Source organism: Myxine glutinosa, chromosome 1, assembly GCF_964187855.1.
Source record: "Myxine glutinosa chromosome 1, kmMyxGlut1.1, whole genome shotgun sequence".
Lineage (NCBI taxonomy): Eukaryota > Metazoa > Chordata > Myxini > Myxiniformes > Myxinidae > Myxine > Myxine glutinosa.
Window position 1 is genome coordinate 43,889,768 of NC_136261.1, and position 144,179 is coordinate 44,033,946.

General features: G+C 45.3%; 1 protein-coding gene across 1 annotated transcript; it reads left to right on the forward strand.

Annotated features, from left to right (window-relative positions):
• The first annotated feature begins 5,573 nt into the window (after positions 1 to 5,573).
• On the forward strand, positions 5,574 to 83,590 carry TTLL12 (tubulin tyrosine ligase like 12). The gene is made up of 14 exons (XM_078771146.1): positions 5,574 to 5,797; positions 5,931 to 6,274; positions 10,628 to 10,826; positions 21,232 to 21,391; positions 28,647 to 28,780; positions 29,063 to 29,139; positions 29,627 to 29,743; positions 72,294 to 72,494; positions 75,187 to 75,298; positions 79,323 to 79,474; positions 79,562 to 79,643; positions 79,835 to 79,903; positions 80,009 to 80,147; positions 82,914 to 83,590. Exons 1-14 carry the CDS (start codon positions 5,594 to 5,596, stop codon positions 83,063 to 83,065), a joined length of 2,142 nt encoding a protein of 713 aa, XP_078627272.1. The 5' UTR covers positions 5,574 to 5,593; the 3' UTR covers positions 83,066 to 83,590.
• Positions 83,591 to 144,179: the final 60,589 nt, after the last annotated feature.

Consider the following 144,179-nt stretch of genomic DNA (forward strand, 5'->3'; position numbering starts at 1 on the left):
ACCTGTCGGGGGTGGTAGCGTCGTTGAGGCGGCGGTAGTCGCCACACGGGCGCCATCCGCCCCCTGGCTTTGGCACGATGTGCAGTGGTGAGGCCCACGCGCTATCGGAGCGCCGCACGATGCCGAGGCGCTCCAACGCGTCGAACTCGGCCTTTGCTACGGCGAGCTTGGCCGGGTCGAGGCGGCGGGCCCTGGCGTAAACCGGCGGGCCCGTAGTGGGTATGTGGTGCTCGATCCCATGCCGCACTGCGACGGCCGAAAACGTCGGCCGCGTGAGGGCCGGGAATTCCGCGAGCAGGCGAATGAACTCGTTCGCCGTCGGGAGGGCGCATGCCAGTTCGGTCGGCGCGGAGCTGCTCATCGTACACGCCAGGGAGCTGAAGGTCTCGGCGTTGACAAGGCGATGTCGTTTGACGTCGGCCAGCAGCCCGTGCGCGCAGAGGAAGTCGGCGCCCAGCAAAGCCATGGGGACGCTGGCGGTCACAAAGGTCCACTGAAAGCGCTGGCTGCCGAAGCAGAGGGTGACGTCGCGCGGGCCGAAAGTGCGTATGGCCGAGCCATTAGCAGCGACCAAAGAGGGGCCGCAAACGGCGTTCCGCCTGTCCTGCTCGGAGGCGGGTATGACGCTCGTTGGGCGCCGGTGTCACAAAGGAAACGCCGCCCGGACGCTTTGTCCCGAATAAAAAGCAAGTTGCCCGAGTGGCCGGCGCTCATGGCTGGTAATGAACGCCGGCCCGGCCGTTTCCCGACTTGCCGAAAGTGCACGGGGGTCGGCATGTCCGAGCCTTGTGTCCGAACCTGGCGTGGTAATAACACCACGTCTGGTCAGGTGGAGGCCCCGGCCGTCGTGTCGGAAGCGGTCGGCATGGCGTGGCGGCCGCCAGTTGCACCGGCAGTGCGGCCTCCAACTGCGCAGGGCGCTCGGGCGTCGCCTCGGACGGCGGCGGTCTCCAGGTATCCGCGCCGATGTGCTGGCCCGCCGAGGAGATCTTGTCGGCTTCCCTGGCGAGGGCGCGGGGATCTGTGATCGACGTGCCAGCCAGGGCGAGGCGTACCGGGTGAGGCAGCTGGCGAAGGAACAGCTCGCGGAACAGAAAATCCGGAGAGTGCTCACCGAGCAACGAGAGCATGTAGTCCATGCTCTCGGACGGGCGCGTGTCGCCGAGCTCAGGCAGGTCGAGCAGGCGCCGTGCGCTTGCCGCCGGTGAGAGGGCGAAAGCGTCGAGGAGGAGCGTCTTAATCCCGTCATACTTGTCAGCAGCTGGCGGGCACTCGAGGAGGCTCAGGGCGCGGGCCGCGGTGGCGGAGCCGAGCGCTGCCACGACATGGTGGAAGCGGGTGTCGTCCGCGGTGATGCCTCGCAGGGCGAACTGGGAGTCCGCCTGGGCGAACCAAACAGCCGCGTGAGCCTCCCAGAAGGTAGGCAGCTTAAGAGCCACTGCCGTATCCATGTTCGGGGTCACCAATGAAGGAGCTGTGCTCCAACGTGAGTCGAAAGAATTGACGCGACCAAAGACGGAAATTCGTCCGAGTTGCTCTAATGCACGTATCAAACTCGGGTACTCTGAAAAGCCCGTTTATCGGGCAGCAATATATATACACATTTATGCCGGAGCGTTTGCCCGGGAAAAGCGAGACCGGGCATGCCCGGGTGTCAAGGGCGAGTCCTGGAAAGGCGAGTCTGGACCTGCCCGGGCGTGCTGGACGAGGCCTGGCAAGTCGAGAGCGGGCATGCCCGGGCGTCCTGGACGAGCCCTGGAAAGGCGAGAGCGGGCATGCCCGGGCGTTCTGGGCGAGCCCTGGAAAGGCGAGAGCGGGCATGCCCGGGCGTTCTGGGCGAGCCCTGGAAAGGCGAGAGCGGGCATGCCCGGGCGTTCTGGGCGAGCCCTGGAAAGGCGAGAGCGGGCATGCCCAGGAAAGACGAGACCGGGCGTGCCCGGGAGGTTCGGGCGAGCCCGGGAACAGCGAGTTCGGGCATGCCCGGGAGGTTCGGGCGAGCCCGGGAACAGCGAGTTCGGGCATGCCCGGGAGAGGCGCGTCTGGGCCCGTCCGGACGAGCCCGGCATGGCGATTGCGCCCTGGCCGTGTCCTGGCAGGTGCAAGGCGATTGTGTTCACCCAGCGGTAACCGCTACAGTATAATATATAACAGGAATGTGCCTCTGGACATTTTCATTGGGCGTTTTGAACCAGACTATAGCGGCCATTTTTTGCTAACATAACGAAATACCCCCTTACTCGCTTGTTCCACTTGCCAAACGGCTTGCAAAGCGGTTGATACGGAACGATTGTTTTGTCAAGCGATAGCAAGCTGCTCGTTAACGGAACACACCCCAGAAAGGAAGCGGTAGAGGGCAGAAAGAGGCCACAACACAAAATGTGATGCATTTGTGTTGTTCCTCACATAATGTGTACGTTTTAAGTAAATGAGGGGATTTATTTATTCATCAGGTTACTCCGAGACAACAAACCGCTCGATCGGGTCCGCCAACAGTCCGTGGTTGTGCACACAACGAGGCTTTGTAATTGGATAACCAACAACCAATCCCAAACAACGATATAAAGAGCAATAAAACTCGTATTGAAAGGTTTTTTTCAGTGTCGATCGCGTTGTTTCAAACGGAGACTGAGGGAACGCTCGGGACTCGCAACACCAAACGAGCGGTGTGTTCCATTACCAATCGGCGTCAAGCGGCTTAAGCACTCAAACAAGCACTCCATCGAAATGGTTCATAGGGAACGGCTGGCTTGGCGAGCGATAGCAAGCGCTGATTGGTGATGACCTACCCCGGATAAACACGGCTTTGGTTTAACTAGGGCATGCCCGTACTATATCTATATCTAAAATTATATCCCCCCCCTCTATTTACATGAAATGGTTTGGTCCAAAGCGAACGGCTTGCGAGTACGGTGACAATCCCCCCCCTCTATTTACATGCAATGGTTTGGTCCAAAGCGAACGGCTTCCGGAGTTTGGTAAAGAAATCGCCATCGCGTGCACAAACGCGCAGGAAAGCGAATGAATCGCAAATTCGGTTTTATTAGTTTTAAAACATAGTTTAACGCCAACATAGTTTGCAAACGTGAAATAAATGAATACGCTCTCAAATGTGCCATCCGAGGCAGAGTGTGTCCTCCACGTTCGGCACACGCGATCGTTCGCTGCTCTCTGATTGGTTGAATCGTTTTTTGGACATAGCTCGGTAAGTAATTGTCCGATTAATATGAAACCTTGAAAAGGCACATCCTCGGGTCCCCAGCAATATACCTGGCAAGTTAAAAGTATATCGGACCGGTAGTTGTCGAGAAACAGCGGTCACAGACAAACAAACAAACGTACAGACGTACAGAGATTACTGGAATTATAGATAGACTAGGGCATGCCCGTACTATATCTATATCTAAAATTATATCCCCCCCCCCTCTATTTACATGAAATGGTTTGGTCCAAAGCGAACGGCTTGCGAGTGGTGACAATCCCCCCCCTCTATTTACATGCAATGGTTTGGTCCAAAGCGAACGGCTTCCGGAGTTTGGTAAAGAAATCGCCATCGCGTGCACAAACGCGCAGGAAAGCGAATGAATCGCAAATTCGTTTTTATTAGTTGTAAAACATAGTTTAACGCCAACATAGTTTGCAAACGTGAAATAAATGAATACGCTCTCAAATGTGCCATCCGAGGCAGAGTGTGCCCGCCACGTTCGGCACACGCGATCGTTCGCTGCTCTCTGATTGGTTGAATCGTTTTTTGGACATAGCTCGGTAAGTAATTGTCCGATTAATATGAAACCTTGAAAAGGCACATCCTCGGGTCCCCAGCAATATACCTGGCAAGTTAAAAGTATATCGGACCCGTGGTTGTCGAGAAACAGCGGTCACAGACAAACAAACGTACAGACAGAGATTACTGGAATTATAGATAGATGTATTACTCCGCAGAGTGAAACAGATCCGATTCGTTTTGGTTTAGTGTATTACTCCGCAGTTGCAATGAATTTCTTCGTTTTCCTCTTCTTCTTCTACCCCCCAGTTTCTTCTTCTTCTTCTTCCTCCTACTGTGAAACCCATGACCACGGGTAGCATCATTTACTTAGAGTCCCTGTATATAGAGAGTTGTGTCAACTCAAATTTGGACGCCATTTTGTGTCTAAGTGTGTCGGATTAGATATCCATGTACATTCGCGATATGGGGTGATATATTCTAAACCTGCTAAAAAAAAATTTACTACACATATTTAGTCTTATTATTACATACAGGTGATATTTGTTTTGTCAAAAACTCAGCTATTGCCGTTAAAAAGAGCTGTGTGGTGATATTAAAAGTGGTATGGCAATGCATATTACAAGCCAACACTGCATATAAGAGCTAACATTATAAGTAAGACAAACCAATGCTGTCGTTCTCTGAATTTTAATAACTTTTCGAAAGGAGTGTGGGCATATCCAATATTTTTTAAAGGGTGCCGAGAGCAATTCCGGTGTAGGACTTCCAGCCGACATATAGTCTAACAGACTTAAAACAAATTCTGTACGTGGTATTGCCATATTTCTATAGTGTACAACTTTAGTTTTATCGACATTTATATTCAATTTCCATTGTAATGATTTAACAAGCTGCAAGTCAGCTTCTGTCTCTGACATAAGGAAAACGTCATCGGCATCTAGTAAGATTGAAACGTTCATTTATTACTACACGCTTGCCCAGAACTCTGATGGATATTGCCTGATCGATTAATATGTTTCATAGCTGGCGACTTAATTAACACTTAATTTTCGACTGCGCCAAGCCGTAATTAAACAGAGAAAAAACTTTTAAAAATACCTGCAGTGTGCACGGTTCGTCTAGTCGAACAGATATGGAAAAGCACAGATACGACGTCGTATTCACCATAACTTGTTTAATTTCCCAAAAATGTCCCAAATTTGTCTTCTGACTTTATCACTTGGAAATCTAAACATCTTATATTTCCCAGATTGGTTTGAACAACCAAAAGCAGAACAACCAGTCATTTTGTTTGGCAATAAACAACATTCCCGTACCAAGCTGACGTTCACGCACGGTGAAGTTAGACACAAAATGGCGCCACGAAATCACGTGACCAGAAATCTCGGGTCAGCGCATGGCGCAACTCTCTTTATACAGGGACTCTACATTTACTGCAGCGCAGTTGTGCCTCTGATGCAGTGCCCCAAGTGGCGGTTAGAGCAGGAACTTGTAATTTATTCATCATTTAATGGCGTGGAAATGGCTCGCCGACTCTCACGAAGGACACCGTTGGAGCTTTAATATGCACCAACAAAACACCAGCAGTCGGGAAGTCCAGTTTAACTTCCATCGAAGAACCGAGAACGCCACACACATGCTCTCTGTGTGTGAATCTAGGTATGCCACAGGCGTGTTACATGAAACCGAAAGGCCTCTTCCCACGTCTCGACTTCGTGTATGAAATACCGCATATTAATATAAATTTAATCTTTACACATGCAAATTGTTCATAAAAGTCAGTACAGGGAGCTGTGTTCTCCTTTTCCTTAGCGAAGAAAAAGGCGCTAAATCAAATAAATGAACGGAAACGGAAATACGTCATCCAGAATGGTAGATTTCCAAGATGGCGGCTCCGGTGAACATGATGCTTGTTATTCTCAGTCCGAGGCCCACTCTCATGCCTGCAAAAAGGATGATTGGCACGACGATGAGGCTTTCTCTCACTTCGTCGCTCTCCACGGCCCATCGCTGCGGCTCTCCGGTCTACCCGAGCTGTACTGGCCGCGGCTGCACTACAAGTTGCGTAACGAGGTGTGTGACGTTGTGTGGGCATGATGACGATGCCGATGCGCACTTGTGTGCCTTGGCTCCTCACACCGCTCGTTCCTTGTATTGATGAACCAATGTAATATGTATTATTGATCGATTCATTCGCTTTTGCCAGGTGTTTGACGCTGGAGAGGTTTTTGGAATAATGATTGTCCAACAACCAGACGACGACGCGGGAGGAGGAGGAAAAGAAGATGAGAGAGGTGCAATACCAATAGTGGAGTGTGAAGAAGAAACTGAAGGGGTGGAAGAGGAGGAGAAGAAGAGCATGCCTGTCGAGGAAAAAGAAGAAATGAAACACGGAGAGAGCATGGAGACTGAGGAAAAAGAGGTGAAGGTTTTGATCGAAGAAGAAGAAGACGAACGATCAGCGAAGACTAAGAGGATGTCTGAATCGGAATCCGAGTACAAAGTGTTGGTTACTCGAGAAAGTGGCTTCAGTACGTCTGATCCAGACAGGTAAATGCAGGAACAGGTGATTGGACTTTTGATTTTTTTTTTTCAGCTCTGTACACCAGTATTCTAATTTTATTATCTTCCTGTACTCTTTCTCATCATATACTGTGCTCTGTCATATACTGTGCTCTCTCATCATGTACTGTACTCTTTCGCATCATATACTGTACTTTCACATATACTGTACTCTTTCTCATCATATACTGTACTCTTTCGCATCATATACTGTACTCTCTCCCGTCATATACTGTGCTCTCCCCTCATGTACTGTACTCTTTCGCATCATATACCGTACTCTTTCGCATCATATACTGTACACTCTCTCATCATATACTGTACTCTCTCTCATCATATACTGTACTCTCTCTCTCATCATATACTGTACTCTCTCTCTCATCATATACTGTACTCTCTCTCTCATCACATACTGTGCTCTCTCATCATATACTGTGCTCTCTCATCATATACTGTACTCTCTCATCATATACTGTGCTCTCTCTCATCATATACTGTGCTCTCTCTCATCATATACTGTGCTCTCATCATATACTGTGCTCTCTCATCATATACTGTGCTCTCTCTCATCACATACTGTGCTCTCTCATCATATACTGTACTCTCTCATCATATACTGCACTCTCTCAGCATATACTGCGCTCTCTCAGCATATACTGCGCTCTCTCAGCATATACTGTGCTCTCTCTCATCATATACTGTGCTCTTTCTCATCATATACTGTGCTCTTTCTCATCATATACTGTGCTCTCTCTCATCATATACTGTGCTCTCTCATATCATATACTGTACTCTCTCATATCATATACTGTGCTCTCTCCCATTATACTTGTACTCTCTCCTCTCTCTCTCGCATCATATACTGTGCACTCTCTCTCTCTCTCATCATATACTGTGCACTCTCTTTCTCTCATCATATACTGTGCGCTCTCTCTCTCTCTCATCATATACTGTGCTCTCTCTCATCATATACTGTGCTCTCTCTTTCTCATCATATACTGTGCGCTCTCTCTCTCATCATATACTGTGTGCTCTCTCTCTCGCATCATATACTGTGTGCTCTCTCTCTCGCATCATATACTGTGCTCTCATATACTGTGCTCTCTCTCATATACTGTACTCTCTCTCTCATATACTGTGCTCTCATCATATACTGTGCTCTCTCATCATATACTGTGCTCTCATCATATACTGTGCTCTCTCATCATATACTGTGCTCTCATCATATGCTGTGCTCTCTCATCATATGCTGTGATCTCTCTCATCATATACTGTGCTCTCTCTCATCATATACTGTGCTCTCTCATCATATACTGTGCTCTCTCTTTCTCATCATATACTGTGCTCTCTCTTTCTCATCATATACTGTGCTCTCTCTTTCTCATCATATACTGTGCTCTCTCTCTCGCATCATATACTGTGCACTCTCTCTCATCATATACTGTGCTCTCTCTCATATACTGTGCTCTCTCTCATATACTGTGCTCTCTCTCATATACTGTGCTCTCTCTCATATACTGTGCTCTCTCTCATATACTGTACTCTCTCATCATATACTGTGCTCTCATCATATACTGTGCTCTCTCATCATATACTGTGCTCTCTCATCATATACTGTACTCTCTCATCATATACTGTGCTCTCTCCCATCATATACTGTACTCTCATCATATAATGTGCGCTCTCTCTCTCTCGCATCATATACTGTGTGCTCGCTCTCTCTCATCATATACTGTGTGCTCTCTCTCTCATTATATACTGTGCTCTCATCATATACTGTGCTCTCTCTTTCTCATCATATACTGTGCTCGCTCTCTCTCATCATATACTGTGTGCTCTCTCTCTCATCATATACTGTGTGCTCTCTCTCTCGCATCATATACTGTGCTTTGTCTTTCTCTCTTTCATCAAAAACTGTACTCCCTCTCATCATATACTGTACTCTGTCTCATCATATACTGTACTCGCTCGCATCATATACTGTACTCTCATCATATACTGTGCTCTTTCTCATCATATACTGTACTCTCACATCATATACTGTACTCTCATCATATACTGTACTCTCTCTCATCTACTGTACTCTCTCATCATATACTGTGCTCTCTCTCATCATATACTGTGCTCTCTCTCATCATATACTGTGCTCTCTCTCATCATATACTGTGCTCTCTCTCATCATATACTGTGCTCTCTCTTTCTCATCATATACTGTGTGCTCTCTCTCATCATATACTGTGCGCGCTCTCTCTCTCATCATATACTGTGCGCTCGCTCTCTCTCATCATATACTGTGCGCTCGCTCTCTCTCATCATATACTGTGCGCTCTCTCTCTCTCATCATATACTGTGCGCTCTCTCTCTTTCTCATCATATACTGTGCTCTCTCTCATCATATACTGTGCGCTCTCTCTCTCTCATCAAAAACTGTACTGTCTCATCATATACTGTGCTCGCTCATCATATATTGTACTCGCTCGCATCATATACTGTACTCTCTCATCATATACTGTACTCATCATATACTGTGCTCTTTCTCATCATAAACTGTACTCTCATATACTGTACTCTCTCTCATCATATACTGTGCGCTCTCTCTCTCATCATATACTGTGCACTCTCTCTCTCTCTTTCTCTCTCATCATATACTGTGTGCACTCTCTCTTTCTCTCTCTTTCTCTCTCATCATATACTGTGCGCATTCTCTCTTTCTCTCCCTTTCTCTCTCATCATGTACTGTGCGCTCTCTCTCTCTCATCGTATACTGTACGCGCTCTCTCATCATATACTGTGCATGCTCTCTCATCATATACTGTGCTCTCTCTCATCATATACTGTACTCTCTCATCATATACTGTACTCTCTCATCATATACTGTGCTCTCTCATCATATACTGTGCTCTCTCATCATATACTGTGCTCTCTCTCATCATATACTGTGCTCTCTCTCATCATATACTGTGCTCTCTCTCATCATATACTGTGCTCTCTCCCATCATATACTGTGCTCTCTCCCATCATATACTGTACTCTCTCACATCATATACTGTACTCATCATCTACTGTACTCTCTCATCATCTACTGTACTCTCTCTCATCATCTACTGTACTCTCTCTCATCATCTACTGTACTCTCTCATATACTGTGCTCTCTCTCATCATATACTGTGCGCTCTCTCTCTCTCTCATCATATACTGTGTGCTCTCTCTCTCTCTCATCATATACTGTGCGCTCTCTCTCTCTCATCATATACTGTGTGCTCTCTCTCTCTCATCATATACTGTGCGCTCTCTCTCTCTCATCATATACTGTGCGCTCTCTCTCTCTCATCATATACTGTGCGCTCTCTCTCTCTCTCATCATATACTGTGCGCTCTCTCTCTCTCTCATCATATACTGTGCGCTCTCTCTCTCTCTCATCATATACTGTGCGCTCTCTCTCTCATCATATACTGTGCGCTCTCTCTCTCATCATATACTGTGCGCTCTCTCTCTCATCATATACTGTGCGCTCTCTCTCTCATCATATACTGTGCTCTCTCATCATATACTGTACTCTCTAATCATATACTGTGCGCTCTCATCATGTACTGTGCTCTCTCTCTCTCTCTCATCATGTACTGTGTTTTCTCACTAGATGCTGTACCCTCTCGCATCATATACTGTACGCGCTCTCAGCATATACTGTACTCCCTCGCATCATATAACTATACTCTCTCATCATATACTGTACTCTCTCTCATATACTGTGCTCTCTCTCATATACTGTGCTCTCTCTCATATACTGTACTCTCTCTCATATACTGTACTCTCTCTCATCATGTACTGTGCCCTCTTGCGCATCATATACTGTGCTCTTTCTCAGCATATACTGTATGCTCAGCGTATACTGTACTCTCTCTCAGCATATACTGTACTCAGCATATACTGTACTCTCTGTCAGCATATACTGTACACTCTCTCATCATATACTGTACTCTCTCACATCATATACTGTGCGCGCTCTCTCTCTCATCATATACTGTGCACTCTCTCTCTCATCATATACTGTGCGCTCTCCCTCTCTCTCTCTCTCATCGTATACTGTGCGCTCTCTCTCATCATATACTGTGCACGCGCTCTCTCATCATATACTGTGCGCGCTCTCTCTCATATACTGTGCGCGCTCTCTCTAATCATATACTGTGCGCTCTCTCTCTCTCATCATATACTGTGCTCATCTACGATGCTTCGAGGTTTACTTGGTCACCAGTTCTAAAGAGAATCCTTTTTGATTATGATGGAGATGCTGCTTGTCGTGGGTCAGCAATGACTCATTGAGGTCCTCCTCTACTCCATAGCATCTTCCTCATTGACCACGCATGGACATTCAGGCAATCAAATGTGCGCCGCGACCTCATGGATGTACCTGGTCTGGCACATCGGATGGCCGAGATGATGGGCATCGGTTTCCACGGGGAGATTCCAGATGATTACGTCATTGGCGAGATAATGTCTGAATCCTGGCGCTACAGTCAGACGTACAGTCCAAGCTTCGCGGTGAGTGAATGCTGCAGGTGATGGATTTTTAGCTTTGCCTGGTCTTGGGAGGAGACTCATTAGGATTAGGGTAGTGTGTGGGATGTATGATGAAACAAGGCGTCGGAGGGGAGAGTTTGCTGGATAACGTATACCCATAATTACCCATGTATAATGTGCAGGGCACTTTTCAGATAACTTGTCTGGAAGATACCAGTTTATCTGGATAACCCGCACCCCAAAAACCTGTTTCTCACGATGATCCTCGCCTGCAGTCTTCCATGGACTGTGTCGACTGCAATCCCTGATCGGCACTCTGTTATCCACTCTATTAGGACCTCGAGCCCAGGGAAATGAGATGTGGAGAAACGATCGTTCTTCCTTGTATTTGGCATCATCTCAATAACTCCTTTCTGTGTAACGCCACGCGATAACATTACTCCATCAAAACATACGTGTGACTATCTGCTCTGTTACCATATAATTCGGCACATCTATGACTTCAAACTTTTATGAAACACAATTTGATGAATGACTGTGCTCTCTTATGTTGAATATAGCGAACAACCCTTTGGTGGAGAGGTGGGCTGCGTGATGATCCGTGGTGAAGATCCAGATACGATAATTTTTTAAGTGATTCTTCACAATTGAGTGATGTGGCCAAAGACTATTATATAGCACGATATCTCTAAAAGTTGTGGACGGATTACGATTATGACAAAACCTGGTGGACGAGTTGGTTGCAGATCTGGCCTATCGGTGGGATACAAAACATAAACTTTCAGCCTGGCAGAGGAATGCCCTCGACAGAGTGCCGTTCTAGTTTTATGTTTGGATAAACGAGTTTAATAGCAAACTAATATATTATAACGGGACAATTCTATTTCTTCTATTCGAAATAATTGTTATTCTGAACGAAAAAATATAATCCATTGTTGAATAAGATATCCCTCAATACAACAACATGCATTTTAAGGCCATTTTCCCTGCTAGAGCGGGGGTTAGCCTTGCGGTCCCCATGACAATCTTCTCCATTTTGCCCTATTTTCTGCATCTCCCCTTGTTAACCCCCTTGCCCGCATTTCTTCTTTCTTCATCTTCAGCAAAGCCTTTCTCAGTCTTCGTCCTCTACTTCCTTCTACATTCATTTCCATCACTCTTCTCAACCAGTCACTTTCATCCTTCCTCAACACATGACCAAACCATCTCAACCTGTTTCTCTTCACAGCATCAATCACAGGCTCTATTCCCATCATCTTTCGCAATTCATCATTTGTCTTCCTCTCTCTCAACGATACTCTGCACATCCATCGAACCATTCGCATTTCCACCCTTTCCAACCTTCGTTGCTGCTCTACGTTAATTACCAATGTCTCACTCCCATAAATCATAACACTTCTCACACATGCAGCATACACCTTTCCCTTCAGCTTCAACGACACTCCCCTCCTCATCAACACGCCACTCAGTTCCCGAAACTTCTTCCATGCACATCTCACTCGAGCAACCGTTGCCGAGTCTGATCCACCTTCTCCATTCAGCACGTCTCAGGGGTAGCAAAATGTTTTCACACCTTCCAGCTTCACGTCGTCTCCAAGCTCCAACTCAACATTTCCTCCATCTGCAGTTCCCTCTGTGCACACCTTACATTTGAATGTAGCTGCCGTAAAACATGCAATGAAGGGAGCAGGAGACAAGAGAGGGGAAGCAAACGAGCACAAAAACAAGAGAACATGGACGTCAGTAGATCTGTGGAAGGGGGAGGAGGCAGAGGAACATGGTATAAAGCAAACGAACACTTCGAGGAATTTCAGGAAAGAAGATGGGGATTGAAAGAGGCTGATTTGGGGTGTTTTAACGGGGGAAGAAAAGATCAAGGTTTTGGATGGATACAAGATGGTGGTGAACAGCTGTTTTAAAGACCTGGAGGAGGAGAGGGATTGAAGAGTGTGGGAGTTTGTGCCAGAGGTGGGAGAAAAGAGGAATGAAGGAGTGAAGGTGAGCAGAGAGTCTAGATTTTGGCAGTTTAACCATAACAGGGTTGCAGGTGGATCTTGTGCGACCTGTAGGAATATTTAGGGGACAGAGCCCGAGAGAGCTGAGGGAGGAAGGCCGGAGAGGAGTCGGTAGAGGACAGAAAGACCACCAACCTGCCTGTGGTGAGTGAGTGAAAGGCCCTCGGAGTTAGCTTCATCGCAGGAGATTCCAATGATTCTGAAAGCTTTGGTTTCAACAGCGTGAAGCCGAGCTAGGTGTGGGGCAGGAGCACCGGCCCAGAGGGGGAACAGTATTCTATTGAGCTCCGGATGAAAGCCTTGTATATCGTGAGGGGCTCAGAACTGCCCAGAAAGGACTTCGCACGACGGAGGATGCCCATTCGGCGACTGGCTTTGGAGGCCAGCTGTGAAATGTGGTTTTCCCAGGAAAGATCATGGCAGATAGTGAGACCCAAATGCTTGAGTGACAGAACTTCTTCATGAGGATTGTTCAGAAAGTAGATGGGAGGGTTGTCCAGACAGTCTTTTTGGGGAGACATAGTGAGAGTGTGACATTTGTCAGGATTGAAGGACATGTTCCACTTGTTTGACCAGTCTCATTTTGTCCCAGTCTCCAAAGACTGAGGAGGCTGCAGACTGCCGATCTAAGGGATGAGGTATGCAGCAGCAGAGAGTGGAATCATCAGCAAAGAGATAGAGAGGATTTTCCAGAGTCGGGAGATCATTAATGAAGACAAGAAAAAGCACAGGTCCCAGAACACTGTCTTGAGGAACTCCAGCCTGAACAGGAAGGGTAGATGAGAGAATTCCATTCAGGGCCACACGTTGACTACGACCAGAAAGGAAGTCTGCAAGCCATACGAGGAGAGTTTGGATTAGCAGGGCGTGGTGCCAGACTGTATTGAAGGCACGAGATATGTCAAGAGAGACAGCTCTGATTTCCTGTTTGGCATTGAAGACCTGCATCCATGTGAGACAGCAGAAGCAGCATGTCCAGAGTAGAATGACCTGGTCTGAATACAAATTGATGATCAGAGATGAAGCCATTGGAGAAGAGGAAGGATTTGATGTCAGAAGCGATGATCGAGTCCATGACCTTGCTGATTATTGGGAGCAGGCTGATTGGTCTGTCGTAGCAATGATCTGGTTTTGTTTCACCATATTTATGTAAAGGGGTAATGTTGTCTGATTTCCAAGCAGATGGTCGATGACCTTGAGCAAAAGAGAGGGTGAAGAGAACAGAGAGAGGGTGAGCTAGAACCGCAGAGCAGGATTTTGGGACCCGTGCGCTGATGCCCTCTGGTCCAGTTGCAGAATCAAAGTTGAGGTTTGACAAACTTCTCCAACTTGTCAGGAGAGAAGGACACAGTTTCCAGGAGCAGCTGAGTTCGACTGGGTAAGGTGGGTACAGAGAGCGATGGTTTGGGACACAATATTTTGAGGCAAACACAGAGTAGAGGCATTCAGCTTTTTCACTGGCAGTGTCAGCTGTGTAGCTGTTTGAGGTAGGAGATGGGATGGAGGGGGAACAAACACCAGAAATAGATTTGAACAGATGTCACCAGGATTTGGAGGAGAGAGACAGGTTTGAGAGTTCAGTCTCGAGAGTGGAGAGGTAGTGCTTCCTGGCTCTCCTGAGGGTGGACACACACTTGTTCCGAGCTTTGTGAAAGGGACTGAGATTGCCTTCAGTTGGATTAGGCAAAGGCGAGTTGTTTCAGGGCAACTGCCTCACCACAGGAATCAGTGTACAATGGATGGGAGGAAGGGTGTGACAAATGAAGATGAGATGGGATAAATCTGTGCATGAGAGAGAGCAGTTTACTTTGGAAGAATTCCTAGGAAGAGTTGATGTCAGAGGCAGTAGAGATGGCAGACGAGTCCAGATGATTGATGGCTGCTTGAAGACCATGCCAGTCGGCCTGAATAAAATGCCAGACTCGTCGACTCTGAGAATGGCCAGAGAGATGTTCACTTTTAAAAGGAAATGATCAGAAGATCCGATTGGAGCAGAAGAGCAGCAGACATTTACAGGGAAGTTTGTCATAACCAAGTCCAGAAGAGAAGATGCTCCGTTGACTGAGATCCAGGTTGGGAAATTGACAGATTGTGTCCATCCCAATGAGTCACAATAGTCCTTTGCTGAGATGCCATGGCTGGTGAGAGAGGGACCCACACCCAGCCAGCTGGCATGATGACAGTTGAAGTCACCACATATGAGGAAGAGAGAGTTCGGATGAGTTGATAGAAGTTGGTCCATGTTGTCAGACAGCGAGATGTAAATGGAGTCATCACTGTTTGTAGGACGGCACAGAACACGTGAACAAAAGGTGCGAGCGGAGAGGAAGCCGTAGCCAGAGGTACTCCTGGGGGTGGGGTGGAGAGAGGGCAGTGCAAGGAGAGTGAGGAAGAGTTTTTGATAAAGATGACAACCCCACCACCAGGACGAGGCTCAGGTCGATCATACCGGAGGAGGGGTAACCACAACCACAACAACAACAACAACAACAACATGCATTTTAAGGCCATTTTCCCTGCTAGAGCAGGGGTTAGCCTTGTGGTCCCCATGACAATCCTCTCCATCTTGCCCTATTTTCTGCATCTCTCCTTGTTAACCCCCTTGCCCGCATTTCTTCTTCCACCATCTTTAGCCAAGTCTTTCTCGGTCTTCCCCATCCTCTACTTCCTTCTACATTCATTTCCATCACTCTTCTCAACCAGTCACTTTCATCCTTCCTCAACACATGACCAAACCATCTCAACCTGTTCCTCTTCACAGCATCAATCACAGGCTCTATTCCCATCATTTTTCGCAATTCATCATTTGTCTTCCTCTCTCTCAACGATACTCCGCACATCCATCGAACCATTCGCATTTCCACCCTTTCCAACCTTCGTTGCTGCTCTACGTTCATTACCCATGTCTCGCTCCCATAAATCATAACACTTCTCACACATGCAGCATACACCTTTCCCTTCAGCTTCCACGACACTCCCCTCCTCATCACCACGCCACTCAGTTCCCGAAACTTCTTCCATGCACATGTCACTCTAGCAACCGTTGCCGAGTCTGATCCACTTTCTCCATTCAGCATGTCTCCGAGGTAGCAAAATGTTTTCACACCTTCCAGCTTCACGCCGTCTCCAAGATCCAACTCAACATTTCCTCCATCTGCAGCTCCCTCTGTGCACACCTTACATTTGAATGTAGCTGCCACACTGGTTAATGACCCCCCTCAGACCACTACATTTTTGATGAACCCACTCAGCGTACATTGTACATTGAATGGAGTTCACTCCAACACCCTTCCTGCACACAGCACATGGGCACTTCCCAGTTCTTTCCACCTCACCACATGCTTTACCACTTGCCATCACCTTCGTCTTTCTATATTCACCTTCAGACCTTTTGTCTCCATACATTCCTTCCACTTGTTCATCTTTTCCTTCAGTCCATCCATACTTTCCGCAATCAACACCAGATCATCTGCATACAACAACTCCCATGGTAAACCCTCCTTTACGTTCTGAGCCAGCACCTCCATCACAGCTACAAATAGTAGTGGACTTAGTACCGACCCCTGATGCACTCCCACCTTCACCTCAAACTCACCACTGTTCCCGTCCTTCGTCCTTACAGCTGTGCGCGCTCTTTTGTACATTGCCATCACGACTCTGATCAACCATTCCTCCACTCCTAACTTCCTCATTGCCCATGTCAATACTTTGCGTGGAACCCTATCGAATGCTTTCTCCAGATCAACAAACCCAAGAAACAACTTCTTCCTCTTCTCCGTGCACTTCTCCTGCAAATGCCTCACAATAAAAAGCGTGTCTGTCGTTCCTCTTCCTGGCATAAATCCAAACTGTATTTCGTTGATCTTCACTTTTTTCCTTATCCTCCTCTCCAACACCCTTTCCAATAGCTTCATTCCATGCTCCAATAACTTTATCGCTCGGTACGAGCCACACTCTTGAGGGTCACCTTTCCCCTTGTATAGAGGGACGAGGGTACTCAGTTCCTAAGCCACTGGAATGCGGCCTTCTTTCACCGCCAGATTACAGATCTCTGTCATTCTCTTCACACCCCAACTTCCTGCTGCCTTCAACATATCTCCCACAACTCCCGTCGGCCCTCCCGCCTTTCTACTCTTCATTGCTTTTATCGCTTCCTCAACTTCTCAGTTATCTTCTCTGCCGGTCCTAAAACTGGGTTACTCTCTATTTTGCCATCCCATTCATTCTCTGTATTCAACAGCATTTCCATATGTCTTTTCCATCTTCCTTTTATTCCATCTGGGTCCACAACGATTTTTCCCACTTCATCCTTCAAGCAACTCACCCCCATCACATCACACCTCTCTTTCGCTATCTGCTTTGCAATCCTGAATACCGCTCTCTGACCCTCTTCCGAATCCAAGCGTTCTGCGAACATTTTCCTACATGCCTCCTGCGCCTTTGCTACCTCTTTCTTTGCAGCCTTCTTGGCTGCCTTATAACTTTCATGCTCTGCTGTTTCTGCTCCTGTACCCTTCGCTTTCTGCTACTCCTTGAACTTCTTCCTCTTCTCGTCAATCCTCTTTCCAACTTCATCATCCCACCGCCATGTTTCCGAGTGCCTCGGTGGTCCTTTTGTCCATCCACATACCTCACCAACGGTTCCCAACAGACTAGCTTTCATTGACATCCAACCACTTTCAAGCTCAACCACATCATCCTCTACCCTACTCAGCCTCTCTTTGAATGCCTCCCTTACTGTCACCTCTTTCAACCTCCACACCTTCATTCTCGGTTGGTACTTCACCCGCCGAGCTCTCCTCGCACCTTTCACCCTTATGTCGCAGACAACCAAGTGGTGCTGTGAAACGGCCTCCTCCCCCGGGATCACCTTTGTGTCCCCGAGGTGCCCCCTATCTCGTCTACGCACCAACAGGTAGTCGACGGTTGTCGTCGACCCACCTGACGTGTATGTAACAAGCTTATTATCCTCTTTCTGGAACTGAGTATTACAAATCAACAAATCAGCTCCATCAGCAAACTCCAAAATCCTTTCTCCTTCTCCATTTCTCACACCATATCCGTAACCCCCATGAACTCCCTCAAAACCATCCATACTCCATCCCACATGTCCATTTAGGTCTCCTCCTACCACAACAACTTCCTCATCTTTCACGTTTTCCATCAGCTTCTCTATCGCACACCAGAACTTGTCCTTCTCTTCATCGCTCCGACCAACCTGCGGAGCATATCCCGAGATGACGTTCACCAAGAGCTTTCCAATCATCATTTTCACCATCATCAACCTATCACTCACTCTAGTCACACTCACCACACTGTCTACAAACTCCTCAGAAAACAGGACACCAACACCATTCACGCCCTCCAGGCACCCTTGCCACACAAACTTGTATTTCTGTCCCTGCCTACCTTTCACCATTCTCACACCACTTCCCTTCCATCTCGTCTCTTGCACACAACATATGTCCACTCTTCTTCTGACCAATACTTCCACCACTTCTCCTGATCTCCCTGTCATTGTCCCTACATTCCATGTCCCAAACCTCAGAAACCGATCTCCACTTCGGGCTGTACCCTGCCCATATGTAGTTGTAATTGTCATGGTTCTCTTTTTAACCAGGAAGAGATATTAAGGAATCAGAGACATCTTGAAGGAGGAATGTTTCTGTTCAGCAGATTACGTCTGGTTTGTCAGAAGCAACCTGTATGGAGAGATCAATCAGGTTTGAGCGAAGGCACCCGGAGCGAAGGTCACTTGATGATAATGAAGGCATTTAATCATGTCCATTTATCAATGTTTCTCAGCTTTGCTCTGTCATCCTTTGCTATCTCTGCACCTACCTCCCTGGATATATGTATATCCAATCTTCCCTCCAGTTCATCATAGTGCGACTTGGCACCATCTTGATATCCCTCATACTTGCCCGTGATCTTCTCCACTCTCGATAATGCCATTGACACACGTGTGTGCCTTGACTACCTGTTTCCCCATCTATGTTCTCCTGCGACTGGTTTTTTTGCTAAATTCCTCCATGCTCTTTGATACATGTCGGAAGAAGCCTGTTTATTCGTACCAAGAATGTTGACGGGAATTATTACTTGCAAAATCGAAGATTTTTCAAGTATATTGGTCGGTTGCGTTTGTTAATCTGTCTGTTTTTGTTTGTCACCGGCTTACAGGTCACAATTCTAAACCGATCGTCACAAAACTTCACCAAGTTGTAGAGGTCATCACAATTGAGAAGCCTATTGATTTTGAGGTCAAAGTTCATCTGGAGGTCAAAATTCTATAATCGCCATTTTTAATCCGATTGACTTTAATTGAACAGCATTTGTATATTGTCAATAAATTTTAAAACCTACTCTTTTTGAGGTCAAAAGGTCAAAGATCAACTCATGGTCAAACTTCCAAAATCATCAATTTTCATCCGATTGAATTCAAAATTGAACAGCATTTGCATAGCGCCTCACTAAATTGGGAAACGTACTATTTTTGAGGTGAAAAGAAAAGATGAAAGGCCATCTCAAGGTAATACTTCTAAAATCATCAATTTTCATTTGAAAAATCGTCTTTTCATCCTATTAACCCGAGCTTTGATCGAGAGCGTCAATTTTAATCTGGATGAAATGGACAATTTGATGGATCTATTGCATCCTTTTTGGGGGGGGGGAAGGGGGGAAGGGGGTGGATTTTGCAAGTATCGTGCTCTGCATGACGTCGTCTTGTTTACTTCTTGGTAATTATTGCATACTGTCTCCTCCACTTGCCCAATGTTGTTTAAATGCTATTTTTGTCATGCCATGCCATCCTCTTTTTGCCTCCACCACCAAAGGTGAATGGAGGTTATGTTTTCACCCCTGTCTGTCTGTTTGTCTGTCCGTTTTTGAACAAAATATCTCAAAGTTGTGGATGGATTTGGACGAAATTTGGCAGAGATGTAGCGTATTTGACAACGACTAAATGATTAGATTTTGGTGAATATCCGGATTCGGATCCTGCTACTAGAATTTTTTACGTGATTCTTCACCATTGGGAGATGGGGCCAAAATTATGCATAGCAGGATACCTCAAAATTCCGAACGTATTTGGACGAAACTTGGTGGACCAGTTGGGTGTCTGATAAGGACAATTCGATTCGATTTTGGTGAAGATCTGAATATGGATTTGGATATGAGAATTATTTCATTTTTTAAAAGTGATTCTTCACCATTGAGAGATAGGGCCAAAAGCGATACATAACAGGATACCTCAAAAAGTTGTGGACGGATTTGGACGAAACTTGGTGGACCGGTTGGATTGATAAAAAAATTATGTTGCTGCAGCATTTTGTGAACAAGTGATGGGATTTTGAACAAACTTTGTATTTGTATATACTAGCAACGGTACCCGCCCTAAGGGTGGGGCTTCAATTGGGAGGCCCAAATGAAAAGGTAAAATATCAGAAATTGAAGGCTTTTTTTTTTTTTAAACGATTCATATAAACATCCATTAAATCATATCACACGCAAATCATCAAAATCTAAATAGTATCTTACTATAATTCACCAAATGTCCCACAGTGATCGATACACTATGATCGTGATCGTGATCGATAATCGTGTTCACAATCGCTATGTCGTATGTACTCCCGATACGTGTTTCCTTCAGTCGAAATGGGTTAGAATTCTCTCAAGCAGGGATTCAACCCGTGTCCTTATCCAAGGTCTTTGTCCGAGGTCACCGAGTCCGATCGGTGCAGCTGCTGTGCAGCGATCGGTGCAGCTGTTGGTGCGGCACCCGGGAACACAACATCGTCACAATGAGAACAATGAATGTTATGCGAACGCGAATGTTATGCGGGAGTCCAAACCTGAGAATGCTGGAGACCAAAGCTGAAATTGGGAAAACTAAATAGCCTATTTTACTCCTGGAGATCCCAGGATTATCCACCCAAAATATCTTTGCGATTGGTTCAGCAGTTTTTACGGTACTTTCGAACGAACGGACAGACAGACGGACATTTGGTGAATTATAGTAAGATGATGCCAAGATGAACTGATTAGGTTATGACATCAACAGATCGAAGGTCAGAGGTCATGTCAGGTAATAATGTGATAACTTGATAGCAGCTGAATGGATTTAAATCAAACTTGGTACAAGTATTATAATGATGTAATAATGCATGCGGAAGCATATCGGTCGACGTCGTGACATGAAATTGTCGTCCTAGTTTTTTTTTTTTTTTTTTCCCCCTTTGCCCTCTCCATTCTTTCTTCTCTCCCCTCCCTTTCCTTAAATTCTTTTTTTGAATTGCCCTCTTTCCATCCTGACTTTTGTAGCTAACATGTGGATTACCCCTTCTTAGAAATAACCTCAGATCGAGGCGTTTTGTGTTGAGGCCTAAGGTGTTTTCACTGTGTATATGTTTCAGTCTGCAGACCAAAGGGTTCCTGTTTGGTACATCATGGATGAGTTTGGTTCAAGGATCCAGCATGCAGACAAACCAACCTGTCGTACTGCACCCCTCTACTATATCCCTGGTCAAGAAGCCTTCACCTTACTTTGGCCGTTGGAGGATCTGGCCCATGGAGGTGAACCTGTTTTTGTGCTCTACTGGTATAAAACGTGTCCACGTATTTATTTACAGGTTTCCCTCGATTTACGAAAGGGATGTGTTCCTGGGGAAAAGAACGTCAATTGAAAACGCTTTTCCCATTATTTTAAAGGTAAAGAATTGGAGATGGGTTGCTGACCCAAAAATTTCAGCTTCCCTAATGAAATATTCTCTTTCTCTCCAATGTAAGAAAAATACTGTTTCAAATAACACTAAAAAAAAAACCTGAAATGAAAACACATTTGCATTAATAAATCTAGTTGATGCTGAAGAAACACAAAATCCTGAACCTTTTCCAAGTGTATGTACTCACCAAGAAGTAGCGGAAGCTTTGCATGTTAAGGTGACAGGAGGGAGGGAGAGGGGAGAGACCTAACGAACGGGTGATGACGGTGAGTTTCTCACCATTCTCATTACCTCTGCAACCGAAGGTGGTTCGAGGAGGTTTTCACCCCTGTATGTCTGTGTCGGTCTGTGAGGATGATATCTCGAGTTGTAGACGGATTCGGACAATTGATGAGATTTTAGTAAAAAAGAAAATCTTTTCCATTCTCTCAGTGATTCATCATCATTGCGAGATGGGGCAAAAAAGGTTATATAGCAGGATATCTCAAAAAGTTGTGGACGCATTTGGAAAAAAATAACTTGGCGAATAAGTTTGTTCGTTGAGAACAACCCGATTACATTTTAGTTAAGATCCGGATGCAGATCCGACTTATCGGGGGATACATAACATAAACTGTTCAATCTGGCAGGCATTGTATCGAGACCCGTTCTAGTTATGTTTTATTATATCCATCTTCATGTCCACTCCGAGCATTTCTCTGCATTATGGGCCTTTCTTCGCCTATACTGGCTTCAAATGCAACGTCAGGCAGCGTGCCGGGCACCCCTCCTCACCGGGGTTAGTTTGAGATATTAGAGTAAGGCTATTTGGTTTCAGGAAGGCAAATTTGGAGGATATGAGGCAAGAGTTAGGCAAGCTAGATTCAGACAAACTAACAGCATGGCAATAGTATTGGAGAAATAGGCAACAAAGGGGAAAATGTGTAAGGAGTGAGGATAATGCATCAGAGTATTAATAGACTGCCAGGTGTTCCAATTTTTCATTTCATTTCGTGACCTGAAAATCGGGTGGGCATCAAATTGGCATGATAATATAGAAAAAATTAAGAAATAATGTTCATAACTTTTCCCAAGTCAGATTCTGGTACGTTAGTCTGTAATATAATGTTGAAATGTATAATTTTATTTCCAAAATCTCCGTTTAGCCTCGAACGCATTTCGATGTATTGACCAATGAGGATCGCGCTTATTCGCGCTACGAACGATGTCTGGGCTTCCGGCTGCGAGTAAACAAAATGGCGGCCTCCAGTAGCAGCGACGGTGACGAGGGTGGGAGCGAGAAACGCTGTTATATGTGCATTTCTCCGGCCAAAAGATCAGGTTTAATACCTTTTAGTGATATAACATGGCCGCGATATTTGCAATTTGTTCTTACGTGGCAGAATTTAAAAGGTGATCAAGCTGAAATTGCGAGAAATTTCGTGAAGAACCACGCTGACGAATTCGGCGAACGTGGCAACAGTATGGTAACAATACCTGCTATAGCTATACCGCATGATGCAGCGTTTCATCAAGTGTGTTATTCACGATTTACCTATAAACAACGAGTGAGCAGGGTGCAAAGCAGCATGAAAAAGAGAAGAAAATGCAGCCAATACTGGTAGGTTGAATAACTTGAATAATAAATCATGACAATGCTTAAAAACTTAGTTTGATTTTTTTTTTTGTGAGGTATATGTAAAATGATTTTGTGTGTAGTCGAACGATTTTGAATTGAAGGAACTGTCCAATATTTATGCAAGGAGGTAGGGCCGAGGTGAAACAAATACATTTTTAAAAGGAAGTCTGAGGAAGGGGGGGGGGGGGGGGGGGGAGGGAATCTAGTCGGGCTAACCATGACTTGAGGTCTAGACATTTTTAACTCACATAATTTTAATTGTTTTCTTTTATGTGTATTTATTGCAGCTTCAACATGCAATGACATCAACGTCAACATTGACAAGGTGCATAAAGGCCCACAACCAGTCAAGAAACGTGCTCTACGCTCCAGCTTAGGCAAGCCCAAATGTTCAGCCAGATCCCAATATGTGTTGCCTAATATATGCATCCTTTGTCAGAAAGAGAGAACAATCAATACAGGCAAAAGGGGCCGAAGAAAAGAGCCTCTAACAAGGTGCTCAACAATTGAGGCACCAAGACTGCAGCAAGCCGCTAAAGACAACAACAATACAAACCTGCTGCTTCAAATTCAAGACAGCGATTGTGTTGCGATAGAGGTAAAATACCATGGTCGCTGCTACAAGGAGTATACCCGGTATTTAGGCAAGCTAGCAACAACACCTAATGCAGAGCAACAAGGAGACTCCAACTACTCAGAAGCATACACATTATTTTGTGCAACAGTCAAGGATCTTATAATAGACAACAAGGAAATCTACAGACTGAAACGACTTAATGACATGTTCATGAAACAAATCAAAGCAACACACGGAATAGAATCAAACTACAAAAGTGGCTTTCTCAAGACAAGACTGATGAAAACATTTCCACAACTATGCTTTCTAACCCCGTATATGCGCTGCCAAGGACACCTTGTGTATGTTAATGACATCATCTCCACTGAAGTGCTGGTTGAAGAAAAGAAAGTGTTGCAAGAAACCATGCATGGTTCAGGTGATGACACAACAGAGACAGAACAAACATCCGACTCTGAACCAACCCCACCAAAGCAACCTGGGTATACTGAGAATAACCTTAGAGAACACTACTTCACTGCGCTACAATTGAGAAATGCAATAGATGAGATCAAGCCAAATATGCCATGGCCCCCAACCTCTGAGCACCTGACAACAAATGCCGCAGAAGCAATTGTACCTGCCTGTCTCTATAACTTTATTGCATGGATGGTGGGAGTGTCAGACGAACCTGATTCTGATGAGTTTGTAAAGATAGAATCTACAATACATAGAAGAATTCTCACAATTGCACAGGACATCATATACCTCCAATCAAAGGGAAGGAAACAGATGCCCAAACATTTGTCACTTGCAATGACAGTACGTCATCTCTCAGGTTCAGCCCAATTAATCAGCCTACTGAACGGGTTTGGTTACTGCGTCTCAAACTCTGTCGTCTTAAATCATGACACTGCACTGGCTAACCAAGAACTACATCGTGGAGAGGATGCTCTTCCATCAATCATTCAGGTGGGCAAGCATGTTCCACTCGTATGGGACAATAATGACTTCGGGGAGGAGACATTGTCTGGGCGCGGAACAACGCACAATACCAATGGGATTATAATACAGCGACCAAGTCAATCCCATGAAGTAGTACAACCAGCACCAGTCACTACAGTTAAGAGGACGCGGGAGAGATCGATGCAGCCACCTGCAGTGAACCTTGCCACATATTATGGAGGGAAAAACGAAGGACCCGCTCCATTCGCAACCAGCGTTCCATTGGATCGAGCAACGTACTTCCCATTACTCCAGCACCCTAAGACGATAGACCTAGCATACCACATCACCAAGTACAACATTGACGGGACTCTGCCATCTTGGACAGGATTCAACCAACTACTGTCTTGTGTTGAAGTTCCACCAAAGAGCGTGATAGGGTATCTCCCTGTCATTGATGCCACTCCGACTGAAATGAATACGGTACTAACAATACTGCAGAGAAGTGTTCAGATCGCCGACAAGTTACAGTTGGAAGCAGTCGTCATTGTCGTTGACCAAGCCATCTATTGCAAGGCACAGCTCATTAGATGGAAGAATGCACAGTTCATGAAGAGACTGGTAATTCGACTTGGGGCATTCCACACTGCAATGTCCTTTCTTGGCTGTATTGGAAAGAGATTTCGAGATGGTAGTCTCCAAGACATCCTGGTTGAGTCAGAGATTGTTGCAGTGGGGTCTGTGAATGGAGTGTTCAGCGGCAAGCATTACAACAGGGCAGTTTGAGCCCATAAGCTGATGTCAGACGCGATGCAGCAGATGCTCCTGGATGCATATTTTGAATCTATTCCAGAACATGAAGCGGGTAGAGTGAAGGAACTTTTGTCAAACTTAGCTGAAGCTTTCCCACATCCAAACTACCATGTCATTCTCAACAGTGACAAGTTCAAAGACTTCAAAACCTCCTTTGACAAATTCTTAGAAGCAAGTGACACCAAACCAACATTTCGCTTCTGGAGTTCATACATTGAGACGGTGGAGCTTCTCTAGCCCATCTCGAGTTTATCATGACGTCAATGCGCACTGGTTCGCTTGTACGCCGCGTAATTGTCTTTGATGGGTTAAAATATCACCCCTTACACACTTATTGGACCTATTAACAGTTTCAAAATAGCATTGGTAAACCACCATGGATCGTAGTAGCAACACAAATCACAAATATTGCACAAAAATTTAAAATTATGCAGGTTTTAAGGTCCAAAAACATGACTTTCTGATAAATGCATCAACAGCATGTTATTTTACCAAGTCGTTAAAACAACATTTTTACTACTTTTGGGGGTCTGAATTAATAAATATTGCCGCCAAGACCAATGTGAACATGACATCATATAGTTTGTGTTGTTTTTTTACTGTGTAAATGGGTATTTCAAATGTAACATACAATTGGTGTATACTGGTGTTTTGGGGCAGCGGTTCTCGGTAACGTACCACGATATCGCTTGTGAAAAAAAACAAGATGTTTTGGAGGTCATAAGGCTTCATCCCACACCCTTCTTGCCAAATCCCTAGGCTCAGGTCATGAAATCAAAAAAAAAAAAGATATCCACCCTATGGCCCTGTCTATAAGGGAGGTGGCGTAGCATATGCACGTGATGTTAACAGGGAGCATGTGGTGTTGTTGAGAACAGATAAATGAGATTTATACCGATATATTTAACATCTCATCAGGGTTACATTCTAGCTCAGGAGCATTAGGTTAGGACCTAGAATAAATTAGTAGAAAGCTGATTTTTTTGCACAGAGCTTCAGAATACCATGTGGATGCCCACAATATAAAGTCCCACGAGTCCCACCTTGTGGCATTTTCAAAATTCAAGATGCCCGCCGGTTGGATGGAAAATACATAAATATGGATAACTTCAACCTAGAACCTCATAAAAGTGTACTTTTCGTGGCTAAATATGTTTTAGCACACTAGGATTTTAATAGAATATATTTCAGTGACCTCAGATAATGATATGTAGATATAATCCAAGATGGCTGACAAAATTGCCGCTGCTGTAATGCAAAAAAACATCAAAATCATGATGAGTTTAATTTGCTATTATTTTATTTAATGCAAAATGTTTCACATTGTGACCACAAGGCCTGCAAGAGGTAAACAACACATGGGGATTTGACATTTAATTACAATACGACACAAAAGCAGACCAACTCTTTGATCCCAGTCATCCCAACCCGATTCTAGTGTTTTGGACAGTACCGTGTTAACTGAATGTCACTTTTCTTATTCCTGACTTAAACACTGTTATCACCCTCTAAATCAATGTCCCGAGAGTTTTTGCAATTATGGCCATTACAAACAGTACACAAGAGGGTACACTCCAGACCAGATTTGTAGCAAGTGCATCGTTTTCCACACCCCGCCTTGCATCCACAAGATATCATTTTCAGCACTTTCTCAGGGGCGACAGGCCTGTCAGTCTCGATTGGAACAAGTAGTCCCTCTCTGTACTGCCACCCCCACTCAGTTGGCAGCAGTTCATTCCCCTGCCACTGCTGAACAGCATGGTATGCTCTGTAGCTGTGGAATTTGGTAGCTGCCGAAGTAGGTGGGAGTGATTCCAGCTTGAAACCAGATGACGTCAAAGATGTTCTATGGATTGATCGGAAGTACATGAGATATCGGTGTTTTTCCGTCTAACCGGCGGACATCTTGCATTTTGAAAATGCCACAAGGTGGGACTCGTGGGACTTTGTACCGTGGGTATCCACATGACATTCTGGAGCTCTGTGCAAAAAATCAGCTTTCTACTAATTTCTTCTAGGCTTCCCCTTCATTTTTGGCTAATGCTCCTGGGCTATTCATTGAATTAAGTTATTGTGCACTGCTCCTTTCCTATTCCATCTCCAGGCGCTGCATGACGTCATTGCCGGGCACCAAAGGGGGCCCGGCGATGATGCGTGTTGAAAGGGAGTACTCAGTTTTCACTCTGTTTTCTTGTTTGTCCGGGTGTTATCTCAGCCATCCTTTGAGCTAGGAAGCTGAAATTTTGGCATAACGGTGAGTAAGTGCTTTGGTAAAAACATTATTTTTTGTTGTTTGATTAATCAATGAATTGATGAGTTACTTAATTATTATCGATTAAGTTTTTCTTTATTTCATTTCTCATCTGGGCATTATCTCGGGCACCTTTTGAGCTGGTAAGCTGATATTTTCACATGACAATGACCAAGTGATTTGGCTGTAAAGGCTATTTTAGATTGATTGATTAATCAATTAATTAATCGATTCATTATTTAATTATTTGATTAATGACTGAATGAATTTAAAAAAAATTAAATACAGATTCGGATGAAACGCTGGTGGTTTAGGTGTTATCGTAGCCAATTGATTAATAATTTAATTATTTTACGATTATTATTTATTTATTTTTCATTATTAATCACTTATTTTCTTTCTCATCTGGGCAATATCTCAGGCACCTTTTCAGCTAGGAAGATAATATTTGGACATGACAGTAACCAAGTGATGTGGCTATGAAGTATATTTTTGATCAATTAATCGATTTGTACTTATTAATTAATCAATTAATTATTTATTTTAATTTTGATTAATGACTTGTTTATTTTATTAGCCAATTGATTGAGAAATTATTTTACGATTATTTTTTGTTGATTTTAATTGAGCAATTAATCAATCAATTATTGTACACCTCTCCCTCTCAATACCGTCTCTTTGTGCTGCATGGCGGTATTGCCGGGCACCTAAGACTGGAGGATATTTATTTATTTGGCGTGGGGGCGGTGTACTTGGAATGTATCTGTACTTGTTTTACATTTTTATTGAGTCACTCTGGCTCTTTGTACCGTTATTCTTCATCTGTAGTTAAAAAACAGGAGTCTGTTGCAAACATGACTCGTTGGCCACAATTTGCAATGTTGCATGTGACCACGGTTGAACTGATCATACCTGTATGTCAGATGAGGTGACAAGAGACTTTACATATGGGGAGCTCGACCCACTAGTTCGGACGTGCCGGCTCCTTCCATGGCAACCGGCAGACATCAGTCACATTTCTGCAGATGTTTCTGAGCCATCGATTGACTACTTTGAGGTAACTCGGCTGACCGCTCTGTGATATCTGCGTTGGTTTTTTTTATGTTCTCCAACACGGGAATGTAATTTATGATAAATTGTGGAAAAGCTGAAATTGAAGAGCATTTGGGTGAAAATGTCGTCGTTCATCGTTGTCATTTTTACAATGCATAAAATTGAAGCATTGGATAAGGAACCTTGTTTCTTTTTTTTCACCTCACTATTTACTTCAGTTTTCCTAAATTGTAAACTTTGTTTTCGATTGCATTGTCATCTTTGTGTCTGATTGACACTCGCGCAGGCAATTTTTGCTGAAAATAAACAGATCCTCCCCGTCCCCATCGAGCCCGCCATCTTCTCGAAGGATAAAGTTTTTAGGTATGATTTTTGGGCGCTTCTTTTCCAAATATTCTGCCGTTGCATTGTAATAACTTTGACAGAGCAGTTTTCTTTGGCATTGTTTGTATCCACAAATTGCTTCCTCGTGAAAAATGACAATCCCAAAAATATGGTGCATGGGCTTTGTAGGTTTGGCTGAAAGCTGCCATAGTGGGACGGTTTAGCGCATGAATGTCAAAATGTTTGATCCGAGAGGTGCATCTACATATCAGTACACATGGGGGTGGGGGAGGGGTGGTGGGAGGGTTGTTATATGACTGTTTTTGAGCCGTGAACTTCTTGCTTTCAATCTCGTCACTCTAAAAAGGGGAGTGGCTGAGGTTCCACCCATGATGTCCTATGTAAATGGCCCCTTGTACGCATAAGATGCCACTGCCGGTGCGGTGTTATGAACCTGTGACGAGTCATGTGAAGGCCTTACGCGCAAATTTGTAAGGGTGAGTGATTGATTGACTTTCATCTGCAGGGTATTTACTGACAATCCGCAAGTTGCCGACAACCTGCATCATCCACGTTTTGTATTGGTCGATGCAGAAGAAGATGCTGACATCCTCTTCTTGAATTCTGAAAAGAAGGATTACAGGTATTTGATGGTTACAAGCTCCAATACAATTACTCAGTGAGGAAGGGTCTGAGGGGGAAGAACCATGGACAGACATAACACAGGGAAAATTGGAGGGAGTATGTCAGGATTCATACGGGGCCTGGAAATAGTTGAATAGAATGGGGTTTTGTTATCTCAAATTCAAAGCCTGGTTTATTGCTGTTGCAAAGCATGGATTTTTTTTTTTTTTAAAGCATGGATTTTTGTTGCTCTTGAAATGACATGGAAAATTAAAAGGGGAAATTGTCATGATTTATTCATGGGTTAAATTGTAGAAGAAATGAATTTGAGCGATCATACAAAAAAGATGGAAATCACAGAATCCCCGACTTGAAATAGAACTCATTCTGGCAGGGACTAATAGTGAAACGCACCACCCAAGTGTGCTGCAAGAGGGGCTGAGACACTGAGCTAGTCAAGGCATCAGCTGGTGCACGGTTGTGCCGCTGATGTACTGCCCCTATTATACCAGTACCATTGCCGTATTGCAATGCAGTTTTCAGTGACGTGGTTCTGCTCTCTGAGCACTTTTAACCTGCCATTGCTAGCACAAAATTTATAATTCAAATAGCCTTCTTAACATAATTTTCAGCACTTAGACAAAGGAGTCACAATTTCAATAATACTCCTGTTTTTGAATGTAAATCGAACTCATAAATATTGGATAGATAAGCTGGAAGCCCGTGGTTAAAAAAAAATACCAAGATAGAAAATTAAACGGAAGCCTTTTATTCTTGCGCTGGTTGAAACAGCTGAAATGAGGCAGTTATAATTCTTTCATTGGTTTGGATTCATTTGAAGCAACTTTTACATAATTTATTGTCTCCAAGGAACATTTCTGTGTTTCAGTGGACAGACAGACAGCATGAGCCTCTTAAATATACTGCATATATAGAGTATTGTGAAATTCCAAAATCATCATATTTCTTAACAGCAAATGATGGAATGTCCATTCTTTTCTATACTTTGCCACATACCCTTATATGAAGGGGCCTTTTCTATGCCCCTGGCATTTTACCAAATATATATATATATATATATATATATATATATATATATACACAAAGAATTAAGTTAAGCACCCCTACACAACGAATTAAGGTAAGCACCCCCTAATATATATTCTTTGTGTATATGTATACATTGGCATATATTCTAAGGTATGTGAGATCAAATAATGATTGGTATGACATTAGCAATTATCCATTGACTAGGGCATTGCCCGTACTATATCTATATCTAAAATTATATCCCCCCCCTCTATTTACATGAAATGGTTTGGTCCAAAGCGAACGGCTTGCGAGTACGGTGACAATCCCCCCCCTCTATTTACATGCAATGGTTTGGTCCAAAGCGAACGGCTTCCGGAGTTTGGTAAAGAAATCGCCATCGCGTGCACAAACGCGCAGGAAAGCGAATGAATCGCAAATTCGGTTTTATTAGTTTTAAAACATAGTTTAACGCCAACATAGTTTGCAAACGTGAAATAAATGAATACGCTCTCAAATGTGCCATCCGAGGCAGAGTGTGTCCTCCACGTTCGGCACACGCGATCGTTCGCTGCTCTCTGATTGGTTGAATCGTTTTTTGGACATAGCTCGGTAAGTAATTGTCCGATTAATATGAAACCTTGAAAAGGCACATCCTCGGGTCCCCAGCAATATACCTGGCAAGTTAAAAGTATATCGGACCCGTGGTTGTCGAGAAACAGCGGTCACAGACAAACAGACGTACAGACGTACAGAGATTACTGGAATTATAGATAGATGAAATGCAGATGAGTGCACTCATCTGTGACGCCCATCGCTCGTGCAGCACGTGTTATCATCCACGTGGTCGTGATTTTCTGTAAATGCACTATCATCACGGGTTATTGCAAGTCACGCCTGAGCTCGTGTGGGGGTTACATGGTCATTTTCTCGTAATGGTGGTTCATAGACGGTTGTCGGACGGAGAACGATGGCGGATAATAGGCATGATCGAGTCCGGAATGTCCAGAAAAGCTGTAGCTCGAACGTTTGGTTACCACCATTCGGTGATCAGTCGGTTGGTGCAGAAACACCAGGAAACGGATGCGGTGAAGGACCGCCCAAGGTCTGGAAGACCTCGCGTGACAACAGTCCGCCAAGATAGAGCGCTTTTGAGACTGGTGCGACGATATCCCTTCGCCTCGAGCCATTTCCTGAAGGACAACTGGCTGCCCAACAGAAGGCTATGTCACCGTACCGTGAGGAACCGCCTGAAATCGGCCGGTTTAAGGTCAAGACGAGTGATCAAGCGTCCAAGGCTACTCGAACGACATCAGAGGGAGCGTTTGGCATGGTGCCTAGCGCGACGTGGATGGAACATCCGGTCTTGGAGGCGAGTTCATTGGTCGGATGAAAGCCGGTTCTTGCTGTACGTGACAGATGGGCGTGTTCGGGTGTGGCGCCACAAAAACACCGCGTATGCACCTAAAAACATTCAACCAACGGTACCCTTTGGTGGTGGCTCGATTATGGTCTGGGGATGCTTCTCCCATGACTGTAAGTTGGACCTGATAACTGTGCGAGGTAACCTCAACGGAGAGCGATATGCCGAGGAAATCCTGAATACCACCGTAATCCCGCACTTCGATGACCACACCCTCGCCAGCAGACCCATCTTCATGGATGACAACGCCAGGCCTCACCGTGCGAGACGCGTCCGAGCCTTGCTGGAGCAAGGTGCTGTGACAACCATCCCCTGGCCTGCGTACAGTCCTGACCTGAACGCCCTCGAGCACGTTTGGGACATGTTGGGACGACAAATTGCGAAGATGGTCCCTCCAATAGGCAATCTGGATGAATTGGAACGTGCATTACATCGGGAATGGAACAACCTGCCACAGCAACGCATACGACGGCTTACAGGGTCTACGAGACGTAGGGTTGAGTCAGTGATCCGATCACGTGGGTCCTACACACGTTATTGACGCAAAGATCGCTAGAGGTCTTCTCAGAACAATGACTGTACGTTAGAAAACATAAACGTCATCCACACTGTCCGTGATGGACCTATAGCTCCATACTTAAATTGAGGTGCAAATATGCCTAAAATTCCCAAAAAATTCACCTTAAATTATTCAGAATAAAATATTGAAAACGGCATGATTGTTATGTTTTTATGTGACCATAATATCACTTCTCCAGAAAATATAGCAATATCATGGGTATATTACACTGTTTTGACGACAACAAACTTGTAATGTGTGAGGTTGTAAAAAAACGGGGGGGTGCTTAACTTAATTCTTTGTGTATATATATATATATATATATAAAAACACAGTGTGTGTGTGTGTAATGTTACCGATAGACTCCTAAACGGAGAGGCTCACGTACTTGATATTTGGCACAGACATGGCCATTGAGCCTGGTAAGAACATGGCCGACCTAAAAATTGATTTCATAATATTTTTTAACCATATTTTTACCTCAGCGCATTTCAGCGAGGAATATTATGCACGGAATCTGACCGGTCGCAGAGCAGTGCGCTGATTCGCTCAGAGCGATCACGTGATGTTCCTTGCCGCCATTAACTCAGTTACGCGTTCGCACGTATTTCAGAGCGAAAAGCAATTGCCTTTTTTCACATTTGAGCGAGGAACATTGCCATTCACACCACATAGGTTTTTTTTTTCTTTCATCTTTAGATCCATATTTTTTGCCATAACGTAGCGCATTATGGCTCTCTCGAGCTCGAGTTAGCCAATCACCTGGGAGCATGAGGCCACGCCCACGACACGACGCAGAGTTGCAATCGATCGCTCAGAGCGATCACGTGATGTTCCTTGCCACGCGATTACGTTTTTTCACATTTCAGCGAAGAACATTGCCATTCACACCACATAGGTTTTTTTTTCTTTCATCTTTAGATCCATATTTTTTTTCAGCGAGGAATATTATACAAGGAATCTGAATTGGTGGCAGAGCAGCGCGCTGATTCGACGATTCGCGCGCCCTCCCCCCTCCCCCTCCGCTCCCCCCTCCCCCTCCCCCTCCCCCTCCGCTCCCCCCTCCCCCTCCCCCTCCCCCTTCCCCTCCCCTCCCCCCTCCCTCCTCCCCCTCCCCCCTCCCCCTCTCCATCCCTCCCCTCCCCTCTCCTCCACTTCCCCCCTCCCCCCTCCCCCTCCTCCTCCCCCCCCCTCTCCTCCCCTCCCCCCTCCCCCTCCCCCCTCACGTTTATACACGGAATGCCGGGTACTTCCCCCCCCTTCTCCCCTCCCCCCTCTCCTCCCCTCCCCCATCACCCTCCCCCTCCCCCTTCCCCCTCCCCTCCCCCCTCCCCCCTCCCCTCCCCCCTCCCCTACCCTCCTCCCCCCTCCCCCTCCCACCCCTCTCCCATCCCTCTCCTCCCCTCCCCACTCCCCCTCCCCCCTCCCCCCTCCTCCTCCCCCCCTCTCCTCCCCTCCCCCCTCCCCCCTCCTCCTCCCCCCCCTCTCCTCCTCCCCCCCCTCCCCTCCCTCTCCCCTCCCCCTCCCCCCCTCCCCCCTCTCCTCCCCTCCCCCCTCTCCCTCCCCCCTCACGTTTATACACGGAATGCCGGGTACTTCCCTCCCCCCTATTCTCCCCTCCCCCCTCTCCTCCCCTCCCCCATCACCCTCCCCCTCCCCCCTCTCCTCCCCTCCCCCCTTCTCCTCCCCTCTCCCCCTCCCCCCTCTTCTCCCCTCCCCCCTCTTCTCCCCTCCCCCCCTCTTCTCCCCCTCCCCCCCTCTTCTCCCCTCCCCCCCTCTTCTCCCCTCCCCCCCTCTTCTCCCCTCCCCCCCTCTTCTCCCCTCCCCCCCTCTCCTCCCCTCCCCCCCTCTTCTCTCCTCCCCCTCCTCTCCTCCTCCCCTCCCCCCTGTCCCCTCCCCTCCCCTCCCCTCCCCCTCCCCTTCCCCTTCCCCCTCCCCTCCCCCGCCCGGCAATGCCGGGTACTTCTGCTAACAGTATGTATATATATATATGTATGTATGTATGTATGTATGTATACACAAAGAATTAAGTTAAGCACCCCCCCCGTTTTTGTACAACCTCGCACATTACAAGTTTGTTGTCGTCAAAACAGTGTAATATACCCATGATATTGCTATATTTTCTGGAGAAGTGATATTATGGTCACATAAAAACATAACAATCATGCCGTTTTCAATATTTTATTCTGAATAATTTAAGGTGAAAATTTTTGGGAATTTTAGGCATATTTTCACCTCAATTTAAGTATGGAGCTATAGGTCCATCACGGACAGTGTGGATGACGTTTATGTTTTCTAACGTACAGTCATTGTTCTGAGAAGACCTCTAGCGATCTTTGCGTCAATAACGTGTGTAGGACCCACGTGATCGGATCACTGACTCAACCCTACGTCTCATAGACCCTGTAAGCCGTCGTATGCGTTGCTGTGGCAGGTTGTTCCATTCCCGATGTAATGCACGTTCCAATTCATCCAGATTGGCTATTGGAGGGACCATCTTCGCAATTTGTCGTCCCAACATGTCCCAAACGTGCTCGAGGGGGTTCAACCTGCCACAGCAACGCATACGACGGCTTACAGGGTCTATGAGACGTAGGGTTGAGTCAGTGATCCGATCACGTGGGTCCTACACACGTTATTGACGCAAAGATCGCTAGAGGTCTTCTCAGAACAATGACTGTACGTTAGAAAACATAAACGTCATCCACACTGTCCGTGATGGACCTATAGCTCCATACTTAAATTGAGGTGAAAATATGCCTAAAATTCCCAAAAATTTTCACCTTAAATTATTCAGAATAAAATATTGAAAACGGCATGATTGTTATGTTTTTATGTGACCATAATATCACTTCTCCAGAAAATATAGCAATATCATGGGTATATTACACTGTTTTGACGACAACAAACTTGTAATGTGCGAGGTTGTAAAAAAACGGGGGGGGTGCTTAACTTATTTCTTTGTGTATATGTATGTATGTATTAGTGGTAGGCGCCACACGTCTTTGAACGGGAGAACAGCCGTATTTATCCAAGCACGGCAACTCGTCTTTAGAGCCCAGCATAAAGAGGCAACAAGCTGTATTATTCGCGCGGTGTGGAGACGATCCATCTCGGAGCCACCTACGCCGACGACCCTCCTACCTGGGCTCCCTGCATACGTGCCGTGAACACCCGAGGGCCACGCCGGGCGAGCTGTCCGAGAGCGACCAACGGCAAGGTGCGTTTGGCGTGCGAACTTCCTTCCTTTTTCCCCGCGTTGGTTTTTCTGACCTAACATTACTGTGGTCGAAGAGATGGGCCGAAAGAAGAAAGATGATCAGCATGGTTGTGCCACAGCAAGAACTTGAGGTAGACCACGTGGGATCGTGGCTGTTCCACAGCAGCCCGATGGCAGTGGTGATTCAGATAAGCTGAACCCCAGCGGTTACACTCAGTGTGACGGTCGAGAATGGCTGCTCTGAACGGAGCGAGGTTCAGAGCCTTTGTGGAACGTGGAGAGATCGTGGAGGGAGGTGTTGCTGACCTGGGTGCTTTTCAGGGGAACTGTGGCCGCGATGTGCTGTCGTCTGGCTGGAGGCTGAGATGAGGGCGTTTAGCCGCCGCTTCGCGGCTCTGTGTGCTCGTGTGGCGATTCGGCGCCATCTTGTTCGCGTCGACGCGCGGTCCTTTTGCTGACCGACTGGACCCATTCAACCACCACCAACGGCTACAAGCGTCTTCATTGAACTCAAAGCTGAGTGCGGGCCGACTACAAAACCATTTTTCTTTCTTTTATCTTTTCCTTGTCTTTTTTTTTATTTTAATTTTTTCCGTGTCTACCCTGGTTAGAATAGGTACACCGTATCCCTGCTTGTCGTAAGAGGTGACTAAGAAGGTTGGCGTCAGGAAGGGCATCCGGCCATAAAAACATTGCCTCAAAAAGAGAACCATGACAATTACCACTACATATGAGCAGGGTACAGCCCGAAGTCGAGATCGGTTTCTGAGGTTTGGGACATGGAATGTAGGGACAATGACAGGGAGATCAGGTGAAGTGGTGGAAGTATTGGTCAGAAGAAGAGTGGACATATGTTGTGTGCAAGAGACGAGATGGAAGGGAAGTGGTGTGAGAATGGTGAAGTGTAGGCAGGGACAGAAATACAAGTTTGTGTGGCAAGGGTGCCCGGAGGGCGTGAATGGTCTTGGTGTCCTGTTTTCTGAGGAGTGTGTAGACAGTGTGGTGAGTGTGACCAGAGTGAGTGATAGGTTGATGATGGTGAAAATGATGTTTGGAAAGCTCTTGGTGAACGTCATCTCGGGATATGCTCCGCAGGTTGGTCGGAGCAATGAAGAGAAGTACAAGTTCTGGTGTGCGATAGAGAAGCTCATGGAAAACGTGAAAGATGTGGAAGTTGTTGTGGTAGGAGGAGACCTAAATGGACATGTGGGAAGGAGTATGGACGGTTTTGAGGGAGTTCATGGGGGTTACGGATATGGTGTGAGAAATGGAGAAGGTGAAAGGATTTTGGAGTTTGCTGATGGCGCTGATTTGTTGATTTGTAATACTCAGTTCCAGAAAGGGGATAATAAGCTTGTTACATACACGTCAGGTGGGTCGACGACAACCGTTGACTACCTGATGGTGCGTAGGCGAGATAGGGGCCACCTCCGGGACACAAAGGTGATCCCGGGGGAGGAGACTGTTTCACAGCACCACTTGGTTGTCTGCGACATAAGGGTGAAAGGTGCGAGGAGAGCTCGGCGGGTGAAGTACCAACCGAGAATGAAGGTGTGGAGGTTGAAAGAGGTGACAGTAAGGGAGGCATTAAAAGAGAGGCTGAGTAGGGTAGAGGATGATGTGGTTGAGCCTGAACGTGGTTGGATGTCAATGAAAGATAGTCTGTTGGGAGCCGTTGGTGAGGTATGTGGATGGACAAAAGGACCACCGAGGCACTCGGAAACATGGTGGTGGGATGATGAAGTTGGAAAGAGGATTGACGAGAAGAGGAAGAAGTTCAAGGAGTGGCAGAAGGCAAAGGGTACGGGAGCAGAAAAAGCAGAGCATGAAAGTTATAAGGCAGCCAAGAAGGCTGCAAGGAAAGAGGGAGCAAAGGCGCAGGAGGCACGTTCGGAAAACGCTTGGATTCGGAAGAGGGTCAGAGAGCGGTATTCTGGATTGCAAAGCAGATAGCGAAAGAGAGGTGTGATGTGATGGGGGTGAGTTGCTTGAAGTATGAAGTGGGACAAATCGTTGTGGACCCAGATGGAATAAAATGAAGATGGAAAAGATATATGGAAATGCTGTTGAATACAGAGAATGAATGGGATGGCAACATTGAGAGTAACCCAGTTTTAGGACCGGCAGAGAAGATAACTGAGAAGGAAGTTGAGGAAGCGATAAAAGCAATTAAAAAAAAAAAAAAAAAAACACCTTTAGAGGCCATTTTTCCCCGCAAGCGGGGGTTGGCCTTTTTCGGGAACTGTGGTTGTTGTTGTTTTTCGGTCCCCTTTTTGAAGCAATGTTTTACGGCCGGATGCCCTTCCTGATGCCAACCCTTTTTGCCGCCTTTAATGACAAGCAGGGAATTACCAGTGAACTGGTACTCAATTTGCCGACCTCGGAAGGATGACAGGCTGAGTCAACCCCCCTGGCGTTAATTCAGCGATTGACCGGGATTCGAACCCAGGATCCTAAGCCGGCACCCTAGCCGCTAGCCCAACACCAGGGATCTTGAATGCAATGAAGAGGGCCGATAAAAGCGATGAAGAGTAGAAAAGCGGGAGGGCTGACGGGAGTTGTGGGAGATATGTTGAAGGCAGCAGGAAGTTGGGGTGTGAAGAGAATGACAGAGATCTGTAATCTGGTAGTGAAAGAAGGCCGCATTCCAGTGGAGTGGGAACTGAGTACCCTCATCCCTCTATACAAGGGGAAAGGTGACCCTCTGGAGTGTGGCTCGTACCGAGCGATAAAGTTATTGGAGCATGGAATGAAGGTATTGGGAAGGGTGTTGGAGAGGAGGATAAGGAGGATAAGGAAGAAGGTGAAGATCGACAAAATGCAGTTTGGATTTATGCCAGGAAGAGGAACGACAGACACGCTCTTTATTGTGAGGCAGTTGCAGGAGATGTATATGGAGAAGAGGAAGAAGTTGTTTCTTGGGTTTGTTGATCTGGAGAAAGCATTCGATGGGTTCCACGTAAAGTATTGACATGGGCATTGAGGAAGTTAGAAGTGGAGGAATGGTTGATCAGAGTCGTGATGGCAATGTACAACAGAGCGCGCACAGCTGTAAGGACGAAGCACGGGAACAGTGGTGAGTTTGAGGTGAAGGTGGGAGTGCATCAGGGGTCGGTACTAAGTCCACTACTATTTGTAGCTGTGATGGAGGTGCTGGCTCAGAACGTAAAGGAGGGTTAACTGTGGGAGTTGTTGTACGCAGATGTTCTGGTGTTGATTGCGGAAAGTATGGATGGACTGAAGGAAAAGATGAACAAGTGGAAGGAATGTATGGAGACAAAAGGTCTGTAGGTGAATATAGGAAAGACAAAGGTGATGGCAAGTGGTAAAGCATGTGGTGAGGTGGAAAAAACTGGGAAGTGGCCATGTGCTGTGTGCAGGAAGGGTGTCGGAGTGAACTCCATTCAATGTACAATGTGCGCTGAGTGGGTTCATCAAAAATGTAGTGGTCTGAGAGGGTCATTAACCAGTGTGGCAGCTACATTCAAATGTAAGGTGTGCACAGAGGGAGCTGCAGATGGAGGAAATGTTGAGTTGGATCTTGGAGACGGCGTGAAGCTGGAAGGTGTGAAAACATTTTGCTACCTCGGAGATATGCTGAATGGAGAAAGTGGATCAGACTCGGCAACGGTTGCTAGAGTGAGATGTGCACGGAAGAAGTTTTGGGAACTGAGTGGCGTGCTGATGAGGAGGGGAGTGTCGTTGAAGCTGAAGGGAAAGGTGTATGCTGCATGTGTGAGAAGTGTTATGATTTATGGGAGTGAGACATGGGTCATGAATGTAGAGCAGCAACGAAGGCTGGAAAGGGTGGAAATGCGAATGGTTCGGTGGATGTGCAGAGTATCGTTGAGAGAGAGGAAGACAAATGATGAATTGCGAAAGATGATAGGAATAGAGCTTGTGATGGATGCTGTGAAGAGGAACAGGTTGAGATGATTTGGTCATGTGTTGAGGAAGGATGAAAGTGACTGGTTGAGAAGAGTGATGGAAATTAATGTAGAAGGAAGTAGAGGACGGGGAAGACCGAGAAAGACTTGGCTAAAGATGGTGGAAGAAGAAATGCGGGCAAGGGGGTTAACAAGGAGAGATGCAGAAAATAGGGCAAAATGGAGAAGATTGTCATGGGGACCGCAAGGCTAACCCCCGCTCTAGCAGGGAAAATGGCTTTAAAATGCATGTTGTTGTGTTGTTGTTGTATTAGTGGTAGGTGATAATCGTGCTTTCGATTTATTATTGCCATAATGATCATGCAAATTCATTACTACGATAGCTGCTGCGCATGCGCAGTTGGTGGAACGCACCTTGAACCCATATATTAATGGTGTATTCACTGTTTTGAGCGGTTTGTGCATATTACATATAGCTCTATAAAATAAAGCAGGTGACATAATATGGAATGTATATTCTCCAAAATCTAATTTAAATGGTATATCATTAAACAATAAAAATTAAAACAAACAACCAATTGATGAAGGCGCCAAAACTGATGCTGGTGTCGCATTCACCGATCCGTTTGAGTTCGCTTTGTCTGTGTGCGAAGTTAAGCACTAAAGCAACATCATGTTAAACATCGACAAGGTGAGCGTACTCTGTGTGCGTTTTGGTGTTGAGAACAAGTACAGCAGGTGATGTCGTTCTTCTCTCTTCTCACCACGAGCGGGAAACATACTGACTCGTGTTTCCTTTATTTATTTGTTTATTACATTTTTGGCACACCACGGGATTGCTTGGCAATTATTATTAGCTAAGTTCAACATCAAAGGTGGTTTTCTTTAATGGCCACTATTTTCCAACCCTTGGGGTTGGTTGGGGGAAGCTTGGCCCAAGTCATTCACGGGTTGGCTGGGCCTGACATTCACCTAGTTAGTTCGCCTAGCCATGATGCCGGCATACTCACCTTCTCTTTGCGAAGGACACCATGGGATCTTTAATGTCCATCAACCCATGCTGGCAGATGGGGCTCCTCGTTTAACGTCCATCCGAGGGACGGCATACACATTGATTAATCACCCTGCCTGTGAAACACCGGGATGATAGTTTATACGTTGGTCGGGTTTCGATCCCTGGCTAGACAGCTTTGAGGTGAGTGTGCGTACATCTCGGCCATCCTGTCAGCCCGCCAAGTCAACATCAAAGGCGTAATTTTAAATGCCTGAAGAGTGAAGATGGTCATCTTTAACTTTCTTGACAAAATATGGATTCCGTTAGCAACCGCTTGCTTGGTGTGTTCCGTTAGCAAGCTCCTTGCTTGGTGTGTTCCATTAGCAAGCAGCTTGCTATTGCTTGCCAAGCCAGATGCTCCGTATCGACCACTTTGCAAACTGCTCGTCCAGTCACTCGGCAAACGAGCAAAGCGATTTCGTCCAGGTAAAATGAGGTTTGACTGTAAACAAATTGCAACATAATTATGAACAAGCGTTACGCCTCGGTCCCCCGTCGGTGAAGTGATGCGAGTTGACAAAGTGGAAGACGCAAGGCGGCCATCTTGGATTTTGACGTGGCGACCCAATTTTCAATAGCGTTCTTCCTTGTGCCTAGATACACCCACACACCAGATTATAAGTTGGTACTTCGCTTATTTTTCAAGATATTTTGCTCACAACGTTTAGACATATATATCGTGGCGGCCATCTTGGATTTTGACGTGGCGACCCAATTTTCAACAGCGTTCTTCCTTGTGCCAAGATACACCCACACACCAGATTATAAGTTGGTACTTCGCTTATTTTTCAAGATATTTCGCTCACAATGTTTAGACATATATATCGTGGCGGCCATCTTGGATTTTGACGTGGCGACCCAATTTTCAATAGCGTTCTTCCTTATGGCTTATGCCGAGATACACCCACACACCAAATTAGAAGTTGGTGCTTCGCTTATTTTTCAAGATATTCAGCTCACAAGGTTCAGACATACATGGCATCAGACATACATGGCGGTGGCCATCTTGGATTTTGACGTGGGTTGCACCCACACACCAAATTCGAATGCGGTCCTTCGCTTACGCACGCACGCTCGCACGAACGCACGGACGGATGGACGGACACATGGACGGAGGGGAAAACCATAGTCCCCCTTTCGCTCCGCGGTGTGGCGGGGGACAAATAGAGTACCAACCATTTCTCAAACATGCATTTGCCGATGTTGTTCAAACTTGGCAAATAGATAATGAATGATGGCTTGCATATGCACGTCATTTCTTTCGAGATTGTATCCAAGATGGCCGACTGGCTGCCATTTTGACTTAAACGTGTCTCCAACAATTTCTCGGACATGCATGGTCCGATTTTCTTCAAACTTGTCACAAAGACGACACATGAGTATGCATATGTAGAAGATTTTATTTTGTCCATCCGACCAAAGATGGCCGACTGACGGCCTTTAACTCCGTACAGCAAAATTGATAAAACCACGGAGGGGGCTATGACATTTTATGTCTTTTTATTCTTGTTTATGGCATCGTGATATTGTCGCAATAATCGTGATAATGCGGTCCATTATCGTGATGTAGATTTTGCCATTATCGCCGTGTGTGTGTGTGTGTGTGTGTGTGTGTGTGTGTGTGTGTGTGTGTGTGTGTGTGTGTGTGTGTGTGTGTGTGTGTGTGTGTGTGTGTGTGTGTGTGTGTGTGTGTGTGTGTGTGTGTTGTGTGTGTTGTGTGTTGTGTGTTGTGTGTGTGTGGTGTGTGTGGTGTGTATATACATACATGCATACATACATACTGTTGCGGATATGAGGATTGAGTTTTTTTGATTGTGTTGTATTGTATAGTAAATGGTTGTGAATTATTGTTTTAGTCTGAGCCCTCCTTGCTCCAGTGTGTATAAAGGTCAAAGGGCGTTCCGGTAGTTAATTCCATAAAGCATACATTGAAGGACACTATAATACTCTTGTTCAGTAGTTTATTTCCTTATTCTGTGTATTAGGTTAAGGCTTTGTCTTCCATTAAAATGACACTCCATTGCACCAAGTGAAATAAGATAGATTCCCTTCATTCTTCATTCCCATTCCCAAAACCTCCATTTCCCCTTTCGTCATGGCCAAGCCTCGATTGCCAATATTACATCCCCTCCAAAACCACCATTGAACATGTGCTCGGGTCGGGGAAGAAAGGCGTGCCCGCCCGTCGTCATCAAGGGCGGAGCCAGAGGGTCGCGCGACCAACCAGGGCCGAGGTGAGCACCCCGATGGGCGTGTCCTGAAGGCCGGCGGCTTGATCGCCGGAGGCGTTATAAAAGCGCGCGCGCAAGGTCCTGCAAGAGAGAGAGAAGGTTCAAGGTCAATTACAAGCAGTTGCGCCAGAGACGGCAGACGCGTCCTGAGGTGAGCCAGAAAAGCAGCTTTGGCTCCACAAGCAGCGTTGACTCCACCAGACAGCTTCAACCCGTACCCCGTGGGAACCAGATAGCGGTGGCATCGGTGGCCGTCGAGGTCCAGCCGACGTCCCGTGCGGGATCAAGCCCGAACCATCTGCCCCAGCTGAACCTTTCCAATCCTCCTTCCAGCATTCATTCCTGCCATTCCATCTTTCTTGTGTACGTGAGTTTGTTCTGTTTGTTCTGTCCTGGGTATTTAATTGAGTTTGTATAAGCTAGTATTTTCACTGTGTCACCTGCTTTTTCCATGTTCCCTGTATATAACTTTGACTGCTCCTTTTGCTTGTGTGTGTAAATAATAAATCCCGTTACTCTTCTGTACGTCTTCTTCTTCCTCTTTACATTCGGTCGCTTTTGAGGTTTCCAAATTGAATATCTGTGGCGCGATCCGGCCAACGTTCGGGAATCGGGTTTAGTCGGGGAAAACTGTTCGGCCGCGGTGCCTCTGCTCGGCAAACAACATCCTTATCCGCGGACCGTAACAATACATAAATACATACATACATACATACATACATACACACACACACATACACACATACACATACACACACACACATACTAGCAGAAGTACCCGGCATTGCCGGGCGAGGGGAAGGGGAATGGGGGGGGAGGGGAGATGGAGGGGGAGGAGGGGAGGGGAGAAGAGGGGGGGGGGGGAAGTACCCGGCATTCCGTGTATAAACGTGAGGGAGAAGAGGGGGGGGGACGGGGGAGGAGAGGAGAGGGGGGAGGGGAGGAGGGAGGGTGCGCGAATCATCGAATCAGCGCGCTGCTCTGCCACCGATTCAGATTCCGTGTATAATATTCCTCGCTGAAAAAAAATATGGATCTAAAGATGAAAGAAAAAAAAACCTATGTGGTGTGAATGGCAATGTTCCTCGCTGAAATGTGAAAAAACGCAATCGCGCGGCAAGGAACATCACGTGATCGCTCTGAGCGATCGATTGCAACTCTGCGTCGTGTCGTGGGCGTGGCCAACGTGGCCTCATGGTCCCAGGTGATTGGCTAACTCGAGCTCGAGAGAGCCATAATGCGCTACGTTATGGCAAAAACTATGGATCTAAAGATTAAAGGGAGAAAAACCTATGTGGTGTGAATGGCAATATTCCTCGCTGAAATGTGAAAAAACGGAATCGCTTTTCGCTCTGAAATACGTGCGAACGCGTAACTGAGTTAATGGCGGCAAGGAACATCACGTGATCGCTCTGAGCGAATCAGCGCGCTGCTCTGCCATTCCTGTCATAATATGCCTCGCTGAAATGCGCTGAGGTAAAAATATGGTTTAAAAATATTATGAAATAAATTTTTAGGTCGACCATGTTCTTCCCAGGCTCAATGGCCATGTTTGTGCCAAATATCAAGTACGTGAGCCTCTCCGTTTAGGAGTCTACCGGTAACATTACACACACACACACACACACACACACACACACACACACACACACACACACACACACACACACACACACACTGTGTTTTATATATATAGATATATATTGTTACGGATCTCTACGTCGGCCTTCCCCCTTAAGAAGGGGGGATTAATCCCCTTGTCCGCGACTGCCCGACGTGAGTCCTGGGGGTCCCAATGCTCCTTCCGGTCGGGAGCAGCCAGAGTATTTGGTCTACAAAAAGTCCCAAGGTTACGCCACGGTTACGATCCCCGCTGGTCCCCGCTGCACGCAAACCCCGGCACGAACCGAGGGCTCGCTTCGGCTATAAGTCGATCTGACCGCTAACCCGGTTAGCGTCGATGCTCCACTTGCATGCTCACACCCCGCGTTCCGTTCCTTGCTCATACATCCAGCCGTTCCCATGCTCCTCGTCATTGCACCTTCTCTTACACACCCAGGTACACTCATTCCGCTCACACTGTCACACACCTGACCACCGCACACCTTTGCACACACTCGTCGTTCGCACACCTCACCAACACACCTTCGCGTCCCCTCCTCGGTCACATCCTCTGTGACAACCACAGGTGTGCTCTCCTCCGCACACCCAATCACGTGCCTCACTACTAACTCCAGTGTGCATTCCCATATGCGCTCTACCATTCCAGGTGTGCATCCTTCCATTCCAGGTGTACATTCTCTCTCACCTGCCACAACCAACTCATGCTCCGTGTCACTCTCACTACTCTTACCACCACACTCGGTCGCGCATTCACCCTTACTCTTGACAGCGCACTCTGTTATCATGCACCCGTCCGTTACACACCTTTGTCGCGCATCCTATTGCGCACACTCTCCCGTCACACCCTCCGTAACACTCACCACAGATGTGCATTCCTTCGTTACATTCTCTGTAACACTCCCCACTACGTGCTTCCATGTGCCCCCCCGCACACGCGCTACGACCAACTCACTCTCGACAGCACACTCACTCCTCGGCGCGCACTCTTTCCTCTCACACCCCATAGTCGGACATTCTCGCACACCTCCTCTGACCATACACTCCGTACCTGTCGAACACTTCACCAGCGGCCTCTCACGAACACCCGGGTCTACACCACCCCCCAAGCCGACTGAATGTCCCCTCACACCATATACATTTCCGAGTATATCGCCACTCACCTCGGTACCTCGTCCTCGCACCTCCTCTGCCACCTGCAAACTCTTTATTACCTTCGCAAAAGCGGAAGGTTATGTTTTGATCGCTGTGTATTTATTTGTATGTCTGTGTGTGTGTGTGTGTATGTTATTCGCATAACTCAAAAAGTATTCAACCGAATTGCATGAAATTTGGTGGGATGATTGGTTATTATACGGGACACATTTGATTAGATTTTGGGAGCAATCGGGTCAAAGGTCAAGGTCAAGGTCACGAAAAGGTCAAAATCGTATTTTTACCAAGTACAGAACAGTAGCTGCGGCGAAGGTATGCGCTCTACCGAGTGCCCGTTCTAGTTTGGTTTGCGAGCACACCATCACGATTTGAGCACCGACCTTGTACATATTCCATCACTTCCTCCTTTATCTCTTTCTTAGTTTCCCTCCGTCTCTTCTTAATTTCACTCACCCCCTCTTCCACTTCCTCTAATTTTTGCTTCACCTCTTTTATTTCCCGGTGCGTCTCCTCAATTTCGTCCTCTAACGCCACCTTGACAGTTTCTATGTGCGTCCTCACCTCCCGGTCTATCTTACCGGGAGGTCTATCTTACCACCAAATCTATCTTATTTCCTCCCCCATTTCCTCCCCCATTTCCTCCCCCCTCGTCTCCACTGCCTCTGTCACCTCGTCCAACCTCTTTGTCAACCCCTCACGTACCATCCGACATTCCCTCTTCGTCGCTATTAAGTCATTTTTGATTTCTTTTTGTGTCGCCTTCAACCCCTCGATCACAGCCGTATTCTTTTGTACCTGATCCTTCAACTCCCTTTGTCCCACTGTCAGCTGTTCCACCCCCTGCGTCAATTCCTCTATGCCACCTTGTAACTTTGCCGTCCCATTTCTCACCTCTTTCTCCATACGCTTCTCCCCTCGCTTTACCTCCTCGCTTACACCTCGTCTTATTTCCTCCCCCATCTCCCCCATCTCCTCCATTTCTTTAGTAGATGCTGCCTTCATCTGTCCCAATTCCTCCCTCTGGGCATCCAATTTAGTGTCTAACCCGATTTTCACCTCCTCTATCTGGTTCCCCATCTGTTTGATTTCCCGGGCGGATTGCTCCCCTATTTCCCGCAATTTGCCTTCCATCTTATCTTCTAGCCCCGTTAACCCATTCTTTACCTCTTTTATCCCGTTGTCTAACCCCTCAAATTTACCCTCAAATTTCTTGTCCAACCCCTTAATTTGCTGTCCCAATTCTATATTCCCCATTCGGATGATTGCCTGTAGCTGCGCCATGAGGCCTTGCGCTTGCATGTCAAAGCCCGCTGGTGGGGCGGGCTTGGCTACCGCACCCCCGTGCGAGGCGCCATTTTGCGTCCCCACAACCACGTGCGCGAAGGCGCCATTTTGTGCGCCCGATACCTCCTCAACCACCTCCTCATTGTTCTCCTCCATTTCTCCCACATACATTTCCCCGAGGTCCTGGGTTACCCATAACCCCTCTTCTATTTCCCCCACCGGCATCCCGTCGCCTTGACCATCTATGGCACGATTTTTTTAATTTAAGATGTTAAAATAAAATTGTGGGCCACTCGTAATTTGAGCGCGCTAGGCGCGCTTCGGGTCCGAATCCGACACTCCTGACACCAAATGTTACGGATCTCTACGTCAGCCTTCCCCCTTAAGAAGGGGGGATTAATCCCCTTGTCTGCGACTGACCGGCGTGAGTCCTGGGGGTCCCAACGCTCCTTCCGGTCGGGAGCAGCCAGGGTATTTGGTCTACAAAAAGTCCCAAGGACCTGAGTGCCACTCCTGACCGTGAAGCAAGGGAGGGACTCCCGCTCGAACCCCGGTTTGGATGGTATAGTTGCTGAGCGGTTTTTAGCAACCCGAAGTTCGAGTCATTAGCATTCACTAACCCGATTCCGAAACGTTGGCCAAATCGTGCCACAGGTATTCAATTTGTAAAAGACGAAGACGAAGGATGTGAAGAAGAAGAAGACAAAAAGTATGAAGGACAAATATAATTTATTACTAATATTTACACAATTAAAAGAAACCAAGGAGGAGGAAGGATAATAAAATAAAAACAGAAGAAGAAGAAGCGGACACAGTGCACCTTAGCTTACCTATGGCAGTCTTACTTAGTACCCCAGGACAAGACACACAAAGACAGACTACAATCAAACACGAATGGGGGATGAAGGCAGGAACGATTGGCTGGAAGGAGAGGAAGGTCCAACTGGAACCGGAGCACGGTCGGGCCGGGAGTGAGCAGCCGCCGCCCCCTTCTTGATCGGCACGTTCAGCAGCCGCCGCTCCTCCGCGGCCACGGTCGAAACTGCCGTCGAAGCTCAAAGCTGTGGTGGTTTAAAGCTGCGGTGGTTCAAAGCTCATGGGACATCCCTCTCTCCTCTCCTGGATCACGCAGGTCGTCTCAGGTGCGTCGCGTGCTTTCCAAGGGCTCATCCTTTGAATCTCATCTGAGGTGGGGTCGTCTCCCGCGGGTTATATAAGCCCCACCCTTCCTCCCAGATCGTTCTCTCTCCGCCCGCTCAAGCCAAACCCCTTCTTGCTGGGTTGGTTGAGCGGGGCCGACTCACTCCTCCTTTCTATGACGAGGTGCGGAGACACGCCTTTCTTCTTCCAACCGACCGCGTGCTCAATGGAGTTTTGGGATGAAGAAAACCGCCCAAATGCAGTTGGCAATGGATGCTTTGGGAATGGGAATGAAAGGGAATCTATCTATTTGAATTCGGTGCAATGGAGTGTTAAATTAATGGAAGACAAGGCCTTAACCTACATAGAATAAGGAGATAACTGTATAGAAGGATATATGATTGGCTACGTGTGGTATATGAAATAACTACGGGAACGACCTTTTGACCTTTATACACAACAACTGGAGGAAGGAGGGTGACATTTTACCACAATGAAAAAAACACAATTCTCATATCCACAACTATATATATATATATATATATATATATATATATATCCACGATATCCATTTTTCCGTTCTCCAACCTATAGCTTTGTCTTTAAAAACTCAACGTTTCGGCCAGCAACCCAGCGTGCGCCGAGCCTCCACTAGCCTTCATCAAGAGAAGTTCCCTTGTTCACCTCCTCCCAGATATATCTGGGGGGAGGGGTGGGCCTATTCTATCAAACAATCACAAAGCTGCGTTGCGAGACCTCGTGACCATGGACCCATGCTCGGCTTATGTTGCAAGTGTTTTGTGCGTGTTTGAGCAGTGTATTGTGTTTTGTTGTCCGTGTTGCCTGTGTCGGCTATGTCCCACTTTGTCTTTGTCCTCCTCCACGCATCGGTGTGTCTCTGGTGTACTTATGCATGAGAGGTCCGTATGCCTGTGGTAACGCCACAGTCTCCTCTGTCAATGGTGCCCGCGTTTGGCCAGTATGCCAGGCCTCCAGTATTCGCCTCCTGGCCCGATTCGGGGATGCCGCCAGCACGTTCACATTGTCCCATAGAGGAACATGGCCCGCCCTTATTCCATGCTTGGCGATAGCAGATCTTTCTGGGTGATTACACTCGAAGGCCTTGTGGTGTTCATTAATGCGCTGGCCTAAGGTTCTTCCAGTCTCGCCTATGTATTCTCCACCACAGTCACATGGAATGGTGTATACCACACCTGTGCAATCATTCTTCATTCTTCAGTCTTTTGTCTTTGACCTTGGTCAGTGCACGTCTCAAGGTGTATATAGGTTGGTAGTTGACCCTCACCCCGACCGGTCTCAAAATCCTGCCAATCCTTTGAGATACCCGTGGCATAAATGGTAGCCCTTAGGTGGTTCCTGTGGCACGTCCTGGATTCTTGGAGCCGCCAGTACCATTTCATTTTTTGGGCAGAGGTGGTCTGGGTAGCCATTGGCTTTCAATACCCATTTGAGATGCTTGATCTCTCTCTCCTTTTGCCCTTCAAGGTGGACGGTATATTCCTTGCCCTTTTTACGAGTGTATTCACCACAGCTCTTTTATGGTGCAGTGGATGGCAAGACGTGAAATCAAGGTAACGCTCGGTCTGGGTGGGTTTCCTATATAATGCGGTACTTAAGCTTCCATTGAGGTTCCTCCTCACCAAGACGTCCAAAAATGGAAGCGACCCATCCTGTTCTTCCTCACAGGTGAATTTGATGGAAGGAAACATTCCACTGATGCCCTCCTGGATTGCATTAACAGCCGTGCTGGGGCAGATGACAAAAGTGTCATCAACATAGTGGTACCAGACACGTGGCTGTGTTGGGAGGGATGGGATGGTGCGTGTTTCCAGCTCTTCCATCACCATATTGGCAACCACCGCAGACACCGGGGAGCCCATCGCAGTGCCAAACACCTGTTTGTAAAATGTGCTGTCAAAGACAAAATAGGTGGAAGACAGACAAGTGCTGAGGAGGTGACAAACGTCATCAACATTCAACTTGTCGGCGGCCTGTTTCCAGCAATCATCCTCCATTAGCCTCTGTCTCGCCACATCAACCGCCAGGGTTGTGGGCACGTTAGTGAATAGCGAAATGACGTCAAAGGACACCATGGATTCGTGTGGATGGATCGTGGTGTGTGTTATTTTGTCCACAAACTCGGAGCTGTTGCGCAATCCTCTGCCCAAAAAATGAAATGGTACTGGCGGCTCCAAGAATCCAGGACGTGCCACAGGAACCACCTAAGGGCTTATGCGTGCTACCATTTGTGCCACGGGTATCTCAAAGGATTGGCAGGATTTTGAGACCGGTCGGGGTGAGGGTCAACTACCAACCTATATACACCTTGAGACGTGCACTGACCAAGGTCAAAGACAAAAGACTGAAGAATGATTGCACAGGTGTGGTATACACCATTCCATGTGACTGTGGTGGAGAATACATAGGCGAGACTGGAAGAACCTTAGGCCAGCGCATTAATGAACACCACAAGGCCTTTGAGTGTAATCACCCCAGAAAGATCTGCTATCGCCAAGCATGGAATAAGGGCGGGCCATGTTCCTCTATGGGACAATGTGAAAGTGCTGGCGGCATCCCCGAATCGGGCCAGGAGGCGAATACTGGAGGCCTGGCATACTGGCCAAACGCGGGCACCATTGACAGAGGAGACTGTGGCGTTACCACAGGCATACGGACCTCTCATGCATAAGTACACCAGAGACACACCGATGCATGGAGGAGGACAAAGACAAAGTGGGACATAGCCGACACAGGCAACACGGACAACAAAACACAATACACTGCTCAAACACGCACAAAACACTTGCAACATAAGCCGAGCATGGGTCCATGGTCACGAGGTCTCGCAACGCAGCTTTGTGATTGGTTGATAGAATAGGCCCACCCCTCCCCCCAGATATATCTGGGAGGAGGTGAACAAGGGAACTTCTCTTGATGAAGGCTAGTGGAGGCTCGGCGCACGCTGGGTTGCTGGCCGAAACGTTGAGTTTTTAAAGACAAAGCTATAGGTTGGAGAACGGAAAAATGGATATCGTGGATATAATTCCCAACCGCCGTTCATTACTTGATATATATATATATATATATATATATATATATATATATATATATATATATATATATGCATATATATATATATATATATATATATATATATATATATATATATATATATATATATATATATATATATATATATAAATACGTATATATATATATATATATATATATATATATATATATATATATATATATATATATATATATATATATATATATATATATATATATATATATATATATATATATATATATATATATATATGTGTATATATATATATGTATATGTATATGTATGTATATGTATATGTATATGTATGTATATGTATATATATATGTATATATGTATGTATGTATATGTATATATATATGTATATATATGTATATGTATATATATATGTATATGTGTATATGTATATATATGTATATGTGTATATGTATATATATGTATATATATATATGTATATATAAATCTCGGTCATAGACCTCGAGGGAAGGAAGAAGAAGAAGAATCAGAGCAAAAATGTTTAATAGAATCGATTATACACACACAGTGTGGAGCGAGGCTGAATGAATGTACCGCCTACACGCAGCGGACAATTCCTCAAGACACTCGCTAAAAAATAAGTGGAAAGGCATTTCATTTATAGCAAAATATTAGACAAGAATCTGCGCTAAAGACATAGCACTACTGGGCAATAAGGACAACACCTCCCATTGTCCCGTCCTCTAGAAGGTCAAATTTAGACAACAAGATGTAAGCATAATGATAGGCTACGCTTTTTTTTGGCTATCTATCTAAACATATCAGACCCGAGCGCAGGCCGAAGTAAATATTCTTATACACTAGGCTAAATGGTAGATGAAGATTGGATACGTCCTTGGTTTAGGAGACATACTAAACACTACGAAGATATATAATTAATTATTCCCTTTGTGAAGGAGGCGTTTGGATGACATCTTTTTTCCTGTACGTGGGTCGAGAGCATTTTATCTACTGTTTGGCACATTCATTCAAGGACTAATTTACTAGGCTAAGGATCCACCCTGCACCTCTAGCCTCGAAACCACATTTTGTCCACTCACCTCTGCCTGCAGTTGAGTTCAAATCAGTCTTCAGAAGCACGATATATAATTTCAGATGTTATGATCAATTGAGTCATTTAGTTTAAACCTTAATGGCTGACAGTTCCTTCCTTTGTCTTTACAAGACAACTCCTTGGAAAGACACCGTATACCCGTGGTCAGCATCCCAATTTAGTCACATGCTTGGCACGACATAGCGTCACGCATGCTCAAGAAAGATATCGGCCCTAACTGGTCGTCTACATTCAACGTATGAATTGTTAGCCATAATTCGCGACGACGGCGCCTGGTTTAAGAGATTGCTGCCGCCCGCCAGATTCCGAATCCACCCTCGCTGCAGCGTAAGTGCGACCCGGTTGCCAGCCTGATTAAGGGGCCCTCTTTATGCAAGTGAGGTCCTCGCGAATCAGGGCAAACAATTGACGTTAAATGCCATCAAGCCCTGTACATGTGATTTGCTGGATGGTGTAAATAATTTTTTTTTTTTTTTTTTTTTTTTTTTTTTTTTAAAAGAACCTACACTTTCTAAATCACAGATATAATCATCCCAACTAAAATCATAATCATTATCAGAATCCCAAGCATCAAATAGGTTCATCGATCACCCCATATACTCCTTCCTTTTCTGCCAACAACATATCCAAAACCACTTGATTCTGCATCACCATCGTTCGCATATGCATTAATTCGTTTTCCAATTGTAGTTCTACGATTCAGGTTTCGTTTCCAATTCGTTCCATTACTAATGCGAGACTATCTATTCGCCAGTCATTCATAATACATAAGAGGCGCTAGCCAGCACACGCAAGGGGTTTTCCACACAAGTATCACAATCATCACAAACATCGATGCAGGCATTAGCCAGTAGCCCGTTCCCACATGGGATTAACACAAATATCACAGTCATCATCACAAAATTTAATACAAAATTCTGAAGCGCTGGTCACATCTGCCTTGTTGAAGGACCCATTCAGATCGACGGCCTCTGTGGTCAAGATCATGGTTTTCCAACGGCGGTTTCTTCATCGTCCATCCTGAAAAATACTTTCTTACACACACCATGGTCAAATTCCTAGCCCCCCCCCGTCCCACCAATTGGCATTTAGTTACCCTCTCTCTTGGTTGGCTTATTCATAGCCGCATTTCCTGTGTCGTGTCTGGAAATTCGAATGCCATATTTACTTTCACCAATTTCCGAAAATACCTTCCTTTTAATCATCTTCCCTACATCTAATAAATAATACATGATTTAACAACCATTTTCCCCCCAGTGCAAGCCAACCCCTTGTATCACCTTCTTATCACAAAACAACAGTCCATAACTAACCACTTTTCTTTATTTCCTGTCTCTTCCATCAACTTTTATAATCTTTTCCCCTCCCTTTCTTAGCAAACCTTGCAAAGTCACTTGTCATTGACAAATAATCCATCTAATTCGACTTCCCTTTATCATCTTCGCACTTTCCACGACATTCTTCTCACTTCCCTTTAAACCTTTTCTTCAGACATAACCCACATGAGTTATGAATACAATTTCCCCTTTCAGGCGCGTGTCTAGCCACTCACAAAGTGTCCATAAGACAACGTCATTATATTTCACACCTCAGCTCTCGAGACCACCCAGGGGTCCCTTGAGAGATGCATCCTAATGTTAATCAGCTCTCGAGAGCTCAATTTTGAACAGGGGTAAAACTAGCAATACTCAATTCTGCCGAGCAAGAGGCCAGAGCAGTATCACTCCCTCTGTGGTGGTGCGTTTGAGGTGTCTGTGTTTGTGGGTATGGCCAACTTACAATGTGTGGCGTGTACCCAGGACGACTTGCCCTCACAAAACACCGCTGTTGGTGTGATCAGAAGAACTTGATATGGCCCCGTCCATCTTGGTTCGAGCGCAGTCTTACGGGTGAAATGCTTCACCAGCACGTAATCTCCTGCCTTGAAGGTGTGGATAGGCTTGCTTGCTGGCTCCGGCAAGGCCTCGCGAACGCGTTCATGTATGCTGCGTGCCACATGGGACAAACCTACGCAAAACTTTAGAAGCATGTCATCCATGATAGGTAATTCAAGGGCTGCCATATCCACTGGCGCCGATACCGGCAAACTCATGGGCCGACCCATTAATATCTCGTGCGGAGAGAGACCAGTGGTGCGCCCTGGAGTGGAGCGCACGCTCATTAACGCTAGCGGAAGGGCCTCCGGCCACTTGAGGCCTGTCTCGTCGCAAATCTTTGCCAACTTACCTTTCAGTGTGCCATTCGTTCGTTCTACAAGTCCCGCCGATTGCGGGCAGTAAACACAGTGGAACGACTGTATCACTCCCAAGGCCTTTAACACGGCTTTAATGACGTCACCTGTGAAGTGCCCGCCCTGATCGGATGACACTTTCTGCGGGACACCGAATCGACATATAAAGTGCCGCAAAAGGCACTTGGCCACCGTTATAGCGTCAGCCCTGACGCATGGGTAGGCCTCCACCCACTTGGTGAACATGTCCACCACTACCAATACATGCTTAAAGGACATACAAGGCGGTAAATTGAAAAAATCGAACTGGATATGACAGAACGGCCCGACGGGAGCTGGATGACCCACGTTGTGGCGGCGTCTGGGGGGTGCCCCCCTATTGTGCCGTTGACATATAGCGCACGAGCGACAGACCATGGTAACCACAGCCGAAAGACCTGGTGCTGCCCAGGTGGAAGTGACCTGCCTCATCACCCCCCTATGGCACACATGGCCATTTTGATGCGCCATTCGTGCCAACCATGGCAATATCGCTCGCGGTGCCACGGGTTTGTCATTAATCGTCCACATTTGTCCTTCTGCGGGGCGCTGAGCTCCCAATTTAATCCAATCTTGATGTTCTACGTTTGAGGCCGCGGCTTGTAATTGTATTACATCGAATTCTGTAGGTGCGGATGTCGGAACGTCTGTCTGGGCAGTCGCTTTAGCGCCCTGTTTGCGCGTAACTACTGGCATATTATACCCAATCTGTTGGTTTGCCGCTCGTGCTGCTGCTTCGTCGGCTCGGGCATTTCCACGGGCCACAGCGTCGTCTGTACGCTGGTGACCTCGGCATTTAACTACAGCTATTTCACGTGGAAGCATAATACTATGAAGCAGATTTCGCACTAGGTCCCCATTTTTGATGAGTGTTCCCGCTGAAGTGAGAAACCCTCTCATTTTCCATATGGCCCCTTTGTCGTGGACCACTCCGTGTGCGTATGCCGAGTCTGTATAAATTGTCACTGCTTTTTCCTCGCTTACTTCGCACGCTCTCGTGAGTGCGTACAGTTCAGCTTGTTGTGCTGACCAGGTGGGCGGGAGGCGGCCGCTTTCGACCGTCTCCGTATCCGAGCATACTGCGTACCCAGATAACAGAGATCCGTCCCAAGCCCGTTTGGCTGAGCCATCGACGTAATAGGTGTAATCGGCTTCGTGTAGCGGAGTGTCCTGTAGGTCTGGCCTCACTGTTGATATTAATTGCACCACGTCCGTACAAACGTGCGGGACTCCCTCCTCCTTTGTTGGCAAAAGTGTCGCTGGGTTGAGAACGGTACACCGCATCACCGTCACGTTGGGTGCCATAATTAATGCTGTTTCGTATTGCATCAGCCGAGTGGCTGTGAGATGCTGCGTGTTTCGCTGTTGTAATAGTGTATGGACACAATGCGGTACCTGTAAAAGGACCGGATGTCCCATAACTATGTCGGCCGTCCGCTCAACTGCATATCGGGCAGCCGCCACGGCTTGTAAACACAGCGGAAAGCCTTGTTCTACCGCATCAAGCTTTTTGCTGAAATAGGCTACTGGACGTTCCCTATCTCCATGAGTCTGAGTTAATACGGATTGTGCGAATCCCCCTACTGCATGGGTGAAAAGTGTGAAGGCCTTTTTATAATCGGGAAGGCCTAAGGTTGGGGCCGTTATCAGGGCTCGTTTGAGTCCTTCGTAGCAGCGTATTCGACTGTCCGTCCAGTTCACCATCCGTGGCTGGTCGTTTTTCGTCGCCTCATATAGAGGTTTTGCTAATAACGCATAGTCAATTATCCATGTACGACAGTACCCTGCCATTCCCAAAAATCGCAACACCTCCCTTTGTGTACGAGGCAATGGGGTTTCCATGATGGCCGTGACCCGGCTCGCGTTGAGCTCGCGTCTCCCATGCGAAATCGCGTGTCCCAAGTATGTAACTATCTCCCGCACAAATTGCAATTTTTCCCGGCCTACTTTGTGGCCTTTCTCGGCTAGCGCATTTAACAGCGCTAGTGAATCCGTCTCGCAGGCTGCTTTGGATGGAGAGCAGATTAATAAGTCGTCGATGTACTGCAATAGTACCGAGCCGCCTTCCAATTGGACATCTGCGAGATCGCGGTGCAGCGCTCGTGAAAACAAGGTGGGACTATTTGCGAAACCCTGCGGAAGCACTGTCCAGGTGAATTGTCTCCCCCGGAAGGTGAAAGCGAAGAGATACTGGGACTCTGGAGCTATCGGCACTGAAAAGAAGGCGGAACACAAGTCTATGACTGTAAAATGTGTAGCATCTGGCGGAATGGAAGTCATCAAAACTTCTGCATTTGGTACAACCGGATGAATTCCCTGAATTATTTTATTAATCTCTCGTAAATCCTGCACAAATCGCCACTTTCCTGTCATTGGTTTTGGCACTGGGAAAATGGGGGAGTTACATGGGCTGTTGGTTTCGATTATTATTCCTTGCTGCACGAGCGATTCTATCACCGGAAAAATGCCTGCGTCAGCCTCGTGTCGAAGTGGGTACTGCCGAACGTGTGGTAAAGGTAACCCTTCTTTAATTGGAATCACCAACGGGGGTGCATCCCTAATGCGTCCTACTTCATTCTCGTGTTGCGCCCATAGTGACGGGGTGACGGTGTCGAGTAATCCATCTGAGTCCCCTGGAGTCGTGGGGACTGCCCTAACCATATGTGTCGCTTTGGGTGGCAGTTCCACCATCTCAAATCTAACTCGTCTATCTTGAGGTGCCAAATTAATTATGAACCCTTCATTGTTGTCCAACACATGGACCGTTCGGTGTTCAACATTGTATCGACGCCTTACTGGCGTTTTTCGCAGTCGGTCCATCATCCATCCAATGCTCTCGGGTGGCCATCCTCTAGCGGTGCTAAGAGTAACATGCGCTACCATCCCCTCGGGGTACTTAGCCTTTGATCTCTGGCGTGGCGACAAGGTTACCGTAATCCCAATGCCCTCTCGGCCAATCCATATGTGTGATAATTGAAGATCAGAGGTTTCCCCTAAAGCTGCCGCAACCATGTCTAAATAATAATCATCGCTTCCAGTCGCGTCATAACATGCGGTGCAGTGCGGCGGATTATATTTCAATTTTGTGGCTATGTGGTGTTCTTCTAGCCAATCACGAATTTCTTGCGTTTGCGCGCCAATCGTGTCGATCACATGAGTCCATGTTGCTAAAGCCCCTTCCTCCAACCGCCACCAATACACGGTGGGGCTGGCTCGCTGCAATGCCATCATTAACAAATCGCGGTTCGATTCTCTGACGTCGACGTATACACCTTCCTTGGTGCACGCAATGTCACAACCTAATCGACACAGCAAATCCCGTCCTAGTAAATTAGTTGGGGCAGTAGTAGTCATGAGAAATGCATGCTTAGCTTTTAGCGGTCCGAACATTACTCGGGCCTCTTTTGATACGGGGAGAGTTTCTAATTTTCCTGAAATGCCCTGGATTTGGACGCTTTTATGTGTCGGTTTCAAAGTAGGTAGTTGTCCCTTATTGATACAACTGCGAGTCGCACCAGTCGCACTGGATTAATCCTAACCCGCCCCATCGAGCTATTGCTTTTTCTATTCTCTCTCGGTAATCGCCGATAGTCTCTCCTGCTTTCTGTTTTATGTTCCCAATTCTTCCCCAATCTGGCCCTCCAGGTGGTGCGAGCGCATTGCCAATGTTGGTCAGGAGAAAATTTTTCAAAATGTCCCAATCGTTTTCGGTCATGGGTGGCACCCGAGCCATGGGGTCATCTATTGGCCATAATGAAAGGGTTTTAGCCTTTGCCCATACCTTTGGTGGCAATATAGATGCTCCCAAATGACAAATATCTCTCCAATCTGGGGCATCCTCTGTAATCCAGTGACGGAGCAATATTACTATATCCAAAGGTTGGTCGATCAACATTTCCTGAACCCTCTTTTGCATGGCCGTTAAATCAGATTCTTTCCAAGGCACACGTTGCCTTACTGCCACGCCGTTTGCGTCTATTCCCACGCATCGCATGGGGAACACTCCCTCTTTTTCTATCGCACGTTGCACTGGTGCCTGATACTCCACTAGTGAAGGGTAAACTTTCTGACCTGGACCTATCGGGGGTGGAAACCCCGGGGTGTCTGTGCTGCTATCTCCATCGTCCTCGACTTGAGGGGCTGATGGTTGTGGGGTCTTATGAACTCTAGGGGGTCTCCCATTTGTTTCCCTTATAGCGCCCTGGTGTCGGGAACGTGCCTTAGATCCTGGGACTGGACCATGGGGGGAATAGGAAACAGGGATTTCATCTTCCTCATCCTGTTCCTTCTCATCGGAATTAATCCGGGCTACCATTAGCCTCTGACTTGTCTGCGCTGCGAGCGCCTTCATCTGTTTGCCCTGCTTTTTTGGACCCTGTTTGCGCTCATCCTGGTATTTGCTCAACTCTCCTCGCAAACTCGCTTGTTTGGAGGCTGCCTGTCTCTTCACGGCCTCCACCTTCCACCAACTATAGACCTTCCATGAATCAGGTGGGAGTCTCTTCTTCTTCTTCTCTAGGGCATTTAAAGCCCCATATAATACATCTAACCTGTCTATTGCAAATGACCCTTCCTCTGGCCAAGGCATATTCAAACTCTTGGTCAATACAGCCCATGACTTGCTCGGTTGTAAAGCAGCATACCCATAATCTCTTTTCATATAAAACGCTGGAGTGTTCTTCAAAGGCTCTCCCTCCTTTCCTTTCCTATTACACATTTTTCCTACCTTCTTGGGTTAATCCCTCCTGGTAGTCCTAAGATCGGGTCGCCCCCCGATCCCTAACCTTAAACGCAGTTCTCACGCCGGAGTAACTTAACACCTATTATCTATCTCCCACATATGGGTCTACCTGCTTTCCACTCAGGAAGCTTACGTGAGGGATATCCCTCCCTATCTCGCGCGCCCTGTATAATCGATTCGTTACCCACTGTTGCTCTGGGTTAAACTAAATATGGTTCGGAATGCAAGCCTGGTGTTACAGCCGACAGAGGTCCACACGTTCCAAAGCAAGGCGGGAGGCTTCAATTTCGATGTGCAAAAAATTGCTTACCCAAATTAGGTGCCGGCAGGCCTCCTTTCCGACCTGGAACGTGAAGATCCACCTCGTCTGCACACTTGGATGTATCCCACTTCTGACACCAAAATCTCGGTCATAGACCTCGAGGGAAGGAAGAAGAAGAAGAATCAGAGCAAAAATGTTTAATAGAATCGATTATACACACACAGTGTGGAGCGAGGCTGAATGAATGTACCGCCTACACGCAGCGGACAATTCCTCAAGACACTCGCTAAAAAATAAGTGGAAAGGCATTTCATTTATAGCAAAATATTAGACAAGAATCTGCGCTAAAGACATAGCACTACTGGGCAATAAGGACAACACCTCCCATTGTCCCGTCCTCTAGAAGGTCAAATTTAGACAACAAGATGTAAGCATAATGATAGGCTACGCTTTTTTTTGGCTATCTATCTAAACATATCAGACCCGAGCGCAGGCCGAAGTAAATATTCTTATACACTAGGCTAAATGGTAGATGAAGATTGGATACGTCCTTGGTTTAGGAGACATACTAAACACTACGAAGATATATAATTAATTATTCCCTTTGTGAAGGAGGCGTTTGGATGACATCTTTTTTCCTGTACGTGGGTCGAGAGCATTTTATCTACTGTTTGGCACATTCATTCAAGGACTAATTTACTAGGCTAAGGATCCACCCTGCACCTCTAGCCTCGAAACCACATTTTGTCCACTCACCTCTGCCTGCAGTTGAGTTCAAATCAGTCTTCAGAAGCACGATATATAATTTCAGATGTTATGATCAATTGAGTCATTTAGTTTAAACCTTAATGGCTGACATATATATGTATATATATATATGTATATATATATATATATATATATATACATATATATGTATATATACATATATATATATATTATCCTTCGATAGTCCGCCCACCGATTTACTAATACATACATACATAATCCATCCAATCAAAAACCACAGTTTGGTCATTTAGATATAAATATGTAGAATAGACTGAAAATATCCATGGATGAGAGGTGTCAAGTTCATACCATTTCCTGTTGATACAATTAGGGAGTAGTGGCAGTGGTTATAACACGCACACACATACACACAGCCTTTCACCAATGGATGCAAAAATTAGAATAATTTATAACCAAACAAAACACATTTTTATCGTAGCACTTTCAACCCATATGGCTCCCACTCCTCCCCCTCCTTCCAAACATAATTAATAGTAAATATCGTAATTTAAAACTTGTACTGTGCATCAAAAAGCCACAGCCAGATATGGCCTTCCCATCGGTGTGAAGAAGCACAAAGGTTTTGTTAGAACGCGCCCCTCTACGAAGCTTCGGGCCTTTCATGGGTCCACATGGTCGGGCTTTTGCAGTACAAGCTGGAAGATGTCAACTTTTTGGACGAGTTGATCTGAAATTTCTCTAAATCTTTAGTTGTGCAGAGGCACGCCCCTTTGTCGCAGGTACGTCTCCAATTATTTTTGTGTTCTTTAAATGCTTGGTGTGCCGTTTCATGATACAATCATTATCAGGCACGTATGATACTTGTCCAGGCCGCCTCAGTAAACTTTGTCACTCGGAGTTTCTGCACATGCACGCCGAGTATTCTGGGATGGATTACATCATTTCAAAAGTACTGTATTGGCAAGAGAGGTGGTGGGTGCAGCCATTGAACAATAAATGTTTCCGCCGGTACAAACACAAAAATAGTTTGTCGGCGGTCTTCTCGAAGTGATTACAAACTGATTCACTGCAGATCAAACTGATTCAAGAAAGGCACTCACCGAGCGTACTGTCAAGTGTGCGAACATGGGTTTTATGTACAGAATATGGGTTAATTGGCCACAAAGAGCCACATTTGAGGAGTATGTTTGAAACTTGTGTGAAGTGAATTCCGTGAGATCCCATGACATGTCCCATCCCATAACATATCCCATAACATTTGTCACCAGTTCAGAGCAAAGTGAGCCATCAACTTTCTACCTATCCAATCCACCCACAACCTAGACCTTTTCTTTTGTTCTGAAATTCCCGTCGGGGAAAATTACCCAGAACTTCTCTGGTAAATCAGCTGTATTTAGGCTATGCTGGCCTGGAATTTTAGATAAGCCAAGATGTATGAATGCTGCTATGCACAGATGGACACCTAAAGTTATAGGTGAAAAGAGGAAAGGTAAGTGAGAATGGATAATATCGTGGGTTTTTACAAATGAAGATCACTTGATGTTACAGAGCCATTTTCACCTCTCCAACTAGTCCGGTACCTTAGTAAATGGATTGTTACACGCCGGACAAAAGCACCAATTTTTTTTTGGACAGTCCCACATATGTGAGGATTGATTTTTGCCTAAGCTCCAAAAACTTATATGCACCTGAGGGCTGTGGCATCACAATGATGTCACAGTGTTTCAAATGCTGGTCTGGGTTAACAGGCGCTCCTACTTGTTATGCGGTCCCACTTTTTGTGTTTCATGGACTGTTTCGCGAGGTACTAAAGCTTATAAATTTGTTAATAAGCATTTCAATGAATTTTGTCATGCTATAAGGACCTTTATTAAGCTAAAATACAGCATTTTATTGCAGCCGATAGAATATAATGTTCGTTGCTGTACTCGCACTCGTACAACGCATTGTAGCTCCCAGTCATAACCAACAGATTTAAACAACTTATGTTCACTGTTTTTTCTTCGATGATGTTAATGTGGTAAAGAAAAGGACACCCCACCACAGGTCGATATGGATTGGACAGCTTGTGTTATCTGTCAGAGAAGTACCCAAGAGCAGCTTAATTGTCCACAAAATCGCCAAAGCTGTGATGCTTTATCAGTTTACAAGGCATTCTTCGAAAATGTCGAGGATTTCAAAACCTTGGATGCACTACCCGTGCGCATTGAGTTCGGGACTGATGCAACACCGGAACAGTTCCTTCCAAACAAAGCCTCTTGGCATCGTTCATGCCACCAGAAATTTAACAATGCTAAACTCAAGAGAGCAAGAGATAAAAAAAAACAACAGGTAAACAAGACATCAGACACAACTACTTGCCGATCAATCAGGCAATCGGCACCGGGAAGCAAGGATGTTTGCATTTTTTGTGACCAAACCTCGATAACCAAGCTTCACGAGTTTTCAACATTCTCTGCAGATCAGTCATTGAGAGATATGATATTGTTATGAATTTGGTAGAGCAATATGTAGAGCAGAGTAGATCTGAGTAGGTAAAATGCTCCGGGATGTCGCGATAGCTAGAACCCACTATGTACCTTTAAGTTAGTATGTGTCGGCGTATGCCAGGATAATTGCGTATATATTTCCCGTACGGGGACAGGAAGTGCTAAGTAGTTAGGGCGATAAGGGTAACTTTGTGTGTTTTCCCACCCCTGTGGTCAATCCAATGTCCCTTTTGGTACCGCACCCAGACAGTAGGAATTCATGTCCCTAGCGCGCCTGCATTAATTAATTCCCTTCCCTTTCACATCAATGAAACAACACCCTGCTGAGTGAGACATGATGAGAAGGGGGTGGATCTTTTGACATCATGGGGGAGGGTGGACGAATGGACGTCACGAGAGGGCGGGACGGTGCGTGAGAGAAGTGACGACACGAAGGAGAAGAAGAAGAGTTCGGAGTTGGACACGAGGCAGAGCAGACGCCATTTGGGGGAGCTGAGAGAATTCAGTCGTGATAGAGTGCACTAGACATTTTTTCCCTCGTTCTTTCCTGCCTTCGTTCCCTCCATCTTCCCTGCGATCGGATCGCGTGCTTGCGTGGGCGGTTGTTGTGCCGAGGTTCGCCCCGTTGGTGGCCGTATTCGTGGCCTCTTGCGTACCATCGCCAACCACTCACGATCTCCAAAGCGCCGGGCAGAGACAACAGCCCCAGAAACCGTGGTCCTTCGGACGGGGCGAGCGTTTGAGAGTTGCGGGGCGAGAGGACTGGGCCCGGCGAGCGAGTCGCGTCAGGGAGACCCCTCCCGCCCACGTGTCAGGGCCTAGCCATCCGAGGCCTGCACGATCTCCACGCCACGCTCCCGAGCGAGCAAAGCTAAGAACGCACACACACACACACCCTCTTTGTTCATTTCGTCGTCTGCCCTGTGTTTTGTTTAATAACTCTGTCGAGTGGGAGTACTCCATTTAGGGGGTTTAGAGAATCGCATTTCTTTGTTCTCGGAACAGTTAATAAATCCTTATATTATTTTCTGTATATATCTGAACGCAGTTTCCTGTTTGATTTTAATAGTTAAGGCTGCGGGACCCTTGCCGTTCCCCTCCACCTTGCGCGCTTTGGTTTTGGTTTGCTTGGAATCCGCCATTGAGTTTTCGCCTCAGGAGTTTAAAGCCTCGCAATTGGCCTCCGCAACTGTGGTGTTAATCGCAGTTGCGCGACATTTGGTGTCAGGAGTGTAGGATTCGAACCTGTCGGACAATTTTTTTGTCCGCGGCGAGACATCGACACGGTCGGGCGTACATTGCGCTCGACGTTCGAACGCAAATTTTTTATAGTCGAGGCGGAGAAATTTGTATAGTCGATTGGACATACGGAACGCGATATCGTGTCTTCGACAAATTTAAATTGTGTTTTTCTGGAATTAAAATAAATACGCGCGCGGGAAACAATCTTCGGGAAGGCAGATGTCGGAGATTGATGAGATGGAAGTACGCAGCGAGGCTTCCGTCAGCGTCGGGAGTGAGCCGGAAATAGGGGAATTGGATGTAGAGGTGAGCCTTGGAACCTCCCCCGTCCTGAGCACCAACTTATCCCCCTCCCCTACTGGGGAGCTGGAAACAAGTGGGACGGCCCCGATACCCGAGCAGCGATGGGATCGACTCTTTAGAGTGTTGGAGGAGCACAGTAAGCAAATTCGGGGAATGAATGACAAAATTGATGGGCTGGAAAATAAAATGGAGGGAATGAGTAATGATATGGGAGAAATGAAAAGTGGGTTGGAAAATAAAATGGAGGGAATGAGTAAGGAGATGGGAGAAATGAAAAACAAAATGGAGTCCCAGGGGAATGAATGTAGGGAAGGAATGAAGGATATGAGTGACCAAATTAATGGATTAAAAGGGGAAATGAATGCTCAGAACGAGCAATTGGAGAACAAAATTAATGCCCAAACCAAAAACATGGAGGGGAAAATGGATAGATTAAAGGAGGGTTTGAAAACAGATCGAAGGGATGGACAGCAAAATTGAGGGATTGGAGGGAAAAGTGAATGAACAAATGAAGGAAAGGAAGGAAAAATTGGGGAAATGGCACAACACCTGGGGAAACGAATTGATGGCATAGAAGGGAGTGTGCAAAACCAAATTATGGGCAGACTGGGGGAATTGGAGGATAAAGTAGAAACTTGAAGGGGGGAGATGGAAAAAGCCATAGGGGTGGCAAATGAATCGATACGGACAGAATTAATGTCAAAAATAGAGGAGGGCGTGACCCAGGCTGTCCGAAAGGGGGAAGTGTTGGAGGGTCGAATTGATAAAGCAAATGGGGACCTGAAAGGCTATCGGGCCGGGTGGATGCCAGAATGCGACAGCAGAGTGAGGAATGGGGACTGCTCAAACAACAGGGGGGCAAATTGGCGGAGGAGGTGAAAGGGTTGGAAATCCGCATAAAAGAGCAGGAGCAAGGGTTAATTGAGAAAGGCCTGTGGGGGCCGCAAATGGATAATGAAAGGGTGAGTGATTTGATGCAGGAGCGACTGGAGACTGGGACAGTACCATCAAGGAGGAGGTTGGTCGGGTTCAAGAGAGCCTGAGGGAAGAGGTGAGTTGGTCGGTTAAACATCTTCAGGATCAGATTAAGGTGACCCAGGAGACCCTCACCACGAGCCACATTTGGACACCAGAGGCTCCGAAACGGAATACCCAGTTGGGGGGGGGGGGGGGTGTTTTGGCCCCGGACTGGATTTGGACAGAGAGGAATCGGGGAATAGAGTCTCTGGAAAAACAATCCCCCTCGTACATTTTGACGGATCAGGGAGCCTCAAGGCTTTCCTGGCACAATTTGAGTGCGTGTCTCAGCTCAATGGTTGGGGAGAGCGGGAGCGCATGGGGAATCTAGTGGCGACACTGTGGGGGTCAGCCGCAGACGTGTTAAACGTAGTCCCAGAGGGAATATTGACCAGCAAGGCCATCTGTGAGGCCTTGAATCACAGGTACGGGACAGGCGCAAGGTGCGACCTGGTCAGGGCACAGCTGCTGCATCGCAGGCAAAAGCCTAACGAGACGTTGCAGGAGCTGGCCCAGGATATATACCAATCTGTGAGGATAGCATACAGGGACCTACCAGCACAGGCGTGGGCCAAGCTGGCGATAGAAAAATTTATGGCGGCTCTTCCTGATCCCGAGGTCCGGACGTTGGTGGAGTTACAGGACCCACCCACGGTGCACCGGGCGGCGGAATGCGTGGCGAGACTGACCTTTTTGAGAAGGTCGAACCGCGCATCGGAGAGGGCACCTGTGACGGTACGGCAGGCCGAGGTGCGGGATCAGGAAAAGCCAGAGGATGACATAGGGCGAATGTTAAGGAGAATCAGCCGCCAGCTGACAAATTTGACCGGGGGCAAATTTGCAGGGAGCGAGTCACGACAATTTGGTCCAGGTTTGCCATTGGGACGGCCTGATTTTTATCGGGCTAGGCCGGGAGAAAGGGGTTCTCCGCCTGGCTACCGGAGGGGTCCGTTCTTGGGGACTTGTTTTAGATGTGGGAGAAGAGGGCACAGTCAGAGGAATTGTCGGCAACCATATGGGCCCCCACCTCCTGACAGGCTTCACAGCTCAGAAAGGAAGGGGCCCCTAGTAGGTCCACAGGTGCCCGACAGAGGACCACCACCTCGGCCTGGGCCGATAGCAATAGAGTGTGCGGGAAACTAGAACGAGCCGAGCATATGGGCCATGCTCGGCTGGCATGTGTATGGCAAAGCATCTTTCTTTGGTGAGGTTAGTGAAATGTGAAAAATGTTTGGCATGGGTAATCTGTGGGTTAGATGCAATTTAAGGGTGAATTTTGTGAAGAGAAATGGTGGACACTGTACAGTGACGCCATTATTGATCCAGGTGTGCAGACCAAAGTGTTTGAGGTTGTGATGAAATTAATAGGGTAGCAAGACACAGCTTTCAACTGGTTGCGGGGGCAACTGTGCTGATATTTGGGACGCGGGATCATGGGGATGCAGTTGTGTGGTCTTTGGGTCAACGTGGTGCTGTGCGTGTCCGAGGTGTGTGGACCATGTCTTCTGGGTGGGTCTCCTGGTGGAGCATGGCTGTTGACTGGATCTTGGTGTGGTCAAGTGTGGGTGAGCACTGGGGGGGCTGCAGTTCTGTAGTCGGACTGGGGGATGATGGGGAGGTGCAGGGGACGTGGCTGTCGGGATGCCACGCACTGCGACCGTGCCCCCCCCCCCCCCAGGGCCGAGGTTGTGTGTGCGGAAGTGTGTGTTGTGGCAGCAAGTGCTCACCACATTGGCCAGCTGGGGCTGGTGCAGCTGTGTTCCTCGCAGGGGGGGCCGAAGGATGGATGGTGGGTCGCACCCTTATGGACACTCATGGGCCATGTTGGCGTTTTGACTGCTCACCTTGTCCCGATGACCCTTGCACGGTAGAGGTGCAGAGCTGTCGTGGCCACAGGTGGTTGTGTAGTGATGATCACCGTTTGATGCGGATCCACATACCTGCCAGTGTAGTGGGGACAAAAGAGAAATTTGGAAGTATTTGGTAGGCCCAATGTGAAATTTTGGAAATTAGGTGTGGTGGATGACACTCTTGGACCCGACCAACCTGCAACTACCTGCACTTGAGGTGAGTGTTTTGAGGAGTACTGTCCCAGGCTTCAGGACTTGCTTTGGAAATTGGGGACATGTAATTTGGAGTTGGGAGGCGGGTGAGAGTGATGACATGGAATGGGGGCCACAGTGTCTTGTGGGTGGCGCATGTTTTTGTGTTGTGGTTATGTGTTTTGATGTGGTTGTGAGGTTGGAAAAATATGAGCGAGTGGTGATTATTGAGTTTTGAAATGTGTTTTGGAAATGGAAATGTGTAATGATTCAATGATTTGAACTGTGAATGGGATTTCACATGTAGCAGGCCATGGCAAACTTTGAAACATCTTTTGTACTACCATCATCTATGGAATTGTGCTGAATTGTGCTGAGTTGTGTGGAGAATTGAATGGCAGCGGGGGAGGAAGTGTGTTTTGGGGTCTTGTGGGTGGGGAAGGTGTGTATGTCCGCAGGTACAGAGCAGGCTCTGAGGAGCGATGCCTGCGGCCCCCCCCTCTGCGGCAATTACCCCTGGCAGCCGGTGGTAACTGGAAATTGGAGCTCGTCGGTGGAGGGTCTGGTTGGGCGCCGCGGGGTGAGGAAGTCCCCTGGTGACCCGTGTTAGTGCGCGGAAGCAGGAGGCAAGGGAGCCTGGTGTGTGTGGAGACCCTCACCGGCGAGGTAACGGCGGAAAGGGGCTGTTGGGCTGTCACGGGGCCAAGAGGTAAAGGGGGGGTCAATGAACTTGTAAGTCGGTTGACTTGTTTTTGGGACTGTGGGCACCACAGCCTGAAGCGCCCCCACCATCTTTTTGTGCGGTACCTCCCCGCTGCCGAGTTGAGGAATGCACACACATCTATATGACATCAGTGCCATGGTCCTGCAAGGGGGGTGTATTGTGTAAGAGCTTTGTTTATTTTTGGAATGTAATGATGAGTTTTGGAATGAGGATGAGTGGTTAAGGGGTCTGTGTTGCATGAATGTGGGCGAAATCCACCGAGCCATGTCACTCACCTGCAACATCTGGACAGGGCCCGTGGAAATTTAGGGGGTGCATTGGGATGGCCCCGCAGGTAAGGTTGTGTCTTGTGGCATCCACCGGGGGACGCGGTCTGTAGACCGGGGTATGTACAAAGGTTAGAGTTTTGAGTTTTTGGAAAGATAGTTAAGTTTGTGGATAAGGTAGGAGTTTTGGTGTGTTGTTTGTTTCCTCCCTCCGCAGGAACAATGAAGAAAATGTACATACTTGCATGATGGTTAAGGGGTTTAGCATGGTAAGGAAGTGTAGATAGGTAGTCCGACTCACTTCCCACAGCCCTTCCTGATTTATTTCATAGGTTAATTAAGTGTGTGCCAGTAAGTGTTAAGGCTGGAATGGTAGCGCCTGCGTTGAACCTTGCAGGAGCTACGGTTCTGGGTGGGGGGGGGGGAGGGGGGGGGCTGTGTTATGAATTTGGTAGAGCCATATGTAGAGCAGAGTAGATCTGAGTAGGTAAAATGCTCCGGGATGTCGCGATAGCTCGAACCCACTATGTACCTTTAAGTTAGTATGTGTAGGCGTATGCCGGGATAATTGCGTATATATTTCCTGTACGGGGACAGGAAGTGCTAAGTCGTTAGGGCGATAAGGGTAACTTTGTGTGTTTTCCCACCCCTGTGGTCAATCCAATGTCCCTTTTGGCACCGCACCTAGACAGTAGGAATTCATGCCCCTAGCGCACCTACATTAATTAATTCCCTTCCCTTTCACATCAATGAAACAACACTCTGCTGAGACATGATGAGAAGGGGGTGGATCTTTTGACGTCATGGGGGATGGCAGCCGAATGGACGTCACGAGAGGGCGGGATGGTGCGTGAGGGAAGTGACGACACGAAGGAGAAGAAGAAGAGTTCGGAGTTGGACACGAGGCAGAGCAGACGCCATTTGGGGGAGCTGAGAGAATTCAGTCGTGATAGAATGCACGAGACATTTTTTCCCTCTCTTTCTTTCCTGCCTTCGTTCCCTCAATCTTCCCTGCAATCGGATCGCGTGCTTGTGTGGGCGGTTGTTGTGCCGAGGTTCGCCCCGTTGGTGGCCGTATTCGTGGCCTCTTGCGTACCATCGCCAACCACTCACGATCTCCAAAGCGCCGGGCAGAGACGACAGCCCCAGAAACCGTGGTCCTTCGGACGGGGCGAGCGTTTGAGAGTTGCGGGGCGAGAGGACTGGGGCCGGCGAGCGAGTCGCGTCGGGGAGACCCCTCCCGCCCACGGGTCAGGGCCTAGCCATCTGAGGCCTGCACGATCTCCACGCCACGCTCCCGAGCGAGCAAAGCTAAGAACGCACACACACACACACCCTCTTTGTTCATTTCGTCGTCTGCCCTGTGGTTTGTTTAATAACTCTGTCGAGTGGGAGTACTCCATATAGGGGGTTTAGAGAATCACATTTCTTTGTTCTCGGAACAGTTAATAAATCCTTATCTTATTTTCTGTATATATCTGAACGCAGTTTCCTGTTTGATTTTAATAGTTAAGGCTGCGGGACCCTTGCCGTTCCCCTCCGTCTTGCGCGCTTTGATTTTGGTTTGATTGGAATCCGCTATTGAGTTTTTGCCTCGGGAGTTTAAAGCCTCGCAATCGGCCTCCGCAACTGTGGTGTTAATCGCGGTTGCGCAACAATATGATATGATATGATATTTGAGCATTTCTTACAGTCGTGTACATAAAATAGAAAATCAGTTGGAACTATCCGCATGTGAGTAATTTAAGATTGATGGTGAAGTGTGCGTCCACCCAACTTAAGAAACGGTTTATTCACAGTCGGGGCTCTGGACAATATTGACCACGATCCGTCGTCTATTACAGCCAAGGGGTCGTTTCATGGAACTGGTATTAGCATTACACAATTCCCAACCCTCGATGATCCCGGAATACCTAGACCAACAATTCTCGTCGAGAAAGACCCAGACACCAAACCATATCTTCCAGACTCGTTTGCAATAGTACAGGCATTAAATGTGAACATGACATCCACACGAATCCCTGCAGTACAAACAACGCCACAATGGGCCACTGGGGGAAGCGAAGTTCAAAGAAGATGAATGGGTGCAGCGTGCCATTACACTTCTCAAGAAGGATACCCTACAAAATGGCGATGCTTCATCTTGGGCGGCGTATCACACATCCACTCAGCCCCCTCCGACAAACCCACCAGCTATTACCGCGCTTCTACCTCTATTTGCTGAGAAGGCCGACACTCCTTCTATGATTAAGCACGGAATGGATGTTTTAAAGTCTGCCACAGAATTCCTCAACCCGGGCCATGCGATTGTCCCATTTTTGCAAACGCTAAGTATATCCAGTGGAATTTTCCAGAAACCCATGGAGAAGACAAACTCATTATCATGTTTGGTGGGTTTCATATTGAAAAAGCTTTGTGGAACACTTTTGGGGACTTTTTAGCAGATAGTGGCTGGACTAACGCACTCACTGATTCTGGCATAGGAACGACTGGCAAGGCCGATTCATTTCTCAAAGCAGCCCACATCACAAGAACGAGACATGCTCACCAAGTGACTGCGTTGGTACTGTCAAAATTACAACGTGACGCACATGGGACTCATCTTAATTCCTCCGATGTAACAGGTGACTTTAATAAATGGAAACGGCAAATTATAGAGAAAAGCCTAACCTTTCAGTTCTGGGATACTGTGCTTCGCACAGAACTCACTATCCTCGTCTTCATTCGTGCTCAAAGAGAAAACAATTTCCATCTGTATGTCGAGGCTTTGGAAGCGCTGATGTTTCTTTTCTTTGCTCTCGATTCTGTCTCCCGGGGGTTGTGGGTGGACAATGGAGGATAATAAGTGGTTACCAGTGTGGATAACTATCCCACAAGCAGCGGACGCCTGTGCAGAACTCATAAAATGCAACTGCAAGTCAGTTGTCAGTCAGTCAGTCAAATAGGCTGTTTGAGATGCAAATGCTCGGAAAGCCGGACTACCATGTACTGACCTGTGCTGTTGCAAATGTCAAAAATAAGCTAATTATTTCCCATGGAATACTGTTCTGGCTCTTTTTTAACAGTCTTGCTTCCTATCTCGTCATTATAACTCTCATACTACAAATATGCGTGTACTTCAATAAACACAAGGTTGCTGAATATACCAAAATGTCATTTTCTAGCTAAATGACGTCATTATGACGTCAAAATGACGCCATTCTAACGTCATTTTAGCTTCAATTTTTATAACACTTCGGTTGTCATCAGTGTATATGTATTTCATTAAAAACACAATTGCTGAACATTTGGTACCTGTTTTTTCCTGTTGATTTTATCCACAAAATGCCATTTTCGGCAATATGACGTCATAAACGACGCCATTTTAGCTTCCAGTTTAACGGAATGTTTGGAGCTTAGCTTTTTCTTAACAAGTGCCCTCATGCAGGGATTGTGTAAAAAAAAAAAATGGTGTTTTTGTCCAGCGTGTAACAATCCATTTATGAAGGTACCGGGCGGACTATTTGTAACATTGTGTGACGTCATTGTGACGCCACAGCCCTCAGGTGCATATAATTTTTTGGAGCTTAGGCAAAAATCAATCCTCATATATGTGGGACTGTCCAAAAAAAATTTGGTGCTTTTGTGTGTAACTATTTCGGCCAGTTCCGTCGTTAAGGTACCGAACTAAACCTTGCATTCCAATCCTCGATGCTACAGGCAGATGAGCAAAGAACGGCCAACGGTGATGCTGAGCCAATTTCCAGCGGAGAACCTGCTCACGGTGAAGGATTGCCTGGCCGCGATGGGGCGTCGAGCGGCAAAAGACAACGTGAAATGCGCATCATGGTTGCCCATCACTTTCAACCTGCGCACTGAGCTGCCCCAGTTTGTGAGATTCTTTCTTCAACGACAGAGGAGGTATGTGTCTCTCGGTCATTCATCTGATTATGTGATTGATAGTGTGGTAATATTCTTTATTGAATTGAGACTTTCTTCATCATTACCTTGAAGGTTGGTCCTATCAGCTTGCCATTTATAGAAGAAAACAAGAAAGAGCAATCGGAGATTGCAGACCCTCGTCAGGACTTATTTTCAGTGGGTTTTAGGTCTTTTGTGTTAAAACAAATATGGCGGACGAACCACGTGACCAATGACGTCATCTTTTATTTTTTTCCCTCCAATTTATCCCTAGATGATGCTCAAGAAATTTCATCTTCATCGGATGACGTTTTGTTCACGTCGAATTATGACGTCATAATGGAGTAACCTATGACATCATTAACATGTTATTCGACATGGAGAGCTCTTTACAATGAGCAATGTCTCAATTTTTTCTATGCAGCGCTTTCAGAGATATCGAGGTGCAGTTTTTTTGGTTTTTCCAAGATGGCGGCCGAACCACGTGACAGATATCATTATTATTTTTTTCTCCGCCAATTTATACCGAGATTATGCTCAAGAAATTTCACCTTGATCGGATGACGTTTTGTACTTGTCGAACTATGACGTCATAATGGAGGCACCTATAACATCATCATTAACATACAGACTTGGCATTTAATATGGAATATTTTTTTTTTCTTGACTTGTTTACTTTCTTAACTTAGTATATCAATCTGGTGAGTTTCTTTTACACTTTGGTGATTTATTTGTTAAAAGAACCATGTCACTGATTGTCTGTCGCAGCAAGAAGTCAACAACAGGATTATATCACAGGTGGCGTGGCAAAATGTACGGACAGGTGCATTTGATGATTGGCTTCACAGTCGGGTATACAAGGGTTGTTGCGTTCTATATTAGTGGAAAACAACTGCTGCACGTCTCCAAAAGTTATTGCCGCTTCCTATGGAGATGGTCCGTCAACTCGACAATGCTGTTTGTCATGGAGTGGTGGCTTTACGAAATTACGTCATGAAACAGCGTGCTATTGCTCGGCAGTATAGCATCACTCAAGGTCAGGTGTCAAAGATCCTGAAACGAAATGCTCAGAGGGGTGTCGCTACTCCAATACCGAGGCCAGGACGTCCCCGCAGAACCACAAGGAGGGATGATCGCCAGCTGCACCGGTTAGTCCGCAATGGCCGTACCAAGTCAGCTAATCGGCTTAGGGCTGAGTGGCAGCAACTGACAAATGTGCCTGTATCCAGAAGGCTAGTCAACCAACGACTGGTTCAAGCAGGCTATCGTGTCAGGCGTCCCCTGAGAAAGCCACGCCTGACCAGACAACACCACCAGCGCCGATTGCAGTGGGCCAGAGAGCACCGTCAATGGCAGCCCGGACAATGGAATCACGTGATCTTCAGTGACGAGTCTAGATTTCTGGTCTATCGTCAAGATGGCCGCGTCCGAGTGTGCAGACAAGTGCATGAAGCCTACAACAAAGATTGTATAGTGCCAAGAGTCCAAGCTGGAGGTGGTGGGGTGACCGTTTGGGCTGCTTTTCATGCAGGGGGCAAAACTGACCTGGTTGTTCTGAATGGAAACCTGAACGAGTTCAAGTACAGGGCTATTCTGGAAGAAACATTGCTTCCATTTGCTCGTGCAGCCTTTCCAGGAAACTTTGCCTTCCAAGATGACAATGCACGGACTCATCATGCTCGCATGATCCAACACTTTCTTGCTGACCATGGTGTAGAGCATATGGAGTGGCCTGCCATGTCCCAGGATATGAATCCGAAAGAACTTGTGGGCAGAATGAACGCGTCAAATCGACCACTTGGACCAGCAGCCGACCTCTGTGCCTGAATTGCAGCAGGCTATTGTCACTGCATGGCAAGCGATTCCTGTCCAAACCTTGGCAAATCTCGTGAACAGCATGCCTCGACGTGTATGTGCTCTCCTGAATGCTCATGGGGGTTACACGAAGTACTGAACTGTAATTTTACTGTCCGTAATCCCAGTCGTAATTTAACTTTTGTTTTTGTTAAAAAGAAATTTGCCTAATGTGCAAAATAAAGATACTTCTGGAAAACGCACAGAAGTTTAACACAGTACTGTCCATGAATTGAGTTCGATATCAGTTTACATCACTTTCAAGGATCAATTTATTTGTTTCGAAATGTCAAATGTGGTTTTTGTTTCTTTTACAGGTCACATTAACAAAATCTAGAATAATTTCAACATAATTCCAATGAACTTTTGGTTCTAAGACATCTTGAAAAGTAAGTTCACCCCCACAAAAAAATATTCCATATTAAATGCCAAGTCTGTATTTTATTCCCCATGGAGAGTTCTTTACAATGAGCCATGTCTCAATTTTTTCTATTCATCGCTTTTGGAAACGTGGAGGTGCAAAGTTTTTCGTTTTTTCCAAGATGGCGGCCATACCACGTGACTTATGACGTCATACCTATAATTTAAAATTTCTACAGGTCGAGTTGCATCTATGGTGAAAATTTCCTGTAAATCGGACCAACGGTTGCAGAGAAAATCGTATTTATTCTGTGCGGACAAAGACAAACAAACTGACTCAAATGCAATACCCTCTTCTCTGGTGAGGGTAATGATGTAGTGATTATAGAAGCTTGCAGCAGGGAACTCTTGGCAAGCTGGGGGTGGAATGTGATTGTTGATTTAGGGTTGGTGATTTAGTGTTCACACCTTCTTACAGTGGAGAAGACAATCATTGGATCTGCAAGCCGTGGAACCTGGCACGTGGTTTGGACACGCATGTCTGCAACAACCTACACGAGATAATCAGGCATCGTGAGAGCACGCCCAAGGCACGTGTGTTTTGAATTTATAGATGGAAGGATGACGAGAGGGGAAGGAGGATAGGGGATGTAGAGGGAATGTGCAGGGATAAAGTGGGGGCAGAAAATAAATAAAAATACTCAACAATTGTAAGTGTTATAAATGGATGACCCTGGAGTTGTGGTAAGGTGCATTCTTTTTGTTTGGGATGGAATTGCCTATCGGTAGCATGCTCGCCCTGTGCCAGTGTTTGTACCCCATTCACCGGCATCCATTGCTGATCGAGAAGGAATACCTGATGCTATACCTTAAGGTCCCATTTTTGATTTGGCAGGAATATCTGATGCTCTACCCTTAGACCCCATTCTTGATCGGGAGAGACTACCTGATGCCCTACCCTTAGACCCCATTCTTGATCGGGAGAGACTACCTGATGCTCTACCCTTAGACCCCATTCTTGATCGGGAGGGAATTCATAATGCTCTATCCTTGGACCCCATTCTTGATCGGGAGAGACTACCTGATGCTCTACCCTTAGACCCCATTCTTGATCGGGAGAGACTACCTGATGCTCTACCCTTGGACCCCATTCTTGATTGGGAGAGACTACCTGATGCTCTACCCTTAGACCCCATTCTTGATCGGGAGAGACTACCTGATGCCCTACCCTTGGACCTCATTCTTGATCGGGAGAGACTTCCTGATGCTCTACCCTTAGACCCCATTCTTGATCGGGAGAGACGACCTGATGCGCTACCCTGAGGGCCCATTTTTGATAGGGAGAGACTACCTGATGCGCTACCCTGAGGGCCCATTTTTGATCGGGAGAGACTACTTGATGCTCTACCCTATGGGTCCATTCCTGATTGGAAGGGAATACCTGATGCTCTGCCTTGCTCCTTGGCTGCCAAGTATTGTCCAACTGAGCTCTTTAGAAACGCCCTTTCATTTATGTTCTGGTGTGCGATAGAGAAGCTGATGGAAAACGTGAAAGATGAGGAAGTTGTTGTGGTAGGAGGAGACCTAAATGGACATGTGGGATGGAGTATGGATGGTTTTGAGGGAGTTCATGGGGGTTACGGATATGGTGTGAGGAATGGAGAAGGTGAAAGGATTTTGGGGTTTGCTGATGGAGCTGATTTGTTGATTTGTAATACTCAGTTCCAGAAAGAGGACAATAAGCTTGTTACATACACGTCAGGTGGGTCGACGACAACCGTTGACTACCTGATGGTGCGTAGGCGAGATAGGGGGCACCTCCGGGACACAAAGGTGATCCCGGGGGAGGAGGCTGTTTCACAGCACCACTTGGTTGTCTGCGACATAAGGGTGAAAGGTGCGAGGAGAGCTCGGCGGGTGAAGTACCAACCAAGAATGAAGGTGTGGAGGTTGAAAGAGGTGACAGTAAGGGAGGCATTAAAAGAGAGGCTGAGTAGGGTCGAGGATGATGTGGTTGAGCTTGAACGTGGTTGGATGTCAATGAAAGCTAGTCTGTTGGGAGCCGTTGGTTTGGTATGTGGATGGACAAAAGGACCACCGAGGCACTCGGAAACATGGTGGTGGGATGATGAAGTTGGAAAGAGGATTGACGAGAAGAGGAAGAAGTTCAAGGAGTGGCAGAAGGCGAAGGGTACGGGAGCAGAAACAGCAGAGCATGAAAGTTATAAGGCAGCCAAGAAGGCTGCAAAGAAAGAGGTAGCAAAGGCGCAGGAGGCATGTAGGAAAATGTTCGGAGAACGCTTGGATTCGGAAGAGGGTCAGAGAGCAGTATTCAGGATTGCAAAGCAGATCGTGAAAGAGAGGTGTGATGTGATGGGGGTGAAGTGCTTGAAGGATGAAGTGGGGCAAATCGTTGTGGACCCAGATAGAATTAAAGGAAGATGGAAAAGATATATGGAAATGCTGTTGAATACAGAGAATGAATGGGATGGCAACATAGAGAGTAAACCAGTTTTAGGACCGGCAGAGAAGATAACTGAGAAGGAAGTTGAGGAAGCGATAAAAACAATGAAGAGTAGAAAAGCGTGAGGGCCGACGTGAGTTGTGGGAGATATGTTGAAGGCAGCAGGAAGTTGGGGTGTGAAGAGAATGACAGAGATCTGTAATCTGGCGGTGAAAGAAGGCCGCATTCCAGTGGATTGGGAACTGAGTACCCTCGTCCCTCTATACAAGGGGAAAGATGACCCTCTGGAGTGTGGCTCGTTCCGAGCGATAAAGTTATTGGAACATGGAATGAAGGTATTGGAAAGGGTGTTGGAGAGGAGGATAAGGAAGAAAGTGAAGATCGACGAAATGCAGTTTGGATTTATGCCAGGAAGAGGAACGACAGACACGCTTTTTATTGTGAGGCAGTTGCAGGAGAAGTACATGGAGAAGAGGAAGAAGTTGTTTCTTGGGTTTGTTGATCTGGAGAAAGCATTCGATAGGGTTCCACGCAAAGTATTGACATGGGCAATGAGGAAGTTAGGAGTGGAGGAATGGTTGATCAGAGTAGTGATGGCAATGTACAAAAGAGCACGCACAGCTGTAAGGACGAAGGACGGGAACAGTGGTGAGTTTGAGGTGAAGATGGGAGTGCATCAGGGGTCGGTACTAAGTCCACTACTATTTGTAGCTGTGATGGAGGTGCTAGCTCAGAACGTAAAGGAGGGTTTACCGTGGGAGTTGTTGTATGCAGATGATCTGGTGTTGATTGCGGAAAGTATGGATGGACTGAAGGAAAAGATGAACAAGTGGAAGGAGTGTATGGAGACAAAAGGTCTGAAGGTGAATATCGGAAAGACGAAGGTGATGGCAAGTGGTAAAGCATGTGGTGAGGTGGAAAGAACTGGGAAGTGCCCATGTGCTGTGTGCAGGAAGGGTGTCGGAGTGAACTCCATTCAATGTACAATGTGCGCTGAGTGGGTTCATCAAAAATGTAGTGGTCTGAGAGGGTCATTAACCAGTGTGGCAGCGACATTCAAATGTAAGGTGTGCACAGAGGGAGCTGCACATGGAGGAAATGTCGAGTTGGATCTTGGAGATGGCGTGAAGCTGGAAGGTGTGTAAACATTTTGCTACTTCGGAGACATGCTGAATGGAGAAGGTGGATCAGACTCGGCAACGGTTGCTCGAGTGAGATGTGCATGGAAGAAATTTCGGGAACTGAGTGGCGTGCTGATGATGAGGGGAGTGTCGTTGAAGCTGAAGGGAAAGGTGTATGCTGCATGTGTGAGAAGTGTTATGATTTATGGGAGCGAGACATAGGTAATGAACGTAGAGCAGCAACGAAGGTTGGAATGGGTGGAAATGCGAATGGTTCGATGGATGTGCGGAGTATCGTTGAGAGAGAGGAAGACAAATGATGAATTGCGAAAAATGATGGGAATAGAGCCTGTGATTGATGCTGTGAAGAGGAACAGGTTGAGATGGTTTGGTCATGTGTTGAGGAAGGATGAAAGTGACTGGTTGAGAAGAGTGATGGAAATGAATGTAGAAGGAAGTAGAAGACGGGGAAGACCGAGAAAGACTTGGCTAAAGATGGTGGAAGAAGAAATGCGGGCAAGGGGGTTAACAAGGAGAGATGCAGAAAATAGGGCAAAATGGAGAAGATTGTCATGGGGACCGCAAGGCTAACCCCCGCTCTAGCAGGGAAAATGGCCTTAAAATGCATGTTGTCGTTGTTGTGTTGTATTTATATATTTCCATCCACCAACGTTGGCATCAAATCAGACCATGATTTTTTTTTTTTCAAACCCTTCATTTGTTGAATTTTTGAAGTTAAATTTTTGAATTTGCAATAAACGTCAACTTTTGCCAAATTAAAGCTCATAGGGAACCTTGAATAGACATGTCTGCAATGTGATGACTAATTGTCCTTCGCCGGACATGTTTTCTCGTCATCCTTATCCATGTATCAATCATGTCGGGTGATCGGATCGCCTTTATCACTTCATTCTGCAGGACTTCCATTTATATGTCTGTTTCTCAAAATTTATTTCTAAAATAATAATTTCGGTTTTATTGTCGAACGCCAACCGTCTGAAGACGAAGGATATTTGTTTTCATCTACAGGTTGTTTGCAAGTACATTGAGCGTCCTGTGCTCTTTCATCGTGAGGACGTGGGCAAAGTCAAGTTTGATATCCGCTATGTTGTCCTGCTGCGTTCTACGCAACCGCTCTCCCTCTATGTCTACGATGTATTCTGGTTGCGATTCGCAAACAGGTAAAAAGATGTTCGGTTCCGGTGCCACGTCACCACGCGTGGTAATTTGCCTCCGTGGTCATCTCGAGCGATGCCGTGCCTTTCCAGGCCGTTCTCCCTGGATGATTTGGATGACTACGAGAAGCATTTCACAGTCATGAACTACACAGATGGAGTGCAGCTCAAACAGGTGTGGCAACGTATCCCAACCTTACCTGCATTTGCTTAAGTACCCCCAAAACGTATGTGAAAGATTCTTTGCTCTGATCCAAATTAGATTGGAGGAGAAATACTCATCGTGAGTACTTGCTTTTGAAAGAAGCAGAGAAGACCTTCCTGAATGTACAATTTTGTTTGTTTGGATTTGTTTTCTATTTCCAGATAAACTGCGATGAATTTATTCCCCAGTTTGAGGCTCAGTATTCCAAATTCAAATGGCGGGACATCCAGGTGTGTTTGAGCTCTGTATAAACACCCCCATTATTCCGGATTTATCGGCTCATGTTTTGCCACGCATTTATGGTGCAGTTCATGCTGACGTTGCTCCATTGGCAGGAAAAAATATTTCGGGCTATCTTGGAGCTGTTCCATGCCGCCACGTCCAAACCACCTCCAATGGGTATCTGTTCATATCCTCAGTCAAGAGCGGTATATGCTGTCGATGTCATGCTCAAATGGGAATCAGACGGCAAGGGTAAGACGAGTTTGTCTTATGACAATGTATTTTTCATCCTACAGTTCTTCTCATGTTTGCTCTGCATGAATGAATGATGGAGGATGGCCTCGAGCTTTTTAAAGGATTTATTATTTTTATGCCTCCGCCCCCAACGGTGGCTGGAGGCATTATTTTTTTGGGTTGTCCATAGGGACTAAACCTCGGTTTTCTCAGCAACCACATGTCCGATTGAGACAAAACTTTGAAGGTAGGAGTGACACCCATGCAGGATGTTTTCATGATAATTATGACATCGTAGGTGACGTGGTATGGCAGCCATCTTGGATTAAACGCAAAGAATAAAAAAAATATTTCTCGGAAAACCGCTGAATGGAAAAATTTGAAACTTGGCACATTGTCAAGTACTCCCAATGGGGGAACAAAAGCATGATAATGATGACATAGGTGAAGTGGTATACCAGCCAAAAATGTTTTAATCGAATTCCTTATCCCAAAAATCTGAAATTGCATTCACATGATCAATAATAATAATAATAATAATACATTTATTTTGTGTAGCGCTTTTCAAGAAACCCAAATGACACATTTGTATTGAAATATTACATTTATGACATCATAGGTCACATTGTTTGGCAGCCATCTTGGATAAAAAACACAAACCTTATCCGATCAACACAAAACTTCACAAACGTGATCCCCCTACCCATACATATGCAGAGTGTACATTTTTTTTTAAGGTCGTATGTCATGTGGTATGGCCGCCATATGAGCTTGAAAGCCGATATTTCAAAAAATCCCTTCTCTGAAACCGCTTCACCGATCGATGTGAAACCTATCATGGCTGGTGAAAATGTGATGCTAGAAAACAGCTGAAGGGATTTAAATCAAACTTGTTTATTTTTAGGACGGTGAATGAGGGCATCTACCCATTGTGGGGCTATGCAGAGGCCTATTGGCGACAGTTGCATTGCTCTAGTTTTTTTTATATACATGGGCTTAAGGCTTGTAATAGAGCTGGCACACACGCGCGCGCGCGCACACACACACACACACACACACACACACACACACACACACACACACACACACACACACACACACACACACACACACACACACACACACACACACACACACACACACACACACACACATACTGACGAGACAAACACTTGGCACTTCCCCCAAGATCAGTGGCTGTGTTATCACTTCCTTGGATACTCTGGGTACAAGTGACGTCATAACAATGGCGCCACTTTTCTCACCATACTCAGCGGGGCATTTCCTCAAGAGCAATTTCCTCCTCCCCATGGATGCCAACCGATGGGGATTGTCCGTGCTCTAACCCTTTCAAGCAAGGAAGCAGCACGTACCATTTTAAAAGTCTTTGGTATGACATAAACCGGTCCAAACCGGATGGGTGTTTTTAGGAGACACCATCTCCTTACTGGATGTCCGTTGGCTCCCTGCCGGTGCTCATCCGCCCTTTGCCAGGTGTTGTTTTTGGTCCTGGCAAGGTGGCACAGTCACGCTCCCCACTTTGCTCTGCAAAATCAATATAAACAAGGAAATATAAACAAGGAACAGAAAGTGACCAAGGACAGAGCACTGTGGAACATCAGAATTGATGGAGCAAGTATGAGAAGATTTACCCTCAAGTACCACCTTCATCTTGTGATTTGTAAGGAAAGCCAAAATGATTGAATGTATCACTCCAGATACACCATATGACTGAAGCTTGTGGAGCAGACCCTTATGCCATACTTAATCAAAGGCTTTTGAGATGTCCAAAGCAACTAATCGAGCTTCACCCTTGAGCTCCGATGCCCTGTTGAAATGATCCGTAATTGAAGATAGCAGATCACCAGTAGAGCGAGAATAGCGAAAGCCATACTGGCAGTCAGTGAGAAGTTCATTGTCTTCCAGATGGCTGAGAAGTTGTTCATTGATGAAGCATTCAAATACCTTACTTTTTACAGGAAGCAGGCTGATGGGGGTGATAGTTACTTGTTTCAGAATGCTCAGCGACCCTTGAAAACAGGAACAGCAGAAGCCACTTTCCAGGATGAAGTAAACGCACACAAGCACAGGTTGAATAGTTTGGCAAGAATCGGTGACAGCTCGGGCCAACACATCTTCAATACAATCACAGGGATTCATTCCATCAGGACCAGTCGCTTTTGAGGCATCTAGGGTACGAATAATTCTGCTAACCTTCTTAGGAATGATAAATGGAACAGGAATATCAGAGTCTGTACGAGATGGAAAATCGGGAAGAGGGTATCCCTGACCATTGAGGGGAGAATTAGAAACAAAGCGGCTTGAAAGAAAAAAAAAAACCTGGGGAGGGGGATATTGTAATCAGCTCTGTCTGGCCATCTCCTAAACGGTTGCACAGAGTCGCCAAACTTGGGAGTTATGATCACCGCATGGCACGAAGGTGCGAGGGCAGTATTGTTTTTGGCCTTACCAAAAAATGAAATTACGGGCAAATTTTTAAATTGAGTTTGTATATTGGGGGACACATTAAATATGTAACTATTTGTTTGGATTTTACCCCTGGGTAATGCCCCAGGGAGGTGAGAATTTGGTCACATCGGTTAAAACGGAAATTTTTAAACATTGATTTGATATTGCGTCATTCCTGGTGGAACTTTCTGCCATCTTTTAACTTTGCTTTAGGTGGGAAGCATAGAGATTTGCGATGGTGCACCATCGACTTCGCTCTAGTTGTATTTACGAAGCGTAACTGGGATGAATGTTTTTCCTGCCCTCGCTATGCAGGTGAGGAAACGATGCAGCAGCAGATCCTCGAGGTGAACTTCAATCCCGACTGCGAGCGCGCTTGCCGATTCCATCCGAGCTTCTTCGACGACGTCTTCAGCACACTGTTCCTGGATGTGCCCGAAGGAAGGCACGTCACTTGCCTCTGTTGACTCGGATGAGTGCAAAGTTTGACAGTTTTTTCTCTTTCCAACGATATAATTTTTTGCCTTGCTCTGGTCCTCCTCGGATGTGAACCGCTTCCTGTTTTTCAGCTTGTCGCAACGCTCAGTGTTTGAACACTTGTTATTGGAGGGACTAATTTGGTCTTTTGCTTTGTTCCCTATCATAAATGTTCATCATAGACTGTTATTGTTACCACATTGAATTAGCATCTTGCCTTTGTGCCCCTCCACCCCCTGCCCCACCTCTCATTTATTACTTGCTTTCATTCCTGAAAATTAATTTCTCGCGTACCTGCTGCAGGTGGGTCGTTTCATTTGTTTACATATATGTTTTGAATGTAATGCTTTTTGGCAAATTGCCGTGATGTTTTTCATGCTTTGACCTCGCAGTTGAGATCGGATCGGATCAGAGTTTTTCGAATGCAACCGGTTTATGGATGTGCTGCCATGTTTAATGGGCACGTTTCAAATCCAATAAACTCTGCCCTTTGTGGGGTGGTAATTTGTTGCGAATCGAGCTCCTCTTCTTCTAACTTGCATTTGAAAATTGAGCTGCTTTTGTTGTATGCATCCCAAGGCTTGTGGGATAGCCTCATTGGCCATTGGCTGAGGGCACAGCTGTGCCGTTGATGCGATGCCCTCTGTCGGTTAGGGCAGGAATTTGTTCTTCGTGCCAGCAAAAGCATGCCTACTCCACACGGATACAATGGGGTCTTTAATGCCCGCCAATGAATGCTGGCAGATGGGAAGCCCAGTTTAACGTCCATTCGAGTGACAGCACACCCATTGATGAATCACCCTGCCTGCGAAACCCCAGGGTGGTAGTTTACATCTTGGTCGGGATTCAAACCCAGGCTAGACAGCTTGGAGGTAATTGTGCATACGTCCAGGTCTCGGCCATCCTGCCAACCAAAAATAAGCCATCCTGGGGTTACAAAGCTGCTCATGATAAATACCCCTTGTAGATCTTTTGGAATGTTTGGTGGTGAATCCTAAAGCAACTGAATACTGCAATAGAGGTGATAGACTTGTTGGGCTCATTTAACATGGTGCTTGAAAGTCAACAAGTCAGGTTGAACTCTGATTCTGCATTCTTTGCAATCAAATTTATTTCTTGTTCAAAATGGAGCCAGGCTGTTTTAATTCCAGTGGTTATTATATATTTTATAAGGCATTCTAACTACTTGGTGACTACAACAACAACAACAATATGCATTTTAAGGCAATTTTCCCTGCAAGAGCGGGGGTTAGCCTTGCGGTCCCCATGACAATCTTCTCCATCTTGCCCTATTTTCTGCATCTCTCCTTGTTAACCCCCTTGCCCGCATTTCTTCTTCCACCATCTTTGGCCAAGTCTTTCTCGGTCTTCCCCGTCCTCTACCTCCTTCTACATTCATTTCCATCACTCTTCTCCACCAGTCGCTTTCATCCTTCCTCAACACATGACCAAACCATCTCAACCTGTTCCTCTTCACAACATCAATCACAGGCTCTATTCCCATCATTTTTCGCAATTCATCATTTGTCTTCCTCTCTCTCAACGATACTCCGCACATCCATCGAACCATTCGCATTTCCACCCTTTCCAACCTTCGTTGCTGCTCTACGTTCATTACCCATGTCTCGCTCCCATAAATCATAACACTTCTCACACATGCAGCATACACCTTTCCCTTCAGCTTCAACGACACTCCCGTCCTCATCAGCATGCCACTCAGTTCCCGAAACTTCTTCCATGCACTCCAGCAACCGTTGCCGAGTCTGATCCACCTTCTCCATTCAGCATGTCTCCGAAGTAGCAAAATGTTTTCACACCTTCCAGCTTCACGCCGTCTCCAAGATCCAACTCAACATTTCCTCCATCTGCAGCTCCCTCTGTGCACACCTTACATTTGAATGTAGCTGCCACACTGGTTAATGACCCTCTCAGACCACTACATTTTTGATGAACCCACTCAGCGCACATTGTACATTGAATGGAGTTCACTCCGACACCCTTCCTGCACACAGCACAGGGCCACTTCCCAGTTCTTTCCACCTCACCACATGCTTTACCACTTGCCATCACATTCATCTTTCCGATATTCACCTTCAGACCTTTTGTCTCCATACATTCCTTCCACTTGTTCATCTTTTCCTTCAGTCCATCCATACTTTCCACAATCAACACCAGATCATCTGCATACAACTCCCACGGTAAACCCTCCTTTACGTTCCGAGCCAGCACCTCCATCACAGCTACAAATAGTAGTGGACTTAGTACCGACCCCTGATGCACTCCCACCTTCACCTCAAACTCACCACTGTTCCTGTCCTTCGTCCTTACAGCTGTACGTGCTCTTTTGTACATTGCCATCACTACTCTGATCAACCATTCCTCCACTCCGAACTTCCTCATTGCCCATGTCAATTCTTTGCGTGGAACCCTATCGAATGCTTTCTCCAGATCAACATACCCAAGAAACAACTTCTTCCTCTTCTCCATGTACTTCTCCTGCACTGCCTCACAATAAAAAGCGCGTCTGTCGTTCCTCTTCCTGGCATAAATCCAAACTGCATTTCGTCGATCTTCACATTCTTCCTTATCCTCCTCTCCAACACCCTTTCCAATATCTTCATTCCATGCTCCAATAACTTTATCGCTCGGTACGAGCCACACTCTAGATGGTCACCTTTCCCCTTGTATAGAGGGACGAGGGTACTCAGTTCCCAATCCACTGGAATGCGGCCTTCTTTCACTGCCAGATTACAGATCTCTGTCATTCTCTTCACACCCCAACTTCCTGCTGCCTTCAACATATCTCCCACAACTCCCGTCGGCCCTCCCGCTTTTCTGCTCTTCATTGCTTTTATCGCTTCCTCAACTTCCTTCTCAGTTATCTTCTCTGCCGGTCCTAAAATTGGGTTACTCTCTATGTTGCCATCCCATTCATTCTCTGTATTCAACAGCATTTCCATCTATCTTTTCCATCTTCCTTTAATTCCATCTGGGTCGACAACGATTTGTCCCACTTCATCCTTCAAGCAACTCACCCCCATCACATCACACCTCTCTTTCGCTATCTGCTTTGCAATCCTGAATACCACTCTCTGACCCTCTTCCGAATCCAAGCGTTCTCTGAACAATTTCCTACATGCCTCCTGCACCTTTGCTACCTCTTCTTTGCAGCCTTCTTGGCTGCCTTATAACTTTCATGCTCTGCTGTTTCTGCTCCCGTACCCTTCGCCTTCTGCCACTCCTTGAACTTCTTCCTCTTCTCGTCAATCCTCTTTCCAACTTCATCATCCCACCACCATGTTTCCGAGTGCCTCGGTGGTCCTTTTGTCCATCCACATACCTCACCAACAGCTCCCAACAGACTAGCCTTCATTGACATCCAACCACTTTCAAGCTCAACCACATCATCCTCCACCATACTCAGCCTCTCTTTTAATGCCTCCCTCACTGTCACCTCTTTCAACCTCCACACCTTCATTCTCGGTTGGTACTTCACCCGCCGAGCTCTCCTCGCACCTTTCACCCTTTTGTCGCAGACAACCAAGTGGTGCTGTGAAACAGCCTCCTCCCCCAGGATCACCTTTGTGTCCCGGAGGTGCCCCCTATCTCGCCTACGCACCATCAGGTAGTCAACGGTCGTCGTCGACCCACCTGACGTGTATGTAACAAGCTTATTATCCTCTTTCTGGAACCGAGTATTACAAATCAACAAATCGGCTCCATCAGCAAACTCCAAAATCCTTTCACCTTCTCCATTTCACACACCATATCCGTAACCCCCATGAACTCCCTCAAAACCGTCCACACTCCTTCCCACATGTCCATATAGGTCTCCTCCCACCACAACAACTTCCTCATCTTTCACGTTTTCCATCAGCTTCTCTGTCGCACACCAGAACTTGTCCTTCTCTTCATCGCTTCGACCAACCTGCGGAGCATATCCCGAGATGACGTTCACCAAGAGCTTTCCAATCATCATTTTCACCATCATCAACCTATCACTCACTCTCGTCACACTCACCACACTGTCTACAAACTCCTCAGAAAACAGGACACCAACACCATTCACGCCCTCTGGGCACCCTTGCCACATAAACTTGTATTTCTGTCCCTGCCTACCCTTCACCATTCTCACACCACTTCCCTTCCATCTCGTATCCTGCACACAACATATGTCCACTCTTCTTCTGATCTCCCTGTCATTGTCCCTACATTCCATGTCCCAAACCTCAGAAACCGATCTCTACTTCGGGCTGTACCCTGCCCATATGTAGTTGTAATTGTCATGGTTCAACATGGTCATTGTAGTGCAGCGGCATAGCAAACCAATTGTGCATTTTGTGATGGAAGCACCAAATTTGGCAGAATGATAGAATATTATATGGAGAACATTTTCAGATATGGAACCACTTTGGAATTCACCCCAATGTGGCCGCCATATTGGATTTCAAAATGGCGGCTTAAAAATCTTTAATTACAAATATTTCTGGTTCTATACCAGCTACAGCCTTGATTTTAGTGTCTGGATGTACAAACTTGAGGTCAAGGAATTGAATGGTTCTACTTAGAAGTTGATTTACTGACGCCATATTGGATTTCAAGATGGCGGAAATTGATTTACTGACGCCATATTGGATTCCAAGATGGTGGCTTCCGAAAATCTGCTGACCGATATCTCTGGTTCTATGCCAGCTAGATACTTGATTCTGGTGTCTAGATGTACATTTCTGAGGTCAATGAATTGAATGGTTGTATTGAAATATGTTTTAATGCACATAAGCAACTGATAATCCCATATTACGTACATTGTATACACGTTCAGCAAGAGAACTAGCGAGCGTATTGCATCAAGTCATGCCAAGTGTCACAGTTCCAACTCAATGTGAGCAGTCACCATCACAGGCACACAGTGCTGTGCATTTCAGAGCCGCTTTCTTGCACTTGCATCTCCCACTGCAACCTTTTTCGCACCCACAACAGATGAGTTCATAGCAGGATTTGGCAGCTTCTGGTAGTGTTGTCCACAGAGGATCGAACTGTCCGTCATTGTCCACCCACCCCCAGTCGCATGGTGATGGGAGATAGCAGTGTGGGACAAGAGACTGTCCCCAACAATGTCCACCCTGGTAAGTTGCTCTCTTCACGTGTTGTACTAGGGCGGCCTGTGTTGGAGGTATTGCTTCAATGGATCGAGATTTCTTTGCAAAGAGTTTCTTTCTTGCCAGATTCACCTCAGAACATGTGCATGTGCGGTCGTACAGAAGCACTACGTATCTCTCCAGGGTTGCCAGTGTATCCTCAGAGATCTCACTTGGTGCAGATGCCAGGTCCAGGAATGCATTGGTCACTTCTGGAAAAGTTTCCCATACTGCCCATGCTGTTTTCTTGCCACGACCTGCAAAGCTCGAGACGGTATCACACCCTGTGATTGCATGGAAGATTGGCAGTGCCTTGGCTTTGTCTGGTCCCAGGGTAGCAGACAGCTCGTGTGCTGCTATGTAGCAGAAGTTCTTTCCGGTTCCAAACGCTAACCAGAGTTCGTCCACTACCTCATTAAGCTCCTGGGCCATCCACACAGCGAGAACCACCACATCTGTGTCCACGGTGCGGATGAGTACTCTGCGGTGTCCAGATTTCATAGCAGCTGCTGCGTGGAGCATCATGCGCGTGTCTGCTTCGTGATTGCACGGGGCCAAAGCGGCTGTGTCTGCACATGGTGGTACAGCAATGACCTGTTGGTGTAAGCATGAACAATACCGTGATGTAAATTAAATGTGAATTCCTTTGGTGTAGGTGGTCACGAATAAAACCTGACATGAATCTGCATAACATTTATTAATTTATTTCAGTACATTATTTCAAGTACATAAATACAGGGCAATTATTATTATTATTATTATTGTTATTTACTTGGCATCAAACACATGAAATCATACAATATGACATTGCACATATAACAGTACCCTGTTCGTGTACACTCCCCCAAGATGCCAGGAAAGAAAAAAGCAATTCAAGAACACTATGGCCAATAGGCCTTTCTTAACAATTTGAGGGAGTGTACCGTGGACAGCTAAAGATTATATATACAATACAAAATATTCTTCCGAATAGATAATACAAATCGGGATTATATAATCAAAATTAAATTATATGAAAAGAATACACATATGTGGGTAAGAATTTACTCTACAACAGCATAAATCAATAATACATTGTATAATATGTACTGAAACCACAGAAGATTGTACACACACTCTCAAACACACAAGCAGGCACGCACCCACTCTCACCACCCAGACACATACACACACTTTCACTAACACACACTAACATACATCATGCACATTACCTGTTCACCGTCAGTAGCAATCAGCTGTTTGTCTGGCACATCGATGGACTCCGTGACCTGCTTAGACAGAAAGCTGAAGAGTTCCTCCTTGTTCTCGTCGACACGGAGGAAACTGTGCCAGTTGCCTGGTAGGAGGGCAGAGCCAGTGACACGTCTGCGTATTCCCTTGCCTCTGTTGGTCCTTGCAGTTGCCTTCAGGCTGCCTGACTTTGCATAGCGGTCCCACACTAGATCGAGACGAGATCGATGTTGAAGCTGTGACATAATGTATGGAACGAATACTTTTGTGGCATAGTCAAGAAATGTTTTGGTCTGGCCTGGGCTCAGCATTTGAACTATTACAGCTCCATCGAGGATCACAGAAGATACTTGTGGTGGGTCCGACTTTGTTTCGACAAGCTGTTCTAAGGGCTGCAACAAGTCAGCTTTGGAACCAAAGCGGAGCTGTCCATTTTGCGAGAGTGCTGGCGGATGTGCGCTGTTCTCATGTTTGAAGAACTGCTCGAGACCCCCATCTCTGGTTTGGCATGCGATGTATAGTCTGGAGAAGAGCTCTGAATCACTCTTTGCAGAGGCTACTTGTTGTTTGCTCTTCTGGGCAGCTTTGACCTTGATGGATGAAAACAACGGGAGTTTGTTGCGTTTGATGACATCATTGAGTGGCTTGGATCTGTCTGCCAGACGTTCCTTCTCAAATGAATGGAACTGATCTCTCCCAATCTGTAAAGCTGTACGCACAGTATCTACAACAGCTGGGCCCAAGATCTCCAGTGTGCCCAGGACCAGCAAATCTGTGCTTTCTTCTTCAAAGGGGCTGCCCATCTCTTCGATGACTGTTGTCAGTGCACGGACATCTTGGACGAACTTCTTCTGCACACTGTCGGTTTGCTCATGGTGGTGGGTGTGCTCTCCCCTTTGGCGCAGTTGCTGTGAGGTCTCAAATTCTGTGATGACCCGAGCAACTTCAGGGCCAGCCACCATCCACCGTCGAAGGGCACTTGGATTTTCAGTTAGGCCCACTGCCCCGCCATCGCCTTTGACCGTGGCATTGTTTTGTTCATGAGCCTGGTCTAGGGAGATGGCGGAGAAAGCATGCCTAGTCTTCTTGGATGTGAAGTGCCCCGCATGGAACTTGGCAGCAACATCTGGGTGTTTCTCTGCAATGCCAACCATGTCCCTGATGTGGACTGGTAACCAGCGAGCATAGTGGATATGGCCCAATGCAGCGAACCATGCAGCTAGCTCTGGTAGGGTGTCCATGTACAGCGTGAAGTTGGACTCTCTCAGTGAACGTATGTAGAGGAGTATACAGAGCTCCAGGTTAAGTACAGTGGCCCAGTACTGAAACTGTGGACATGCCGCTGCTCTCTGGTCACACCATGCCTCGAACTCCAATGGTTCCTCATCTCTTGCAGTTGCTCTTTCGTTGTATATGTCATATGCACGATGCTGCAGTATGTGTAGGGCAGCAACAGTTACTTGGTGGGCGCGTCTTGTACGGCTGACGTGAGCTGCACGCAAGAAGGAGTCTGCTGTGCCAGCTGTTGCTATCTCTGCCTGAACCAATGCCTGTGTCCAACCGCTGTCTTGCAGCCAGTCTCCTGCTGTCTTCAAAGCTGCCATCTCTGTGTGTAGACCACCCAGCATGACCACAAAGAGATCTTCACCATGTGTGTCTGGCCAGTTCCATTGCACCTGCTTGGCGATCGCATAAAGTGGTTGGTCCAGTGTGACGACGGGTATCTGTCCAGGGTTTAGCTCATTGATCGCTGCTTTCACGACATCCATGGCATGGCGGATCATTGCCACTGAGTGGGCTTGGTCATGGAAGAGGGGAAGCAAGGCAGTGGGTGTGACTGTGATACTAGTATCCTTGGCCGATTGGTTCTCTGCGTGATGTGCAGCCCAAGAAATGTTTCCTGGATTCTGTGTGTCACCACTGTCACATGCATCCTTCACAGTCTGGAGCCACCTCTTCTCTTTATCCAGTTCAGCTTGTGCAGGATTCCTCTGCAGCGACGCCTGGGTTCCAGCTGGTACAGGGTGGCTTTTGGCAAGTGAACTAACTGGTTGTACATCTGTGTAATACCGTGGAAGGTCCTCCACAGTCTTGACATTTGAGACACCCCCGATGATGACAATACCTCGGTCTGTGCCTTGATTGTCATAGTCTGGATGTTGTATCAATGAAATACCAGTTCCGTGGAAGGAGTCGTGTGCTGTCGTGGAACTGGGATTGTGGTCTATATTATCCACAGCTGATGTGGTGAACACTCCACCGCGGAGCTTTGGGGGACAGACCACCTTCTCCGCCCGAAAGCGCTGACAGACCCCGTTCCCCAGCTCTGCAGAGATCCATAGCACTCTATCATAGGCAATGCTGATCCCTAGTCCAGATAATGTGTCAACCAGTTCCCTCTTTCTCGTATGGGCATGAAGCATCAAGCCAAGATATATTGGCAAAGGAGTCTCTTGACTAATGCTGTGTCGTACGTCTGTGCCTGCACCTCTCCTCTCATGCTTCACACTGTTGTATTTGAGAAGTTGAGCTATTGTCACAGACGCCGATGCCGATGACTGACATGCCTGATCTTTGATGCCTGCGCCCTCTAAAATCATGGAGACCATTGTCAGCAGCAGTTGTGGCACAGACTCTTCTTGACATTTGTTTGAGAAGGACCCATTGAAAGGCTGAGATGACTGGAACATATCCTTCCTTATAATCCCTGCAGCTCGTGCCAGGTGCACAACATCACTGTCAATATCATCTTGACATGCCTTGGCTAATGCACTGCCAATGTCTTCCTGAAACACCAGCAGGACATCTCTTCCCTGCCTGTGCTCCTGCAGATCAGGGAAGTGTGCCAGGATACGCTCCTTGAGTCTGGTTGTATGGACTCGTGTTTCCAGCACAACTCCGAACTGTTCCATTCTCATTGTGTAGAGCTTGGTGAGGTCTGCCATCTTGAATACAGGAGCAGTGTCTTCTTCTTTAGCAGTTTCCTCTATGTACGTTACCAGTTCAGCAAGGACTATTGCTGAAATGACATCTACCGTGCTCTGGCTTTGCTCAGCAAGCTTTTTTGCTGCCCTCACGCGGTTGTATAGGGATGTCAAACATTTCTTATGGTACTTGGCCTCTCTTGCGACCATGTCCCCAGCACTCAGTTGGGCTAACAAAGTGGTATCCTGAAGAAACTCTGCAGCCTTGCGAACGTGTTTATCTAGTTCCAATGTCGCTGCTTGATGAAACTCCAAACCAAGCTCTTGCTGGCAGAAGAAGCACAAATTGTCGCATATGCTATCAACACAAGCTGCCTGAGACCTAGTAAGCTTGTACTTATCTGTGATTGTACTGGGGATAGGGCTTCCCTCTGAATGACTTCTCTTCTGTACCCGCTGTAGCTTGGTAGTGTTATATTTCACCCTGCATGACTTGTGCCACTTGGCTTGGTGGGCAGCTAGAGTGGCAGCTATCCCTTGGCCTTCATCCAGTCGTTGCAAGTCCACGTCTTGTGGCAGCTTGCCTAGTTTATTGAATGCTGATAGATTGTCTTCAAGTGTCTTGTATCCAGCACCTGCATCAGTTCTTTTCGTGACAGCAGGACACTGTAGGGACTCTCCTATATCAACTTGACACAGAACACAGAGTTCCCAGTCCAGTGGCGTCTTTGACGTTGAAGTTACATGCTTGGTAACATGAACTAACTTGAACTGCTTCGACATGATTGAAACCTGGATGGAGCAAACAAACAAAAAAGTCGTTTAATTAGGGGTTAATCAACGGACCAGCATGTTTTATCTACAGGACAATACACGACCCCCCCTGAAATTTGACACCAAATGACCTCTTTTAGGGGTATTTTTGGCCGAAATTTTCAAAATTTTCACTCCCCAGACCCCTAGATGTTCCCTTGAGCTCCGAATCGCCGCTGTAATGTGTCTACTGATGTTAGAAAAGATATAGGGTGAATGGGGCAATAATTGTGCCTGTAGGATTTGTTTCCGCCACCCCCCCTAAGGGTTACAGATTTTTAAAGCCGCCATTTTGAAATCCAATATGGCGGGGACCTTGGGTGAATTTCAAAGTGGTTCCATATCTGAAAATGTTCTAAATATAACATTCTATCATTGTGCCAAATTTGGTGCTTCCATCACAAAATGCACAATTCTTCTTAAATTTTTGCTATGCCGCTGCACTATTGGTGACAACGATTATAAATGTTTCGTGCTTTAAAGGGTGGCGAGAAAGTCGAAAGTTTGTGCACTGATATAAAACTGCCCGTTGGCTGGTGGTGCATCACTTCCTCAGCTGGGAGTTGGGCGGAGCTTGTACTGCACATCAATAATGAGCTCATACTGTTCACTCTTCATTACCCTGCACTCACGAAGCGAAAAGCAGGTTTAGACATTCTGTTGCGTCCATACATGTGGTGTCTGCATTTTTAAAATTCATTTTCTTGGCAACCGTTGGTATGATTGACACGAAACCTTACCATCGGAGCGCCTCCGCCTGTGGAATTTTTTATTCATAATTATGACATAGGTCACGTGGTACCAGCGTCATCTTGAAAAAAATTCGCAACTCCATCGCTGAAACCACTCCATGGAAAAAATTGAAACCGGCTCATTGTCAAGTACTCCCCATGGGGAATAAGATGTGTTCATGATGTCATCGATTGAATACATCACCCGGTGTGTACCCCGGTTTAGAATAGGTACACCGTATCCCTGCGTGTCGTAAGAAGCGACTAAAAGGGTTGGCATCAGGAAGGGCATTCGGCCATAAAAACATTGCCTCAAAAAGAGAACCATGACAATTACGACTACATATGGGCAGGGTACAGCCCGAAGTACCCCGTGGGGGACCTCACTCCCTCTCGTCAAAACTCAAGGTGAGGAACCCGATCGAAGCAAGGGTGGAAATCACTCCATTTATGACGACGAAACATCTGATGCCCGACATGGAGATCGGTTTCTGAGATTTGGGACATAGAATGTAGGGACAATGACAGGGAGATCAGGAGAAATGGTGGAAGTATTGGTCAGAAGAAGAGTGGACATATGTTGTGTGCAAGAGATGAGATGGAAGGGAAGTGGTGTGAGAATGGTAAAGGGTAGACAGGGACAGAAATACAAGTTTATGTGGCAAGGGTGCCTGGAGGGCGTGAATGGTGTTGGTGTCCTGTTTTCTGAGGAGTTTGTAGACAGTGTGGTGAGTGTGACGAGAGTGAGTGAAAGGTTGATGATGGTGAAAATGATGATTGGAAAGCTCTTGGTAAACATCATCTCGGGATATGCTCCGCAGGTTGGTCGGAGCGATGAAGAGAAGGACAAGTTCTGGTGTACTACAGAGAAGCTGATGGAAAACGTGAAAGATGAGGAAGTTGTTGTGGTAGGACAAGACCTAAATAGACATGTGGGAAGGAGTGTGGACGGTTTTGAGGGAGTTCATGGGGGTTACGGATATGGTGTGAGAAATGGAGAAGGTGAAAGGATTTTGGAGTTTGCTGATGGAGCTGATTTGTTGATTTGTAATACTCAGTTCCAGAAAGAGGATAATAAGCTTGTTACATACACGTCAGATGGGTCAACGACGACCGTTGATTACCTGCTGGTGCGTAGGCGAGATGGGGGCACCTCCGGGACACGAAGGTGATCCCGGGGGAGGAGGCTGTTGCACAGCACCACTTGGTTGTCTGCGACATAAGGGTGAAAGGTGCGAGGAGAGCTCGGCGGGTGAAGTACCAACCGAGAATGAAGGTGTGGAGGTTGAAAGAGGTGACAGTGAGGGAGGCATTAAAAGAGAGGCTGAGTATAGTGGAGGATGATGTGGTTGAGCTTGAAAGTGGTTGGATGTCAATGAAAGATAGTCTGTTGGGAGCCGTTGGTGAGGTATGTGGATGGACAAAAGGACCACCGAGGCACTCGGAAACATGGTGGTGGGATGATGAAGTTGGAAAGAAGATTGACGAGAAGAGGAAGAAGTTCAAGGAGTGGCAGAAGGCGAAGGGTACGGGAGCAGAAACAGCAGAGCATGAAAGTTATAAGGCAGCCAAGAAGGCTGCAAAGAAAGAGGTAGCAAAGGCGCAGGAGGCATGTCGGAAAATGTTCGGAGAACGCATGGATTTGGAAGAGGGTCAGAGAGCGGTATTCAGGATTGCAAAGCAGATAGCGAAAGAGAGGTGTGATGTGATGGGGGTGAGTTGCTTGAAGGATTAAGTGGGACAAATCGTTGTGGACCCAGATGGAATTAAAGGAAGATGGAAGAGATATATGGAAATACTGTTGAATGCAGAGAATGAATGGGATGGCAACATAGAGAGTAACCCAGTTTTAGGACCGGCAGAGAAGATAACCGAGAAGGAAGTTGAGGAAGCGATAAAAGCAATGAAGAGTAGAAAAGCGGGAGGGCCGATGGGAGTTGTGGGACGTATGTTGAAGGCAGCGGGAAATTGGGGTGTGAAGAGAATGGCAGAGATCTGCAATCTGGTGGTGAAAGAAGGCCGCATTCCAGTGGATTGGGAACTGAGTACCCTCGTCCCTCTGTACAAGGGGAAGGGTGACCCTCTGGACTGTGGCTTGTATCGAGCGATAAAGTTATTGGAGCATGGAATGAAGGTTTTGGAAAGGGTGTTGGAGAGGAGGATAAGGAAGAAAGTGAAGATCGACGAAATGCAGTTTGGATTTATGCCAGGAAGAGGAACGACAGACGCGCTTTTTATTGTGAGGCAGTGCAGGAGAAGTATATGGAGAAGAGGAAGAAGTTGTTTCTTGGGTTTGTTGATCTGGAGAAAGCATTCGATAGGGTTCCACGTGAAGTAGTGACATGGGCATTGAGGAAGTTCGGAGTGGAGGAATGGTTGATCAGAGTAGTGATGGCAATGTACAAAAGAGCGCGCACAGCGAGCTGTAAGGACGAAGGACGGGAACAGTAGTGAGTTTGAGGTGAAGGTGGGAGTGCATCTGGGGTCGGTACTAAGTCCACTACTATTTGTAGCTGTGATGGAGGTGCTGGCTCAGAACGTAAAGGAGGGTTTACCGTGGGAGTTGTTGTATGCAGATGATCTGGTGTTGATTGCAGAAAGTATGGATGGACTGAAGGAGAAGATGAACAAGTGGAAGGAATGTATGGAGACAAAAGGTCTGAAGGTGAATATCGGAAAAACGAAGGTGATGGCAAGTGGTAAAGCATGTGGTGAGGTGGAAAGAACTGGGAAGTGGCCGTGTGCTGTGTGCAGGAAAGGTGTCGGAGTGAATTCCATTCAATGTACAATGTGCGCTGAGTGGGTTCATCAAAAATGTCGTGGTTTGAGAGGGCCATTAACCAGTGTGGCAGCTACATTCAAGTGTAAGGTGTGCACAGAGGGAGCTGCAGATGGAGGAAATGTTGAGTTGGATCTTGGAGATGGCGTGAAGCTGGAAGGTGTGAAAACATTTTGTTGCCTTGGAGACATGCTGAATGGAGAAGGTGGATCAGACTCGGCAACGGTTGCTCGAGTGAGATGTGCATGGAAGACATTTCGGGAACTGAGTGGCGTGCTGCGAGGAGGGGAGTGTCTTTGAATCTGAAGGGAAAGGTGTATGCTGCATGTGTGAGAAGTGTTATGATTTATGGGAGCGAGACATGGGTAATGAACGTAGAGCAGCAACGAAGGCTGGAAAGGGTGGAAATGTGAATGGTTCGGTGGATGTGTGGAGTATCGTTGAGAGAGAGGAAGACAAATGATGAATTGCGAAAGATGATGGGAATAGAGCCTGTGATGGATGCTGTGAAGAGAAACAGGTTGAGATGGTTTGGTCATGTGTTGAGGAAGGATGATGAAAGTGACTGGTTGAAATGAGTGATGGAAATGAATGTAGAAGGAGGTGGAGGACGGGGAAGACCGAAAAAGACTTGGCTAAAGATGGTCGAAGAAGAAATGCGGGCAAGGGGCTTAACAAGGAGAGATGCAGAAAATAGGGCAAAATGGAGAACATTGTCATGGGGACCGCAAGGCTAACGCCCACTCTTGCAGGGAAAATGGCCTTAAAATGCCTGTTGTTGTTGTTGTTGTAATGATGTCATCGATTCCATCATCATGACGTAATAATTCGACAAGTATACGCTTCATCTGATCAGTTTGAATTTTATTTCTCTGCAACTGTTGGTCTGATGGACACAAAATTTTATCATCGGAGCATTTCCTCCTGTAGAATATTTTAATAATTATGACGCATAGGTCACATGGTTCAGGCACCATCTTCGAAAAACCAAAAACGTTGTACCTCTATATCTCCGAAACCGCTCCATGGAAAAAATTGAAACGTGGCTCATTGTAAAGAACTCCACATGGGGATTAAGTGCCGTTAACAATGACGTAATTGGTGCTGTAATTATGACATCCTAATTCGCCAGTGAAAACGCTTAGTCTGATCAGTTTGAAAGTTATTGAGCATGATCTACACAACAATTCTATTAGAGAATATAAATTTACGATGTCATTGTTCACGTGGTCTGGCAGCCATATTGGATCAAAGAAAAACTAGAACGGCACTCTTCGACGTCACGTCGACTGATATGCCTCTGCCCACATTATTACATCATTATAATACTTGTATCAAGTTTGATTTAACTCCATTCAGCTGTGCCCAAGTTAGTACATTTTTACCTGACATGACCTCTGGCCTTTGACCTCTGGACCCCCAAAATCTAATCAGTTCATCTTTTCATCATTCTACATAATTGTACCAAATTGTCAGAATCCCATCACTCATCACTAGTTCACAAGTAATCGCGGTAACTATTTTTACCTAACATGACCTCTGACCTTTGGCCTTTGACCTCATGACCCCAAAATCTAATCAGTTCATCGTTACCTCATTATACATACCTGCACCAAGTTTGACGAAGATCCCTTTAGCCGTTCTCAAGTTATTGCGGTAACGAAAACGTATCACGCACGGACAGACGGACGGACAGCCAGACGGACCACCTAAAAACATAATGCCTCCACCGACTTCATCTTTGAGGTTTCTTTGAGGAAGACTTCGTCGGCGGAGGCATAAAAACCCTTCAAAAACAGAAGACTTGGCTCTCACCAAGTTAACTCTGCAGGGTACGTATTCTATGAATCCCATCTATAGTCAGGTTCACTATGTCAATAAATTATATTTCGTTCAAAATCATGGTAGATTAGCAAACCTATACATTTTTGGAAAGGTTATAGCATAAGGAAACTAAAAATCAATGTTTACATTTGGAGCGATACCTGTATGGCGGCCATTTTGGATTTTCAAAATGGCCACTGTAAAATACATATTTTGTTCTATTTCTGCCTCTAATTACCCTAAAAACTTTTTAAAATATACTAAACCTATATTTTCAGGGACAAGGAATCCAATGAAAGTATCAAATTAGTGCTATAGGAAATGGTAAGACACGAATCAAAGGTTTTGAATTGCAAAATACTGTCTTTATATTCGCGATAAGTTGCATAATCAAATACATGTTATCATTTTGTACAGGCAGTTAATAACATCAAAATGTGTCACAATAATTCATATCACCAAACATACACAGGCAGTCAGCAAAATCATATATACACAGGCAGTCAGTATAACTTCACATCTACACAGGCAGTCAATGGCATCAAACATACACGATTACAGAATATGCCATTTAGAGTTCGTCATCACTGTCCTGTGTGTCGTATCCGACAATATAGTCCGCATCGTTTTCACAGTCCGTTCCACACAAGCAAAGGTCGGTCAAATTGATTGGCAAATCGAATTGGTCGAATGGTCGATCGAATCGAATTCGATGAATCGAATCGAATTGGTCGAATGGTCGAACGAAGCGATTGGTCGAATGGGTCGAATGGAATTGGTCGATTGGTCGAATTGGTCGAATCGAATTGGTCGGAATTGGCAAATGTAAACATTGATTTTCAGATTTTCCATGTAATAATGTTTCCAAAAATGTATAGGTTTGCTAATCTACCATGATTTTGAACGAAAAAACATAGTGAACCTGACTACTAGTTTAAATGGTCGATTGTCCTTGTATTCTGCACCACTGCTTCCCCTCCCATGCCCTCCCTCTGGACTCTCACAAATAAAATTATTTTACACCGTCGTGGAATATAAGTATTTAATTGAAGGCAATGATGTCATATGCAGCGACACATTTTATAAAATCATTTTACATTTTTTTTACCCATTAATTACCACTATATTGTGGCGTGGGACTGAGTGAACACACACACACACACACACACACACACACACACACACACACTTTTATTATTTTACTTTATTTGCCCGTGAATTAACACTAGCGAAGCACAGATGGTAGCGCAGGTTATGCATAATGCTTCATCGTTCACTTCACCTTACCACGTCGCTCACTCGGCACTGCCGCATCATAAAAAGACGTGTGAACACCGTGGGGGACACACCGCAGATCTCTCAAAATACCACCCGTCACTAGCAAGTTCCACCTGTGACTGCAGAATAAAAAGGAGGGTTCTTAGTACATTTTATGGCCTTTTCAAAGACACGAGTTTCTATATACGCCACGCGCCCAGACATAACAGAGGTGAACGGAGGAGCTTTTTGGACAGGGGTCCTCATTTATTTTTGATCATGGGCCAGAAACAAAATTCCTTAGCACCTCATGGGCCACACAACCAAAGACATTTTAAACAAGTAAAAGCTACATTCTGTGGACACCACCTCCTCAAAATGTTCTTGCATAATAGTTTATTTGTTCCCATACCCGCTAACATTCTTCTCTCAGGCAATTCGTGTCATTAAGCACGAGTATTACAGTAACTGAATAAAAACCGCGAGATTCGTTTGAGAACCTTGCTGTCTCGTCGAGATCCCTCCTCTTTAAGGTGACCTCCTTGCCCTACTTTATTCCTACTAGAGTTTAACCTTTAACCCCAACCCCCTATTCTGCCATTTTGTGCTCTCCTGTTCAGACCTTTTCATCCACTCGACAAAGCCTCCGGTCTTCAGACAATGCATCTGATTCACCACCAATGTGCACTCATGAAAGATTCGCCCCAGCCGGCCCATGAAACTAGGGCTCCCATATTTGAACTTTCAAAAAAGAAGACACTCCGGAGTGTTCATGTATTATTTGTGTGTGTTCGTGAGGGACTTCCTTTGGTGTTCTCTGGGGGGCGGGGGGATGGTGGTGTGTGTGTGTTTGATCTAGCTTTGGTTTTTGGGCACTTTGAGCTTGGGCACTGTGTTGAACATATACCCACACAATACACACCTCTCATAGAAGAACCACCTTTTGAAGCTATTTCCCCCCGCAGAGCAGGGCTTGGCCTTTTTCAGGCACCGTAGTCCCCTTTTTGAAGCGATGTTTTATGGCTGGATGCCCTTCCTGCCACCAACCCTGTTAGTCGCCTCTTGCGACACACTGGGACTTACCAGTGAACTGGTACTCAATTTGCCGATCTCGGAAGGATGACAGGCTGAGTCAACCCCCCTGGCGTTAATTCAGCGATCGACCAGGATTCGAACCCAGGATCCTAGGATCCCAAGCCGGCACCCTAACCGCTAAGCCAACACCAGGCTTCTCATACAAATGGCGAAAACTGCATGCTTCAAACAGCTGGATAAGATGAGCAACAAACAACAACACTCGATCCCAAATACCACACCCGTATGTGTACAACACCCAACGGACACTCAAACAATCACACAACCCATATCTCATCACGTCCAAGCATGACACAAAACCTGACAATGTTCGTGCCCCGGAAACACAAAAACAACAAGCGCACGTACTCGCGCACTCATACAACACCAGATCGTGAGGGACTCGTGCTAGTATGCTTCATTTTCACCCCGTCACCATGCTCATTTGCATACAACAACAAACAACAGGCATTTTAAGGCCATTTTCCCTGCAAGAGCGGGGATTAGCCCGCTCAAAAGCTCATTTGCATATTTTGAATAAATAAACGACCAGAAAACTGCGCTAGACGAAAATGAGAGAACTTTGTGAGATGAGAATGACCCACTCCCAGAACACATTAAATGGCTCATTCTCCAGACTAGTCTGCATGGGCATTATCCCTGACTGATGGAGGTCTCCCCAGGTACCATACTGGCGATAAAATATTCTTTTAAAAATGCTTAAATTTACATTTGGATGCCCTACGTTAAAATAAAAATTTGGGTGACCGACGCTTAAATTAACATTTGGGTGCCCGATGCTAAAAGTAAAATTTGGGTGCCCGACGCTAAAATTAAAATTTGGATGCCCTCCGTTAAAATCAAAATTTGGGTGCCTGACGTTAAAATTAACATTTGGGTCCCCGATGCTAAAATTAACATTTGGGTACCCTACGTTAAAATTAACATTTGGGCGCCCAAAGCTTAAATTAACATTTGGGTGCCCTACGTTAAAATTAACATTTGGGTGTCCGACGTTAAAATTAACATTTGGGTGCCCTACATTATTTGGGTGCCCTCCGTTAAAATCAAAATTTGGGTGCCTGTCGTTAAAATTAACATTTGGGTGTCCGACGTTAAAATTAACATTTGGGTGCCCGACGTTAAAATTAACATTTGGGTGCCCTACGTTAAAATTAACATTTGGGTGCCCTACGTTAAAATTAACATTTGGGTGCCCTCCGTTAAAATCAAAATTTGGGTGCCCGATGCTAAAATTAACATTTGGGTGCCCTACGCTTAAATTATCATTTGGGTGCCCTACGGTTAAATTAAAATTTGGGTGCCTGACGCTTAAATTAACATTTGGGTCCCCGATGCTAAAATTAACATTTGGGTACCCTACGTTAAAATTAACATTTGGGTGCCCAAAGATTAAATTAACATTTGGGTGCCCTACGGTTAAATTAACATTTGGGTGCCCAAAGCTTAAATTATCATTTGGGTGCCCTACGGTTAAATTAAAATTTGGGTGCCTGACGCTTAAATTAACATTTGGGTGCCCTACGTTAAAATTATAATTTGGGTGACCGACGCTTAAATTAACATTTGGGTGCCCAACATTAAAATTTACATTACGAATCGCATAAACTAAAATTAACACGAGTACTTGCATCTGAAATGAGAAAGGCAAGTAGTTACCTACAAATTGTACATGTATCGAAACGAAATGGATTTTTTAACCACAGTCCTCATTTTCTTGCATTCTAGGCACAGCCACCCTGGCTTCGGTGTTTTTTTCAATCCAAGGCATTTTTGGTGGAATTTCTGAATGGAGCAAGAGGCTGACGTGCATTTCAGCATTGCCCTCGCGTTCTCAGGCTCTTTGCAGTAACACCACAACATTTGAGCAGAGGTGTCTGCTATTGGTATACAAGTCCGAACAGCCCCAGTGTACCATTTGCCAAGCAACTCTGGGAGCACTCCTAAAATGAAGAATGATGTAACCTGTTCCACATAAGGTTTGAAAAAGCTATTGTCCGCTTTTATCCTCTCCACATATGGCTGTGCCTGATTCTTCTCGAGAATCATAACAAAGTCACAGTACTCCCTCCCAGTAACAAACAGTTCTGCCTGAATCTGGGCATAGTACTGATGATCTTTCCGAAGTGACACGACACCATCATTAATATCTATGCAATAAGAACCATCTGCAAAAGCATCGTCAACAGTAGAGCATTCCTTGCAGAAGGGACACTTGGTCTCTACTATCCCTTTGCCACAGCAAGTACACTGCACAAGCCCATCCGGTGATGCACTCAGGTGTGGGAAGTATGGATGAATGTGAAGGCCCGAATTCTCCACATGAAGCTCAGCGTGATGATTTTTGGCTCTCTCATCGTATGACATCCTTGCCATTTCCTGGTGCTTGCATGTCCATCTGTAAGGATTCAAATATTTGTTAACCTGTAATGGATTTATGTTAGCAATTCCATCACTGTATATATCAGCTCGTGATGTCCACGCTCTGTAAAGTCTATTTTTGGTATTAAGGATGGTATTAAGGATGGTATTAAGTCTATTTTTTCTGATGTCACAATGCTCTGTAAAGAAAAACTTTGCAATACGTGTAAAGATGATGGTTGAGCATGAAGTTTATTACACACGACGACAAGTGCAGCAAGTAACTTCCCTTCATTTACTAAAGCTGTCTTACAACTAGAATTAAATACCATCTATAATAATAAAAGAGAGAGCGTGTGTGTGTGTGTCAGTGTGTCTCCTCCATAATTCCAAAACCATGGAATCTGGCATCCCAAAACTTTGCACACATACTAAGGGAACTCCACAGGAGTGCATGAATGACAACTGGATGTTTGGGTAAATTTAAACACTCCTTTTGAAGATAAATTGATTCATCTCATCATGAAAAATAAAAAACAGGCCAATCCTTGGTCAGCCCGCTCTCACCTTGCTAGGGTGTTAAGCTGCCATTTTGTTTCGGCCTACTCAAAAAGCGTTGGCACGAAGATTCTACATGGAGACCTCTCACGGACTAATTAAAGTATATAAAATCGAAATATGATTTCGGATTTGAGTATCGGATCTTATGGACCAAGTCTCATGCCGGGGTGGGGATTCATGGGAGGATGGAGAGGAAGAGGTAGGAGTTCAGAGGGAGCAGGGTAGGAGGAGGCAGGGGGTTGGGTGGCAGTGTGTAGTGGGGTGGGACGAGGCAGGGGAAGGTGTGGTAGGAGGGAACCAGCGTTCACAGGCAACGCCAGGTACCTTTGCTAGTTAAATATATTATTGCGGTTGCGTGGTTTTCAACGCCGAAAATGGGATGAAAATGACGTGTTAATTTGGCATGAATCGGCATCTGTGAACTTAACTAACAGCTAGGCAAAATCTCTCACAGGAATAGCCAAGCGGAGCTGAGGTGATTAAGCGCAGACATATTATTAGCATATGTCATGGGTTAATAAGCCAATTTCCGAACGATCCTATTCCCGATGGCCACACAAGTTTTTATCAAACAGGGGAATAATTTGTCAACAATTTTATTTTTTTATTAAGCTCAGCGGCGATCATGATTAAATGAACCAGAACGACACTTGCCAGAGCGCATAGTCTCGCCTCACGTGCTCATTCTGAACGAAAATACCATTGATAACTGAACAAGCTACGACTATGGTCCATACAGCAATATCTGTGAACCCCATTATGTCACATGCATTGCCATTATCTGTAGCTTTGCTAGCGACAGGAGACGTGAGATGGGGAACACATGTGACTGTATCTGTAGTAATCTCTGAACACTTGTGACTATATCTGTAGTAATCTCTGAACACTTGTGACTGTATCTGTAGTAATCTCTGAACACTTGTGACTGTATCTGTAGTAATCTCTGAACACTTGTGACTGTATCTGTAGTAATCTTTGAACACTTGTGACTATATCTGTAGTAATCTCTGAACACTTGTGACTATATCTGTAGTAATCTCTGAACACTTGTGACTATATCTGTAGTAATCTCTGAACACTTGTGACTGTATCTGTAGTAATCTCTGAACACATGTGACTATATCTGTAGTAATCTCTGAACACTTGTGACTATATCTGTAGTAATCTCTGAACACTTGTGACTGTATCTGTAGTAATCTCTGAACACATGTGACTATATCTGTAGTAATCTCTGAACACTTGTGACTGTATCTGTAGTAATCTCTGAACACTTGTGACTATATCTGTAGTAATCTCTGAACACATGTGACTATATCTGTAGTAATCTCTGAACACTTGTGACTATATCTGTAGTAATCTCTGAACACTTGTGACTATATCTGTAGTAATCTCTGAACACTTGTGACTGTATCTGTAGTAATCTCTGAACACTTGTGACTGTATCTGTAGTAATCTCTGAACACTTGTGACTATATCTGTAGTAATCTCTGAACACATGTGACTGTATCTGTAGTAATCTCTGAACACTTGTGACTGTATCTGTAGTAATCTCTGAACACTTGTGACTATATCTGTAGTAATCTCTGAACACTTGTGACTGTATCTGTAGTAATCTCTGAACACTTGTGACTATATCTGTAGTAATCTCTGAACACTTGTGACTATATCTGTAGTAATCTCTGAACACTTGTGACTGTATCTGTAGTAATCTCTGAACACTTGTGACTATATCTGTAGTAATCTCTGAACACATGTGACTGTATCTGTAGTAATCTCTGAACACTTGTGACTGTATCTGTAGTAATCTCTGAACACTTGTGACTATATCTGTAGTAATCTCTGAACACTTGTGACTGTATCTGTAGTAATCTCTGAACACTTGTGACTATATCTGTAGTAATCTCTGAACACTTGTGACTGTATCTGTAGTAATCTCTGAACACTTGTGACTATATCTGTAGTAATCTCTGAACACATGTGACTATATCTGTAGTAATCTCTGAACACTTGTGACTGTATCTGTAGTAATCTCTGAACACTTGTGACTATATCTGTAGTAATCTCTGAACACTTGTGACTGTATCTGTAGTAATCTCTGAACACTTGTGACTATATCTGTAGTAATCTCTGAACACTTGTGACTATATCTGTAGTAATCTCTGAACACTTGTGACTGTATCTGTAGTAATCTCTGAACACTTGTGACTGTATCTGTAGTAATCTCTGAACACATGTGACTATATCTGTAGTAATCTCTGAACATTTGTGACTATATCTGTAGTAATCTCTGAACATTTGTGACTGTATCTGTAGTAATCTCTGAACACATGTGACTATATCTGTAGTAATCTCTGAACACTTGTGACTATATCTGTAGTAATCTCTGAACACATGTGACTATATCTGTAGTAATCTCTGAACACTTGTGACTATATCTGTAGTAATCTCTGAACACTTGTGACTATATCTGTAGTAATCTCTGAACACTTGTGACTGTATCTGTAGTAATCTCTGAACACATGTGACTATATCTGTAGTAATCTCTGAACACTTGTGACTATATCTGTAGTAATCTCTGAACACTTGTGACTGTATCTGTAGTAATCTCTGAACACTTGTGACTGTATCTGTAGTAATCTCTGAACACATGTGACTATATCTGTAGTAATCTCTGAACACTTGTGACTATATCTGTAGTAATCTCTGAACATTTGTGACTATATCTGTAGTAATCTCTGAACATTTGTGACTATATCTGTAGTAATCTCTGAACACTTGTGACTGTATCTGTAGTAATCTCTGAACACTTGTGACTGTATCTGTAGTAATCTCTGAACACATGTGACTATATCTGTAGTAATCTCTGAACACTTGTGACTATATCTGTAGCAATCTCTGAACACTTGTGACTATATCTGTAGTAATCTCTGAACATTTGTGACTATATCTGTAGTAATCTCTGAACACTTGTGACTATATCTGTAGTAATCTCTGAACACTTGTGACTATATCTGTAGTAATCTCTGAACACTTGTGACTATATCTGTAGTAATCTCTGAACATTTGTGACTATATCTGTAGTAATCTCTGAACACTTGTGACTATATCTGTAGTAATCTCTGAACACATGTGACTATATCTGTAGTAATCTCTGAACATTTGTGACTATATCTGTAGTAATCTCTGAACACTTGTGACTATATCTGTAGTAATCTCTGAACACTTGTGACTGTATCTGTAGTAATCTCTGAACACTTGTGACTGTATCTGTAGTAATCTCTGAACACTTGTGACTATATCTGTAGTAATCTCTGAACACTTGTGACTATATCTGTAGTAATCTCTGAACACTTGTGACTGTATCTGTAGTAATCTCTGAACACTTGTGACTGTATCTGTAGTAATCTCTGAACACATGTGACTGTATCTGTAGTAATCTCTGAACACTTGTGACTGTATCTGTAGTAATCTCTGAACACTTGTGACTATATCTGTAGTAATGTCTGAACACTTGTGACTGTATCTGTAGTAATCTCTGAACACTTGTGACTATATCTGTAGTAATCTCTGAACACTTGTGACTGTATCTGTAGTAATCTCTGAACACTTGTGACTATATCTGTAGTAATCTCTGAACACTTGTGACTGTATCTGTAGTAATCTCTGAACACTTGTGACTATATCTGTAGTAATCTCTGAACACTTGTGACTATATCTGTAGTAATCTCTGAACATTTGTGACTGTATCTGTAGTAATCTCTGAACACATGTGACTATATCTGTAGTAATCTCTGAACATTTGTGACTGTATCTGTAGTAATCTCTGAACACATGTGACTATATCTGTAGTAATCTCTGAACACTTGTGACTATATCTGTAGTAATCTCTGAACACATGTGACTATATCTGTAGTAATCTCTGAACACTTGTGACTATATCTGTAGTAATCTCTGAACACTTGTGACTATATCTGTAGTAATCTCTGAACACTTGTGACTGTATCTGTAGTAATCTCTGAACACATGTGACTATATCTGTAGTAATCTCTGAACACTTGTGACTATATCTGTAGTAATCTCTGAACACTTGTGACTGTATCTGTAGTAATCTCTGAACACTTGTGACTGTATCTGTAGTAATCTCTGAACACATGTGACTATATCTGTAGTAATCTCTGAACACTTGTGACTATATCTGTAGTAATCTCTGAACATTTGTGACTATATCTGTAGTAATCTCTGAACATTTGTGACTATATCTGTAGTAATCTCTGAACACTTGTGACTGTATCTGTAGTAATCTCTGAACACTTGTGACTGTATCTGTAGTAATCTCTGAACACATGTGACTATATCTGTAGTAATCTCTGAACACTTGTGACTATATCTGTAGCAATCTCTGAACACTTGTGACTATATCTGTAGTAATCTCTGAACATTTGTGACTATATCTGTAGTAATCTCTGAACACTTGTGACTATATCTGTAGTAATCTCTGAACACTTGTGACTATATCTGTAGTAATCTCTGAACACTTGTGACTATATCTGTAGTAATCTCTGAACATTTGTGACTATATCTGTAGTAATCTCTGAACACTTGTGACTATATCTGTAGTAATCTCTGAACACATGTGACTATATCTGTAGTAATCTCTGAACATTTGTGACTATATCTGTAGTAATCTCTGAACACTTGTGACTATATCTGTAGTAATCTCTGAACACTTGTGACTGTATCTGTAGTAATCTCTGAACACTTGTGACTGTATCTGTAGTAATCTCTGAACACTTGTGACTATATCTGTAGTAATCTCTGAACACTTGTGACTATATCTGTAGTAATCTCTGAACACTTGTGACTGTATCTGTAGTAATCTCTGAACACTTGTGACTGTATCTGTAGTAATCTCTGAACACATGTGACTGTATCTGTAGTAATCTCTGAACACTTGTGACTGTATCTGTAGTAATCTCTGAACACTTGTGACTATATCTGTAGTAATGTCTGAACACTTGTGACTGTATCTGTAGTAATCTCTGAACACTTGTGACTATATCTGTAGTAATCTCTGAACACTTGTGACTATATCTGTAGTAATCTCTGAACACTTGTGACTATATCTGTAGTAATCTCTGAACACATGTGACTATATCTGTAGTAATCTCTGAACACTTGTGACTATATCTGTAGTAATGTCTGAACACTTGTGACTATATCTGTAGTAATCTCTGAACACTTGTGACTGTATCTGTAGTAATCTCTGAACACTTGTGACTATATCTGTAGTAATCTCTGAACACTTGTGACTGTATCTGTAGTAATCTCTGAACACTTGTGACTATATCTGTAGTAATCTCTGAACACTTGTGACTATATCTGTAGTAATCTCTGAACACTTGTGACTGTATCTGTAGTAATCTCTGAACACTTGTGACTGTATCTGTAGTAATCTCTGAACACATGTGACTATATCTGTAGTAATCTCTGAACATTTGTGACTATATCTGTAGTAATCTCTGAACATTTGTGACTGTATCTGTAGTAATCTCTGAACACTTGTGACTATATCTGTAGTAATCTCTGAACACTTGTGACTATATCTGTAGTAATCTCTGAACATTTGTGACTGTATCTGTAGTAATCTCTGAACACATGTGACTATATCTGTAGTAATCTCTGAACACTTGTGACTATATCTGTAGTAATCTCTGAACACTTGTGACTATATCTGTAGTAATCTCTGAACACTTGTGACTATATCTGTAGTAATCTCTGAACACTTGTGACTATATCTGTAGTAATCTCTGAACACTTGTGACTATATCTGTAGTAATCTCTGAACACATGTGACTATATCTGTAGTAATCTCTGAACACTTGTGACTATATCTGTAGTAATCTCTGAACACTTGTGACTATATCTGTAGTAATCTCTGAACACTTGTGACTATATCTGTAGTAATCTCTGAACACTTGTGACTATATCTGTAGTAATCTCTGAACACTTGTGACTATATCTGTAGTAATCTCTGAACATTTGTGACTATATCTGTAGTAATCTCTGAACATTTGTGACTATATCTGTAGTAATCTCTGAACATTTGTGACTATATCTGTAGTAATCTCTGAACACTTGTGACTGTATCTGTAGTAATCTCTGAACACTTGTGACTGTATCTGTAGTAATCTCTGAACACATGTGACTATATCTGTAGTAATCTCTGAACACTTGTGACTATATCTGTAGTAATCTCTGAACACTTGTGACTGTATCTGTAGTAATCTCTGAACACATGTGACTATATCTGTAGTAATCTCTGAACACTTGTGACTGTATCTGTAGTAATCTCTGAACACTTGTGACTGTATCTGTAGTAATCTCTGAACACATGTGACTATATCTGTAGTAATCTCTGAACACTTGTGACTATATCTGTAGTAATCTCTGAACACTTGTGACTATATCTGTAGTAATCTCTGAACATTTGTGACTATATCTGTAGTAATCTCTGAACACATGTGACTATATCTGTAGTAATCTCTGAACATTTGTGACTATATCTGTAGTAATCTCTGAACACTTGTGACTATATCTGTAGTAATCTCTGAACACTTGTGACTATATCTGTAGTAATCTCTGAACACATGTGACTATATCTGTAGTAATCTCTGAACATTTGTGACTATATCTGTAGTAATCTCTGAACACTTGTGACTATATCTGTAGTAATCTCTGAACATTTGTGACTATATCTGTAGTAATCTCTGAACACTTGTGACTATATCTGTAGTAATCTCTGAACACTTGTGACTGTATCTGTAGTAATCTCTGAACACATGTGACTATATCTGTAGTAATCTCTGAACACTTGTGACTGTCGGCAGCAATGACTGACTTCCATGTTTAGAAGCACTGAAAGGCTTCCCATCTGATTGTACCTGATTTATAAATAAAAATAGCAAAATGACTACAATACCATACCTCATCCCCCACTCCAACCACCTCAGTCGAACTTTAACAACAATTCCGAGGGGACGATGTTCAAACTCGCATTTTTAAATTTCAGTCTTGTTCGTGTGTTTCACCTATTGAGCCTGAGCAGCAAGACAAAATAGGTTTCAAAATGCAGGCCTTTCAGCTGAGCCTTTTGGTGAGAAGCAAGTGATGATGCTCGACCTTTGTGGAGTCACATGAGCGATTGGTCTAACAGTGTTGTCATTAAAGCTTCTAGTAACAACGCAATTCATCTTGTCGCATTCAACTGAATGTAAATACATTTAAAATGCTGTTCAGCCTATCATGGTTTGTTATTTTCCATGTGTTTGTTTTAATGAGACTATACTATAAATAAAAAAACATGTTTAACACATTAATAACCTTGTAGCTAATGTTGAGAGGTTGAAGGTTCCCGGATAGCAAATCTGCTTGATCAAGGAGAGCGGCGGGTCGGTTGGGTCTGCCTGAGACGCGGATTTGAAGCAAGATGCGGTGATCCTGCCGGCCTTGTACTCAAACCACAGATCGCACATCCTCTGCGTCTTGGTCTCCAGTTCAATAGCCCGTGACTGCAAACAAGGTTTATCATAATCATAAATTTAAGTACAAACAACCAAACTTGATGCGCATGCGCAAGATTGGAGGTCTCGTCTCTTCAAAGCTGTCCATGCGCGCTCGCTTTCGAAGTTAAGTAACTTTTCACAATTGTGTTTTTGTCGAAACTGGTCTTGTATGTACCTATTGGGGTGTCTTTAATAGTATTCTTGGCGTTGGTTTTTCATACCTGTGTACAGAATCGTCGGTCTTTCTTATCGCGTATTCTGAGGCCTAAGTGTAGTACTAGGCTACCGTGTCCGACCTTGGCTTGAGGCTTTGTTTTTGCCTCAGCGGTTCTCCGATCGCGCTGCAATTACTTTCCGGGCTCTGTTTTTCACGGTCTTTTCATCCCATACTTCCTTGTTTTAAAATCTAAAAAAATAAAAAAACATTTCCTTCTGTTCTTATTCGTTTATTGGTTCTTATTTGTTCGTTCGTTCTTCGACCACGTTGTTTGTGTTCACGTTGTTAAAAAATGTCTCATCTGACCCCTGAAGACCTGTATTCTGTCATATTCTATAACACCTTTTTCTTCTTCTTCTATAAAAGGATGCTTTCGACTTGCTCACCAAATCCATTCATTCCAAAAAAAAATTCCATCTCCTATAGTGCATCTTTCATTCATTCCCTAAACTCTCCAGCACTCCATCCTCCCTCCAGCGTCCTCAAACGTATTTTTGACTCGAATGTCTCAAGAAACTCATTTTACAATAAATGTTTATTTCCCATTAATCGTACATTTTTCAAAATCCCATCACCCCAAAATCCCATTTCCCATCACCCCTCCCCTCTAAATCTACCCCCTTGCCCCTCCCCTCCAAATCATCCCCATCACCCATCTCTTTCAAATCTTCCCCCTTGCCCCTCCCCTCCAAATCTTCCCAATCACCCATTCCTTTCAAATCTCCCCCCACACCCCTCCCCTCCGAGACTCTCCCTCGCTCCTCCCCTCCTCGACTCCCCTCTCACCCCTCCCCCTCAAAGCGTCCTCCCCGCTTCTTCCCCCTTCCAACTTTCACCTTCATCTCCCTCAACCTTCTGCCTCGCTCTTCCCCCTCGTCAAATAACACCTCACTGCGCCTCTCCCAATCACCATCAAACCTTTTGTCTGCCCCATTCTTCCCTTTCTCCAAGCTATTCTGTAATCTCCGACACACCTTCAACAGCTCTCCCTAACTCTTCCTCCTCTTCCACATCTTACCCTACCGCTCCCCCCCCCCCCCCCCCCTGTTCTGTATCCGATGCTCCCCCTTCCTCTTCCATAACAGTATGGACCTCAAACATCAGGGGCTTTCGCTCAAACTTGTCTGATCTCTCCATACAGGTTGCTTCTGACAAACCAGACGTGATCTGCTCAACAGAAACTTTCCTACTTCATGATATCTCTGATTCCTTGGTATCTCTCCCAGGTTACTCCCTCCTCCGGTATGATAGACCTGAGCCTCGTCCTGGAGGTGGGGTTGCTATCTTTATAAAAAACTCTCTTCCTCATTCGCCCTGCACTGCCCTCTCTCCACCTCACCCCCAGGAATACCTTTGGCTACGGCTTCCCCTTCGCTCCCACCTTTTGTTCATATGTGTGTTGTACCGTCCACCAATGACTCCATCTACATCTCGCTGTCTGAGAATATGGACCAACTTCTATCTACCCATCGCAACTCTGTCTTCCTCATATGTGGTGATTTCAACTGTCACCATGCCAGTTGGCTGGGTGTGGGTACCTCTCTCACCAGCCATGGCTCTTCAGCAAAGGACTTCTGTGACTCACTGGGACTGACACAATCTGTCAATTTCCCGACCCGGATTTCAGTCAACGGAGCATCTTCTCTTCTGGACTTGGTTATGACTAACTTCCCTGAAAATGTCTGCTGCTCTTCTTCTGCTCCAATCGGCTCTTCTGATCATGTGCTTGTTAAAGTGGACATCTCTCTGACCATTCACAGAGAGCCTCCTCAGCGTCGACGAGTCTGGCATTTCACTCAGGCCAACTGGCACGGTCTTCAAGCAGCCATCAATCATCTGGACTGGTCTCCCATCTCTACTGCCTCTGACATAAATTCTTCCTGGGAATTCTTCCAAAGCAAACTGCTCTCTCTCATGCACAGATTTATCCCATCTCGTCTTCTGTTGTCATACCCTTCCTCCCGTCCATGGTACACGGAATCTTGTGGTGAGGCCATTGCCCAGAAACAACTTGCTTTCGTCTCCTGGAAAGCAAATCCAACGGAAGGAAATCTCATTTCCTTTCACAAAGCCCGAAACAAGTGTGTGTCCACCCTCAGGAGAGCCAGGAAACAATATCTCTCCGTTCTCAGGACCGAACTCTCTTATCTATCTCCCTCGTCCAAATCCTGGTGGCGTCTGGTCAAATCTGTTTCTGGTGTTTGTTCCCCCTCCATCCCCTCCCTCACCTCAAATGGCCACACGGCTGACTCCGCACGTGAAAAAGCTGAATGCCTCAACTCTGTGTTTGCCTCTAAATCTTGTGTCCCGAACCCATCCCTCTCTGTACCCACCGTACCCAGTCGTACCCAGCTGCTCCTGGACTCTGTGTCCTTTCCTCCTGACAAGGTGGAAAAGTTTCTGTCAACCCTCGACTCGGATTCTGCAACTGGACCTGACGGCATCAGCCCACGGGTCCTAAAATCCTGTTCTTCCGCTCTTTCACTCCCTCTCTCTGTTCTCTTCACCCTCTCTTTTGCTCAAAGTCATCTTCCATCTGCTTGGAAATCTGCCAACATCACCGCTTTGCACAAAAAAGGTGCAAAAACAGATCCCAGCAACTACAGACCAATCAGCCTTCTCCCAATTATCAGCAAAGTCATGGAATCTATCATTGCTTCAGATATGAAATCTTTCCTCTTCTCCAATGGCTTGATCTCTGATCATCAATTTGGTTTCAGACCTGGACACTCTACTCTGGACATGCTTCTTCTGCTTTCTCAACGATGGATGGAGGTCCTCAATGCCAAACAGGAAATTAGAGCAGTCTCCCTTGACATATCACGTGCCTTCGATACGGTCTGGCACCCCGCTCTGCTCACCAAACTCTCCTCTTTTGGTATCCATGGAAATCTCCACGCATGGCTGGCGGACTTCCTCTCTAGTCGTAGTCAACGTGTGGCCCTGAATGGGTTTCTCTCATCTCCTCTTCCTGTTCAGGCTGGAGTTCCACAAGGCAGTGTTCTGGGCCCTGTGCTTTTTCTGGTCTTCATCAATGATCTCTCTGACTCTCTTGAAAATCCTCTGTATCTCTTTGCTGATGACTCTACTCTCTGTCGTTCCATTCTTCATCCCTCAGATTGGCAGTCTGCTGCCTCCTCACTCTCTGCAGACCTGGACAAAATCACAGACTGGGCAAACAAGTGGAACATGTCTTTCAATCCTGACAAATCTCACACTCTTATGATGTCTCTCCGAAAAGACCAACTGGACAACCCTCCCATCCACTTTCTGAATAATCCTCTCCAAGAAGTTCTGTCACTCAAGCTTTTGGGTCTCAATATCTGCCATGATCTTTCCTGGGAAAACCACATTTCAAATCTGGCCTCCAAAGCCAGTCGCCGACTGGGCATCCTCCGTCGTGCGAAGTCCTTCCTTGGCACACCTGAGCTCCTCACCACATACAAGGCTTTCATCCGCAGCTCAATGGAATACTGCTCTCCCCTCTGGGCTGGTGCTCCTGCCTCACACCTAGCTCGTCTTCCCGCTGTTGAAACCAAAGCATTCAGAATCATTGGAATCTCCCGCGATGAAGCTAACTCCAAGGGCCTCTCACTCACTCACCGCAGGCAGTTTGGTGGTCTTTCCATCTTCTACCGACTCCTGTCTGGCCTTGCCCCCCCAGCTCTCTCTGGGCTCTGTCCCGCAAATATTCCTACAGGTCGCACAAGATCTGCCTGCAACCCTCTTATGGTCAAACTGCCAAAATCAAGACTCTCTGCTCACCTTCACTCCTCCATTCCTCTTTTCTCCCGCCTCTGGAACAAACTCCCTCACTCTCTTCAATCCCACTCCACCCTCCAGGTCTTTAAAACAGCTGTTCACCACCATCTCTTATCTTCCCCCATCCAAAACCTTGATCTTTTCTACCCCCGCTAATTTCACCCCAATTCCACTTTTTTGAAATACCAACTTCTGTCCTGGAAGTCCTTGGTCCCCTTGTGTTTTATACTTCTCCCTCCCCCCCCCCCCCCCCTTCCCACGCCTCCTCCCCCCAAGCCCTCTCCCTTCCACACATCTCCCTGCTCTCAAATGTTGTGTTTGTGTGCTTCCCCTTCTCTCCCCATCTTGTTTTCCGCTCCCTCTTTTTATATATTTTGTTTGTCTGGTTGATTTGTTTGTGAAGTAAATGTTAGCTCTTTCACGAGCCTCGATTCAGTATACTAAAAAAAAAAAAAAAAAAAAAAAAAAAAACGTATTGGGACAACAAAGTACAATTAAAAAATGAACCCTTTTTTTTTTTTTTTTTTTTTGTATACAAGATCGAGGCTCGTGAAAGAGCGAACATTAATCACACAGAAAGACAAACAGACACATAAAACAAATAACATCGGGAGCGGTAGACAAGATGGGGAGAGAGGGGGAAGGACACAAACACAACATTTGAGAGCAGGGACCGAGAGACATGGAGACATCGAGAGAACTGTGGGAGGGAGAGGGCTTTGGGGGGGAGGCATGGGAAGGGTGGGGGTGGGAGAGGTATAAAACATATGGACACTGCCAGGACTTCCAGGAAAGAAGTTGGAATTTCAAACAAGGTGGATCTGGGGTGAATTAGTGGGGGTAGAAAAGATCAAGGTTTTGGATGGGGGAAGATAAGAGATGGTGGTGAACAGCTGTGTTAAAGACCTGGAGGGAGGAGTGTGATTGAAGTGAGTGTGGGAGTTTGTTCCAGAGGCGGGAGAAAAGAGGAATGAAAGAGTGAAGGTGAGCAGAGAGCCGAGATTTCGGCAGTTTAACCATCAGAGGGTGGCTGGCAGATCTTGTGCGACCTGTAGGAATATTTGGTGGACAGAGCACAGAGAGAGCTGGGGGAGCAAGGCCGGAGAGGAGTCGGTAGAAGACAGAAAGACCACCTACCTGCCTGCGGTGAGTGAGTGAAAGGCCCTCAGAGATAGCTTCATCGCGGGAGATTCCAATGATTCTGAAAGCTTTGGATTCAACAGCGTGAAGCCGAGCCAGGTGTGAGGCAGGAGCGCCACAACATAGGGGAGAACAGTATTCCATTGAGCTGCGGATGAAAGCCTTGTATGTGGTGAGGAGCTCAGGTGTGCCTAGGAAGGACTTCGCACGACGGAGGATGCCCAGTCGGCGACTGGCTTTGGAGGCCAGCTTGGAAATGTGGTTTTCCCAAGAAAGATCATGGCAGATAGTGAGACCCAAAAGCTTGAGCGACAGAACTTCTTGGAGAGGATTGTTGAGAAAGTAGATGGGAGGGTTGTCCAGTCGATCTTTTCGGAGAGACATAGTAAGAGTGTGAGATTTGTCAGGATTGAAAGACATGTTCCATTTGTTTGACCAGTCTGTGATTTTGTCCAGGTCTTCAGAGAGTGAGGAGGCTGCAGACTGCCGATCTGAGGGAAGAGGAATGGAGCAGCAGAGAGTGGAGTCATCAGCAAAGAGATAGAGAGGATTTTCCAGAGAGTCGGAGAGATCATTGATAAAGACCAGAAAAAGCACAGGGCCCAGCACACTGCCTTGGGGAACTCCAGCCTGAACAGGAAGGGGAGATGAGAGAAATCCATTCAGGGCAACACGTTGACTACGACCAGAGAGGAAGTCCGCAAGCCATGCATGGAGATTTCCATGGATACCATAGGAGGAGAGTTTGGTGAGCAGAGCTGGGTGCCAGACCGTATCGAAGGCACGTGATATGTCAAGGGAGACAGCTCTGATTTCCTGTTTGGCATTGAGGACCTCCATCCATTGTTGAGACAGCAGAAGCAGCATGTCCAGAGTAGAGTGACCTGGCCTGAAACCAAATTGGTGATCAGAGATCAAGCCATTGGAGAAGAGGAAAGATTTCATATCCGAAGCAATGATGGATTCCATGACTTTGCTGATAATTGGGAACAGGCTGATTGGTCTGTAGTTGCAAGGATCTGTTTTTGTACCTTTTTTGTGTAAAGCGGTAATGTTTACTGATTTCCAGGATGCTGGCAGATGACCTTGAGCAAAAGATAGGGTGAAAAGAACAGAGAGAGGGTGAGATAGAGCGGCAGAGCAGGATTTTAGGACCCGTGGGCTGATGCCGTCTGGTCCAGTTGCAGAATCAGTCGATGTTTGACAAAAACTTCTCCACCTTGTCAGGAGAGATGGACACAGAGCCCAGGAGCAGCTGGGTACGGTGGGAACAGAGAGAGATGGGTTTGGGACACAAGATTTTGAGGCAAACACAGAGTTGAGGCATTCGGCTTTGTCATGTGCGGTGTCAGCTGTGTAGCCATTTGAGGTGAGGGAGGGGATGGAGGGGGAACAAACACCAGAAACGGATTTGACCAGACGCCACCAGGATTTGGAGGAAGGAGACAGGTTTGAGAGTTCATTCTTGAGTGTGGAGAGATAGTACTTCCTGGCACTCCTTAGGGTAGACACACACTTGTTCCGAGCTTGGTGGAAGGAACTGAGATTACCTTCAGTTGGATTTGCCTTCCAAGAAGCAAAGGCAAGTTGTTTCAGGGCAACTGCCTCATCACAAGATTCAGTGTACCATGGACAGGAGGAAGGGTAAGACAACTGAAGACGATGGCACGATGGTAAGACAACATCGAGATCTTGGTGACGGCGGCAGGGATTCTCGAAGCTCCACACGGTCTCCACATTTTCAAAGTTAAGTCTGTTCACAATTGTATTTTGTCGAAACTGTATTTATCTTTCGGTGTGTGAAGTTTTCGTGTGCACCTTGGAAGTTTCTCGGTATTTATCTTTCATAAATTAATCGTCTGTTTGCCGCGTCGCGAGCAAGGCCTTTGCCGCGTCGCGAGCGATTTGAAATCGAAGTTAAGTAATTGTTCCCATTTGTATTTTCGTTATAACTGTATTTATTTTATGGTGTATGTACGTATATTGTGTCCCGACGAAGATTTTCGGTGCAAATCTTTCATACCTGTATTGAAAATCGTGTTAATTCGTGTCGTGTCTTGAGGCCTTGTACAGTGTACACTGTACAACCTTGAGGCTTTGTTTTTCTCTCAGCGGTCCGTCGTTTGTGATCCAATAACTTTCGTTCTCTGTTTTTCCCAGTCTTTTCACCCATAGCCTACTTCCTTGTGTAAATCTCAACTCAACAAAAAAAAAAAAAAAAAAACATTTCCTTCTCTGTTCTCATTCGTTTATTCATTCTTCTTCGTTCGTTCGTTCTTCGACCACGTGCTTCTCCCCCATTTCCCCAGATAGTTTTCACTGTTATTAACCTTCAATGTTTACACTTTCCCCTCACGTTATGTATTCCGTCATATATTATAACACCTTCTTCTTCTTTTTTAAAAGGCTGCTTTCGACTTGCTCACCAAATCTATTCATCCCAACAAAAAATTATATCTCCTATAGTGCCTTTTTTCTACATTCCCTAAACTCTCCTGCACTCCATCCTCCATCCAGCGTCCTTAAACGTATTTTTAACTCGAAGGTCACAAGAAACTCATTTTGCAATAAATGTTCGTTTCCCATGAATCGTACACTTTCTAAAATCCAATCTCACCCCTCCCCTCCAAATTTCCCCATAACCCCTCCCCTCCAAATCTTCCCCATAACCCCTCCCCTCCAAATCTTCCCCATCACCCATCCCTTTCAAATCTTCCCCCTTGCCCCTCCCTCCTAAACTACCCCCTCACCCCTCCCCTCAAAGACTCCCCCTCACCCCTCCCCTCCTAGACTCCTCCCTCACCCCTCCCCTCCAAATCTCCCCCATATCCCATCCCTTTCAAATCCCTCCCCTTGTCCCTTCCCTCCCAAACTCCCTCCTCACCCCTCCCCTTCAAATCTCCCCACCCTCATTTCTTCTCAATTTCCCCCCTCTCACTCCCCCTCCTCAAAGCGCCCTCCCCGCTTCTTCCCCCTTCCAACTCTCACCTCCATCTCCCCCAACCTTCTGCCTCGCTCTTCCCCCTCCTCAAATAACACATTGTGCCTCACCCAATCACCATCAAACCTTTTGTCCGCCCCATCCTTCCCTTTCTCCGAGCTATTCTGAAATCTCTGACACACCTTCAACAGCTCTCCCTACCTCTTCCACATCTTACCCTACCCCTCCTCCCCCCGATTCTGTATCCGATGCTCCCCCTTACTCTTCATTAATGGTATGGACCTCAAACATCCGGGGCCTTCATTCAAACTAAACTGATCTCTCCATACAGGTTGCTTCTGTCAAAACAGACGTGATCTGCTTAACAGAAACTTTCCTCCTTCATGATGTCTCTGATTCCTTAGTATCTCTCCCGGGTTACTCCCTCCTCCGGTATGATAGACCTGAGCCTCGTCCTGGAGGTGGGGATGCTATCTTTATCAAAAACTCTCTTCCTCACTCGCCCTGCACTGCACTCTCTCCACCTCACCCCCAGGAATACCTCTGGCTATGGCTTCCCCTTCGCTCCCACCTCTTGTTCATATGTGTGTTGTACCGTCCACCAAACAGTGATGACTCCATCTACATCTCGCTGACTGATAATATGGACCAACTTCCATCTACTCATCCCAACTCTCTCTTCCTCATATGTGGTGACTTCAACTGTCATCATGCCAGTTGGGTGGGTGTGGGTACCTCTCTCACCAGCCATGGCTCCTCAGCAAAGGACTTCTGTGACTCACTGGGACTGACACAATCTGTCAATTTCCCGACCCGGATCTCAGTCAACGGAGCATCTTCTCTTCTGGACTTGGTTATGACTAACTTCCCTGAAAATGTCTGCTGCTCTTCTTCTGCTCCAATCGGATCATCTGATCATGTCCTTGTTAAAGTGGACATCTCTCTGACCATCCTCAGGGAGCCTGCTCAGCGTCGACGAGTCTGGCATTTCACTCAGGCCAACTGGCACAGTCTTCAAGCAGCCATCAATCATCTGGACTGGTCTCCCATCTCTACCACCTCTGACATCAACTCATCCTGGGAATTCTTCCAAAGTAAATTGCTCTCTCTCATGCACAGATTTATCCCATCTCGTCTTCAGTTGTCATACCCTTCCTCCCGTCCATGGTACACGGAATCTTGTGGTGAGGCTGTTGCCCAGAAACAACTTGCCTTCGTCTCCTGGAAAGCAAATCCAACGGAAGGAAATCTCATTTCCTTTCACAAAGCCCGAAACAAGTGTGTGTCCACCCTCAGGAGAGCCAGGAAACAATATCTCTCCATTCTCAAGACCGAACTCTCTTATCTGTCTCCCTCTTCGAAATCCTGGTGGCGTCTGGTCAAATCCGTTTCTGGTGTTTGTTCCCCCTCCATCCCCTCCCTTACCTCAAACGGCTACACAGCTGACTCCGCACGTGAAAAAGCTGAATGCCTCAACTCTGTGTTTGCCTCTAAATCTTGTGTCCCAAACCCATCCCTCTCTGTACCCACCATACCCAGTCGTACCCAGCTGCTCCTGGACTCCATGTCCTTTCCTCCTGACAAGGTGGAAAAGTTTCTGTCAACCCTCGACTCTGATTCTGCAACTGGACCCGACGGCATCAGCCCACGGGTCCTAAAATCCTGCTCTGCCGCTCTATCTCACCCTCTCTCTGTTCTCTTCACCCTCTCTTTTTCTCAAGGTCAAATGCCATCTGCTTGGAAATCAGCCAACATCACCGCTTTGCACAAAAAAGGTGCAAAAACAGATCCTAGCAACTACAGACCAATCAGCCTTCTCCCAATTATCAGCAAAGTCATGGAATCCATCATTGCTTCGGATATGAAATCTTTCCTCTTCTCCAATGGCTTGATCTCTGATCATCAATTTGGTTTCAGACCAGGTCAGTCTACTCTGGACATGCTGCTTCTGCTGTCTCAACAATGGATGGAGGTCCTCAATGCCAAACAGGAAATTAGAGCTGTCTCCCTCGACATATCACGTGCCTTCGATACGGTCTGGCACCCCGCTCTGCTCACCAAACTCTCCTCCTTTGGTATCCATGGAAATCTCCACGCATGGCTGGCGGACTTCCTCTCTAGTCGTCGTCAACGTGTGGCCCTGAATGGGTTTCTGTCATCTCCTCTTCCTGTTCAGGCTGGAGTTCCCCAAGGCAGTGTTCTGGGCCCTGTGCTTTTTCTGGTCTTCATAAATGATCTCTCTGACTCTCTTGAAAATCCTCTCTATCTCTTTGCTGACGACTCCACTCTCTGCCGCTCCATTCCTCTTCCCTCAGATCGGCAGTCTGCAGCCTCCTCACTCTCTGAAGACTTGGACAAAATCACAGACTGGTCAAACAAGTGGAACATGTCTTTCAATCCTGACAAATCTCACACTCTTACTATGTCTCTCCGAAAAGATCGACTGGACAACCCTCCCATCTACTTTCTCAACAATCCTCTCCAAGAAGTTCTGTCGCTCAAGCTTTTGGGTCTCACTATCTGCCATGATCTTTCTTGGGAAAACCACATTTCCAAGCTGGCCTCCAAAGCCAGTCGCCGACTGGGCATCCTCCGTCGTGCGAAGTCCTTCCTCGGCACACCTGAGCTCCTCACCACATACAAGGCTTTCATCCGCAGCTCAATGGAATACTGTTCTCCCCTATGGGCCGGTGCTCCTGCCTCACACCTAGCTCGGCTTCACGCTGTTGAAACCAAAGCTTTCAAAATTATTGGAATCTCCCGCGATGAAGCTATCTCTGAGGGCCTTTCACTCACTCACCGCAGGCAGGTAGGTGGTCTTTCTGTCTTCTACTGACTCCTCTCCGGCCTTGCACCCCCAGCTCTCTCTGTGCTCTGTCCCCCAAATATTCCTACAGGTCGCACAAGATCTGCCAGCAACCCTCTGATGGTTAAAATGCCGAAATCTCGGCTCTCTGCTCACCTTCACTCTTTCATTCCTCTTTTCTCCCGCCTCTGGAACAAACTCCCTCACTCCCTTCAATCCCACTCCTCCCTCCAGGTCTTTAAAACAGCTGTTCACCATCATCTCTTATCTTCCCCCATCCAAAACCTTGATCTTTTCTACCCCCACTAATTCACCCCAGATCCACCTTGTTTGAAATTCCAACTTCTTTCCTGGAAGTATAAAATAGTGTCCATATGTTTTATACCTCTCCCACCCCCCCCCCCCCTTCCCATGCCTCCCCCCCCAAAGCCCTCTCCCTCCCACAGATCTCTCGATGTCTCCATGTCTCCATGTCTCTCGGTCCCTGCTCTCAAATGTTGTGTTTGTGTCCTTCCCCCTCTCTCCCCATCTTGTCTACCGCTCCCGATGTTATATGTTTTATGTGTCGGTTTGTCTTTCTGTGTGATTAATGTTCGCTCTTTCACGAGCCTCGATCTTGTATACAAAAAAAAAAGAAAAAAAAAAGACGAGATGGGATAAATATGTGCATGAGAGAGAGCAGTTTACTTTGGAAGAGTTCCCAGGATGAGTTGATGTCAGAGGCAGTGGAGATGGGAGACCAGTCCAGATGATTGATGGCTGCTTGCAGACTGTGCCAGTCAGCCTGAGTGAAATGCCAGACTTGTTGGCGCTGAGGAGGCTCTCTGAGAATGGCCAGAGAGATGTCCACTTTAACAAGCACATGATCAGAAGAACCGATTGGAGCAGAAGAAAAGCAGCAGACATTTGCAGGGAAGTTTGTCATAACCAAGTCTAGAAGAGAAGATACTCGATTGACTGAGATCCGGGTCGGGAAATTGACAGATTGTGTCAGTCCCAATGAGTCGCAGAAGTCCTTTGCTGAGGTGCCATGGCTGGTGAGAGAGGAACCCACACCCATCCAGCTGGCATGATGACAGTCGAAGTCGCCACATATCATGAAGAGAGAGTTGGGATGAGTGGATAGAAGTTGGTCCATGTTGTCAGACAGCGAAATGTAAATGGAGTCATCACTGTTTGGAGGACGCTACAGAACACATGTGAACAAAAGGTGGGAGCGGAGAGGAAGCCGTAGCCAGAGGTACTCCTGGGGGTGGGGTGGAGAGAGGGCAGTGCAAGGAGAGTGAGAAAGAGAGTGTTTCATAAAGATAGCCACCCCACCACCAGGACGAGGCTCAGGTCTATCATACCGGAGGAGGGAGTAACCAGGAAGAGATATTAAGGAATCAGAGACATCTGGAAGGAGGAAAGTTTCTGTTAAGCAGATCAAGTCTGGATTGTCAGAAGCAACCTGAATGGAGAGATCAATCAGGTTTGAGCGAAGGCTCCGGATGTTTGAGGTCCATACCGTTAATGAGGAGAGAGGGGGAGCATCGGGTGCAGGACAGGGGAGGGGAAGGGAGGGGTAGGGTCAGATGAAGGATGAGAGGGGGAGGTAGGGAGAGCAGTTGATAGTGTGTCAGAGATTACAGAAGAGTTACAAGAAAGGGAAGGATGAGGAGGACGAAAGGTTTGACGGTGATGGGATGAGGCACAGTGAGGGGTACTTTGAGGGGGGCAGAGGAAAGTGGAAGGTTGGGGGAGGTTTAGGTATGAGATAGAAGGGAGACGAAGTGGGGAGGAGGCAGCTTTGAGGAGGAGGGGGTAGGGGGAAGAATTGGAGAGGGATGGTGGGGGCGGGGGGAGATTTGAAGGGGAGGGGTTGGGGGGGTTGAAGGGGAAGGGTGAGGGGGAAGATTTCGAGAGGAGGGGTGAGGGGGGAGAATTGAAAGGGAGGGGTGAGGGGGGAGTGAATAAAACACCGCAGGGGAAAGTTTAAACATATTTAAACAGAACCGTGAAGAACAATCTTATATTCACAAAAATACCAACGGGGAGAGGGAGCCTAGAGGGGCAACCACGAGTCACGTGAACAGGGCAAAAGGTGGAAGGCAAGGAGATAATGGGGGTGGGGTGAGACAGCGCACGTGGACAGAAGCACACGATGAGACAACAGCACATGTGGAGAAAGGGAAATAAATGTTTTTTTGTTTGTTTTTTGTTTTGGGGGGTGGGGGTTAAAACGTTAGAAAATGAGTAGATGTTCGGGGAAGTTCGGGGGAGAAGGGAAAAATCTAAGAACAAAGCAAAAACAGCGAAGGAAGGTACTTAAGTGAACAAACTTCGACGGGGGAAGCCTCAGGCTACAAGGCCGCACACGCCCAGCAAACAGAAACGATTAATTTATTACGAGATACAGGAAATTCAAACCAAAACGAACTAGAAACAAACAATAACGCATAGATGATAAAATAACGAGTGGAAATTTGACAAACACACAAATGGAAAAATAACTTCACTTTGGATGCCGGGAGAGAACAAAATTCGCCACCTTGATTGAGAAACCGGAAAGAGGGAGGCCCAGGCAAAAATGATATCGCTAAAAGTAGCTCTACTCTCATATACTTGCTCGCAGTTTAATTTTACCTCAGAATTACTTTCGGTTACTCTATTGTGATTTAAATATACTGTAGTAAGGATTGCTGGTAAGTGAAGTGGTTACATTTCTAATTAAAGTTGGCTGCAGAGAATTACTTTGACTGGTGTTGGTTTAATGGTTCGGGTGCTGGCTTGGGATTCTCGGGTCCTGAGTTCAAATCCCGGTCGGTTGTTGAATCAACACCAGGTGGGGTTGACTCAGCTTGTCATCCTTCCGAGGTCGGTGAAATGAGTACCAGCTGACTGGGATGAATGAGCCATTCGAGTATCCTGTGTAGGAGTGACGACCCGACCAGGATTGTGCCCAGTAGTCAAGAAAACTGCTTTGGCAGCCATATGCATCTGATGATGCGAGGGTGGACATCATCACAGAGAATTACCCCTAAATACTAGTTTGGTTACAGTTCTAACTACATACCACAGTGACAACAGAAAACAAGTCGGATTGATGCGCTCATTAAAGTGCATTTCATTCGACAGAGACAATGTGGAAAAATAACTTAATATTTGTTATATATGTATGGATATTGCCTGTAATTATCATTGTAAATGGCACTATATTTAGTGAGAAATAAAACAAGAGGCGTTACTTTCGTACCGACCCTCGTATAAGTATGAAGGCTTTTGGTGTGATACTGTGGTTATGGACAGTTACACGTTGTGGGAGAGGGGGGTTAAAACGCTCTATGTACTGTTGTGTGCCTGCTGTTAGTAACCTCAAGTCACCTAAAGCCTTATTGAGTTATCCAAATAAACTTACATCTCCACGTGTACAAGTATAGTACTGAGACGGTACACAGAGCACATGTACTTGGAATCAAGTGCAGGAATTAACAAGCTTGAAGACCACAAAAGCTGCAACCTACCTGCTCATGATCAATCTTGAGTCCGGCAAACACGTTCTTGCACTCCTCGATCAACTCCATGTAGGAAAGTTTGCCGTACTTTGGTCGAAGCAACTTTGTAAGTGGTTTGGGCATGTTCAGTTGAACGGTTTTGGGAATGTAGTTATCTGCATACTCTGGTACCATGGATAGAATGGCACATTTCACCCCAGATTCATACAGATTTTTGTATAGGTTTTTAACTTCCTTGGGTGAAAGCCCTGATGTGACCTGACTGTTGGTGGTTGGAGTGGACGTATCACATGTGGCAAACGTAGGGAGAGGATTAATGGATGATGTTTTCTGCTTTTGATCTGTTCCAGTATAGTCCCAGAGAGCCATTGCGAATGAATGATCTGCGGAAAACAATGTCATGCAAATTGATGGGAATGGCATCTTCCATAACATCTGCAACAGTTAGTTTAAGAGGAACAAAACAAAGGTGAAATGGAGGTTGGTTAGCACACAAAAGTATCTTAAACAACATCAACACAAATAGTACTGCCTGTTGCTGGGGAGTCACATCAAGTATCAGAAGTTAGGTCATCGATGAAAAGTAGAATATTTTGTTTAAAGGGAGTCTCAGAGATAAATTATAAGGTTGAAAAGCAAGACAACCCAGAAACATTATTTGTGATAAAATTGCAAAGACAGAGATGAAGTGAGGAAGGAGTGTGTGCCATCTAATGCCACACCACACATACAATGTGAGATCACTCAACTAGCTTCTTCTTTGGTATGCATCACAGGGCTGCGGGGTAGCTCATTGGCTGAGGGAGTGGCTGCGCTGCTGATGCAATGTCCTCTGCTGGTCAGGGCAGGAATTTGTCATTTGTTCAGGGTGCCAGCGACAGCTCGCCAAGTCTTTGCGAAGGACACTGTGGGGTCTTTAACATCAATCAATGAATGCCGGCAGACGGAACCCACAGTTTAACATCAATCCGAGGGACGGCACACACGTCGATGAAGAATCACCTTGTCTGTGAAACACCGGCACGACACTTCATAGCTGGGTCAGGGGTCAAACCACGGCTGGACAGCCGAGAGGTAAATGTGCGTACCTCGAGGCCTTCCTGTCAGCCCACTCAAATAGGATCCTTGAGATGAGAACTTAGCAAGCAGTGCTAGATGGTGTTTAAAACAACAGCAATAAATTCCTGCTTGGGGCAAGTGTGAAAAAAATTCTGACTCAAACCCAAATACCTCATCACTTACAGTGACAGCCCACTGAGCTATTGAGTCACTGAATATGTATGTATGTATGTATGTATGTATATATATATATTTAAGAAACAGGAAGTAAATTCCTGCGTGGGGCTCGTGTGAAAAAATTCTGACTCAACCCGGGACACCCCGGATGTGAGTGTATGTACAGTCACGTGAAAAAGTAAGTACACCCCATGTAAAGTTTTGACTTTTTCAACATATTTCAACATACAGCTATTTGATCTTCATTTCAACAATATTGATAGATAAAGGTGATATAATATAACAAATATCAAGAAACATTTACATTTTGTAGTCCATTGTATAATTTAAATAAACATAAATGCAAATTTCGCATGTGGAAAAAGTAAGTACACCCCTACATTTATCACTACTTCAAATACCTAAAATTAGAATCAGGTGCACCAGCTGAGGTGCAAATGATTAGAACATCGTCAGAGAGGATCTTGGAGGAACCTGTCTTATTTAAACCTCAGACATTTAGTTTGGTTTGCTCTTTGTTGTTGAAGTGTGCGGCGTCACCATGCCTAGATCAAAAGAGCTCTCTGAGGCCTTCAGAAAGAATGTTATAGATGCCTACGAGTCTGGGAAGAGATTTAAAAAGATCTCCAAACAATTTGAAATCAATCATTCGACACTCCGGAAAATCATCGACAAGTGGAGAAGATTCTAAACAACTGCCAACTTGTTCAGGTCAGGTCGCCCCAGCAAGTTCAGCCCGAGAGCAGACCGCAAGATGCTGAAAGAAGTCTCTAAGAACCCCAGAATGTCATCACGGGACCTACAGGTAGCTCTTGCCACTGTTGATGTCAAAGTGCACGAGTCTACCATTAGTAAGAGGCTGCACAAATTTGATCTACATGGGAGGTGTGCCAGGAGGAAACATTTGCTGTCCAGAAAGAACATCAGGGCAAGACTAAAGTTTGCCAATGAACACCTCGGCAAAGACCAGCACTTCTGGAACAATGTGCTCTGGACAGATGAGTCAAAGGTAGAGCTATTTGGCCACAGTACCAGAAGACATGTTTGGTGAAAACAAAAGACAGCATTTGACCACAAAAACCTGATACCAACTGTGAAGCATGGTGGTGGAAATATTATGGTTTGGGGCAGCTTTGCTGCATCAGGGCCTGGGCAGATCACCATCATAGAATCCACTCTGAATTCTTCATTGTACCAGAGGGTGCTTGAGGATAATGTGAGGCCATCTGTCGGTAAGTTGAAGCTCAACCGAAGGTGGACCTTGCAACATGACAATGACCCTAAACATACCAGTAAATCCACCAAGTATTGGCTGAAAAGAAAGAAATGGAGGGTTCTGGAATGGCCAAGTCAAAGCCCGGATCGAAATCCCATCGAGATGTTGTGGGGGGATTTGAAACGAGCTGTGCATGCAAGAAACCCCTCAAACATCGCACAGCTGAAAGAATTCTGCATGGAGGAGTGGGCAAAGATTTCTCCCAGTCGATGTCAGAGACAGGTAGACAGTTATAAGAAACGCCTTCTTGAGGTTGTTTCTGCCAAAGGGGGCAATACCACCTATTAGAGCCAAGGGTGTACTTACTTTTTCCACATGCGAAATTTGCATTTATGTTTATTTATATTACACAATGGACTAGAAAATATAAATGTTTCATGACATTTGTTGTATTATATCACCTTTATCTATCAATATTGTTGAAATGAAGATCAAATAGCTGTATGTTGAAATATGTTGAAATATGTTGAAATATGTTGAAAAAGTCAAAACATTACATGGGGTGTACTTACTTTTTCACGTGACTATGTGTATGTAAGTGTGTGAAAGTGCATTGAAGATGAACTCATCTAACAATTTAAGAAACAGGAAGTAAATTTCTGCGTGGGGTTAGTGTGAAAAGATTCTGACTCAACCCGGGAAAAATTCTGACTATATATATATATATATATATATATATATATATATATATATATATATATATGTACAGTGTGAACAGTATGAAGGTAGATATGGGGGTGCCAGACCTGTATGGTGATTAGGAAATAGATGAGGGTTTTTTTTTCCGCAAATGTATTTTATTTGCCAGATGTATGGCACCCGTTTATATGAACTTTTCTAGATGCGTTATCCATGAGGCCATTGGGCCAGAACATTAGATTTGTGTAATAATATTTTAAAGAATTATAAAGTGTGTATATTGTTGCGGTTTTGAGTGTCAAGTGAGTTTAATAAAGGTTAAAGTCTGTCCCCCATAGTTAGTCACGTCACACAAGCAACATGTAGCCTCGCAATAGTATAGTTATGTCTTAGTATTTGTGAGCTTGGTTCCCTTCCAGTGTTAATTCTGCGTTGAGTAGGAGCCAGGAAAATAGGCCCTACTGCCACCGATCATCCTACGTCTGTAGCCTCAATCCCTTTTGCGTTAACGTTGGTTCATATTGGGCGAGTTAACGAGGCAGGCAGAGGAGGATCGGGGCGGAGTCGAGGCGGAGCGGCAGAAGCAATGACGGTAAGCACGAGCCGCCAATCAGAGCTCGAGGGTGGTGGCGGCGGCGTGGCATCAGAGGGCGTGGTGAGAAGAGTCGGGTGAGTTCCAGAAGGTTCGGGGGGCGTAGCTATAAGAACCGCTGCGCAAACGCCCTCGACAGGACTCGCAGAGGAGAGAGAGAGAGAGATAAGAGGACTTACAGAGGGAACTTGCCGTGAGAGGACTAGCGCGTGGAACACTAATAACGACAGGACTTGCAGAGGAGAGAGAGAGACAAGAGGACTGCTGCCTGATGAACTTGACCATTGCACGAGAACGCGCGCTAACCAACACCAAGTGTATTGAAGAAGAGGAGTTGGTCGCTACATATACGCGGCGCAGCCAGACGCGCTTATGAACGAATAGTGCATTTGAGACGCGCGAGTGAACAAGGCTGGGTAACCGCCAGCCGCGCTAAAGTCCGCCCTCTACCGTTCCACCCCATCATCTGCTTGTTCGAGAGACGCGCTACGACCCTGCCTTCGCCTGCCACCATCTTCGCGGGACGTGCCGGGGCCGTGGAGAGCCGGACGGAGGCCGTCTCTGGACGAAGACATCGACGCGTGGGAAACACCTGCCCATCTGCAATCCTCTGTGTGAGTGTGAGGCGGGCCCGTTGTCCCAGGGATAAGTTAAGACTGCTTAAGGATTGCTCTGTGTCTGTTCGTCCTTGAACTTGTAAATACGTGTGGGAATAATTAAACCCTTTTTCTTTCTTTCTGATTCGATCGTTCCTGTGGTTTGCTCATTTGACTAAGCGTGGCACGAAGAAGATCGCTCCAATCGGGTTCCACTGAGTAAGACTGCGCGGACCACGTGTACGCAATCCGCTCGGCGAACTAACATCACAAGTGGTTCGTGCAAGGCTTGTTTCCTCGCTCCCAGGGTAGCGCGGGGACTTAGGTACGAGCGAAAAGTAGTCCCGAAACCCTACACCGCGTGTGTCCGGGAGGGACGTAATAAGTCTAGGTTCCGCCGGGCCCAGTAAAGACAAGGGGATTAGTCCCCCCTTGATAAGGGGAAGAAGGCCGGCGTAGAGAACCGCAACAATATATATATATTTATATATATTTAATTTTAAAGCAAAAACTTTAGCACATCGGTGGAATTTGTTTCGAAAGCCATTAACTACATCTATTGACCAATGTATATTCCAAGTTTCAGCTAGTTTCAATGTATAGTCCTTGAGATATGAGCGCCAACACATTTTGGTCGGACGGACGGATACCAACGTGAATTTGAGGGTTTTCTAAATATAACTCAAGAATGCAGAAGCAGACATTGCTGAAATTTCGAACATATTACCTCAATGTACAAAGCATTTACTTCTGAAATTTTCAGCCGATTTCATCCAGGAGAAGCCGAGAAACGTATTTTCAGTCCCCATGTAAAAGCTGCATACAGAGAAACGATCCTTTATATAAAAGGAGGGGTGCTTTGCACCTCCCTTTGATAAGAACATCCCTCACCTGGGTGATTGTTAGGTGCACACACCTGAATTTCCAGGGCATACATCTACAGACTTGGCATTTAATATGGAATTATTTTTTTTCCTTGACTTGGGTTTACTTTCTGAACTCGGTATATCAATCTGGTGAGTTTCTTTTACCACTTCGGTGATTTCTTTGCTAAAAGAACCATATCACTGATTGTCTGTCGCAGCAAGAAGTCAATAACACGATTATATCACAGGTGGCGTGACAAAATGTACGGACAGGTACATTTGACGATTGGCTTCACAATCGGGTATATAAGGGTTGATGCATTCTGTATTAGTGGAAAACAACTGCTGCATATCTACAAAAGTTATTGCCGCTTTTCCTGGAGATGGTCCGTCAACTCGACAATGCTGTTTGTCATTTAGTGGTGGCTTTACGAAATTCCGGCATGAAACAGCATGCTATTGCTCGGCAGTATGGCATCACTCAAGGTCAGGTGTCAAAGATCCTGAAACGAAATGCTCAGAGGGGTGTCCCTACTCCAATACCGAGGCCAGGACGTCCCCGCAGAACCACAAGGAGGGATGATCGCCAGCTACACCGGTTAGTCCGCAATGGCCGTACCAAGTCAGCTAATCGGCTTAGGGCTGAGTGGCAGCAACTGACAAATGTGCCTGTATCCAGAAGACTAGTCAACCAACGACTGGTTCAAGCAGGCTATCGTGCCAGGCGTCCCCCTGAGAAAGCCACATCTGACCAGACAACACCGCCAGCGCCGATTGCAGTGGGCCAGAGAGCACTGTCAATGGCAGCCAGGACACTGGAATCATGTGATCTTCAGTGACGAGTCTAGATTTCTGGTATATCGTCAAGATGGCCACGTCCGAGTGCGCAGACAAGTGCATGAAGCCTACAATGAAGATTGCATAGTGCCAAGAGTCCAAGCTGTAGGTGGTGGGGTGACCGTTTGGGCTGCTTTCCATGCAGGGGGCAAAACTGACCTGGTTGTTCTGAATGGAAACCTGAACCAGTTCAAGCACAGGGCCATCCTGGAAGAAACATTGCTTCCATTTGTTCGTGCAGCCTTTCGAGGAAACTTTGTCTTCCAAGATGACAATGCACGGCCTCATCGTGCTCGCATGATCCAACACTTTCTTGCTGACCGTGGTGTAGAGCATATGGAGTGGCCTGCCATGTCCCCGGATATGAATCCGATGGAGAACTTGTGGGCAGAATTAACGCGTCAAATCGAGAACTTGGACCAGCAGCCTGCCTCTGTGCGTGAATTGCAGCAGTCTATTGTAACTGCATGGCAAGCGATTCCTGTCCAAACCTTGGCAAATCTCGTGAACAGCATGCCTCAACGTGTACGTGCTCTCCTGAATGCTCATGGGGGTTACACGAAGTACTGAACTGTAATTTTACTGTCCGTAATCCCAGTCGTAATTTAACTTTTGTTTTTGTTAAAAAATTTTTTTGCTAATGTGCAAAATAAAAAGATACTTCTGGAAAACGCACAGAAGTTTAACACAGTACTGTCCATGAATTGAGTTCGATATCAGTTTATATCACTTTCAAGGATCAATTTATTTGTTTCGAAATGTCAAATGTGGTTTTTGTTTCTTTTAAAGGTCACACTAACAAAATCTAGAATAATTTCAACATAATTCCAATGAACTTTTGGTTCTAAGTCATCTTGAAAAGTAGGTTCACCCCCACAAAAAAAATATTCCATATTAAATGCCAAGTCTGTCGTACCACTTTCACAATTTCCCCCAAGTTAGCTGAAACGATGTCACTTCCAGTTGGAAAAAGGCCTTCCATCATCTTGCAAACGGGCAAGATGTCCCTGTGAATATCCACAGAAACATCTTTCAAAGGTGTCTGCTGCACCTCAATTCACAGTTACATCAGGGACTTCTGCACGTCTCTTCGAATGTATTCATGATCCCAATGAGATGTCTTGCTGTACAAATGGTCAGACCTTATATTGTGACGGAACACTGTGGTGAAGTCGAGATGAGAAAGGGCTCCCAGGATGGCCTGGCCTAGAGATATGCACCCTGGCCTCTAAGCTGTCTAGCCTAGGTTTGAATCTCGACCCAGATGTAAACTTCCATCCTGGTGTTTCACAGGCAGGGTGATTCATCCATGTGTGCTCCATCCCATGGATACATGTTAAACGGGCGTTCTGTCTGCCAGCATTCATTGGTGGGCATTAAAGATCCAATGGTGTCCTTCGCGAAGAGTAGTCGAGCCATCACCGGCACGACTGAACTAATTACAAATTCCTACTCTAACCAGCAGAGGGCGTTGCATCGGCGGGACAGCCACGCCCCCAGCCAATGATGCTACCCCGCAGCCTTGTGCTGTGTACAAACGAACGAAGATGAAAAACATTATTTATTCACTTTCTTTCCTGAAAAGAATAACATAATGTATAATCACGAATATCTCCGAGTGTGCACATATTCAAGAGATGAAAAACATTATTCATTCACTTTCTTTCCTGAAAAGAATAACATAATGTATAATCACGAATATCTCCGGGTGTGCACATATTCAAGAGATGAAAAACATTATTCATTCACTTTCTTTCCTGAAAAGAATAACATAATGTATAATCACGAATATCTCCGAGTGTGCACATATTCAAGAGATGAAAAACATTATTCATTCACTTTCTTTCCTGAAAAGAATAACATAATGTATAATCACGAATATCTCCGAGTGTGCACATATTCAAGAGATGAAAAACATTATTCATTCACTTTCTTTCCTGAAAAGAATAACATAATGTATAATCACGAATATCTCCGAGTGTGCACATATTCAAGAGATGAAAAACATTATTCATTCACTTTCTTTCCTGAAAAGAATAACATAATGGATAATCACGAATATCTCCGAGTGTGCACATATTCAAGAGATGAAAAACATTATTCATTCACTTTCTTTCCTGAAAAGAATAACATAATGTATAATCACGAATATCTCCGAGTGTGCACATATTCAAGAGATGAAAAACATTATTCATTCACTTTCTTTCCTGAAAAGAATAACATAATGTATAATCACGAATATCTCCGAGTGTGCACATATTCAAGAGATGAAAAACATTATTCATTCACTTTCTTTCTTGAAAAGAATAACATAATGTATAATCACGAATATCTCCGAGTGTGCACATATTCAAGAGATGAAAAACATTATTCATTCACTTTCTTTCCTGAAAAGAATAACATAATGTATAATCACGAATATCTCCGAGTGTGCACATATTCAAGAGATGAAAAACATTATTCATTCACTTTCTTTCCTGAAAAGAATAACATAATGGATAATCACGAATATCTCCGGGTGTGCACATATTCAAGAGATGAAAAACATTATTCATTCACTTTCTTTCCTGAAAAGAATAACATAATGTATAATCACGAATATCTCCGAGTGTGCACATATTCAAGAGATGAAAAACATTATTCATTCACTTTCTTTCCTGAAAAGAATAACATAATGTATAATCACGAATATCTCCGAGTGTGCACATATTCAAGAGATGAAAAACATTATTCATTCACTTTCTTTCCTGAAAAGAATAACATAATGGATAATCACGAATATCTCCGAGTGTGCACATATTCAAGAGATGAAAAACATTATTCATTCACTTTCTTTCCTGAAAAGAATAACATAATGTATAATCACGAATATCTCCGAGTGTGCACATATTCAAGAGATGAAAAACATTATTCATTCACTTTCTTTCCTGAAAAGAATAACATAATGGATAATCACGAATATCTCCGGGTGTGCACATATTCAAGAGATGAAAAACATTATTCATTCACTTTCTTTCCTGAAAAGAATAACATAATGGATAATCACGAATATCTCCGAGTGTGCACATATTCAAGAGATGAAAAACATTATTCATTCACTTTCTTTCCTGAAAAGAATAACATAATGGATAATCACGAATATCTCCGGGTGTGCACATATTCAAGAGATGAAAAACATTATTCATTCACTTTCTTTCCTGAAAAGAATAACATAATGTATAATCACGAATATCTCCGAGTGTGCACATATTCAAGAGATGAAAAACATTATTCATTCACTTTCTTTCCTGAAAAGAATAACATAATGTATAATCACGAATATCTCCGAGTGTGCACATATTCAAGAGATGAAAAACATTATTCATTCACTTTCTTTCCTGAAAAGAATAACATAATGTATAATCACGAATATCTCCAGGTGTGCACATATTCAAGAGATGAAAAACATTATTCATTCACTTTCTTTCCTGAAAAGAATAACATAATGTATAATCACGAATATCTCCGAGTGTGCACATATTCAAGAGATGAAAAACATTATTCATTCACTTTCTTTCCTGAAAAGAATAACATAATGGATAATCACGAATATCTCCGAGTGTGCACATATTCAAGAGATGAAAAACATTATTCATTCACTTTCTTTCCTGAAAAGAATAACATAATGTATAATCACGAATATCTCCGAGTGTGCACATATTCAAGAGATGAAAAACATTATTCATTCACTTTCTTTCCTGAAAAGAATAACATAATGGATAATCACGAATATCTCCGAGTGTGCACATATTCAAGAGATGAAAAACATTATTCATTCACTTTCTTTCCTGAAAAGAATAACATAATGGATAATCACGAATATCTCCAAGTGTGCACATATTCAAGAGATGAAAAACATTATTCATTCACTTTCTTTCCTGAAAAGAATAACATAATGGATAATCACGAATATCTCCGAGTGTGCACATATTCAAGAGATGAAAAACATTATTCATTCACTTTCTTTCCTGAAAAGAATAACATAATGGATAATCACGAATATCTCCGGGTGTGCACATATTCAAGAGATGAAAAACATTATTCATTCACTTTCTTTCCTGAAAAGAATAACATAATGTATAATCACGAATATCTCCGAGTGTGCACATATTCAAGAGATGAAAAACATTATTCATTCACTTTCTTTCCTGAAAAGAATAACATAATGGATAATCACGAATATCTCCGAGTGTGCACATATTCAAGAGATGAAAAACATTATTCATTCACTTTCTTTCCTGAAAAGAATAACATAATGGATAATCACGAATATCTCCGAGTGTGCACATATTCAAGAGATGAAAAACATTATTCATTCACTTTCTTTCCTGAAAAGAATAACATAATGGATAATCACGAATATCTCCGAGTGTGCACATATTCAAGAGATGAAAAACATTATTCATTCACTTTCTTTCCTGAAAAGAATAACATAATGTATAATCACGAATATCTCCGAGTGTGCACATATTCAAGAGATGAAAAACATTATTCATTCACTTTCTTTCCTGAAAAGAATAACATAATGGATAATCACGAATATCTCCGAGTGTGCACATATTCAAGAGATGAAAAACATTATTCATTCACTTTCTTTCCTGAAAAGAATAACATAATGGATAATCACGAATATCTCCGAGTGTGCACATATTCAAGAGATGAAAAACATTATTCATTCACTTTCTTTCCTGAAAAGAATAACATAATGGATAATCACGAATATCTCCAAGTGTGCACATATTCAAGAGATGAAAAACATTATTCATTCACTTTCTTTCCTGAAAAGAATAACATAATGGATAATCACGAATATCTCCAAGTGTGCACATATTCAAGAGATGAAAAATATTATTCATTCACTTTCTTTCCTGAAAAGAATAACATAATGGATAATCACGAATATCTCCGAGTGTGCACATATTCAAGAGATGAAAAACATTATTCATTCACTTTTTTTCCTGAAAAGAATAACATAATGGATAATCACGAATATCTCCGAGTGTGCACATATTCAAGAGATGAAAAACATTATTCATTCACTTTTTTTCCTGAAAAGAATAACATAATGGATAATCACGAATATCTCCAAGTGTGCACATATTCAAGAGATGAAAAACATTATTCATTCACTTTTTTTCCTGAAAAGAATAACATAATGGATAATCACGAATATCTCCAAGTGTGCACATATTCAAGTTTTAATAAGGACGTGTGAAAAATATAATACATTTGGGGATCATCCCCTTTGCCTGCCCTGACCTGAAATTATTTATTAATCATTTTGGATATCACAAGAAGCTCAATGAACAGTCTCCAAATCAAACCGCACGCACTGAAACTGCAATTGAGGCTGAGGAACATTTTCAGGTGAACAAGAGGGTACAGGTACAAATGCATGCACACTTAAAGGATTCCTATAACTCTAAAATTGATTGTGTGTATTAACACATGAAGGTTCGTATTGATGTATCGTGCGTATCAATACATTGTGCATTACAATTAAGTCTGGTGGATAATCATTATAGTGGATATCAGTTCACTGGCCTGATGTACCTGTGAGCATCAGTTGAGAAGTCAGGTAATTCCTTGGTGCTCCTCTCAACATCTGAGGCATTGGTGGCAGACTCTCTGGAGTGAACTTCCCAACTTTGGGCCAGGGCTCCTGCATGACATCCGACAGTTCTCAATGTTGCGGAAGCCAAAGCTTTGAGCATCTTGCGGCATGTCCAAAGAGAATCCCGATACTCCTCTCCCGCTGCTGCTAGATCTTGGGTCTCCATTTTTTCTGACTCGTTTATGGTTTTGCCCAATCAGAACCTTCAACCCTGTGTGTCACACCATCCACGATGAAACGCACGTATTGTCCGACCCACTCCTTTGTCTACCTGAATCCAGATTAACAGCTCACCTCCATTCCTTTGCTGCCCTTTTACTCCCCCTGTTGAACCACCATTCAGATTTTATCCAGTGCTATTTCTACCTTGACATTTATTGTGTCTGCTCATTATCACCTCAGTATTTATTTTCATGCTACATTATTCCTTCCATACACTTTACCTTCCCTTCCCGTTGTCAGTAAGATTGTTGGGGTGATGGTTAATGGGGGATTGTGGGTGATGGTGGGAGTGTGGGGTGGTGGTGGGTTTTGTGGGGGTGGTGGTTGATGGGGGATTGTAGGGGGATGGTGAAGGCGATGGTGGAGGGGTGGGGAGCGGGTGGTGTGTGGTGGTGGCAATTATTTTGGGGGTGATGGTTGGTGGGGATTGTAGGGAGATGGTGGATTTGTGGGGTGGTGGTGCATATTTGTGGATGTAATGGTTGATAGGGGAATGTGGGGTTGTGGGGTGGTGGTGCCTATTGTGGGGGTGATGGTTGATTGTGGGGGGATAGTGGAAGGAAGGGGGGTGGTGGGAACTGTGGGGGTGATGGTTGATGGGGGATTGTGGGAGTGCAGGGTGGTGGTGGATATTATTTGGTTGATGGTTGATTGTGGGGAGATGGTGGGGTTATGGCATGGTGGTGCATATTGTGGGTATAATGGTTGATGGGGAATTGTGTGTGGATGGTGGAGGGTGAGGATGGTGGTGGGTATTGTGAGGGTGGTGGTGGGTATTGTGGGGGTGATGGCTGATTGTGGGGGAATGGTGGGGTCTCAATTTTTTTCAAGGACTGGTTTCAGAGATATAGAGATGCGAAGTTTTTCCAATATGGCGCCTGTACCACGTGACCTATGACGTCATAATAATCCTTAAAATATTCTACAGGAGGAGGCCCTTCTATGGTGAAAATTTCATGTCAATCGGACCAACAGTTGCCGAGAAAATGAATTTTTAAAATGCAGACACGGCACACTTACGCAGGAGATTGCTTAACCCCGCTTTTTGCTTCGCGAGCGCAGGGTAAAAAAACAAGACCGAAAGTCTAACAGCGGCGTAGCCGGGCTTGTAAAATATTATAAACCACAAACACACATGATTAGCTTTTTAAACAGTCGCTGATGCTGCTTATAACATTAAACAAAGAAATTTGGAGGAATCCCGACATCCATGAGGTAACTTTTACTTGCAGAACTGATACTGTAGGCATATTTGTCATGAAAAAGAAATTCGTGTATTTTTTTTGTTAAAAGCAAAAACTCACTTGATTTTGTAAGAAGGATATCATAAGCTTTAAAAAAATTTAGGGTGGCATTTTTTCTGAACATTCTAACGGCCTGAAATCCAAGATGGCCGCCACCATAGAAAAACGCCCTAAATTTGACGCTAAAATTAACTTAATGTGGTTTAAATATTTTTGTTTTCAGCATGAACTGCTTGGAACTTGTATATAGAGGTGACTATAATAACAATAACTTCCACCTGACTACTAATCTTTTTATTTTGCACAATTTCAGACAGAGGCTGCCTTTTTTATTTCAACATGGCGGCCGGAAAATTGACGTTCGAATCCAGTCACCGGCAGCAGTTTGTTCGCTTTATAGTGTTAAGGTTCCACTTGTCCATTTTATGGTGTACTAACATATTCTTTTCTTCTTTTGCAGGCTGCAAGTACCCACAGCAACCATCACCCAGGATAACATAGCTTAGAGACCTTAGATTAACCAAAATGGCAGAGTCTTCATCTAACAAGAAGTCAAAAACGGTGGATTTTGAACTATGCTTTATTTGCCAGTTGAGCAGCAAGCAAACAGATTATACAAACTATGTGCTTCGTCCTTCTTTGCCTTCAGTAGAGAAAGTAATTACAACAACTGATGTTCGATGTTCATATGGGGAAACAGAATTCTCTACATTAAAGAATCGCATAAGAGGTTTGTCAGCCCATGAACTGTTACAGAATGGTTTTTCATACCACAAGACATAGTATAAGGATCTCACACATAAAACATGCATTGAACGAGCCAAGACCCGATATGAGAAAGGACAAGCGACAGGCAGCGTCAGTTATATAAAACAGAAGACAAAAGGACGACCGAAAAAATCTGATGCTGCATCTACAAGTGCTTCCACATCACAGCGATCTACCAGAAGTCAGGCTTTCGACAAGGAGATGTGTGTCATTTGTCAGGAAGACAAAGCAGACAAATTGCACGACGTCTCAACTGAAAACATGGGAGCTCAGCTCAAAGCCATTGGTCAACAAACAGACAGAAAACTTTTGAAAGTTAGACTGAGCAATGTTGTAGGCTCATCTGATCTTCTTACAGCAGTTGCTGAGGACATGAAGTATCACCTTCTGTGCTTAGGCCATGCAAAACGAGACATAGAAAAAGCTAACAGACCTCCAAAACAGCATGTTCATTTTGCACAGTTAGTGTCTGACCTGGAGATGCTCGACATGGTGGAAACTGAAATCAATGACCCATCTAACAGTTCAGCTTTGAATATGAACGACATTGAACAATCATATGTTGGTTTGCTAGAAGCCAATGGGTTCCCCTTACCCGACAATCCGCGATACAAACCATACTTGAAGCAACTGATTTTGGACAACATCGCTGATGTGCACTTCACCAGGCCTTCCAGACAAAACCAAACCTGAGCAAGTACTTTCTACAAAATCCAAGGAAACCCTGTTAGCTGGTGCGTTGGCCTCCGATACAAAAGACCTAAGAGAAGATGTGAAAGTCCTTCTGAAAGCATCTAAAATACTGAGAAGAGACATTGCAAGCGCAACCCCGTGGAAATTCGAAGGAACATTTGATAATTATGAACCACCTGCTTTGCTTCAACTCCTCTGCAAGCTTGCTATCCAAGGTTTACATCATGTTAAAACAATCAGCAGGGCCGAATCTATGAACCAAAGTGCATCTGTGCTGGCACAACATTTCGTATGTGCATACAAGTCTGATCGGCAGGTCACCTATGAAACAAAACATGAAGATGTCACTTTCAAACACCGCACTGAGACTCCCCTTACCGTCGGCTTAGCTCTGGATGTGCACAAAAACACCAGGTCCAAGGCCCTTGTGGAGACATTAGGCAAACTAGACCTCACTGTCCCGTACAACAAGGTAATGGAAATAGAGACTGCCATCGCAAATGCTGTTCTTGAAAGGATAAAATCCATGGGAGGAATTTATCGACCACCTTGGTTGGTTAACGACATGTTTGTTTGGTTTGCACTGGACAACATAGATTTTCTCGAATCCACGCCTTGTGGCATGAACACACTCCATGGCACTGCCACCGCTATATATCAGACTGCATCTGACAAATCCCCAGCAACACCACTTGATATCGATCGGTCATCAAGGTCTCAAACATTAGAGGAGGCTATTCCATGTGAAATACTATCATGTGACAAACCAATACCAACAAACAAAAAGTGTGTTTGCACACTGAATTCCTGCAAGTCCAGCTCACAGTCAAACAAAGAGAAGGATATGGCATGGATTATTGGCTGTTTGGACTTCAACGAAAGTGAAGTTGAAGTAAAATCAAGCTCTACTTCTCCAGGAACATGGGGCGCCTTCAACTCTCTGTTGTCTCCATCTGGTTCCAAGACAAACATTGCCCTTGTACCACCACTAATATGATTGCCACCAACAGAGTACGACACCCTGTTCACAGGTCCGATGAGAGCACATGCTATCGCCACTCATGTCATGGGACCAGAATCTATCACAGTCGTGACTCTTGATCTTTAGCTATACGACATGGCCATGAAGTTGTGGATGGAGCGAGAGGACATCAAGAAGCAGTTCTTGTTTCGACCTGGCGAGCTGCACATCGTCTTCTGGGCACTGGCTGCCATGGGTAAATATGTGGAAGGGAGTGGTATTGACCAAGCATGGGTCGAAGCTGGACTTTACTCACCTACAACCGTAAGACAAATACTCTACGGAAAACACATGTATCGAGCACTGGAAGCTCATACAGTTACCTTGCTTGCTTTGTACAGTTTGTACTTCTGAAAGTTCCTGCAACTTCAGCCTGATGAAGAAGCTTTCTTGAAGGAAACATCCACTCTTTTGGGAGAAGCCTATCAGCAAGACATCAATACAGACTCAGGAAGCAGACACAAACTCATTGATGCCGTTAAAAAAACAATCGAAATGTTCGAATCCAGGGACATCTTCCAAAAGATCAAACAATCTGAAGGCACTGCAAACAAGATTCAGTGTTTCATCGGAAAATACATGAAGCAGTTCGAGACCATCCTCCTATTTGTTCGAGCCACCAGACAACGAGACCTATTGCTGCACATGCAGAGTCTGGAATCACTCATGAAGTACTTCTTTGCCCATGATCATTTAAACTATGCACGCCTTCTACCACTGTACATTTCTACAATGCAACAAACAGAAAAGCAGCATCCTGAGATCTGGGCAGAGTTCATGAAAGGGAACTTCTGCATCACCAAAGGTGTTTCTGGATTCACATCAATAGGCCCAGACCATGGGATTGAACAAGAGAATCGTGAACTGAAGGTTATTGGAGGCATAGTTGGAATCACACAGAATGAAAAGTCACTGGACAAGTACTTTCTTATTGCACCTGAACTCTCAAACTTACAACATGAATTTGAGAAAAAGTACTTCACTGGCAGCAAGGCGAAGAGAACACAGCACCATGAGCTCACAGGGGGAAAGCTCTCCCGAATAACACAAAATGCTGTCAAACTCAGTGCAGTATTTCACGAGCATGGAAACCCATTTGAATCCGCTGATGAGGATGAGATCTACAACCTGCTCACCAAAGCAGTTATGAATGAAACTGCTACCAACGACATCCTTCGGCGTGATGAGATTGGGCAACAGATGTTTGAAGGTTTCATCACTGAACGCCTAACGGAAGGAAAACTTTCTGTGTGGGACAAAATGACCAAAAAGAAACTGGGTACCTTCAAAAGTGCCAATGCAATGGCAGAAATCCGAATGGGAGACAAGGTGGTCAAAATCAAAGAAGAGCGAGGACTGTTGCAACGGTTCATTGTTATTTCAAGAAGTCGACCAGAGCTGAATCTCAAGGAATGCATCGGAACTTATGAGTTTGGTGTGGTGCCTCGATCACTATTTGCTTCAGATGGATCCCTCCTGCTGGCATACGATAAGGCATCAATACTTCATCATCTTGAGAAGCTGGACAGTAACACACAACATGTTCAAGCTGACAGAAATGAGGCAATCCAAGCAATCCAAGTACCCTTGCAGGTGGCAGACACAGCAGTGGAACATACAAATGTTGACCCAACAGATGAATCGTCAGCACACCGAGTGATCATTATTGATGGGATGGCTGTGGTAAATTCAGTTATCAAAACGGAACAAATGAAAACATGCCAAGACTTTGCAGATGCCTTTCTCCAGATAATCTGTAACATGGCAGCACAATATGATGAGGTCAGATTGGTGTTCGACCGGTACATCAAAACATCGCTCAAGGAACAGATGAGGACAAAGAGGACCAAGGGAAAGTCAACATATTACCACGTGAAGGACAACACTTTAATCCAACATATTTCCCTGAAGGACTTCTTATCAGATATCCGCGCGAAAGGACAACTGACCGAGTATTTGGCTGACAAAGTTGTATGTCACAGCAAGAGCTCCAACAACAGACTGAAACAACTTATGGTGACCTCAGGAACACAAACCAAGGGCAATGTTGATATCCCAGACTCGCTCCTCACTCACAGCCAATAAGAGGCAGACACTTTGCTTGTACTGCATGCATGCTCTAACTGTTCTCAATGAAGCAGAACTTGTTGTCAGTTCTCCAGACACAGATGTCTTTTTGTTGCTTGTCTACATGTATCCAAACTTACCAACGTCTACAACCTTCCTTACGGGAAAGGGCAGGCTGAAGAGGAACATTTCTGTGCAGAGCATATACAACAACTTAGGACCAAAGCGCGCTTCTGCACTGTTAGGTTTTCATGCTCTGACAGGTTCCGATATGTCTGGTAGATTTGCTGGCAGAACCAAAGACTCGTGCTTCAAGGCATTTATGTCTTGTGATGATGAGATCCTGGATGCACTAGCAATGCTCGGGAATGATGACATTGATCTGCCCGCTGATGTATGCTCTCAGTTGGAACGCTTTGTCTGTATTTTGTATCGATCCAAAATCTACACAAAAGTGAATGAGCTCCGTTTGTTCCTCTACTCAAATCGTGCAGCCGAAGGAGAAAACCTACCACCAACTTCTGGTTCACTGGACTTACACATTCGTCGGGCACATTACATATCCATGATTTGGAGAAAAGCTTGTGAAACTCACCCGTGCCTCCCAGCACCAGCTGCATTTGGTTGGACATTTGATGCAGTTTCAAGTCACTTCTCTCCAGTTCGCTGTTTGAATCCACCAGCTCCTGAAGCAGTATTGCACCTCATAAAGTGCGGGTGCAAACGTGGATGCGAAGGAAGGTGCAGCTGTCGCAAGAA

What these genes read in the sequence shown, in the direction of transcription:
- TTLL12 (XM_078771146.1), top strand. Translation starts at nt 5,594, where the DNA reads ATGGTAGATTTCCAAGATGGCGGCTCCGGTGAACATGATGCTTGTTAT. An exon ending in CATCGATTGACTACTTTGAG is followed by an intron (nt 28,781 to 29,062) that starts GTAACTCGGCTG and finishes ACACTCGCGCAG; the next exon opens with GCAATTTTTGCTGAAAATAA. An exon ending in TCTGAAAAGAAGGATTACAG is followed by an intron (nt 29,744 to 72,293) that starts GTATTTGATGGT and finishes TCGATGCTACAG; the next exon opens with GCAGATGAGCAAAGAACGGC.